Source organism: Pinus tabuliformis, chromosome 4_1 (assembly GCF_031772625.1).
Source record: "Pinus tabuliformis cultivar Carrire ecotype Pingquan chromosome 4_1, CPIR1, whole genome shotgun sequence".
In the NCBI taxonomy this organism is placed as follows: Eukaryota; Viridiplantae; Streptophyta; class Pinopsida; order Pinales; family Pinaceae; genus Pinus; species Pinus tabuliformis.
In genome coordinates, this window is record NC_142303.1 from 890,453,430 (window position 1) to 890,597,608 (window position 144,179).

Genomic DNA, 144,179 nt, shown 5'->3' on the forward strand with positions numbered 1-144,179 from the left:
AACTTTGTCCCGAAATGTGAAACATTCACTTCAGTACCGGTTTGGATTAGACTATATTCCCTTCCTCTGGATTATTGGTTGCCAGAATCTTTGAAAACCATAGGCAACAAGCTGGGACATTTTCTAAAAATCTCAGAGGCAACTCTGAAAGGGAGATATACCTCCTTTGCCAGAATATGCGTAGAAATGGATCTATTTAGAGCCCTACCGGAAGTTATCATTTTAGAAGTATATGATGAAGAATGGGTGCAGACAGTGGACTATGAGCACATACCATTCAGATGCCGCAAATGCCATGAACATGGGCATCTATATAGAGACTGCCCTACAATCAACAGGGAAGATAATCAAAAAACCATTGTCGAGAGAGATCACGAAGGTTTCACCAAAGTTGGGAGTAAAGGAAAAGGAGGAAAGCGTCCACACAAGAAGGCAAATGAGGACAAACACACAAGACAAAATAGCTTCAAGATCCTAGAGGAAGAAGAGGGGAACAAGGAGACAGTCCAGGACATGGAGAATGTAACAAAAGAATAGGATAGGGTAGCTGACATGGAGGATATCACAGTAGAAAACCAGCAAAAGGATGATCTACCAAGCCTGATGGAGATTAGTAGAGACCAGGAGATGACTCCAAGTGAAGCAGGAACAGAGGACCATGAATTACAGGAGATTTTGGATAAGGAAAATCTAGATCTAGAGAAATTTTTGGAACAAGGTAAAAAATTAGGGGTGGACTCCCTACCAAAAGAGGACTATGATAAAGTACAACAGCTCTTTCTCTGGAGGTCACAAGCGAAGGGAGCAGGAGTCAAAAGAAATCATGAAAGCCAGGAGCCAAGTGGGGTCAAGATGATGGAGAATCCTTAGGCACAATCTCCAAAGAACTCAGGCAGGAAAAGAGGAAGAAAGAGGCAGAATGAACTGCTGAGCGAATGTGGAAAACTGTTGATCAACTCAGGTAAGATGAAAGATCTTACCAGTTATTCCTTTACTAATCTTTCTTAATGAAGTTCACAACCTGGAACATTAGAGGAATAGGTAATAGAAGGAAACACAGAAATCTTAGTAACATAATGAAAGAAGAAAAACTAGACATGGTTTTTATTCAGGAGACAAAATGTTAAATGGAAAAGACATAATAAGTGGTTATTCAATTACGAGTATTTAGAGGTCAAGGCAGATCATTCGGTGGGGGGGATTCTCACTTTGTGGGACCCACAAAAATTGGGAATTCTGGATGCTAAAGCATCCAGGAACTACCTTTCCCTGATATGTCAACCTGTAGGGGACAAGGAGATATACATGATTACGAATGTTTATGGACCTCAAAAGCTAGTAAATAAGCTCAAGCTTCTCACTTCCCTGGAGGAATTTAGAGAGAGACATCCCACTCTGCCCTGGATCGTTGCAGGAGATTTCAATATGATAATATCTCTTTCGGAAAAAAAAAAGGAGGCACTAGGCAGCTAGGCAGAGACTCCATGGCCTTCCAGAACTTCATTAGGAACATGAGGCTGGTGGATACTGAAACAATAAATGGAACCTTCACTTGGAACAACAAAAGGGGAGGGGCCCATCAAGTCGCTTCCAAATTTGATAGATTCATGATTTCAGAGGACCTCTTTCTCTCAGGACCTGCCATGACAGCCTCCATTCTGCCCTTTGGAGGATCAGATCATTGGCCTATACAGCTGGAAGCCACCTTTATGGGCACTCTAAGAAACATACCTTTCAAGTTTGAAAATGCTTGGATCTCACATCCTAATTTCACTAATAACGTTGAGACATGGTGGAGAGAGGAGTTGAATATTCAGGGTTCAAAAATGTATATGCTCCAGGGGAAAATTAAACATATAAAATCCTGTCTTAAAGTTTGGAACAAAAATGAATTTGGAGACATTTTCAAAGCCAAAAGAGAAACTGAACTAAAGCTCCAGTAGATCAATCAGAACATCATCATAGATGGCTTCACCGAAGAGAGGCAAAAATTAACTGACTCTCTGCAAGAAGAATGGGAGAATCAATGCTTACAAGAAGAAATTTTCTGGAGGTAGAAATCAAGAATACAATGGATTAAAGAGGGAGAAAGAAACACAAAATTCTTCCACAAAACCACCATAGCTCACAGGGCACACAACAGAATCACAAAGATCAAGGATTCTCAAGGCATTGAGCTAGTTTCTCACAGTGATATGGAATCGGTCCTTGTTTAGCACTTCTGCAACATTGCAAAGGAGCCTCTGGAGGACAGATCTAGGTTCATTGAATATTTCACTCAATATATCCCTCAGCTAGTACCAGAGAGGACAACCGCAATCTCAACAGGCCAGTTTCGAAAGAGGAGGTCAGTGAAGTGATTAATGAAATGCAGAGTGGAAAAGCACCAAACCCGGATGGATTCAATGTAGACTTCTTCAAGGCCTGTTGGGAAACTGTCAAACATGATATCCTCGAGGTGGTGGAAGACTCAAGAAGATCCAAAAAGGTACTAAAGGCTTTGAATGCATCCTTCATAGCTCTGATCCCAAAGCAGGAAAAGGCCATGACTTCAGATGGGTTTCGGCCCATAGCCTTATGTAATCTAGTGCATAAAATTATCTCCAAAGTAATAGCCAATCGACTCAAACCACTTCTACCCTCTGTCATTTCGGAGGAACAATCAGGCTATGTGGAGGAAAGAAAAATCCTCAACAATATCATCCAAGCTCATGAGGTGGTACACTCTCTCAAAATCAACAAACAAGCTGGCATGGTCATTCAGTTGGACCTCACGAAAGCCTATGATAAATTGAGCTGGGCTTACATAAGAGCAATTCTAAAATCCTATGGTTTTGATCAGAACTGGATAAGATGGGTCATGGCATTAGTTACCTCAACCAGTTTTTCCATATTGCTTAATGGAGCTCCTTCTAGGACCATCACTCCTTCCAGAGGGCTCAGACAAGGAGATCCACTTTCACCATTCCTCTCGGTCCTCATGATGGAAGGGCTTGGCAGAGTGATCAAGATGGCAAATGCTGAAGGAAGAATTAAGGGTATCAAACTTACCACAGATGGAGAGGCAAACACTCATCAACAATTTGTAGATGATACTATGTTCCAGTGCATACCTATCGTCAGGGACGCCAGAGTAATTAAAAATATCTTAAATGACTTTGCCATGGCAGGAGGCACTGAGGTAAGCCTTCACAAGTCCAAAGTTTTTTTCTTTAATACTAATATTACTATTCAGAGAAATATTACCAGAATTATTGGATTTCAAAGAGAACAACTACCTTCCAAATATCTTGGCATTCCTCTTACTGACAAACCGCTAAGCAAGAAAGTGTGGGAACCAATTTTAAATAAACTTCAGGATAAGATCAAAAAATGGACATGCAGATCATTAAATCTAGTAGGACGCTTTGTGCTCACATAGGCGGTCTTGCAGGCCATTCCCATGTTTATGTTTTCAACTCTTCCTGCTCCTCAAGGTATTAAGCAGCTAATAAGAAGCATTCAAAGGGACTTTCTATGGGGTAGAGGGGAAGAGAAAAAGAAGTGGGATTTAGTAGCCTAGGACAAGCTTTGTAAGCCCAAGAGCCATGGTGGTTTGGGGCTTCATGATCCTGAGACCCTCAGCAAAGTCTCGGGAGCCAAGCTTTGGTGGAGATGGATTAAGGAACCGAATGCCCCTTGGGCTAAGCTTTGGAAACAAAAATATGCCAAGCACTGGCAAGAAAAGGATCATATTAGAATGTCAGGGCAAATCAGGGGCTCCCATATTTGGAACCTTGCCTGGGATAATAAAAACATTGTTCAGCACCATTTTTTTTGGGAAATTCGGGCAGGGGATCTTGCTCAATTTTGGGAGGATAACTAGCAACAGGAACCCAACCTGTATAGGGATGAATTTGCAGATCTCAAAAATGACACAGACAACAAAGGTATGGTTCTGGTAAAAGACTTCTGGGATTAGGGAAGGAACAATGGAAAATGGAGGGAGTGGAAGGATCTAGGATACAGTGATGAAAACCAGCTGAAAACCAAGGCAGAAGCCCTCACCCAGGAGCTTGAGCATAGAAGGATTCTTGTCTCTTCCTCAACAGATCAATTAAGATGGGGAAAGAACATTGAAGGCAACTTTAACCTCAAAGAGGCCAAATGGGAAGTCACAGGATTTAACTTTGTGAATCCTGATCAAATCTGGAAGAAACTTTGGCAAAGTCCGCATTGGATGAAAATAAAGCTTTTCATCTGGCTAGTGCATCAAAGGAAGATCTTAACTTGGGAGAATATCCTTAAGAAAGGCTTCATTGGTCCTTCCAGGTGTTACCTTTGTGGCACGCATGAGGAGACGATTGAAAACCTTCTCAACCTCTATCCTTTCACTTCAAAGGTGTGGGACTGGGTGGCTGCTATCTTTAGACAAACTGATAGGGACAGTCTCAGCATATCCAACACTCTAAAGAACTGGAGGAAGAACTTCTCAGGAAATGAGATAGTTAATAGAGCCTGGATTCTGGTTCCAGGTTTTGTCATCTGGAATGTATGGAAAGAACGAAACAGTCGAATCTTCAAAAACAAAAATCACAAGCCCCATCACATAATTGAGAAAATTATAAGGCAGCTCAAAGACACAGTTAGAAGCTTGTTGAGGACCCTTCCTAAAGATCCTCCCCTACCCCATGAGGAGAGAATTTTACTTCACTTGGGGCTCCAGTCTATTAATCTTTTGGGAATAATGAAGACAGTGAACCCTCTAAACTCGTGTGCTACCATTTGGAAGCCTCCTCCTTATGGTTTCTTTAAAATCAATATTGATGGAGAAGCTAAGGGCAACCCAGGATTAGCGGGCTTTGCGGGTGCCATAAGAGATGATCAGGACAAATACAGATGATCTTCCATGGCCACTTGGGGAAGGCTACAAACAACATGGCTGAGCTCATGGCATTAGAACAATGCTTGGAAATCTTGGTGAATTTAGGTTCACACAATGTTATAATTGAAGCGGATTCGGAATTAATTATTAGAGCGGCTAAGAAGATCAGTAATGGCACCTCTCCAGATAAAGTGTCGAAGCACTGGAAGCTCTTGCAGGTTTTTTATCGCATCTATTCTCACCTGCAAACCCTCAAAACTGTCAGATTTGCTCATGTGAAAAGGAAGGCTAATATGTTAGCGGATCGGTTAGCGAATGAAGGAGTCACAAATAGGAACAGGGATTCCAGGTATGCTTGGGATTCGCTTCCCCCAGGTAAATTGCGGGAGGACTGTCTATGTAATGCTACCCAAGATATGGAACTATGGACAAACAGGGAGGATCAGAGGAACCCTGAAGACCAGCGGGAGGCTGGAGAACTCCATACAGTCCAACCCGCTTGGTTCGGTGATTTTCCAAGATCAGGATTCCCTCTGGTTGAATGAAGAATGGTTTGACTCACAGGGTAGGGTAGCCTTCGTCATTTGGCTTAGGTGGTGGTTGACAGAGAATCCAAGTGAATGGGATTGGCTCAAGTACTGCCCGCTGGAAGGAATTAAGGGATAGCACGTGGCGAAAGGTCGGGTGGGTTTTTACGCGAGTCAACCAGTCCAATACCACAAGTGGTATATCAGGCGGGGTCTGAACGGTTTCCGGTTTTTCTGTGTTTGGCTCCAATTCCACTCTTTGAGCGACACGTTGCGGAATGAGGAGAGAGAAAACCGCCCTCATCGGGTGGTTAACTCTCGCATTTCTCGTCCTTCCGATATCCATGATGATCGTTGGATCTTAATCAGTGGATCAACGGTGGCGATTGTGTGTGCACGTTGGTCGGACCCGAAAAATATTTAGAGTGTTATGCTTTAACTTCCTTCGGGTCCGTTTGTCAGTTTTCAGTTTGACTTACGGTGGGACCTCTTCTGGTTCCATGGCGGGTTTTGGCCTTGCCCTCCAAGGTTTACTATGCTCCTTGTACTTTGTTTGACGGTTCTCCCCAGTTTTCTGGTTTAGGTTCTCTGAGTTTTTGGAGATTGGTTAGGTTTGGCCTACCTTGCTGACTGTTGAACTCTTGCAGAGTGGATGTGGTTCCTTGTAAATTATGTATATTTGACTAAATTTAATAGAAGTTCCTACTCTTACTTGAATCAAAAAAATAATCCCTATTTAATTGAATAAATTCATAATAACATGTCACATTGTCAATATGTGATTCCAAAGTTGGTTGGTGAGAGATATAACAAACATCATTAATATTGAGAATCCTAGTTCAATTGGTATGCTACATAGGAATATTCAAAGTACATTGAAAGTGAGTTCGTAATCGTTTCTATCGTCGTGTACCTCCAATTATGGTGACTAATTTCTTGTAAATGAACCTACGTGTCAAGGTGGATAAAATATGTGTAGTAGTTTTTTTCTTAAAGCAATGTCAAACATAGGAATATATATGTATATATGTACACTCATTGAATGTTACGTGTACCAACTCATCAAAGCAAGTTAGATATATGTCTTTCTCCATTGGAACATGAGCTTGACCCTTTTGAACGTTAGTTGTTGATAACTTATAAGATCAAGACAAATTTCAAATGGGCAAGGCGACAAAAGAGATCATAAATATTTAACAAAAGGAATATCATTGTTGACCAGAATTTAAAAAATAAAATAATTAATTATTAAAAATTATTTAATATAAAATCAAATCATATATGTGTAATAATTTTTTTTGTTTTTTCTCATTTCCTTAATTCTCAATTATTAATACCTTTTCCATATAATTTTATAATTATCTTTATAATATAATTTTGCATTCATGTGCTTTTTCTTCGTTAGTATTCACTATAAAATAATGATCTCTACCCATATTTATGTCTTTTCTAATTCTCTACCCATCGTAATTGCGTTACTCTAAATGGTTAAAGTTGTTCAAAATGTTGCTTAACTCGACAAATCCAAAATAATTTTCTTCCTATGTCGGTTAGTGTTTCAACATAAACGAGTTTTCTCAATTATGTTGTCAAATTGGGTAGAAATAATGTTTTTTCTATATTGATTTTTCAAATCCCAACTACTAAAGTGAATGAAAAAGTAGTGAATTGATAGAACTTTCAAATTAATTATATATATAAAAGTTGAATTAATGGTAAATATAGAAAACAAAAAAAATTGTTAATTAGCAATTCAATGATGATTTAATGATAAATAACCCTTCATAATTTTTTCTTGTTATTTTGATCGTCTAGCATCCACGACCTATAAAGAGGTGGATCGTCATCTTGTAGTTATGGTACATGGTATCTCCACCCAATTTAATAATAATGATAGATTTTGTTAAATAGTGATTCTCTTTTGTAAGTGTGACTACTCATGAAAGATATGTAATTTGGGGTTCAAATTTTAGCAGGGAAATGACAACACCATATTTTTAGCAAATCAATAATGTCTCTTTCACTCTAGTCCAATAATTATGAATGGGCAGCGTAAATTCAAGTTTATATGTGCCTCTATACTTTTGGTTTGTGTCAAGGTCCTCTTATCCCTCAGAATTTTTAGAAATGATATGCACCAAACTCTCTTAAGTACTTGAATGTCATATGTAACCAACTTTTTCCTCTCATGATTTTACTCACCTATTCATGTGCAACTAGATTCTCATGTATATTTCACCCTTGATCCTACGTCAACACTTGATCAATATGGTGTTAACTTTATTAATAGATCAAAACATCATGACAAACACAACTCTATGTCTACATCATTATGACACATTAGCAATATCCTGTAGTTTGGTGGTTTAGCACATATATCTAATAAGGTTATCAAAGTTAATTTTCTCTATGAAAATGTTTAATTTGGCTAAGTTATGGCATTCCTACCTACCCATTTCAACAATTCATATGATTGGTTTCCCTACTTTGTTGTGATTCTCTCCAACTATTAGGATACATCTCACTAAATGTTTTTATCACTCATAAAAATATATACATAGGAATAGCTATATTTGTAAATGGTTGCAAAATTTGGGGTTTAAGAGAATGTACATTATACTTACGAATTTTTAAAATGAAATACAAACCATAAAGGGATAAATCCATTTAGATACATGAAGAGTCTTAGAAAATGATGTAGTAAGCATACAATTAAATGAAGGTAGAATGTAATACAATAGACCGGAAATACAACCACTAAAGAAGAAATTAGAAAGCATAAAGAAAACTTTTAGAATAGATTTCCCAAAGGAATCAAAACTAGAGCGTAGCATGACAATTCAAGAAACCAAAAAAAGGATTCAAACACTTTCAATAAAAAATGGAGGAAAAGATGGAAAAGAAAGTTGCAAAGAACTTTTCTTAGGCTTGGAGTAATCATACTTTGGTCTTGCTTAGATTAGTAGACAACATTAAAGAAGGAGATGAGTGCAGAGAAAAGGTATGATAAAATGTAATAGATAAAAGGATAATAATGGAAAGGGCATTGTTTTTATTAGATGAAGTAAATATAAAAGTGACATATATCATCCATTGAGAAAACATGAAGAAAACTTTTAGGAAGCGAAGAAGAAAATACATGGAAAAAATGTAGCCTTTATATTTATGAAGGAGTAACCAAAGTAGGTGCTAATGGGTAAAATTCTAAAGGAAAGGCATGAAATAGAGAACGCGGGGATCAAATTATAACAACTCTATTTAGAAAAGGAAAAGATAAAATATAGTTATTGAGATTGAAAACAAGGAGAACTGATGAAGCTCTACAAGGATTGTAAGAAATATTAGTTACCACTAAATTAATATGGTATCATGGGCATATGTATACATCCAAAAGGTGGTCAAAATAGTGGCATAAATGAAGGAATGTCAATTAAGAATGAAGCTAATCCATGATGGTAGAAAGTATTAGAGTGCAAAATTAAAAAGAAGAAATAAACGTGGTAGGAAACTATAAATTCTATCAAATAGAAGACAAGTGAAAACATTAGATAAAATTAAGCTAACCAAGTGAGTGAGACAAATTATGAAAATAAAACTAAAAGACAAGTGAAAACATTATATAAAATTAAGCTAACCAAGTGAATGAGACAAATTATGAAAATAAAACTAAAATCATTATTTCAAATTAAAAATTAAAAATTAAAAAAATAACTCCCTTGTGAGGACCATTATGTCCAAGATTCTTTCCTTGATAGGACATTGATGTAGATTGGAAACCACAACTCTAACTAAACCTTCAATCCAGGGACTTCCATTGGCTAGCTTTTATCTAGCATGATGGACAAATAACATGAAGTGAAGGAAGATGTAGAAGGAACAGAAGATGATGTATGTCTCAAGTACTAGTTGGAATGACATGGTGATCCTTGACACTAACGAATACACACGAATACGAGAAAGAGTAATGAGGCTGGTAATCCTTAACATTCATAATAAGAAAGAAAATGTACTGGGCATATTTAGATGTGTCTAATAGTATTCAAGAGAACATATCACCCATCTTCACCTAATTCCCATAGTCTAGTAGAAGCCATAAAATTTAAATGACATTGACTTCAAAGTAGTGAAATTTTTATTACTAACAAGTAGTGATATTGTGACATCCAGTGCGGGTTAATTCCCATTTTAAATTTTTTTCCTTGTAATTATGTAATTATAAATTAAAATGGTTGAGAGAGGGACACTTATTCCATTGCTTAAAGAGGGAGATTTCTTGAGGAAGTGGGTTATTTTAAATATCAATCATGAGTTGATGATGTATTAACTCAGTTGCAAAACAAGGATGCACTCATGTTCTCTTTGGGCAAAAATACAAGCAAGAAATGACAAAAGGTTATTGATGAGCATGGGATACACTTCCTAGTGATGTTGGATTGCATAAATCACTCCAAATGACAAAACCACCATGGCTAAGAATAGGAGGAGATACTTCATTTGGGGACAATGAAGAATGATGGGAGCAGAGAGAGAGAGAGAGTATTCTCTCTATTCACATTCTCTCACACGCTAAAGGAAGAGATCTTATGTGTACAAAGAAGGGATGACCACAAGAATAGGAGGCTACTATGGAGGAGGAGCAAAGGAGGCTGATAGGGTCCCACTGAATAGTGAAAGAAGGCCAAGAGGCTCTTAATGAGCAAGTCAAATTTCTAAGGGGGGAGGAAAAAAAACATGAGGACTAGGAGAATTTAGGGAGAAGAGAAGCTTTGATGATAGCTAGCTAAGAAACCCATGATGCTTAATGACTGAAAATCATAGAGGTATGGTTGTTCCCTACAGATCTGGTAAATCCATTGGAAACTATGTTGGTTGATAACCTTTGAGAAGTGGAGGCACCTAAGGCTAGTGGGAGGATAACATCTAATGGTAGTTCCATGGGGTTTTGGCTAAGAAAATAGGTGGAAGATTCCACTAAGCTTCTGGAAAGTGCACTCTTATTCCTTCAACAGTAACATAATTGATAAAACCTCCATGTTATTAACTATATTTGTCTCTCTCCATATCTGAGTTGATAATTTATGTGTCTAAATCCATAAAGATGTTGGGATGGTGTAAGTTCCTCTGCATTAAAGAAAGTGTTCCCTGCCTTATGTGATATTGTTGAATAGTTGGTGAGTGAAGGAAGGGTACCCTTGAGACACCCTTTTACAGCTAATGATTTTGGTTTAATCCCCTGAGTGCATGATGCTCATATGTGAGTGAAGTCGTTCATTGTGTTCATTTTATTTTGATATCTTGTGGTTGGAGATGAGGTAGTCTCAAGACACCCTATTTCAGTTGAAACTATCGATTTAAAACTCCTCTGAAGGAACTCTACCTCAAGCTTTGGAATCTGGCTCGAGAGTGACGACTGCAAGAAAAACTTAGTTGTAACTTGTTTATGGTTGGGTGGAGAGTTGAAGTCATAATCTCAGTTGCTAGATCTGTTGACTTAAGATAAGTGCTCCTTATGCCTTATGTGCCAGTAAATGATATATGAATTTTTATGGTGCATTTTAAATTCCTTTTGAATATTAAGCTCACATTTGTTGTGCTTGTTCAATGCCTACATTAGTGTTAAGGGATGTTGATTCTTGTCTGAATATATGAATGATTATTGTTTTATTATGCGTTAGTTAACAATGGCTTTTCAATATTGGGAAATGGAGTTCCTTGTATGATTAAGAAATGTTAGTTTCTTGCATGGTTTTGGAATGGTATGATTCCTTGTGCTAAGCATGGATTCTAGTTTAATGACATGCATGCATATGAGAATCTATTTTTTTATGAGGATGGGACATTGTCCAAGTTTCCTGAGTGTTACAAGATGGGTAAATCTTCGTAATCTTTATTGCTATGTTTCATTGTTGAAGGAATGGTTCAAATAACTATGTTTACTCTGAGCTTGAATTTAATCTAATTATTTGAGAATGAAGGATGGGAAAATCCTTTCTATAAAAAAAGCTCTCTCCGTGTCTAATGATTTGAATAGAATAAAGTGCATAGTATAATGTCAGGGATTTAACTCCTGAGGTGACTTGGTGTATGGGACCCATTTAGTGGGGACATGTGCAACCTGTCGTTATGTTTTTATGTATACGTCAAGGTGGGGTGTTCAAGATTTATCGTAAGGCACATATCACCACGTAGTCCCGGAAGGTTCTCCCCTATAGTTTCAACAGAGGATAAAGTTGATCCCCGCCGGGATTTTATTCCTAGGGTGATGTGCCCATGGAGGGCCCGCAAACACGTACATCTTGTATGCAACAAGTTGTTATGGGTTGGTTTGTGTGGACCATGGAAACGGGGTTATATGTGACCTGGTATGAGTGGGTCAGTCGCTGCCACTTGGCTAGGATGAGGTGTATAACTGGGATAGCCATGTGAGCACCACGTGGGGACCACATGGGTGCCATGTGGCAGTTCAAGATGATGTGGCACTGTTTGATAGGCCAATATTTGAGTGGTCATACCTTTCAATCCAAGAGTTAGATTGAAGCAAAAATTGTTAGAAAGGTCTCGACGAGACAAATGTAACGATTTTATCCATTTTATGTTTTGAAGAGGTTGTAAGAAATAAAAAAATTTAGACCCCATTTCCATAATGAGACAACTTCTTTAAGAGACCATAGATTTTCCAATCATCCATGTAGACTTTAAGAAATTTATGAATATAGTCCCTGAAGGTAGTAATTATAAACCTAGAGAACACAATTAGAGCATTATTAAGGCTGAATGGAATGACATGGTAAGCATATGAATCCCATTCAGATGTAAAATTGGTTTTCCTCTTATCCTCCTTTGCAACATGGACTTGATGATATCAAGAAAACCCATCTGTAAAAGAATAAGCTTCATTTCCTGCAACATTGTATAATACTTCATCGCTAAATGGAGTAGGTAATTGATCATGGACACAAGCATTATTAATTATTCAATAGTCTACACAAAATCTAATGTATTTTGAATCCTTCTTGTTCTAAATAAAAATCACTCAACTTCATCAACTAGAAAAATGAGACCTGCAGCCAACATTTTATCTATCTCCCTCTTGACCTTTTCTTTAACTCATGGATTCAACTGATAAGGTTGGTGTTTAATAGGCCTTGCATCAGGTTTCAAAACAATATTCATTTCTCCTAAATCTCCCTTTATCTCTTTAAGCTCTAAAACTGATGCAGGAAAAAGATCTGCATATTCCTTCAATAAATCAATTTTTTCTTTTGTAGTCTTCTCGTCCCAGTGGTCACCAATAGAGGCTAAATTGGGCTCCTCTTCAATTCCAATATTATGCTTCCACAACTTCAAGGGTTTCAAATGTGGACTGTCCTTAATAGGGTCATATTTGATACTTCTTTCACCTTCAAAATATTTTAATGTTAAATTCCTCAACTCCTCGAAGTCATCATCTTCAAGTTCCTTGTTAATCTTATCACAAGCAACAAATTCATGAAACCTAGATTCATATAGATTTCCACAATCTCCATAGCTGCTACATTCAACAACATGTTTTCTAGTGGGGAATAACACTCTCTTAATTGCTTTTAAATCCTTAGCTATCTTTGTATCCTCATCTGAAAATGATAAATCACTAAAAAACTGAGCTCTTAATGCCTCGCAATCATTGGTTTTCTACCTCTTCATATCTTCTTTTAAGTACCATGCTTGTAGAAATGTCCCTAATATTTGAATGAACTAATGCACCCATAATTCAACAGGAAGTTCAAGTTTAATCCATGTTTCACTACAATTCTGAACATGCTTCTCAGGATTAGTGTAACCCTCGTATACATTAATAGCTTTTGAATTCTTCTTAGGAATAGCAAACCAACATAACATAAAAGACCTAATTGATTCCCACTTTTGAAATTAGTCATGATGAGCTCTGCACCATCTCGTAGGGGTTGCTTGCAGATAAATATACATCAAAGGAATATTTTGTGTTTCTTCAATATTTTAATCAACTTCTTTAATAAAATCGACAACATATCCTATACCATTGAAAGAAGGGTAATCCCTTACCTCAGTACCAATCCAGCAAGAATAGTGAATACTTGCACATCGTCTAGAGTGCAACTTGTGGTCTTATTGTTTTCAATCATCCAACACAACACATGAACCAACTTTTGTTTGTTGAACACTTATCTAGCTAAGAGAACCATTTGTTGTAGGATTGATAGATTCCTCCCTCTTTCCTGCAGTAAGTTGATATAGTTGATCCAAAATATTGGGCTCTTCTACATCGTCTACATGATTTATAAACCTCATATCTTAATAAGGATCCAATAGTTGTATAAATTTGATTCCACCTACTTTAAAGGTCATGGTCTCTCATTTGAGATCAATAACAACATAGTTTTCAAAGGCCCAATCAATTCCTAGTAAATCTGGACAGATCTTTATCACCCATTATATCAATAACTTCAAAGTATGTATATGTTTTCACTCCAACAATATCAAATTCAACATATTCAAGAAGACCAACGGAAATAATACAATATTGGTTAGACACACATAGTTGAATAGGAGAAAACACAAACTTGGCTCATCCCAACACCTCCCAAGTTTTTCTCAGCAAGATATTTACATCTGATCCAAAATATAACATGGTGTCTTTGATTTGGAATCCTGCAATTTGGGTGTCGATGCAAAAATCCCTACATGTTCTCCTTTTATTGTGGTAGACACGTCTAGAATGGTGTTAAGAAAAATTAGCAAAATTTGACCTTTCTAAAAATTCTTCATCTTTAACAAAAGTTTTAAGATTTTCCACAATTGACCAGATAGTTTATCATCACTCATAATATTTAAAAATAATTTCAACCACTCCATAACTATATGAGATGTGTCTTGCAAAGATCGAGGACTCTTTATCTGTCCCTTTTCTAGTTGTGTTTCTCGCGAGTTGAAATAATAAGCATATTGCTTAAAGATTACTCTTTCTGTTGACTAGGGTCATAAGACTTCTTTAGCGATGAAAGTCTTATTATGGTAGGTTTCTCTATTACCTCCTTATCTGCGCCAGTTCATTTGCCTCCTATGGTGACAATATTAATGTTTGGTTGATGAACTGGTTCTTTTTCTCTAGGTTCTGCATTAATTGAGTTAGTGCCCCTTTTCCTGTTGCACTCTTCCCAACGAGAAATCAACTCAGGACAATATTCAGTGGCATAAGTGTTTACCCAAAAGTGGAACACCAGGGTCTCCTTGGTAACAGACAATCATGAGCAGCATGACCCTCTTGGTCACAATTTTAGCATCAAATAGGGCCTCTTCCTCTAAATTTCCCCCCTGTTAATCCACCTCCTCCTCCTCATCTTCGAGGATCTTCATTAACCCAAATCTAGTACGGTCAAGGAGATTAGCTAGAGAATCCAAGGATCTACATTGATCTGTATGGTGAGTTGGAGACCCACATAATTCACAAAACATATTGTTTGGAACATAGGAGTACTTATACAAAATAAGACAAAGATGAGGTGCATTCCCATAAATTCAACAAATCTCACAGTATTCATTAGTTGGTGTACCTTGAAGGGTAGGAAATGCATGATACTAAGTATGCCCCTGATACAAAACATTTGTGGAAACTTTCCCAACTTTGGTAGTAGGTCTTGGATATGGTGGAGGTGGTCCCATAGGTATAATAGATGGACCCACACTCTGCAATCATGGGCACTCAATAGTGTGATGCCCCTCAACATGACAATAAGTTTACCATACTTGTGGACGCAAAGGTCGTTCAATATGTGTATCCTTCAACCTCTCCATCAAATTAGAAATCTGATGATGTAAACCAATGATAGTAATATCTCTAGAAGTAATACTTGGCCTACACTCATGTAGGTATCTTGGCATGGCTTCAATCTTCATAGCTTGTTCCTGCACATCTTATAAATTATCAATATTTTGTTGTGCCATAGGATTTCTGCTTAACGAAAACAAAGCTTTAATGAACCAATCTCATAAATGATGAGGATCAATCAAATAAGTGAGTTTCCCAATTGTGTCTTTAAACTGTCACATGCACTCCCATGTAGTCTCACCCCTTGTGTTGTTTAATATCCCATAAATCTACTAAACCATGTTGCTTTCTATGAGGGAGCTTGAATTCTTAATTGAAATCTCATTTAATCACATCAAGAGTTGGATTTGGATTCAAATCAGACCACTTAATAAACCATATGAGTGCCCAATCCCTCAAATTCATCTGAAATTCAGTGACCTTCGTAGCATTCGAGGTTTGTCAATCCCTCTGAATGGCTTCACATAGATACCAATGCTCCTCAATGTCTTCGTCTCCTCGACCTAAAAACTCTAGGTATTCAGTGAACGAACCTGCTATATTCCCTGCCTAACTATTTGACCGATTGTAACTAATACTAATCCTTGAAAACCACGTTGTGAATGAATTGCAGAAATTGTCTGAACGCTAATACCAAAATTACTAAATCCACTAGAGATAGTAGTTCTCTATTTGTTATAAACTTTTTGAAATTTTAAATTTTTGACTAGCTTGGAAAGAAAATTAACAGGATTCTGATATAGTACCAGGGGGAGGTTAGGGAGAGACTTAGTTGCATTACTTCTCTGCAGGTGGTTTCTTATGGGGACTAAATCATATTCAAAGAATAACCATCTCATCATGAAGTGCATCTCTTCATCTACGGGATCTTTGTGATCGATCATCGCAACTAGTTGTCTGGTCATTTCACGTGTCCAGACTCCTTCCAACTCCTAGTGAGTTTCACTTCCTCTATATTAGAATCCTATCACATCTCCTTTAGTTGATCCTATTTTCCCTAATGATATCCTTCTCCTAATTCACTACTTCGCAACTCTGGGCTAGTCATTCTTCCTATTCGCAACCTAAAACTACTGAAAGCCTCACTTATCTACTACAACTCTTTTCTCCTCCTTCTAATCTCTCGCAACTTCTTTTCCCTCCACTCGTTAACCATTCATTCCCTTCAAATTGCTCTAAAGGCTCGTTCCTTTTGCAACCCATCTGTAGCTATCACAACTTACCCTCATCTTTTGAAATTGAGCAATATCTCTCCCCTAAATCCTACCCTTATTACCTAGCATTTTAAGCTACCATGTTTAGTCTCATGGAATGGCAATAGATTTTCTTCCACCATGACGATCTTGATCCAAAGAGGTATTTATTTCAGAAACCTACCCCGCAACCCATATTTAAGTACTACTTCAGATTTCGAGAAGAAATCATGATTCTCCATAACAAATTCAATAATATAACCCTTTAGAGTCATTTGAACCCAAAATTCAACAACTCTAGTCAATTTAGTATCAAGCTGGTGCAAAGCAACTAAATTGGTTGTAGTTCAAGTTCTATGAATTCGAAGGAGGTTTCCAGTTCCCATCTTGATATACAGTCTTCTCAACCAGTTTTATACTCCTTAGGAAACTTGCACTAGAAAATTTTTTACTAGCCACCTGCAAGTTCTACAAATATGATTTCCTCCTTAACCCACTCTATGTTCTTCTATCTTAGTTGAGCTTTCTATAGGATAACCACCACTCTTGAATATCACCTTTGAGAATCCTCAACACCATGATCTAAATCCCATCAAAATACTTAGGTCCTGGCAACAAAACCATTTGTTGGTGAATAATTTTATCAAACTGACCTAAGGTCAAACCTCTAGCTTCCAACAAAGAATTTCATCATAGTCTAGCACAATTCTAGCATTTTCATTCCTTTGTAAAGGATAAACATCTCACCTTAGGTATATTGAGACTTCTAAAGAGGATGGGGACTAATGGATATTGTCAAGGATGGATTATTGAATACATTGTTCATTATTCAATTAATTATGCAAGCAAAAGAGCAATTTATTCAAAATAAACAAAAACATAATTGACGCAAAACATAACAGTATAAAATTTTTAAAAGCTAGCATAAAAACTCAACTTACATTCCTTGGAATGAAATATAACACCCTGCAACACCTTCTTTATATCATCAAAATTGGACCTTTACATTATAGATCTATGAAGATATGGAGCGGGATTGTTCAAGAGAATATTATATTAAATCATAACAAAACCATATCATAATTGGAATACAAGCATGAAGCTTCAGGCTTCATTCCAACAACATCTTAGCATACTCTTAATCTCTCTCTCTTCCAACTCATTCCTTGTGGCCTTATACGATTTTTTCTTTTCTTGCTCCAATCCATGCTCGCTTAATCTGATCCATTTTAATCCCTTCGACAAAATCCAGGTTCTTTGGTCCATATCATCTCAATCCTTTCAAAAATAGCACTTAGTTCCTTCGTTTGCAGCTTTAGCGAGTCCCAAGATAAATTCTTTTTATCTCTTCCTGCCACTTTCTCTTTTTTATTCTCACCTTCTAACATGTTTTACCATTTTCCTTTACAACTTCCATTGATCACTTCTGCAAGTATTTTTTTGACCAAAACTGATAAAAAAATTCCTAAAAATGAAGGACCCAACATATACTTGCATCTATAATTAGAAACGATAGTTGATCCAACAAAACTTTGAACCTTTGCTCAAAATCTCATACTGACTCGCCAATGTGTTTTTTAATCTCCTTAATCTTTGTGATGCACTATGATTCTAACTTTGGTTTCTAGAACTCATTTAGTACCCAAGTTACTGTGTGATTCCTCAAAGTGGTCTCCAACTGCCCCACTTTGATATGTTTGTCTTGTACCTACTTGAAATTCCTTAATACTTCACACACAAAAAGATGTTGCTTGGGATCCTTTGATACAACGCCAAGAAATACTAGCATTCACATGGTAGAATCAATGTTCATCATGATGTTCTATTTAGTTCTGCTTTGTGATACTTTAAGTTGATTGAGTGGTACCTTGGTCTTGTCTGACTACTTCCACTATCTTGACTACCTTTCCTATTCTCCCACTAACTAAAACTAACTGTAACAACTTATTGAGTGATCTTACTTCTTGCCTTGGCGATGCACGTTGTTTCATGGGTTTGACACATGGTATGGCCTAATTAAGGTCAATGGGAGACACTAGTTCTTTTCATTCTATTCCAAGCTAAGGGTTTCCTTCCTCTTCCTTTCCTTTTTCACTATGCAATCTCTTATTATCCTCTAGGTGCAACACTCCATCGGGCACATGATCAATGATGATCTCTTCTTCCCAATCTTCACTACTATGTTTCCTTCTCATTCATTCTCTAGCCTTCCTTGGTATCCTTCTATCTGTCTCATGTTCTAATGCAAACCTCTCTCTTACCTCACTATTTTGCTAAAATATCACTCCACTACACAACTCTCCTCTAACTTCTTCCATCGTGCTCTCCTCCTGTGTTGATGTGCATGATCTAACCCTTCTTGCTTCTTCTGTGCTTCTATCTCTCTAATGTCTCAACATCCTCAGTGCATCTATTCCATTGATTTATTTTATCCCTCATTTTTATTCCCTCAATCCATCCACTAGTCAACCCCTAATCTCCCCATCATGCACAAATAAATTCATCCACTCATGGTATCAGATTCTAGTGACATTACTCATTTGTCACATAATACCAATTTTATCTTAGTAAATAGTGATCTCAATTATTTTCTTTGTGATCCTTTGAAAAAACTCTTTTATCTGCATTTTATGGTTGAGTTCCTTCTATCAAAAATTCAACAAAGGAGCCCTCTAATATACTCTTTAGCCAGAAATCTATTGTGTGTGAAACTTTGTTTCCTATTGTTGCTTACCAAATTTACTATTTGAATTATATTAGAATTCCAATTATGTGTTACCACAGGGCACCAATTTTCAACCTTATTTGATAGTCTTTGAAAACATTCAACCAAAACAATTAGGAATTTGACAAAGCAAGTTTCATGAAAATTTGTGAAAACATACTTTTGCAACCATTCTTCAGGACTAATTTACTATCTTCTAGTTTATCCCACTGCAAACTCATGTTCCTTTGTCTCTACCCATTATTTTGTTTCCTCCTTTGTCAACCTCCACATCCCCTTCAATCACAAAACCTGGTACCAACAACATAACCATTTGTTGGCGCATATGGGGAAGACTTAGGTTTACAGTGAAATAGCCAATAAAACATCTTAGACATTGGCCCTTTCAGCATCACTTGTGAGTAGATGAAGTCTCACTTAAAGTATCTACATGAGACTGTAGGAACTTGGACATTTCTACAATGAGGAAGAAGATGTAGATTCAATACTTGTTGTTATTCCTTATCTAGTATCATAGTTATTCAGAATAGAAAATTTAAGCATCACCATATTCTACACATTAACTCCAATGCATTCAATATAACTATAAAACAAAAAAACAAAAAATTCAACACTTTATGCATGGACATAGATATTAACCCGAAACAATTTTTTTATTATCATTATGAATTTTGCATTACATTCCAACCGTCATGGCTCACTAACCTAATAGATCAATTGTTATAGCACAAAACCCTTACAGAACATCAAACTATATCATCAAAACACAGGAGTATCTTAGTCTAGGTCTTTGTATGTGTATATATATTACATCGCAGCTTTATCTATATATAGATTTACATTAGGGTGAAAAACTGATAAACAACCTACGTTTACCGTGGGAAATAACTATTATCATGGGAAAAAACATACAACCTAAGCCTAGTGGATTTCCCTCTTTCTTGCATCTTTCACATTGACCCTTAGTTGACTTTCCTATAGCGTATCCTTCTAAGCAGTACTCCTTTATGCAGGTGTTGAGCCCTGAACTTGCATCTTTCCTATACACTTTCCTAGACTCTTTCCATTCACATGGACCTCCTAAGCTATCAACATCATTGCATATTAATCATAAAAGAGCATTTAAAGTGGTTTTTTTAACTATGTTTTGTGTCTGTTGTTTGAACTAGATTTTTTCTCATTGAGCTGCGGAATCCTGTCACTTTCCGCAGCTGCTTCAACTTTCCGCAGTTGTTTCTGTTAAAGTCTACATTGCAGGTGTCATCAGGCAAAGCGAGCCACATGGGCAAGTTGGAAATGACTTGGACATGGACCGAGTCCTATTGGCTCAGTCAGATTCATTAGGGGAGGTCGTGGTCAATGGTGGTCAAGTGATGGTCAAACAGAAGAGTCCTACGACAACAGGACTCCATTTCCAAGCACGTGAAATATTTTTGTGGCCGTTTCTAGATCTCTGGAGGCATGCTGACATCTATAGGCTACCCACGATGTGAATCCAACAAGCCGTTTTCAATAGATTGCATAATCTCGGCAGCCATGATGCTAAATCCATGGACGCTGTCATTTACGTGTCCTCTGTCGGCGTAGTTTGCAGGAAAATAGTTATGTAACCTTTTGTTATAAATAATGTGTTTCTATACGCATAGGAGTTAGTCTTTTGAATATAATTTTGCTAATAAAAAGCCCACTGTGCCGTGACACTAGTTTCATTGTTGTGACCGCGTTTTGAAATATATGAGAAGAATTTGTTTCTACATGATTGCGTGAAGCGTAATTCTTGATTGATAGCTGTTGCCCGAAGCTTTGCAGAGGGCCCCTGCACACGTCGAGGTTTCATTTCTTATTGTTGTACAGTTTCATGTTGTGTTTCTTTATGTTTATTGCAAATATGCCATAGTTATTCACTTATGTATATTTCATTTACTATGGTACTAACGCTTCATTCTTGTTCATAATTTTACATGCTTTGTACATTGTTGTTAACGCTGATCAGTGTGCATGTTCCAGATTACAGTAGGCCCGGGCATCTTCATACATTTCCTTTTGCAAAAACTAGTGACATGGAATCAGTCTTTCTGCTGACTTGCTTTTCTTAGCTTTTAATTCCAGTTCTGTTTTGTTGATTTCAGTTTAGTTCATTTGCTTCGTTAGACAGTTTAGATATCAGATTGCTCAAGTTGTTGATGATTACCTCCGAAAGCCATAGCTGGACTAACTGGCGAGGGGTCAAACTATGAATTGATGTGATTTGATTTTAGTTTTACTTTTCTGCAATTAAATATCAGATTTCTCAAGTTGTTGATGATTACCTCTGAAAGCCATAGCTGGACTAACTGGCGAGGGGTCAGACTATGAATTGATGTAATTTGATTTTAGCTTTACTTTACTTGAAATTTTTGGATTTCTTTGAGTGCAGTAGCTTAATTCATTTCTTTTGTACTTAGACAGCAACAGGGATAATGATTTCATGATCAATAGTTCACTGTTTGTTTGATTAGAATAGTGGCACATTTTCATTTTCTTTTAGGAATTAATTTCATCATTAGTATGTTCTAAGACCCTCTGAAGTTTGAAGTTTTGTAAATCATTATAAAGGACATAATTGCCTTGAAAATTTATATCCATACTTGTCTTTTAGAGTAATCTTAAAACTCAGGGATAGAATTTCCATTTCATATTGGGATAAACGAAGATAAAAACCCCCAAAAAAAAATAAAAAAAAAAATCAAAAACGACAAAAAGTAAGAAATAGGTTATCTTGCAAATATAGTGCGCCACACTTCAATAGTTTACGACTCCCGAATTGACAATTAATATAGAAATTTAGGACACTCTAAATTGACCAAACACTTGGCGCCATTGCCGAGGAAGTGTAACTAGGTAGCCAATTTCTTAAAAAAAAAATCAAAGAAGGGAAAAATTGATAACTTCTCGAAGTATGCTTTCCTCTTGCACCTAGTGTGATCTAGAGGATCAGAAAAGAGAGTTATTGGTTCAATAATTTCTTGAGTATGCTCTCTTCTTGCACCTAGTGTGATTTGGAAGATCAGAAAGAGAATTATTAGCCCGACTTGAAGAGAAAGATAAAAATAAAAAATGACATGCATAGAGCAAGAGATTCTGGGGAAAGGTTTATAGCTAGGGCCAAGAGTTCGATTTTTACAACTCTAGCTACTTCAAGGCATAGACAAGATTCACCCCCATCTACTCCCAGCCTTAGGATTCCTGGAATTTAAGGAGCAACAACTGAATTTGAGGGTTCTCCCACACTATCTACTAAATCTGATCTAGGAGAAGAATCTTTCTTTATTACTACAGGGGAACATATTGTAATCAAAGAAGTAGAATCACCCGAAGAAGAGAAGGAAGAAACTCTCTCTCATCCACTCTTGATAGAAGAACTAGAAGACTCTGAGGAAACTAACATGATGGAGGAAGTAGTAAATGGATTTAGAAGTAGGGGTAGAGGAGGAGGAAATAATGGAGGCAACAATGGTGGAGGTGGAGGAAATAATGGAGGAAATAGGGAAGGAGATAACTCATTTGGATTCCCTATAGTTGATGAGGAAACTCATACAACAATGAAAAACATCTCACCATTTGTCCTCCCAAACTTTTATGGGTTGCGAAGTGAGGATCCTGAAACATTTCTATTTGAGTTTGAAGTCGTGTGCCGAACTTATGACTACATGGAAGACTCTCAAAAACTCAAATTGTTTCCCTCAACATTGAAGGGAGCTGCTTTGAAATGGTTCATGGGATTAGTCACTCAATCTATTAGGACTTGGAATGATATTAAACAAACACTTTTGGATAGATACCTGGACTATTGCATGCCCACCAATCATAAGGATGAGGTATTCAAAATGGTGCAAAAAGAAGATGAAAACTTGGAGGATTTACTTGAAATATTTCAATACAACTTAAAAAGAGCAAAAATGAGTAACTTAGATGAGGAGACCTTGAAAGCCCTTCTATTAAAAGCCATTAGAGATGAATGGATAGATATTTTAAACATGATGGGGAAGGGAGATATTTCTCAACTTCCACTTCGTGACATAGTAGAACTATGTGTCCATCTCTCGAGGGGAAATCTAAAACGGGAAAAACACCTAGAGATCCTTCTCTTATTAGAGCAAACAAATCTACAACCGGATCAGTAAGTAGGGCAGAGATTGGCAATATGCTTGATGAGTTCAACACTGATATTCTAGGGAGCCTTAGTGAACAAATAGACACCCTTAAAATACAAAACAAGTAGAAAGCAGAAGCTGAAGCCTTGGCCATCTTTTGTCCAAAATGTAGGAAGAAACATGCTCTAAGGGAATGCCCCTTGGATACAAAAGTTGTAGAAACATGTATGATTTTCTCGGAAAGCCATGAGACCAAGGATTGTCCTTCAATTCCTGGGCTCAAAGCTGTCTTTCAAGAAGATCCAAATTCAGTAGAGTCTCTCTGTTTTGTTTCAAGGAAACCTTGGTAGGGGCAACACAATCAAGGGTTTAATAACCCTATGAACTTTCAACCCCCACCAAATTGGAATTCTTGGCAACAACCTTGGCCCCAACCTCAAAATTCATATCAATCATGGGCACAAGGGATGCAAAATCCTTATGGGAGATTTGCTCAATTTTATCAATATCCTCCATCTTTTCAAAATCAACAAGCTCCACAACTTTCAAATCAAAACCCACAACTTTCATTGCCATTTCCACAACAACAACAACTTCCTCAACAAAATTCCCAACTCTTGCTTCCATTTCAACAAAAGACAAATCAACTACCAGCCCAGCCATTGCCAAATCCTAACAATAAAAATCCTCAGAATGCTTACATGGTAGAAGGACAACAATTCCCTACCTATATGATTGTTCCTCTTAATGATGTACAACTCAGGTCTGGTAGAGTTTTAGAAAAACCTTCTATAGATGCTCAAAAGCAAAGTACTTCTGAGGAAGATTCTCTTAAAGTCAATAAAGTTTCTGAAGCATCACTTCAAAACCCAACCACTCAAAAAGAAAAAGAAAAAGAGTCAACCCCCACAACTCCTATAGTTGAGAAACCTGCATCTTCATCCACAACTCCTTTTCCTGAAAGATTACAAATTGACAAAGGGGTGGAAAAACAAATCTTGTTGCTGGACTATGATTTTCTAGATGAATTAAAGAATGTCTGTATCAAGATTCCCTTTCTACAAGCCATTAGAAGATTCCTATTCTAGCAAAAACAATAAAGGAGTTGAGTCTCAAAAGACCAGGAAGGAAACCAAGAGATATAAGAAGAATCCACCTGGCAGGAAAAATTGCAGATATCATGATGGGAAAAATTACCATGCAGAAGTATGTAGATCCTGGTAGTCCAATTGTCAAGACACATATAAATGGGATAGAAATTCCAAACACTTTGATTGACTTAGGGGCTGCTATCAAAATTATCAGTAGACAGACTATGGAACAGCTTAAACTTCCTAATCTTGTTTTTACACCTACCTTACTGCAACTTGCAGATCGATCAATAATCAAACCAGATGGTGTATTAGAAGATATTTCAGTCTCCTTAGATTCTTGGGAATATCCAGTATATTTCATGATTTTGACCCCCAAGAGTAATTTAGGAGGGAACCCACTCATCTTAGGAAGACCTTGGCTAGCCACAGCTGATGCTTTCATTAGTTGTAGATTTGGAGATATGTACATTTCTGATGGTAATTCGACAAAGAAGTTCAATTTGTATCCTCCAGCAAAAGCAATTACAAAAGTAGGAGATAATGAATGGGTCAATGATGAGGACACTATACAACCCGTCTTTACCATTTTTGAAATCAGTTAAGATAGTCAAATTCTGAACACATTAGAAAACTTTGAAACATCTTCAGAATATGACTACATACAATTTCAGTTAGATTCTGACATTGAGTATTTATCATCAAGACAAATGTATCTTTACTCTATGGAAGAGTTCGGTAGTGCCACCATTGAGATTTTTCCAGGTAAAACATTGAATACCAATAAAAATTTGGGAAAGTCACAACAAGAAGAGCTAACCAAAATATTGCAACAACATTCTACTGCATTTGCATGGGAGTATACTGATATGAAAGGTATTGACCCTAAGACTTGCATTCATCACATCTACATCGAGGAAAATAGTAGACCAATCAGACAACCTCAGAGAAGGATGAATCCAAACCTTAGGGAGATAGTGAAAGAAGAGCTCCAAAAACTACTCAATGTAAACTTCATTTATCCAATTTCAGATAGCTGATGGGTTTCTCCTTTGGTTATAGTACCTAAAAAGAATGGTAAATGGAGGGTATGCATTGATTATAGGGAATTGAATAAAGCAACTTTGAAGGATCACTTTCCTTTGCCCTTTATCGATCAAGTATTAGATACATTAGCAGGCAAAAAGTACTTTTCATTTCTGGATGGTTTTCGTGGCTATAATCAAATTCAGGTAGCACCTGAAGATCAAGATAATACCACATTTACCTGTCCATGGGGAACTTTTTCTTATCGAGTGCTTCCTTTTGGATTATGTAATGCACCCGCAACATTCCAAAGAGCAGTACTAGGAATTTTTTCTGATATAATCCATGATTGTGTAGAGGTTTATATGGATGATTTTACAGTTTATGGTGATTCATTTGAAGAGGCATTAGAGAATTTGGAAAGAGTCCTTATAAGATGTAAATAAACAAACCTTTCATTAAGTCACGAAAAATGCTTTATAATGTTTACTGAAGGTATTGTTTTAGGACATCACATTTCAGGGGATGGGATTAAAGTTGATAGATCAAAAGTTGAAGTCATCTCCAAGTTGCCTATTCCAAATTGTCAAAAAGATGTTAGAAGTTTTCTGGGATTTACTAGGTACTATAGAAGATTTATAGAGAACTTCACTAAAATAGCATCTCCACTCTTCAAATTGCTCACAAAAGACTGTGAATTCAAATGGGATCTTGATTGCCAATTAGCATTCGAAACTTTGAAAACAAGAATATCTGAAGCACCCATCTTGAGAGGACCAAATTGGAAACTTCCTTTCCATATTTCTACAGATGCTTCAGATACAGCTCTAGGGGCTGTGTTGGGTCAAAAAGATTTAGTTCCTTATGCCATTTACTATACCAGTAAAAATTTAACTCCCACTGAGTTGAACTATACTGTGACTGAAAAAGAGTTCTTAGCTGTTGTTCATGCAATCAATAAGTTTAGACATTATATAACAGGCTATGAAACTTTTATTCATATTGACCATTCTGCAATTAGATATCTAATGAAAAAACCTGTTACTAATGGCAAAGTTACAAGGTGGCTCTTACTTTTACAGGAATTCAATATCACTGTGTTGGATAGACCAGGAAAACAAAATACAGTAGCTAATTTCTTGTCTAGGATTCAGAATACTAAAGAAGATTCTCCTGTAGAGGACAAGTTTCCTGATGAATATTTATTTGCAGTAACTATTAAGACTCCTTGGTATGCAGATATAGCTAATTATTTGGTTACAGGGAAATTGCCTCCACATTTATTTCCTGGTGAAAGAAGAAAGATTATTCAGGAGAGTTCAAAATATTCATGGATTTCTAACGAATTGTTTAAAACAAGGCCAGATCTTGTGATCAGAAGATGTGTTAGGGAAGATGAAATGCCTGATATCCTCAAAGCATGTCATGATGAACCATGCGGTGGACACTTTGCTGACAAAAGGACAGCCTATAAAATCCTCTCTTTGGGATATTATTGGCTATCCCTTTTCAAAGATGCAAAACAATATGTCAAAAGGTGTGACAGCTGCCAAAGAGTAGGGAAACCTACCCTTTCAAATGAAATGCCATTGCAGCCACAGGTACTCATCGAACCCTTTGAAAAATGGGCTTTAGATTTCATTGGACCTATTAACCCACCATCTAAACAAAAAAAGTATATATTGGTATTTACTGATTATGTCACTAAATGGGTAGAAGCCAAAGCATTATTTCTGCTACTGAAAATTCAGTTGTTAGTTTTCTTTATGAGGATATTTTTACTCGCTTTGGTGTTCCAAGAGAAATTGTGATAGATTAGGGAAGTCAATTCACATCCAACCTGGTGGAGAAGCTGATGAAAGAATACAAGATCAAGCATAGAAAATCTACTCCTTACCATCCACAAGAAAATGGTCAAGTGGAGTCTACAAACAAAGTTAGTGAAGGCATCATCACCAAAACTGTTCATCTACACAAAAGAGATTGGGCAGAAAGGCTTCCTAAAGCCTTGTGGGCCTACAGAACTACATGGAGAAATAAAACAAGACATTCTCCCTATGAACTTGTTTATGGGAAAGAAGTCCTGCTCCCCATTGAGTTCCATGTCAAAACTTTCATGATGGCAATTCAGTTGGGGATGGATCTATCAGAAGCCCAAATGCATAGAATGGAGCAGTTGAATGAGCTACATGAGATCATACAAGAGGCAACCCTAAGAACTGATCTAGTTCAATATCAAAGAGCTAAGTGGCATGAAAAATACATCAAGGAGAAAAAGTTTCAAGGAGACTGTGCATTGCTATTTGATTCCAAGTTTAAAGACTTCAAAGGTAAATTTCAGACTCATTGGCTTGGGTCATATGAGATTGACAAAGTCTTTAGCAATGGAGCGGTAAGAATCAAAACCATTGATGAATTTCAAACTCCTCTTATTGTGAATGGTCACCGAGTAAAGATCTATTATAAGCCACTCTCAAAGGAGGAATTTGTCAAAATCTTTCAAGATAGTTCTGCAATAAGGCTAGTGAAGAAGAATTCTTCTTCTCCACCAGCCTAGCCTTTGTTCTTTTCTGTATAAGCCTGAAAACCAATCATTGATTGGCAATATTATACATAAAATATAGGGTGAAAATCAGGAACTCTTGATTCCCTATATTTTCCAAAAAAATCTCCTCTCATTATCCATAGTTTCATTCCATCTCACTTCACTTCATTTCACCTCATTCCACTCCACTTCACTTTGTTTCATTCTACTCCACCCATTTCATCTCATCTCATTTCATTTCATCTCACCAATAAAAGTCTTTTCATGAACAGTTTTCTCATATATCCATTTCCATTCAGTCATGTGGCCATTGTACCAGTTTCCACAGCTAAATCCAGTTTCCGCAGCTGCAAACTGATTCCGCAGCTAGTTGTTGTTTTCGCAGCTAGCACCCTGTCATTTAACATTAGCAGTCAGCTGATAGTTAAAAATAATAAAAATCAAATGCAGGTATGACCGAGGACATATTATGAAGACATGAGGCACTTAAAAGCATCAACAAGGAGCAGTTGATCAAAGATTAATGGACAAAAAGTGGCAAGAATTCCAAGGTATGAGTAGAAATTTATTTCAAATAGCATTCAAAGCACATTTTTACATAGTTATAAAACCATAGCTCCACTATATGCAATGATTGGCATTGATAGCCTCATAACCGTTCCACGACCTACAATTCCTCCACGAACCATGCATTTATTTCTCAAACGGCCTCATGATCAGCCCTCGGATTTAACTTGTGTTGGCTGTACCTTGACACTCCACCTGTAATCATGAGGACGTGGTCGATTTGATCACGGCTCCTCTCCGCCGCACAAATTCCGCAGCCATTTCATAAGCGTGTTTACGTCTACTTCGCAGCCATTCAGTTTAAAATTCTGTCGGGTTCACTTTACTTCCCTATTATTTTATTGAAGCCACGGTTGCATTTCCACCTTGTTCATATAAGCCTCCGCTCCATTTCCATGAATTCACTCCCACTACCTATTCTCTGTTTTCCATTTACAGTCACTGTTTTCTTATCCATAAACCCTATTCACCACCGTTAACCCAGCCATCTCATCTACACTAAAACCCTTACTCACGCAGACGAATTTTAAGACGAAAGGAAGGATGGGTCTGTTGTTGAGGGCAGAACCGGAAGGGCCCAAGTTTATGGAAGGGTACCCGCAATACAAAAACACACTGAAGAGGCAAGGTGGCTACGGTTTATTCAAAAATTAAAGGGCTACAACAAGGATATTACAAAGACTTTTGCGAGGTCTTTTAACGACTTGGAGGTGGAAGTTGGAGACCTCAAGTTTACAGTCACCAAGGCATCTATAGCAGCTGCTACAGAACTTCCACAAGAGGGAGAACACTGGTTCAAGAACAAGAGCTTTGACAAGAAGGCTTGGAGGGTTATCCTACGAAACCCAGGTATGGATGTAACTATTTTTAAACGAGGAATCCCTATCCATGCTTTAGAAGAGAAGTGGGCCAGTCTATTGTTGATTATTCAAAAGTTCATTATCCGTGAGGGACGTTTTGGATCAATGTATATGTATCACACCCGGTTGTTGATGAATTTCTTAGAAAACCAAACCCTCAATTTACCCTACTTCTTGTTAAATAGCCTGAAGAAAATTTCCACCACCGTCCAAAAGAATTTGGAGGACGTAGAACCCCATTTGTATCATCACGGCCTTGTGAAAATTATGATAGAAAAATAATTGAAGGAAAAGAAGGACACCTGGGAACAATTTTTGGTTAGAAATTTTTTCCAAGATCCCCCTAAAACACCAGAGAACAATTCAGCTAGGAAGAGTAGAAGGAAGAAGACAAGTGTGAGAATGCAAGCCCCTCCTACTAGCATAACTAGAGAAATTAATCAAGAAGAGAGGCTGGAAAGAACTAAGGATAAGGAGCAAAGAAAACCAAAAGGGAAAAGAAACATAGAAGCTGTATATCAAGCCCCAGATCCTTCCCAAAAAGAAGACCAAACACTATCTGAAAGACTAGCTTATCTTCAGGAACAATCAGCTGCAGCCAAGAAGAAAGGAAAAGAAAAACAGAGTAGGGAGGAAAAAGACACTAGTCCACAGCATGTAAGGAGAAGCTCCAGGCTTAAGGGAAAATTAAGGACAGTGCAAACCAAAGGGCCCCACTTTATTGACTTGGGAGGAGAAACACTAGAGCAGCCTCCAGCAACCTCTCCTGGCCGTGGCCCACATCATCCTCTTATTTCTCAGCCAAATTTTGACAGTCCTTCTCGGCCAGATTTGGAGATCAGTCCTTCTCAACAGGATTTTGGGGTCAGCCCAAGGAAAACTACACCCGAGATAGACCCGAATCAGCAAGAGATGTATGATTATATAAAATCCTTGGAAAAGACAGCCACAGGTCCAAGAACTTCCTCCACTTAGCCTCACACAGCACAGGAAGCTCTAGTCCAATCGTTGAAACAAGAAGTTTTTGAATTGGAGGTCTTAAATAGACACATTAAAAATGAAAATGAAACATTAAGGGAACAAAGAAGATTGGACAAGATCATTCATGCCAACACCATCTTACATCTTGGACTGTGGCAGAAAAAGAACAGGAAATTGGAGAAGAAGTGCAGGAGGTTGAGTAAAGCACTTATCAACCTCAAATTCAGATGCTTGATGAGGAAGCCTAGGATGTTAGCAGTACCAAGGAAGAGGAGAAGAGGGCTGGATGTGCTGGTAGAGGGCTCAGAGCATATGGATTGAAGAGAGGATGGTCAAAATTTTGGTTGCATGGGGACATGCAACACCTTCATAGTGGGGGTATGTTGAGCCCTGAACTTGCATCTTTCCTATACACTTTCCTAGACTCTTTCCATTCACTTGGACCTCCTAAGCTATCAACATCATTGCATATTAATCATAAAAAAGCATTTAAAGTTGTTTTTTTAAAATATGTTTTGTGTCTGTTGTTTCAACTAGATTTTTGCTCATTGAGCTGCAGAATCCTATCACTTTCTACAGCTGCTTCAACTTTCCGCAACTGTTTTTGTTAAAGTCTACATTGCAGGTGTCATCAGGCAAAGCGAGCCACATGGTCAAGTTGGAAATGACTTGGACATGGACCGAGTCCTATTGGCTCAGTCGGATTCATCAGGGGAGGCCATGGTTAACAGTGGTCAAGCGGTGGTCAAACAGAAGAGTCCTACGGCAACAGGACTCCATTTCCAAGCACGTGAAAGATTTTCGTGGCCGTTTCTAGATCTCTGGAGGCATGCTGACACCTGTAGGCTGCCCACGATGTGAATCCAACAAGCCGTTTTCAATAGATTGCATAATCTCGGCAGCCATGATGCTAAATCCATGGACACTGTCGTTTACGTGTCCTCTATCAGCGTAGTTTACAGGAAAACAGTTATGTAACCTTTTTTTATAAGTAATGTGTTTCTATATGCATAGGAGTTAGTCTTTTGAATATAATTTTGCTGATAAAAAGCCCACTTTGCCGTGACACTAGTTTCATTGTTGTGACTGCATTTTGAAATATATGAGAAGACTCTATTTCTACATGATTGCGTGAAGCTTAATTCTTGATTGATAGTTGTTGCCCGAGGTTGTGCAAAGGGCCCCTGCACATGCCGATGTTTCCTTTCTTATTGTTGTATATTTTCATGTTGTGTTTCTTTATGTTTATTGCAAATATGCCATAGTTATTCACTTATGTATATTTCATTTACTATGGTACTAACACTTCATTCTTGTTCATAAATTTACATGCTTTGTACATTGCTGTTAACGTTGATCAGTGTGCATGTTCCAGATTACAGTAGGCCCGAGAATCTTCATACATTTCCTTTTGAAAAAACTAGTGACATGAAATCAGTCTTTCTGCTGACTTGCTTGTCTTAGCTTTTAATTCCAGTTCTGTTTTGTTGATTTCAGTTTAGTTCATTTGCTTCGTTATACAGTTTAGATATCAGATTGCTCAAGTTGTTGATGATTACCTCCGAAAGCATTAGTTGGACTAACTGGCGAGGGGTTAGACTATGAATTGATTTTATTTGATTTTAGTTTACTTTTCTGCAATTAGATATCAGATTGCTCAAGTTGTTGATGATTACCTCCAAAAGCCATAGCTGGACTAACCGGTGAGGGGTCATACTATGAATTGATGTAATTTGATTTTAGCTTTACTTTACTTGCAATTTTTGGATTTCTTTGAGTGCAATAGCTTAATTCATTTCTTTTGTATTTAGACAGCAACAGGGATAATGATTTCATGATCAATAGTTCACTATTTGTTTGATTAGAATAGTGGCACATTTTCATTTTCTTTTAGGAATTAATTTCATCATTAGTATGTTCTAAGACCCTCTGAAGTTTGAAGTTTTGGAAATCATTATAAAGGACATAATTGCCTTGAAAATTTATATCCATACTTGTCTTTTAGAGTAATCTTAAAACTCAGGGATAGAATTTCCATTTCATATTGGGAGATAAACAAAGATAAAAACCCCCAAAACAAAATAATAAAAAAATCAAAAACGACAAAAAGTAAGAAATAGGTTATCTTGCACATATAGTGTGCCACACTTGAACAGTTTACGACTCCCGGATTGACAATTAATATAGAAATTTAGGACACTCTAAATTGACCAAATAGTAGGTCCCAAAATCCTTCCTCAAAACACTTCTCCAACAAACTCCAATAGTGAAATTGTTCCATGAATGAGAGAGAAAATACTAATGAAGGAGATATTGGTTGAATCCCACATAAAAAAGAGGTTTGATGGACCAAGTCTTTCTAACTTTGAGATATACATGGATAATAACCAATAGACATGAATGGAGGAGATATATTTGGAAAAACAATAAACAAACTTCACCAAGTGGGGTTTAGTTGGAAATAAATTGCTTGAAATCTAGATAAAGATTAGATTTTATCATACTTCAATGCACCTTGTAACACACCCAAGCCCCTAATTTCATACTATGGATTTGGGATGTAATTATAATTAAGATTTCAGTTTGATTATGAATATTGGGCTATCAAATTTTCCTTTTTTCTCCATCATCTCAAATCATATCTTAGATACCACTATCATCCTCTGCTTGTCAAGATATTTCCAAATATATAAATTTCATTTCATTATGAGCTCTAGGCACAAAGTTATGCTTCTTTGAAGACTTTCCCCTTAAGGACCACATCAACATCTGTATATGCCATGTGGCTAACACATGGTGGCCCTTGTCCATGTGTCTTCCTTGCATTATTCTGTGTCCTTGGGCCACCTATCATATTGGAGCCCTACCATATTGATGTTTTCCATAAAACACCCCTTGTAAAATTCTCAAGGTTCCAATATTCTAATAAGTTAATATAGTCAAATACATTGATATGTTGATATGGGTATAAAACCTTTGATATTTCGATATGGTTGTATTCTTCCAATATTCCAATAGGCATTACCCTTTGATATGAAATACGAGGATATCAACAAATTCATGTGCAATTCTTGTTAGGTTGATAGCTTGTAGGACAACTCATCATGCTACCCCATTTCTTTGACACCCATTCATAATCCAATGCATGGAAGATGATGACATGTCATACACGTGGCACTACTTATGTGTATACCGATATATTGAGATTATAAGGATATTTATAGGGTAAAACTCTCACAAAGTCCCAATATGTTAATATGACAACTCAACCTACCACATCATCCTCCAACCTCCAATCACCACTTTACACATGGAATATGTTGATGTGTCCCTTGTCATGTGGCACTACTAACATGTGTAACATGTCACTCATATTTTCCTAGGTTGTGCCAATCAATTTAATTATGCTTTAAATTTTGTTACATTAAATTATCAATCTAATTTTGAAGACTTACGAAGTGCGCGACAAAATATATGCAAGGATTCAATTTATAATTCTATTGAATTGTAAATTGGCATGAAAGGAGACTATATTCTATGAAAGTGAGTAAATTGACATGAAAGGAAATATTATTCTATGAAAGGAAGTAAATTTACATGAAAGGAAATTTTAATATAGAAAAGCAATGGAAATGTAATTAAGGAAAGTGATATAAATCTTAATTTAGGAAAGAAATGGAAATCAAATCTAGTAAAGCGATAGAAATTAATTTATGAAAGCGATAGAAATATTAATCTAGGAAAGCATTGGAAATTAAATATATGAATACAGGCAAATCTAATCTATGAAAGGATGTAAACTTAATATATGAAAGCATGAAATTTGAATCTATGAACGCATTTGAAATTTAGTATATGAAAGCATGAAAATATTTAATCTAGAAAAGCGAGTAAATTTAATCTATGAAAACTTTTAAATTTAATCTAGAAAGCATTCGAAATTTATTTCTATGAAAGCATATAAAATTATTTTAGGAAAGCATGTAAATCTAGTCTACGAAAGTGATTAAAATATATTCTATGAAAGCGATTGAAATCTATAGCTATAAACAAGAAGGGAAAGAGTGTACATGCTTAGCAAAGGGGGCTCTTCAATGCTCAACAAGCACACTAGAATTTGAAAATTATAACAACATATATTAAGTGAAATAGGCTTGGAGCAAGCTCCAAAAGATTGAAGTCTAGCTACAAAGATATCTCTTCAAGTATTTTGATTACAAATTCTAAATTTCTTCTCCCTTCCTCCCCTTCAAATGGAGAAAGCACTCCTATTTATACATGAGTTTCTTTGAGAAGAGGATAAGCAACTAATAAATTCAAATCCACTTTTCTCTCAAGTAGGTACAACCAATTTGCTAAAATTAAGAGATAATTATCTCTACAAATCCTCTCATAAATATCTAATATCTTTGTTAGGAGATCTTATCAAAACTTCCATGATCTTCGCCATTGAATGTGCTTGAATAATGATCTCAAATATTCCTCAAATATTTAAGAGCTTAAAGAGGAAATTCGATTTGAGGCTAAGTGGTGAAATATAACTTTGTTGGAGTCTTCAAATATTCTTATGAACATCATAAAACTCATCCAACTTTTAGATATAAGTGAAAACATAGTAATTTTCTAATATTTAATGATAAATTCACTCAAAATAATAAAATAAATTGTTTGGAAAACAATAAATCTAAAACCATGCATACTCATGAAATTGGTATTAGTGTAAGGCTAAGGAGAAGAACAATATGGTAAAAACTTAAGGGAAAGAGTGTGGAAAAGATGACATTTTGGAGAGCCAACAACTTGTATGCCAAATGTGCTAAATCCAAGTGACATATACCTTCATCACAACATCATTCATGACATCATCATGATTTCACCCTACAAAATTTATTGATACTCTAATAGTCTAGTATCTAAGGTCATCAATTAATGTGCCCATTTAATAGAGTGTTTACTATCAAGTGATGCTCTGTTGGCCGAAGCCACACCATATAGGGGGTTTCCATATCATGGTATTTTTATAACTCTTTTGCAGCCTAGTATTTAGTAATACCTCTTCTAAATGGATCGGTTGTGGATCTTGTTGAACATGTGACTAGGGGCTAAGTTCAAGGCCTCTAAACCCAAAATTTCATGAAGTAAACCTGGTTACTCCCAATCGTTTAGAGTTATCCATCCCCTTCCAAATGAAAAAATGCACCTCCTTTAACCTAGTAACTCCAAGCCTCCTCGTCTCAATTACTTATACTATAAGGGGGCTCACATGGTAGCTTATCTCCATAGATAGATGGAACCTTAAGCTACCATAATCACATAATTGCCACTCCACCATCATGGTATACACAACGAATTGGCATAATAGATTTTTTCAAATAGGAAGTATGTGTAATTATTATAGCCATAGTTAACCTCCCCATTCATAAACATACAGCACAAAGTGATCTTAATTAACATAAGAGAAAGGCTTCCATTTCATATAACATTCATATTCATAAGGAAATACATACCAACGTTAAAGAAAGTCATGTTACTTACTTTCATATTAATCACACATATTCAATATGGCACTACAATAGCTTCCATCATACCAATGAGTACATGAATACTGAATTCTACCATAGTATATAGACATGAAGATTGAACAACATTTACATTTCATTTACACTGAAGGAATATGCTTATCTATTCCACTTGATTTTTCTAGAAACTAAAGAAGATACAACCACTCTCCACCCAATGGTAGGCATAACTACACTCTAAGTTTTTTGCAGTTGGCCACCCTTGAGAAAAACCCAATTTCTAATGGATTCTTCAATTAGGGAAAATAAATAAAGGGCCAATTCAGGGTATAGAGTATGAAGTCCATTCTCCTTGACTAGTAGAAAACAGGGATGCTACCTCTCAAGCACTGAGTCTAGGCTAATCACACAACAAAATATGGCCTCTGAAATCTTACATAGCACAAAAGGATATGTCTTCATCGCTTCCTATGGTACCTCAATGATAATCCTATTTAGTGTTTCACATGCACAAAATACCAAGTAATTGAGTTCCTCTTAGCCTATCTAACTTATTATGAGGGCCTTCTCACTAGTTTCCTTAGTTAACACAATTCAAGCATTGAGTTTGTGGTCTAACTTCCAAACTCAATATTACAGGTTGCATGTGCATGATGGTTCGAGGTTCACACTTAGCCTCCCCTTAATAGCATTCTACAACCCACTTATCATTAGGGAAATTTTGAGGTTTAAAATGGGCCTCCTAAGGAAAATAATAAAACAATATTTAAAATAAAAAAATAATAATTTTTAATTTTAAAAGAAAATCAAAGGAAACTACTTTTTTTTTGTATTTATGGCTTATCCCCTTATAGGTTACTCAAATCTCAAGTGTATACACATGTTGGATGAATAATTAAATTACACCTCCAAAGAGTACCCACTCTACACACTTATGAGTAGACCCACATCGAAAAAAAAAATACATGAAAAAAGCATGTGAACTTCATGTATTTTCAATTTCTTTCATGAAAAAAAGCATGTTCACACATTTTTTTAATGTATTTTCAATTTTTTTTCAGTTTGGGTCTGCTCAAAAGTATGCAAAGTGGGTACTCATTAGATGTCTAATTTAATTTTGCATCCAATGAGTGTCTACACAGATTTGAGTAAACTCTATAAGGGGATAAGCCAAATATACAACTAAAAAAAGTAGTTTTCTTCTTTCCCCTCCAAAATATTATCCCCTATGGATGGAATCATCATCTTGAATCCCATTGGTTCTTTTAAAGTTAATTTTGTTACTAATTTTTTTGTTTTGAGGCCCATTTTTTATCTCAAAATTCCCCTAATGATTATCTTTCAAATTGGCTACCATAGCTAGTCTCACTACTTCCTCCTCATAAGTGTTACCTCTTATATGAGAGGTTTGAGGCCCCTTATTGGGCTATGAAATCAACTGATACTTTTATGGATGGTACATATCACAAACTTAAGAAGTATGATACCTCCTCCCCCACTCCTATTATAACTTCTTTGCAGTTGGGTAGTTTAACTTGAAAATCAAGGGTTAGAATCATTAATTTTAGGAAATATAGGGAACCACCCAACCCCCCTTATAGGATTATTCAAGTAAGATATCCTTTCATACATAGGGATCCATATAGGTCAGTCCTTCTTCTTTAACTTCAACAATTTATAAATTAATTAAATATGATGTTTACATCAGATAGCCTTGGAAAGGCATCCATGTTGGCCCTCCGACATTATCATCCTTTCATTACATTTACAAAAGTTAGGGATTAGAAATGGATACTACACAACTCAAGTCATAAGATTTCAAGTTGGAAATAGGTAGCAATGAAACTCATCATCAATCAACATCACTAGGGCCAAATATAGTTCCATAAGCCAATTGAAACCACAAGTAATCTTTCCTGTTGAATCATGGGTCTACCTAATAAAGGAGAAATTGTCCCAAAGATATTGAACCTGATAGCATGGATTCAAAAATTCATAGGAAGTACATTAGCAAAGAACTCAAAGACCTTATTCATTATCTGAGTAACAAAGTAGCATGTAAAATGGTCTTATTTAATTATGTCTCTATGTTTGACATTGAGTAGCAGAGCATTAGACATAAAGTTAAATATGCACAACAAAGTATTTAAATGAGGTGAACATATCCCAACATAATCAAAATAAATTTTCAAGAATCCATCATGTCCATCAAGTACCCTTCCCTCCCAATATGGATTATGATGAGTCAATATGCCCAAATAGTGAGGTTGCATTCACTAGGATGTTGACTCCCACAATGTTCAACATTAAATGTTTTTCCTCCTATTGGAAGTGTTAGACAAAGGAACTATCAGCTAAGTATTTTTTTCAAAAATAGGTAAAAATACTCCAAAATGCAAGCCATTGATGGAGAGTCACCAAAAATATAAAAGGAGTACTGCCCCAATCGATCCACATTTAGGTGGGCCTTGAATTTGTCAAATTTTGGTACACACATGGACAAATTGAGGTACAACCAAAGGAGATTCCATATCAACTGATTGTCCAACATATTTTTGAAGTGATTGAGAAACAAACTCACAATATTACACTGATACTACCACTTGTCGCTAGGTTGTCACCAACATTATAATGCCTCTGTAGGATAGTGAAATTGAATAGGAGTAGGAAATTTTCCTTTATACCATCCCATTTGTAATAATAAGTGATTTGGCATCCAAGTATCCAAAGAAAAAGTTGACTAGCAAGAAGTTGACATGAAAGGCACAAGTATTGACTAGCACAACAATCCACTTAACCAAAGTTGACTCATAGATCAACCTGCAAGGCTTGATAGGGACTAATTAAGGACCCCAACAACGAGAATCTAGAATAAATTTCCCTACAGGTACTTTTAGCAAAAGAGGCTTAGTATAGAAAAGCAATAAGAGAACAAGTAAGAAAAACACAACCAGTAATGGAATCCAATATTGAGCCTTAGTATGCAAAAGTAATAATGCAAGAAAAGGAGACACCCATCGAAGCCATAAAGAAAGGAATCAAAATCAAAAGACAACTTCAAATACAAATAGAGAAACTAAAGCTTCAAAAAGAAAAATAAAGAAAACCTAAGTAGAAGCAATTGCTTTAAAGAAGAAAACATAAAAAAGAAAAGATAAAACTCAATATTACTAAACCACAAAACTCAACCATTGACTTAATTCAAGAATCACTACTATTCAACCACGTGTTTATTATTTAAGGACCTTCAACATCATCAATTGACTCTTAGAAATTCATTTTAGTTTATTTTCTCTCAATAGTCAATTGCAATTGATCATATCTCAGTAGACAACCACTCTAATGTAGCCAACTTATTAAACTCAGTAACAAATCTAGCAAAAAATAAAATGGTAGACTGATCAACCAAACAAACAAGAACAGTAGTAGATTTATTACTCATGGGGTCATGAACAACAATAAAATTAACCTTCCACTACCAATTGCTTCAAGATTTACAACAACAACTTAAGCAACATCAATAAGGCATCCACCATAATGGTCTGCCAAAGTATTAACAACATCACTAATAGAGCTAAGAAATTGAAATGGCATGGAAAAGGAATAAGACATAAGTAGAAGAAATCAAAGGTCTTTGTGACCTTTAAACTAAAATAAAGCTTTAAAACTACCCCTATGGTGATTTTTGACCCATATACTGCAACTTATTCTGAAATGGTAGAATTATACCTTGAATTTAGCAGGGAAAATGTATAGAGATGGAGGTAATCACTTAAGTGTACAACAATATTAGAAACAAGAAAATATAAATAGCAAAGTGCAAGGCAAGAGTGAAAGGTTGTTGTTTGGGACAATATTGACATTACTGTTACGGAATTTATTACATATCAACTTGAATACGTGAGACATTTAATCCATAATTTAGTTAACAAGAACCATAAGTTTCTACAACAAAACAAAAGGTTTAGAATCAACCAAACAACTGACATCCTTTAGAAAGAGCATGATAAATTCAAGAAAACAAAGGAGAATCTAGAAGAAGTAAACACTCACAATTCTAAAATGAATATAGTCCTCAATAATTTGCCTATGCATTTTTCTAATACTTGTAGTAAATTAAAGGTCCAATGGGCCCTTATTGAGGACTAAACCAATAGTAAAATTCTACAACCAACCCATGTGCCTATGATGGATTGAACATGAAATAAGAAAATAAGTTTGAAGCAAAGGTATTAGCTCAAGAATTTTAATGGTTCCAAGATGAGAAAAATGCATAGATCGAAGAGGATGGCATCCAAACATTTGAAAAAAGCAGTGGAAGAGTAGTGACATTCTGGAATTAAAATTTAACATATCGTACCACACACTTATTAGCTTTCACAAATCCACCAAAAGGCATGTCAATTCCACAACAATAAATGCCAACTATTTATCCACCTTTACCACGATGTTCATATTTTAGCCCAAGTATATATGCATCTTGACTACCTACTACTAAAGAACAAGTACCAACATAAACTGCAATAACATGTCCATTTGATTAGATGGCACAACTCAAAGTAGCAAGAGCAACAAAAGCACAACAAGAGGAAGTTTCAATTAATAAATGAGGAACATAAAAATATGTTCCCTTCCCTATTGAACAGTGGATTTTATTTTTTCACTATAAAAGGATATTTTTTGTTATTCACTTATGAATAAAAAAAAGTACATCTCAAACAATTGTTTTCAGAAATTTTCAGCTCAAACAACAAGTTGTAATAGTTCAACAATGATGTGACTTTCTGGAGAAAACATATCGAAAAAAGTACATCTCGCACATTTTAAAGTTTTTCGTCTCAAACAACAAGCTATATAGTTCAACAATAACTTAATTGTCTTGAGAAAACATAGAGCTACAGTTAAAACACAAAACAAAATTGGAGTTGTGATCCGGTTTTAAACAGGAACGCAACAAATTACAGAGATAACCATAAATACAGAGATGCAGCGGAAATAATACTTCATTTCATTAATGTAAAATACTGAAATATGATTACAAACAGAAATGGAAATAAACCAGCTAGGGCAATGGTAGCTTATCTCTAAGAAGAGATGTGGCAGCTACATGCCTTTGAACTGTGTTACAATGAGGCTCAAAGGCCTATTTATTGTTGAGAAACAAAGGAAAACCCTCAACATCCAAAAACCTAACCCTAGAAGATGAAATGCCAAACTGTGGGCCCCGTTTGGGTAAATTGGTACATCAACCTCCCGGGATCATAACTTTGGCATACGATCTCCATTTGACGTGCACAATATCTCGTTAGAAAGATCTATCCGAGAACTACAACTTTGGGAAGAGCAACATCATTCCATGGACCCATGCTGGAAAATTGGTCGATGGAACCATGTTGCTCCCAGATTTCCCAAAAAACGTTGTTTATGGCCTCAAAACGGCTTCGAAAGTTCAGGGCCCGAAAAACTGCTAAAAATAGTAAATTTTGCTACAATTAAGGAAACTGAAAAACTGAAAGAGACAGTTGTGGGGGTCCAAGTGGGATAAGTGGGTGGCCACCAACATCCACCTGGATCAAGCTGACAGGTATAGATTATGAAAAATTTGTAGTGGTGAGAGAAAAATAGAAATTTATGAAAACTAATTGCCTCATATGCCAAAGGAACATGAATTCAGATATTTTTCATCATAATCTTCAACAAGGATTTGAAGAAATATGGATCCGAGAGATAGGGGCATGTTACTGCTCTGTTGATAATTGATTTTGTTTTCTCTTGAAATCTGATATGATAAGTTGTAAACGAAAAGGCAGAGAGATCCAAGTTAGAACATGAGATCAAAAGGAATGAGGTGAATATCTTGGACATAGCCATCGATACACTCCTCCATGAGGATGGTGCTAGGGTCCAAGGATAAGGCACTTTTTAATAATGTCTGTTGTTTTGTTAAATTCCCTATAAATGTTGAAAATTGATCTTGGGGAAGTTTTTTTTTGCTTTAGCAGTCTTGTGATTCCAAGCATCTAGGTTTAGAACCTCCTTTCGGTCTTCATCTACCAACTAGTCTATAACGCATTTGGAGTCACCAAGAATCTGGATACATTTTATATTTTTCTATTAGCTAACGTCATAAGTGCCCAAGTTGCAATCAACTCTGTTTTAGCATTGGTCCCATTTCCAATTCCTATTTTGAATGTGAATGATCTATTTTGAGGTAATTTAATTCAACTTCCCCCACCAAAAAAGAAAAATTGCGCAACTCCATCAAAGAAACCCACTGCCAAATCATAGGAGATGGGTGGAAAAATAATTCTTCTAGGAGTTTTGTCTTATTGGGAGGGGAATTCCCTAAAAAGAGAAGTGATTTTGGAAGATGAGAGGAGAATATTTATGTTCCCACATTAAAAAAAAAAAAACAAACAAACCAACCTTGTTCCCGAGGTTGCAAATACCTTGAACAACAAAGATTGGAATAATGGATTATGATCATGAAAAGATGACGACCATAATGGATTATAAAAGTGAAAACCTTGGAAAACATGGTCCCCTTCCTTTTAGATAATAGACAATGGTCATGAAATTCGATGAGCATCATAAAGTGATATACTTTTAGAAAAATTAAAAATAAATGAAATCAAAAAATTATAGTTTGGATAATTAAGTAGATGATTTGGTTTTTCTATTATGATTTAAATTTAATTTTCATAAATAATATATTATCTCATTGTGATAAAGTTAAAAATGTAAATACCCTCTTATGATTAAAATCTTATGTTTTTAGATGTTTCAACCTCAATCACATTTATCTTACTAAACATAGACTTACAAAAATCAACCAAATCTTAATGAAACCTCATCCAAATAATATCAACAAATTACCAATTTCTTTAAATTTTTTAAAAAATATATAAAATATAAAATAATATACAACAATGTTAATGAAAATAAATATGAACCATAACACATTCCCCCCTGATCTCTTATCCATCATCAACCCACAACCATCACAATAAATGAGTGGACCATAAAGTGATATGCTTTCATAATGTCATAATAAAAAGTACCCTTTTCATGTGTGAGCAACGAAGAAAACATTGGAAACAAAGATGAGGTAATGGTATTTTATGGATTAGGAACACAAAAGTCAAAGAATGTGTCTTATTGAGAATACTAATGTTTCATTATAATATCTCTTCTAAAAATAAGTAACAATGATCTCATTACACCACAAAAAAAATTGTTGAAACATTAATTTAAACACTTTGTTTGCATTCATTAAACAACCACAATAGACATTGAAATTAACACATTAACCACTAAAAAACTAAATCAAATCCTCTCACCGAACACACTTAATAGACATTGAAATTAACACATTACCCACTAAAAAACTAAATCAAATCCTCTCACCATGATATTTTTATAAATATTCATTTATTTTAGATTTGATATTTTATTATATAAATTGATTGCATAACCAATTTTTGAAAGTTTATGTTTGCACATTGCTTTTTATAATCATTTTCAACTATTTTTCTCATTTTTTTAACAATCTGTTTTCATCTATTTCTGTATAAAAGCATTGCTATGTTTATGTCAGTGTATTCGTATTTGCTGTAAATTATTTGTAATTTTAAAATTTGTTTTCATCTATTTCTATATAAAAGCATTGCTATGTTTATGTTAGTGTATTCGTATGTGTGAAAATTATTTGTAATTTTCATGTGCTATGTATTCGTATGTGCGTAAATTATTTGTAATTTTCATGTGCTATGTATTCGTATGTGTGTAAATTATTTGTATTATTTGTATTTTTCATATGCATTAGCACATGATGAAAATGAAGGTGGGAGGAGGACAAGGGACATACAAATAAAAATAAAGATGATGAAAATGTAAATACATTTAAGGGAAGGAAGTAGGATTGGGTGATGGAGAGGAGATCTGCATAAAAAGTTAGTAAATACAATAAGAGTAATAATTGTAATGTAGTATAGTCTTTGTCTCTATTGCTATCACTAATTAATTGATTGAAGGTTGTGCAAAGTGCGGAGAAAATTTGGCACAATGAAAGCAAAAATATTTCCACCCAATGAAAGCTCTCCACTCAGTGAAAGCTCTATGTACAAGTTTCAACGATAGTTTAGTTGACACTCATACTCATAGTTTAATAACATGTTTGTCTCGGTAGCATAGGTTAATAGGTTCATTGGTAATAATAATCGATATTCATATGTTTGTACTTTGATTCATTGTGCGAGAGTGTGAAGTTACTCATGATGAAATTAGATCATTGTGCAAATCTCCGAACTCCGGCACAATGAACCATCGTTAATTCTGATTTCTTTTTTAGTGAGATGACTATGCTTATAAGTCTTCTATTGTTTATTGCTCTTCTTGGTATTTGAACGATTTGTAATGAAATGGCGCTTCTACAACTAATAACAGTTTTTGGTCATGTTTTGGGCCTTAGTGATACAAACCGATCTGTAGCTTGTGTCACGTCCATTGGTCTTTTCATTACAAGGCAGGTTTGTTGTTAGATGAAGCCATAACTGCCCCATTACTATCTATAAAGGATGGCAGTGTGGACGTAAAATTTGTCACATCGTCAATATTAAACATCAAGAAATGGAGTGTCAAACCCCAGTCACAAAAACCCCAATTTCAACCCCAATCCATGCCCCAACCCCAGTTGTCCTCTGAGTTGGTCGTTGTTATTCGAAAATACTGTAATCTAAAACTACTCTACTCACTAATTCAACCCAAGCTGAGAGCAAATATAGATCAACAGGAGAAAATGTATAAAGAGCCACATAATAGTAGAGGCATAAGTACCTGAAGCAATAGTTGCTTTAGTCAATCCAACATGTCCATCTATCAACTCAATCTAGTGATTCATTAAACCTGACACATGGACAAATAATTATTGATTAGCAACAACAATAATTAGTTGCAATAATTAATCATATATAATTTACAAGTGTGTTAGTATTTAGCATATTTTAATTTGCATTCATGAGAATGGGCGAGGGTTTTTGAGAATCGAGAAAATGAAGCTGGAAATGCAGAGAGACAATGAACGACTAAGGATGGAGATGGAGATGAAATGGATGGAGATGATTCTCGAATCACAACAACACATGACTAGGCCTTTTTCCTCGAGCAACGTCTTCTTGGCAAGTAATGTGAATTGCAAACTAGGCTTGAACGATTATGCCTTCTAAGATGTTTGCAGCTACACATAAAAAGCACAATTGCATATTAACATCCTCATGTTTTTCATTCACTTGCCGGTGATTTTCTTTATGTTTGTATTCAGGATTTCTAACATGTACAACTATCATGCCACACACATTTAACAAAAGCTAACTAAAGTTGAATATGGTGGTCTTCTGATAAGTGAAGATTTGTGAAGGATCATAATTAGTAGGTATTCTTATTTGGAAACAATTTTTAGATAAGAAATTTAAAATGGGAAATGTCATATTCCATTAGCTATTAATATAATAATATTTGGTTTTGGTTGAATTTGATTTTGGAAGAAATATATAGCACATTGTCTCAAGTGTTATACAATGTATTCAAGGCAGTGATTGATCACATGCTTGTCTAGGTTCACATCTTAGGAGCATGTTCTGGTGTGCATAGTCATGCCAGGGGTATGTTATGATATATATATATATATATATATATATATATATATATATATATATCTTAAAATACATGCTCGATGGCATTTTTGTACATTGATTTATGATAAATATGTGATGTGCATCCCTAAGACTTGTAAATGAGGGACTTTTCGAAGCAATGAGCCAAAGTAATAAACCATCCCTAAAATTACTGTGTACCCTTTGGATATTGAGGAGTGTCTTGAAAACCATAGTTTTTTCACATCAACCCTTGCCAATAGTGCCAATGTTCTTCGCCTCTGCTACATTTATCACCAACTTTTCGAGAATTGAGTGAATTTAGGAAGTACATAAGCACATCGATGGGTGGGACAAAGGCATAATAATTTTATTGGTGGTGGTCCATACAAGGCATGTGAGGTTATGTCCTATGCATCTAATCCAGGTGGATATTGGTGGCCACCTATCTATTCCACTTGGAACCCTAACATTGTTTCCTTTCAGTTTCCTAATTTCCAGCATAGTTTCCTATTTCAATAGTTTTCTAATTTTGGCATTTTTAAGGTCCTGAACTTCCAAATATATTTTGAGGCCCTGAATGGTGTTTTCTAATGAAGTATCATGCACACCAAAAAGAAATCGTATGGAAAATTTATGACCCTATGAAGTTGACATTCCAACTAACCCCAATGAGGCCCGTAAGCTTTTGGCGCTTCTTCTCCTAGGGTTATATTTTTGGATGTTTAGGGTTTTCCATTATTTCTTGATGATACAAAGGCCTTTGAACCTCATTATAACACAGTTCAGAAGTCATGTAGCAGTCACATCTCTTCTCACAAATAAGCAACTATCCCCGAGCTATTTTGTTTCTTTTCTACATGTAAACAGTTTTCAACAGTTGTTATTTATGAATTGAAGTTTTGTTTCATTGTATCTTTCTGTTTTTTTTTTTTAATTTGGATCTCATTTCATTCCTTCATAAATATGGATCAGTGGTATCAGAGACATTTTTTATTTTTATTTATTTTTATTTATTTATTTTATTTATTTATTTTATTTTATTTTTTTGTGCATGTCCCCAATAAGGTCAGGGTATAAGGAGTTGGGCCTTGAACTGGTTGAACCCTTTCAAGGCCGACCTCACTGACCCTAATGGCCTCCCATGGCGGAAGAAAAGAAAGACGAGGGAGTAAGAGATCCTTTCAAAATGTTACTAGAAGTGGCCCTCGATTGACAAAGGAATGATATGATGGACATTTTTTCCCAAATATTTCGGCAGGTATCAGCGAGCAAGCATCTTCATCCAACAGACACTTAGGAGGCACCTCCCCCTTTAAGGTACAATTTAACTTTGGAATTCCTATATTTGAAGGCTAGATAGGTGAAAATATTACTTTTGCACTCCTCAAAGTTGCTCCTCAAAGTAGTGAGGGAAACTTATTGTGAGCAGAGGGATGAGGAGGAACCCTCACTAATTTCAATTTCAACCTCTTGGAATTATTTATGAGATGTCATCAAGGAACAATATTACCCTATCTGAGATGTTCAAGGAAGCACAAAGATTTCTTGGAATGTAAAATAAGGCAATGATTATAATGTAGAAGAATCTGAAATCTCAGAATTATTTCATATTTTGATTTCAGTTGATGTTAATCACCATCATCTAATCCATTATGATTCTTTTCTCTACTCCTTTAGTTTAACTTCAATATTGCTTGCTCCTACATCCAAACAACACTAAGAAGTTATTTTGTATAAGTTCTAAAACAACACTGAGAAGATATTTTCTCATCAATGGAATGATCATCGTATTTATCCAATATGTAGTTAACATATTTGTGCTCTCGACAGGTTCAACCAATAACTTAGAAAAAGATATCTAAAGGTGTGGCTTGCCTTTCTTGTTTCTTTTGTGCTCCTTTTATTTTCTTCTGAAGCTTTTAAAAAAAAGGAGTAACAATATTCTTAACTATCTTTCCAATTCATGCTTCCGCCTTAATTCTATTGGAAGCAAAAATAAATGTTACTCGCAGGAATCTTCCAAGGTTGGATGCAATGGTTTTCCACTGACAACTCACTACTGGTTATGTCGAACAACCCGTTACTTTTGACTTGAGTTTAACTTCAATTTTATATATTTCCCCGTATAATTTATGCCCATTAATGGAATCTACATCATACCAATACGAAGTTCCATGTGCATCTCTCGCTAATAAAAACATGCCTATTAACACCAAGCAAAACATTAGTGTACAAATCTATGATGGAAACTAGATTGACGAGTACACATGTTGACTGATCCCTCTTTGGTTTCCTTCATGGTAGATCACAACATAACAAAACATCCTTAAAAAAACATTCCCTTCCTCTTCAAAACCAAACGAGTAGATGAGGAACATAATAAGATGGGCCCCTCCCTCATCAATAGCGGATTATGGTATTGGAAGTAGATGAGGAACATAACAATACAGTCCCCTCCCTCTTGAATAGTGGATTATGATCATGAAAATACAAGGACCATAAATTGAAAACCTTGGCAAACACATTCCCCTTAATTTTAACTAAGAGACAGTGGTCATGAAATTTGATGAGGATTGTAAAGTGATATGCTTATTCTTATCCCTTCAATATACTTTCCACCCATTCAACCGTTATTTAGTGAACCCTTAAACACTTTTACCTAAAATGTTATATAAAGCATCTATCTTCTAAGTCCTCACTTCACAATTAAGGTTGTCACTTTTTTTTCTAGGTCTATTTCACTAATAGGGCCCTAGGATCACAATCAATAGATCTGGAGCTTATCTAGTTTATCTAGAGCAAAATGAGCTCCCTTGGTTAGGACTCACTAAGTGTATTACACATTCAACCATCCATATTTCTTGTCCAAGAGGCTAAAGGGTTCACCTCCCCTATATTTTTATCCATAACATCTTACTATCAGAAGTCATAATACAACCACAAGCATTAAAATAACAAGCACTAAGTATCTCTTAGTCCCATGCTGAATACCAAGAAAACACACCAAAAAAGTATATTAAGATCAACAAGTAGGCATGTGAATATTACACAACCATCATAACCATATTTACCATCTCATATCATAAATATGTATCACGTAGACTAGGACATCCATTTAGCAAGAAAGAACATCAATATACATCGTTTATCAACAAATTTTCTATTTCAATGGTTATTAAATACATTATGGGTCTAAATTCCATAAGGGGAATTATTAGATCAAAGATCGAATTTCGGTTGCAACTAATGAAGAGCGAGTTATGTTCCACCCCGCCATAGGCTCAACTAGTTAATTTATCATATGTTGAAGGCCACCCTTAAGCAAATAAATAAGCCATGAAGGGATTTATCACTCATCATTATAGGGTTCAGTCATGAAGCTCATTCTCTTTCATATAATTAAACTCACCAGTTCTATTGAAATCCTACTAATCCTATATTCTACCCAACTACTATGGGTGGTTTTTTAGTTGTTCTACGTAGTAAGCATATAAAGGGAAATTCTCTCTCATCTTATTAGAGGTGTAAGGATAAAGGTCATTCTCCTTCACCCACACAGAAATCAATATATTATGTTTCAACATGCTAGATTAGAGATTGTTAGCATTCAAAGTGTGTCCACCATGGGGCTACACAGCATAAACAAAGTCCTTTTATGTTCCAAAAATCCTTTGGTACTTCCATTTTTTCAATATTTTTTGTGCTTTATTCAAAATTCCTTAGTAATTCCTGGTTCTCTAGATTTGGTTAAATACTCTAACTTTGACTTCTCTCACCAAATTAGATGGATTATAATTTTGCACAAATTGTTGTGTCATAGAACTGTTGTGTGATCTATTTCATTTCCACATGAGAGCCTATGTTTCTCACACTCATGGATGTGCATACTCTTATATCTCTTGCGCACTTCTCTTCTCTTTCTCTTGCACCCCCTACCAATTCTCATCTTGATTCTCTATTTTCATTACTTTTTTTCACGAGTTTCTTCTTTAATATATTTTGCATCATATTTACCCATTGTGGTCATATTGAAATATTCTAGTTGAACTCTAGAATTATTTGAATATTACTATACCAATAATTCGGATGAGAAAATTGGGGTATAGCCCAACCATTTCCATAAATATGGAAGATACTACCACATCCTTCCCATTAGATATTTTCTCGGGAAAGTTGTCAATCTTATGCTTTATAAACATTTGGCTTGGTCAAATAATTTATTGGCAATGATTAATTACAATAAATCAATTTTCTTGCATTCCCTTCCCTCTCATGGCTTCTCATGGTCCATATCGGGGCCCCACCTCTTTATCAATTGTTATTAAAAATAATTACTATTTTAGGTTCTTTAACCCATATACATTTTCATGCCAATATAGGCATCATTATTAGAATTAATTAAAGTTACAAAGTCTATGGGGGATTAATTATTGGGTGTGTTACAATCCCATCCTTCTTAAAGGAAACTTTCCCATGATGTTCACACCATTTCAAGTGTTATCCTTAGCAGCACATCATTCCAAATGTCTTCTGATCATTGTAGCAGTATGTAGACTACTTCCTTCTAGCTATGTTAACATCATTTCTCCATCATATTTCATGACCTTTTTATTTCCTTCTTCTTTAACAATGACATTTTTTTTCATACTTCATACATTTCCATAGTTAAGGTATTGCATCTAGTACCTACGTTACAAAACCAATGGAACATGTGTTATTACCATTTTCATATACATCCATTTATTTTTCCATAGGAGATATTAATTGCCAAAAAAAACATGTATTTCAACAAATGCGATTTTCAACTCAAAACTTATATATATGGTTTTCCTTTGCTACATTATTCTTCCACAGGTAACAATTTATCTCAATACTTGCGTCAAACACATCCATACACACTCATGATCCTAATGAGTGTATGACATAAAGGTTCTCCCAATTGTTTCATTCAAGTCACATTTTCCTTACAATCACTCACCCTTTTAGGTTCACACAATCCCCTTCTTTGCTGCACAATTCCTCATGTGATCTACTAGACTAAGGCTTTCTTGCATAGGAAGGCCACAGAGACTCATAGAACCTTATAGATAAGGCATCCCTCAAGCTTGATCTAACATAGTTTACATATCATTAATCATGGAAATCAAGGCATACCATAGGCTTCCAATGTCACTAAAATTGATTTGTTCCTATGCTTTTTTCTACATGGCCTTTATCTATCCATCCTGGATAGATTCATCATCTCAACTATATCATAGAATATGGTTCTTGTGCAATTATCTTAAAAAATTTCAGACATTTTTTCCCCAAAATTGCTTCATACAAAAGCCAAGTCTCACAAGCATGAGTCTCTCACCATAAATTTTAGTTCCTTTCAAGTGACAATATTCTCGACACTTAGCTCCTTGCTAAGCACTTAACCATGAAGCTTATGCCCTAGTTGGAAATATTAACTCCTTTGTTAAGGACTCTTCCTCTTTCATCAATGAAATTAAAGGTTTTAAGCTTGAGTTGAATGATTTTTTGGTAATTTTTTATGTTGTCTCTCTTTTTACTAATATCCCCATTAATGAGGCCATTGACATCATTAATAATATCATTGACCCTAATATGGCCAAATTAGTCAGCATTTGCTTAAAATCTACTTTCTTTAGCTTTTAAGATGTTATTTATGAGAAGACTTGTGGAGTTGCTATGGGATCCCCTCTCTCCCCAATTGTGGAAAATATTTCTATGGATGATTTTGAGGCTAAAGCCCTTTATTCTGCTCCTTTTCACCCTAAGCTTTTGAAAAGGTATGTTGATGATACCTTTATCATCTAGCCCCAAAGTCATGAAAAGATTGAAATCTTTAAACATCATCTTAATAGCCAATAAGAATTTATTAAATTCACTATGGAGATCGAAGTGGATGGCAACATTCCCTTTCTTAATGTTCTCATCACTAAGAATGAGGATGGCCCCATCTTCCATCAAGTTTTTCACAAGAATACTTACACTAATAAATATCTATGTGCTAGTTCTCATCATCACCTTGGTGTTTTACACACCCTTGCTATTAGAGCCCTTAGGATTTCTAATGATCTTCATATCAATGATGAGAAAGCTCATCTTTTAGAGGTTTTTATGAATAATGGTTATAGTAAGCATCAAGGCCTAAAAGCCTTCCAAAAAGTGATGAAAGGACCTAGAGCTAAGGTTAATCCTAGACATCCCATTTCCATTGTTCGTATTCCTTTTATTCAAGGAACTTTTGACAAGTTGGCTCGTATTCTTAAGAAGAGTAATATCTCTGCGACCTTTAAACCACTTAACACTATTCGGTCTTCCCTCAGGTCTGTCAAGGATCAGATTGACCCCTCTAACACTAAAGGGGTTTACATGATCTCGTGTTCTTGCGAAAAGCCTTATATAGGTGACATAGGTTGTTCTATCAAGCATAGAATTCAGGAGCACTCGACGGACATTAGGCATAATTGCTCTCGTTCTTCAGCTCTTGCCGAGCATTCAACAAAAACTAAGCATCATATATATATTGATGATGGTTTAGTCATTGCCAAGATTTCTCATTAACACAACATAAAGTTCACGAAAGCAATGGAGATAGAGAAGTAAGCTGCCAACAATCTTAATAGAGATGATGGTTGGAGAATCAGTAAAAATTTGATTCTTGCTCTCTCCTCTAAACATTCCTCTTCTTAATTCATTTTTGGTTATTTTATTTATTTATTGATTTATATATACACCTCTATGCTCATTTTTATTTTTCTCCTTACTAATTTCTATTGTAATATATATATATATGCTTATTTTTTGTTTTGTTTAATTTTTATACTTATATTCCTTCATTTTCTGTTTTAAATAGTTATATTAAATTTAAATCATTATTTTTAACCTTATTTCCCCCTTTTATTTATTTATGGCGTTTTACTAATTCTATATAATATTTTATTTATATTTATTAATGAGCTTTATTTACTTTTACAATATATGGTCCTTTTAGTTATTTATTTATGCTAATTTTATTTCTTTTATAATATATGGCTATTTTTATTTTTAATATTAGATAGTTAGTCCTAGTCTATTTTGACCAGTTTTGATTTATATTTATTTTATTGCTTTTTAATATGATATATTTTCTCAGAATAATTATTTATATATTAATTTATTATTATTTAATTATTACTTACTATTTGATCCTTATTTCTACTATTCTTAGAAATTTTATTTTGGATTTTTGTTTATTATATGTTTATTTTCTATTTGTATTTATATAGATTATAATATTATTTACATTTTGCCTGCAGAGGTTTGGTCTCGTGGCTAGCGGACGATCTGTTAAGTCATCCATGCCGCTATGCAGATCACAAGTTCGAGTCTCGTCTTACCCGAGGGTCGTTCTTGCAGGATGGGAGGTTCCTCCTAGAGGTTATAGTGGCAGCCGGTGGGATTCGACCTCGTGTAACGCGAGTACGATACCACCACCATTGCCAATTCCACTAGTCAACAAAAAAATAGTTATCGACATTTTTATATTTTTATTATTATTTAATATTATTTAATATTATTTAACCCTTATTTCTTATATTTTGTTATTTTTCATCTAACTGCTAATTTCTTTGACTTTTGACCTATTAGAATTCTTCCTCCCTTTTTATACCCATGTTGAATCATATTTTTTCATATTTTCATCCTGATGATGAACCTCATTGGTTGGTTCGAAACATGTTGGAAATCAATACTTTTATGTGATGGATTTGGAAGGTAGATTTCTAAATATTCTCATCCTTCATCAAGGGTTCACATTTCATGTCATGCTCAAGGAATTCTACCTATAATATATATTTTCACTTTGCTAAACAATGTTAGTTTCTCATGTATAAAATCCTTTCAATACATTATTTGCAATAGCCACTAAATTGGTTTCAAAACCATCTATAGTTAATCATTTAATCAATTTAGTTGCATTCGATACCAATCAAAAGGAGAATGGTATTGCACTACATGTTCATTTAATATCATCTCAACCATTTTAGAAAATCCATGTGGCAATTCTACCTTCCATTCCAAAATATTAAATTATCTCAAGGTTGTGAGTTTCATATTCACTCTCTCCACTAGGATATCCATCTAAGAATTTATTAGTAATCTATTTTTTCACTTTACATTCTATGGTAGTAACATTCATCCGTAAATTTGTTGTGGATATTTGTTAGGTCCCTATACTACTAGTGTAACCCCTTATTGTTATTAGTACAACCCCCTTATTATATTGTTCTGCCCATGTAGCCCCCATATTGTTATTATTGTGCCCCATAGAAGCCCACTATTGTCATTATTGTGCCCTTACATTATTATTGTTATGTCGGCTTTGATTATATTATGACCCCTTAGGCTCCTATATATAGAAAGGAGGTCTTGTCATTTGTATCATCCAAGAATTGTTCATTTGTGTAATGTAATGGAGGTTTCCCCCTTGAAGAGGCTGAATTCTAAGGCGTTTATCTTTCTTTTCTATCTTTTTGTGAGCTGGTTTCATAACATTTGGTATTAGAGCTTTGGGTTCTAGGGTTTTGCTGCTCCAAACAGGTCATCTTGGCATTTTTGCTATAACTTTTTTTCTATGATGTTTCAGAAGCTAAAAACAAAACCCATTTGAGAAGAAATCGTGATGAACCGCGGGTCGAAATTCAAGATCCTGTCTCACTATATTTTCAAAGATATAATCTGAGGATTTTTAGGGTTTTTGCAAGCTCCAAAATTCCATCTCAAACAGGTCATCATGGTATTTTCGCTATAACATTTTCGCTATGAAGTTTAAAAAGCTAAAACAAAACCCATTTGAGAAAAAATCGTTCTGAACCTCGGGTCTGAATTTCAGTTTTTTTCTCGCTATATTTTAGGATATATAGTCTGATGAAATTAGGGTTTGTGTAGACTCCCAAATTACATTCCACCCAGGTGACCTTGGGAAAATCCTCATAACTTTCTCTATGAGCATCAAATTGAAATTTCGTCAGAAGTTACAAAAAGAGGCGGACTGTAGTTTTCTGTGTATCTGTTTCAGGTCCTGAGGTTGAAATAGTGACACGTGGCGCTTCGTACAATTTCACTCTACTGAACCAGTCTATAATCAGGTCATCGTGGGAGATTTGACATAACTCTTCCTTGCAGAATCCAATCTTGATCACACTTGACGGGGTTAGAAAGAGGACTCAGAGGGCTACTACAGGATGCAATTTCAGAACTTGGAGATCTGAAAGTAAAGAGTTACAATAGTTTCAAGCTCGAGCTTCTAAAATCAAGAAAATGTGCTATGAGGAAATTTGATGGCATGGATCCGTTAAATTGGATACTACAGATGGAGCAATATTTTGATCTACATGTGGTGAAACTATTGCAAAAGGTACATATTGCATCTTCATATTTAGAACTGGATCAATTTTATGGTATAAAGGGCTTTTTTCTCGTAAACCACTTGTTACGTGGTCAATTTTCATGGAGGAAATGATAGCACATTATGAGGATACAAAGAGAAACACCTTCTTTAGCCAATTTATAAATCTAAAAAAAAAGTGTTTAATGGCAGAGCACATTAAGGACTTTCAAAAATTCAATATAAGGGAAAATGATATTCCAGAGAATTAGAGGATTGATGTCTCCATAGGGACTTTAAAGGATAACATTCAACATGAGGTTCATCTTTGGGAACCTGATTCATTGGAGAGGGCATTCAGGTTGGCAAGAAAAGTTGAAAGCAAAATTATGGAAACAAGAAAGTCTACCCCTCACAACTATAAATATGGAAGTGTTGTTTCTCCTAGCCTTCCACAACCTACAAGGTTGACACAACAAAAATTGGAAGAAAAAAAGGGCTTTGTTATAATTGTGATAACAAATACATTAAAGGTCATAAGTTTGCTAAGAAGAAATTATTTTACATTGGTTGTGAAGAGGAGGAAGAAAAGGATCAAGAAACATCAAAAGAAGAGGATATACACCAGGAACCAACCCCAGAGAAAGAAGAAATGAATTTGACCATATCTTGTAAAGCATTGGTAAGAATTACCACTCCTCAAACTCTCAAGATAGAAGGACATATCAAGAAGAAAAAGGTTCAAGAAGTGAAAGATGACATCAAGAAAGAAGAAAATATGACCATATCTTGTAATGCATTAGCCAGAATTACCACTCCTCAAACTATCAATATAGAAGGACATATCAATAAGAAAAATGTTCAAGGAGTGAAAGATCACATCGAGCATCAAGAAATGAATCCGACCATATCTTGTAATTCATTGGAATAAATTAACACTCCTCAAACTCTCAAGAGAGAAGGACATATCAAGAAGAAAAAGTTTCAAGCAATGAAAGATCACATCGAGCATCAACAACAATCTCTCCAACTTTTAAAGGATAACATCACTTTGTTGCAGAATTGAATGAAACAACAGGCAGATCAACATCACAGTGAAAGAAGTTTCGATGTAGGCGATTGGATATTTTTAGGGCTACATCTCAAGCAAGCTATTTATGAGAAGGAAATGTTGGCAATACTACATGCACTTAAGAATGGCGACCTTACCTAATGGGAAGACACTTCAAGGTAAAAGTGGATCATGATAGTCTTAAATACTTTTCAGAACAAAGATTATCTTTAGAAGAACATAAAAAATGGGTCACAAATATGTTGAGTTATGACTTTGAAATCATCTACAAAAAAGGGAAGCAAATTGTTGTTGCAGATGCACTCTCAAGAAATGATGAGGATGTGGAAGCATTGTTTTGTGCTATTTCTATTATCTAAACAGATTGGATAAACGAAGCCAGGGATGAATGGAAGAAGGATGAAGAAGTGTGGCCACTCATTCAAAAGTTGCAAAAGATCCCAGTTCAAACAATATTGCCAGAACTTGACGAGGAAAGAAAAATCACATTAGAGCCTAGAGAAGTCACAGAAAAAAGAACCCGACAGCTACGAAATTGATCTATTTCAGAGTATCTCATCAAGTGGAAGAACTTACCCGTTGATGATTCCACATGGGAGGACAAGAATTTTATACAGAAGGATCAATAACTACTCAAGTGTTGAGGACAACACTTTTTGAAGGAGAGGGGCATGTTAGGTCCCTATACTACTAGTGTAACCCCTTATTGTTATTAGTACAACCCCCTTATTATATTGTTGTGCCCATGTAGTCCCCATATTGTTATTATTGTGCCCCATAGAAGCCCACTATTGTTCTTATTGTGCCCTTACATTATTATTTTTATGTCGGCTTTGATTATATTATGACCCCTTAGACTCCTATATATAGAAAGAAGGTCTTGTCATCTGTTTCATCCAAGAATTGTTCATTTGTGTAATGTAAAGGAGGTTTCCCCCTCAAAGAGGCTGAATTCTAAGGAATTTATCTTTATTTTATAACTTTTTGTGAGTTGGTTTCATAATAATATTCCACTTGACAGCTCGTCACAACAAATCTGATGACATTATATTAAAAATAAGAGATTCAACACTATTACAGTTTTATTTAATTTCTAGATTTGTAAAATTAACTGTAATTACTGCATGCATGTAAAATTAAATCAAGCAAAAAAGTAGAGAATGCTAAAATAAGCTCACACACACATAATACACAAGATGTTCTCTATGGGAAACCTTTTCAGGAGAAAACCTAGCTAGAAGGTGAGGTCGCTTCGCTCTCTTTCTCTGTTTGGAAATATGGTTGCAAATACAAGGAAGTAATGTCTGTGGCCAGTGGGCTGCTACAGTGAAAAAATCCTCTTTGTGTGCTCTACCTTCTATCTCTCCTAGCTATCTTTGCTCAACTATGGAACAAAATTCTCTCGAAAGAATGGCCTGCCTCTACCTGCTAGTGGCTTGGTTATAACACAGCCTGATAACCTACTAGTGGTTAATTTTGACTACATCAACTCTTAACTAGAGTTACAAAATAGACTATTCTAGAGTCCTTTACATCACAAACACGTGGCTAGCCCCTTTTCCATGAATAATGGGGCTGACGTGGCATCCTCCCGAACTATAGGTGTGAAAATAGGAAGGTCAACTTCTAGGTGACATAACTTTTGCATACAGACTCTGATTGACGTGATTATTGCACCATTGGAAAGATATCTATGTGTAGAATAGCATGAAAAGGTTTGGCACATAAGTGGAAAATATTTACCCCCCAAAAACATCATTTGATTCCTAAAAACGCTCCTGCAAGGTTTCAGACCCCATTTTGCCAAACTGGGTCCCGCGAGTAAAAACAGTCCCATGATCTAATTCCTCCACTTTTTCCACTCCAAATTCATCAAGATGTATGAAAAACAATAGAATGATCCAATTCGGATCATACCTCCCCAGTTTGGGAGGTTTTTAGTCCCCAAAATATTTTATTGAATGAGGTGAGGAAATTTTTCCTCCACCTTCTCTCTGGTGTACCATTTAGCTTTGCCTGGAAGTTGTCCCTTCAACCCAATCTTCCAAAGGTCTTGTTGCCCTTGTCTTGTAGTTCTAGACCTCTTCTGTAAAATTGTATCTTCTGTCAACTCTGCCTGAGCGTCTGGTGCCAATCCTCCATAGAAGGTAGGACTTTTTCCTCTTCCTGATCTGTCATGGAAGGCTCATAGAGTTTCAAATCCTCCACATTTACAACTTAGTAAATGCGCATATATGGTGGTAAACTGAGTCAATAGACATTATCACCCACTTTTTCTAGTATCTCAAAGGGACCATACCTTAGAGTCTTGATTTTCTTACTAGGCCCCCGCAGCCTTTACTTGTTCAACTGTAGTCATACTCTGTCTCCCACCTTAAATGATTTCTCTATCCTGTGTTGATCATGCCTGGCCTTATACTTCACCTTTGACGTGTGCAATGTTTCCTATACCTGTAGATGGATCTTCCTGATCTTCTCTATAAAATTTTCAGCCCTAAAAGCATCTCCTGTAATGTCTTCCTTCACTCCTCCATGCTTCTCATATGCAATATCCAAAGGTGAAGGTGGAAAATATCAAAAGAAAGTTTCAAATGGGGACTGTCCTATAGAAGTTGGGACTTCTATATTATAATAATGTTGTATATATACCAGATTTTCATCCTAGGTTTTCAGATGCTTTTGGTTGTAAACCCTCAGAAGTTGCACCAAAGTCCTATTGACTACTTCTATATACCCATATGTCTGTGGATGGCATGTTGTAGATCTCTTCAATTTCGTGTCCATATTCTCCCACGATGTAGTCCAGAATGCACTAAGAAATCTTTTATCCTTGTCTGAAATGATGCTCCTTGGTATCCCAAAGTGTACCCAGACCTATCCAAAGAACAAGTTTGTTGCTTCGTGTCCACTGATGGTCTTTTTACAGGGCATCAGAACACACATCTTGTTGAACCTATTAACTACCACGAACAGGTAGTCGTGCCCCTTCCTAGTTTTCGGTAAACCTCCCACAAAATCCATGGAAATTATTGCCCAAGGACGAGTAGGTATAGGTAAGGGATAATACAGAACCTGTTTCCTGTTGGTAGGCTTGATGGTACAACAAAGAATGCATCATCTTATGAACCTAGCTACTTGTTCTTGCATCTTGGGCCAATACACATACCTCTACAAGTTAGCCATGGCCTTCCCTACACCAAACTGCCCTGCAACCTTGGAGGTGTGAGCCTCTCTAATTAGCTGCAAACGCTCATCTTTAGGAACACATAGCTTATCGAGCCTGTAGAGTAACCCATCCTGGATATTGTAGTCGACGGTTTTGTGACCATCATGCATGTGACTCTGACTCTGTAACTGTTGATACACCTCCTTGAAGTCTTCATCTTCTGAATATGCCTCTTTGTATGCATCAAGGGTGAGTGGCTCCATGTACATAAGAGTTTCCTAAGTTGTAATCATTGATGTGGGAGGCCTTGAAAGCATATCAGCCAACTTGTTTGTGATGCCCTTCTTATACTTGATCACCAAATGAAAACGCTGTAAAAACCCCATCCACTTGTAGTGCGTGGTCTGTTGTAGCTTATTCTAGGCCTATAAGTACTGTAATGACTGGTGGTCTATGTGGATTATTTTCTCCTTTCCCATCAGATAGTGTTTCCACTTCTTCACGTCTTTCACCATGGCATAGAGCTCCATGTCATAGGTAGGGTAGTTAAGAACTTCTCCATGAAATACTTTAGAATGGTAGAAAATGAACCTTCCTCCTTGCATCAAGACAACTCCCATAACATACCCACTCGCATTAGTCTCCACTTCAAAGGGTCATTGCAAGTTTGGTGATGCCAGAACTGGTGCTTCACTAATCTTCTTCTTTAACTCATCGAAAGCCTTATGCTTCCTTCCCCACTGGAAAATCTTGCCACTTGCTGTTATGTCGTGGAGCGGTGCTGCTACTGCTAAAAATGAGGCTATGAATTTCCTCAGGTATTGTGCTGCTTCAATGAAACTTATAACCTCAGTAACATTAGTAGGCACTGGCCATTTCATGATGGCCTCAATCTTGGAAGGATCTATCTTCAATTCTCCTCCACCAATCACATATCCTAAATACACCAAGGACTGTTGCGCAAACTCACACTTCTTGAGATTTTCTAGCAGTTGGTGCTTCTTCAATGTTTCCAGCACCTGCATCAAATGTGAAATATGCTCCTCCCAGGTAGCACTATATACCAGTATATCATCCAAATAGACAATAACAAATGAATCTATAAAAGGGCGCAATAAATCATTCATTAATCTCATAAATGTAGTTGGTGTGTTACATAGGCCAAATGGCATAACTAACCACTCATACAAACCCTGCCTGGTTTTGAAGGTGGTCTTCCATGTATCTTCTTCTTTGACTCGAACTTGGTGATATCCAGACTTCAAGTCCAACTTGGTGAAATACTTTGCTTGCTACAACTCATCTAGCAAATCGTCTATCCTGGGTAGTGGATATTTGTTCTTGAGCGTGAATTAATTCAACACCTTGTAATTTATACACATCTACCAAGTCCCATCCTTCTTTGACACAATGATTATGGGTGACCCACATGGTGATGTACTCGGTCAAATGAAACCCTATTATAGTAGTTGCTACAACCATTTCTTCACCTCACTTTCTTCTATAACAGACTGCTTATAAAACCCAATATTTGGTAATGGGGAGTTTGGCAATAGCTGGATCTCGTGCTCCACTTCTCTCTTAGGGGATATCCCTTTAGGATCTCAGAACACGTCCTTGTATGTCTGTAATAACTCCTCCAATTGTTGTTTTTGTTTCTTAGTACACCCCTCTAGGAATGCCTTGCCTCTTATTGACTCCTCTACAGACTGATTTCCCTTAAAAACAATAAAACATACTTCTTGCTGGAATTGATTAATTTCTTGGCTTGGTTGGCACTTAATAGTGAAATTTTTTACTTGCCTTTGTGCGTGTTGATGGTGAATGATTTTCCATCCTTGATGACCTAGTACTGGTTCTCTCCTCATGAATATTTCATCACACTTGTACATGTATGGACTCCCAAACACAACTCCACATACATCAAGGGGAACCACATCCAGATCTACATCATCAATAAAATCAGCATTGATAGCAAATCGAATTTTACACTGTTTTATTACCTTCATTTCTACATCCTTATGTACCCATCCCAATGGATATGGGTTTGGATGATCACGAACTTCCAGCCCCAAATTCTTGACCAGATCTGATGCAATGAGATTTTCCTGCGATCTGGAGTCAAACATAGCATCAATATTTGTCTTCTTGACTTGTGTATTTACATGGAAGAGTTTGGTCATTTATTTCTCCTTTTGTTGTTGAAGGCTACTCAGGTTCACCTCCTTCTGCATTTATGTACAAACGATCTTCTTGAATTAGTGGCCATGAGATTCTTCTTCTTATTATCTTTGTTCTTTTTGTTCAGGTTTAGCTATGGATGCAATTTCCAGCGCTTCTCCTCCGTATGGTCATCAATCTTGCAGTGGTTGTTAGGATCTTTTCACTCATCTGTTCTGGCTTCCTTCTTTTTATCTTTTCCCCCTTTTTGCTTCTTCTTCCCCTCCTTAGAAGCGTCTTGTTGCTCCTTTTTCTTCGATCCACTTTATTGCGCTCTTTTCTGGCCTATGTTCTCCATGTATTATGCTTGTACATAAGCCCGTCCACTGTTTTGGGCTTAAACAACATCACTTGCTCATGTAGATGGTAGTGCAAACCCACCAAATACTTGAGGATTACATTTGAGTTCTTTCGAGAGATACCCAACATTATAGCCATCTTTCTGAATTTTGTGGTGTACTTCTGCACGCTTTAGCTCGGCTTTTGCTTGAATTAATGCCACCGGATCCAATGGTCTTCCACGTAACCAATGGGATAAAACTGTGACTTAATAAGGGTTTTGAAATCCTCCCACTTAGTCACTGGAGGTTCTCCCTCCAACCTCAGGTTTTTTGTGTGGATCTCCCACCAAGTCAGTGCATGGCCCTCCAATTTTAGTCACGCGAATGAGATTTTCTGCCCTTCCTCAATCTGATGGATATTGAAATAAACATCCAGTTGTTGCAACTAGTGGTTCAGCTTCAGAGCATCGATCTCACCATGGTGTGGCTTGATATCGACTTTTTCTTCCACTTTAAATAGGGATTGGTTCACGACACTTGAATTGGGTTGATCTTTTCTGGGTTCTTTCTTTGGCTGGTTATCTACGTCTTCCTGGTCTCCTGATCCCCCTTCTAATTTTTCCTCTGCATTTGAACCCCCTTCTTCTCAAAATATCCCCAGATTATTTCTTAGGGCCACCATGAGGAGGTTTACATTGTCGTTTATATCCGCGACTTGTTTTTCCTCGAAAACCTCACCTTTGCAGGATCATGAGGTTCATTTACAGATTCATTGCCCATGATTACGATTTTACGATTTTCAGTCTTGCCGATGTAGATCCTTATAATATCTCAAAATACCCTAAGAAACCTTCTTTGATACCAATGGTCCGTAAAATTTCATGGATATTCCACTAGGCCATTTGTCACAACAGATCTGATAATATTATATTAAAAACCTAAGATTCTACACTATTACAGTTTTATTTAATTTCTAGATTTGTAAAATTAACTGTAATTACTGCATGCATGTAAAAGTAAATCAAGCAGAAAAGTAGAGAATGAAAAAATAATCTAGCACACACATAATACACAATATATTCTCTCTGGGAAACCATTTGGGGAGAAAACCCAACTGGAAGGTGAGGTCGCTTCGCTCTCTTTCTCTGTCTGGAAATATGGCTGCAGATACAAAGAAGTAATGTTTATGGACCGTGGGCTACTATAGTGCATAGATCCTCTCTATGTGCTCTACCTCCTATCTCTCCTAGCTATCTTTGCTCAATTATGGAACATAATTCTCTCGAAAGAATGGCCTACTTCTACCTCCTAGTGGCCCAGTTATAACACAACCTGATAGCCTACTAGTGGTTAATTTTGACTACATCAACTCTTAACTAGAGTTACAAAATATACTCTTCTAGAATCTTTTACATCAAAAACACGTGGCTAGCCTCTTTTCCATGAATAACAGGGGCTGACGCAGCATCCTCCCGAACTATAGGTGTGAAAACAGGAAGGTCAACTTATGAGTGGCATAACTTTTGCATACAGACTCTGATAGACACAATTCTTGTGTCGTTGGAAATCTCTATGTGTGTCGAATAGCATGAAAGATACAACGTCTTGGCGGAAAAATTTTACCCTCAAAAAACGTCGTTTGATGCCTCAAAACACTCCTGGAAGGTTTCAAACCCCATTTTGCGAAATTGGGTCCCGCTAGTAAAAATGGTCCCATGAGCTAATTCCTCAACATTTTCCACTCCAAATGCATCGAGATGGATGACAAAGAATATAATGATCCAATTCAGATAAAACACTCACACCACTCACTTCAACAATCAACAACCTTCAAGAAAATAACAACCATTTATTTTCATGACACAGTCATTCTAAAGCTTGTCTTACAGAAGCATGTATGCATTCAGTCCATCAATCATATATATTACCAAATTTTAACAACCCCTCACATTAAGGGATTCACGCCTCTATCATAATCCATTGATTATTCTATATTAAGCATGCATTCACATATCATTCATTTCATAGCAATCCATATCCACTAAAGACAGTCATAATTTATACTCATTTGCCTTATTGGCACTCTAAGCATCATATATCTTTGTACATCCAAATTCATGGTACCATTTATAACACTCATCACTAGATGATGAAATCATTGTCATCAGATCTAGAAGCTCTTTAGCCATGACCCATGGCCTCAAGCATCGAATGTAATCTTGCCTTTTCTTCATGTATCATACATCTCCATGGGTTCCTTCATGCATAAATGTTCTTTAAATTCTATGTGTATCACTCACTTATATAACTTTTTTCCATCATGACATCTCACTCATGCAAAAAATTCTAATATTTTACCAAATTTTATGTGTTGGTAGCTTCTTTCCTTAATCATATCCCTCTTAGGAATTCATGAAATATGTGCACTTAAGTGAAACATAACAAACAATAAAAATGCAACCTGAAGAAATTCTTACCCCATTCTTTCAACCATCCAATTGTTGTAGCATTATTGGCTTACATGCTTGTCATTACTATATATACATAGTTGATGATTCCTAAAGAATTTCATGTGAGTCCCTCTTTAGCCTTCCTTATCAATAATTAACTTTTCACTATGAGCAGGGTTCTTTTGATGATTGAAGGTATTTATGTTGCCTCAAATTTCTTTTCTAGTAAGGGATATTTTAATATCAAATTACTTAGAACAGCATGCATCTTCTCTTGATGCAAAATTTCATTCACACATCAACTGTTAATCAAATAATTAAATCACGTGCTACAACCTTTCTAATTCAATCGTCAATTTCATTATATTTACACACATCCATTAATTTTCCATATATTCTAGGTATTGGTGATCAATCAAGCTATTTCAACTTATAGTTAAGTCAAGTCTACCCTGACTAATTTTTAAATATTCAAATATGCTCTATTATTAAACTTTGCATTTACTTAGCAAGGGAACTTGGAAATTTCATCCAAAACTTAACACATCAAGCATAAGTAATAAAAATTAATTAAAGTTTCCTTAGTCATTCCAGGGGGGGCTCCCCCTTTCATACCTATACATATAGTTTTCCTCAATATACATTATATAAATATCATTAATTATCATCAAGATTTTGACCCCTATAATGGCCCTTCTTTTAAATATCTAATCATTTTAGAAGCTTTTCCATGGCTCCCTCATCTTCTTTAATCTCACCACTAAAACTAGGTGTCTTTACCTTTGTAAATTCCTCAAGCAAGGAACTCTTTAAAGTCATTTTCTTCCTTTTCTTAAGAAAGACCAACCCGGTTGCATCACCAGACAGTATGTCTGAACTATCTATCTTCTCACCAAAGGTATTTTTTGAGGTTTCATACTAGATGTTTCTTTCTTGATACTCCTAAACTTCTTCCTTGAGGATATTTTTCTTATATAAATGGCAGTTATTTCATAATTTTTGATGGGATTAGCACCCTCTTAGACTAATTTCTATCCTTATTTCCTACAACTAGTCCATGCTATAGCTACCTTTTTATATTTGATATACCCTATATCAAGACTACATTGATTTTCCTCTACTCATCTTGGGCTACCTTTTATGATTAACTTTGTAACAATCAAGCTCAACTTTTAGGCTTCTCAACTCCTCTACTAAATATGGAGGAATTTCAATAGGCTTCCTCCTATTTGATTTATCATTCCTAATGTGTGATTTTTCCTCCATGTTGTACTATGCCATTTGATTTAACCTTATTTCCTTATGTTCATATTTTTTATTGTGTGCTGAAACAACACATCATTGTTAGTTTATTAGAAGGATTAGTTTCAATCATAACTAGTTGCCTTGGAAATATATGCATCATCATACAATGCATTGAAGTTGAAGTTTTGCTTCAACTACAAGTCACATTTATAATCCTAGGTAGTATTCCAATTAGTATAAATAATTTTTCAAAACCAAAATAATCGATTTATTATAAAAACCACATAGGGACATTCACCAATTACCTTTCCTCTTTCGTGAGGAAAGATATCATATACACATCATTTTTACTCAATTTCCAAGTACTTTCAATAATTTATCTAAGGAGATCAACATTTCCATTAGGCATAAGTCTTCAATGTGATCACATTCCACAACTAGCAAGAAGATGACATGATAAACATAAGCATTGACTAGCCCAATGATCCACTTAACTGAAGATGACTCATAGACAACCCTTCAAGGATTGATAGAGACTAATTTAGGATCCCTACAACAAGAATCTAGAACAAATTTCCCAACAAGTAATTTTATAAAATATGTCTTAGTATGGAAAAGAAACAAGTAAACAAGTAAGAAAAACATATGTATTGGAATCCAGTATTGAACCTTGGTATTCAAAAGTAATAGTGCAAGAAAAGGATATGCCCATCAAAGCCTTAAAGAAAGGAATCACAATCAAAAGATAGCTTCAAATATTAATAGAGAAACTACAAGAAAAAAAAGAGAAATAAATAGAACCCAAGAAGTAGTTATTTCTCTAAAGAAGGAAACAAAAAAAAAGGAAAGATAAACCTCAATGTTACTAAACCAAAAATGTAAACCATTGACTTAATTCATGAATCACTACTAGTCAACCCCATGCCTATTATTTAAGAACCTTCAAACATATTCAATTGTCTCTCAACAATTCATTGTAGTTGATTATATCTCGATATTCGACTACAATTAATCATCTCTCAGCAAACAACCAACCTAGCATAGCCAACCTAATAAGCTTAGCAAAAAATCTAGCAGAAAATAAAATGACATATTGATCAACTAAAAAAACAAGAAAAATAATAGATTTATTACTTATAGGGACATGGACAAAAACAAAATCAACCTTCCAACCTTCCACTACCAATCACCTCAACAATTATAGCACCAACATAGGAAACTTAATTAAGGCATTGCGATAGCCCTTTTCTATCCCTTGTGTAATTGTCATTGTGAATTTGTAATCCATTTAAATATTGTGGAAATGTAAAAGTTATGACTGGTTTAGAGGAGTGGACATTGATTCAGAGTTTGGGGAGAGGAATTGCTTAGGAAGTGAATTGACTTCAAGGTTCTTCATTTAATATGCCACCAATTTTTTTGACTGGGTTTAATCGCTTGCATATTAGGCAAGGAGGTGGAGTATGAACAACCTTGAGTGGAGAACAAGATCATACCTCATATGTCCTCATGAGACAAGTTGACTGGCCGACATACAAGGGATAGGTGAGGGTTTAAAAGGGAAATATGACCAACAAAAAAAAGGGAATTCAGATAGATAAATAAAAAGGATTTAGAGTCGATACATGTTGATATGGCGTGTTTGGGATTGAGAACAAAGAAAAAACATAGGATAGTGTGTCGTGGTTGCAGTTATGCTGGGATATGCATATGGAAATTACAAGAAAACTCGTAGGAAGAAGAATGTTAGGAAAAACATTGGTGGACGAGCATGCTAAGGAGCATGGTTGAAGAGAAGAAGTTGGTGGAGACACTGTGTATTATAGAGACCTACTAAGTTGAGCAGGTGGAAACACATTGTGCTATAGATTCCTGGTTAGCAGAGGGAAAACTCTATGTTTTACCGATATTTGCAGGGTTAGCATATGGAGCCTTAGTGTACTTTGGATTATTGGTTAAACAAGTGGAGACACTAAGGGATATAATATTGTACTAAGCAAGTGCAGATAAAGTGATATTTGGATTTGTATGTGATCATATTGATTGGCATCAATCTAAATTCCCTTGGATGCTTACTCCTCGAAATTTAAATCTGGCTCAGGGGTTGTCAAATGCAAGAAATATTGCAATGTCATTGGCCTATGGTTGAGTAGAAAGTTGAAGTCCCTCCCTTAGTTTCTAGTCATTTGTTTGATAAGATAAGTTGCTTACTTGTATTATTTGTGTATATCTATGCACTTGAATTATGGATATTGTTGTGTACGAAAATGAGTGTATCATCACTATTGATATAGGAATGTGTATTCCTATGAATTTTCATTGGGACGGTTATGTAATTGTTCTCATGATTAAGAGGGATTTTCATATCACTATGACTGTTAATACTTTCCTGAGTGTAGAAATAATTACATAACATGTATGGTTATTTGTCGAGTTCAGCTGACTGTCATTGCATGTGATTTCTATTGTTTGATACACTACGAATATCATAGATATATGTTACTTATAGACTAGATAAAGTTTGTGGTTGATGTTGTGTGTGGCTTGATATATCATTGGATCTTGCATTTCATGTTTAAATACACTATGTTATTATTAGGATTTTGTGTATCTAAATTCCTAGTTAAGACATAATTATACTTTAACCAAGTTTGATGCTTGTTGGTAAGCATGTTGAAAAATCGGTTTCTCTTATTATGGTTGTGTTTAGTACCTATATTGTTGACGTGAGGATGAGGGATTCATTCATGTCATAATAATGGTGTTGAGAATTTATCATCATTGAGAATGGATTCACAATCCATTGAAATCCTTAAGACTTCTAAGCCTGATTGTCACCAAACAATAGGCTTGTGCTTAGGATGACTCAACTTTGATTGACTTGCATTAGAGTTGGAGTCTACGAAGATGAATAAATGTCAATTAGAATACATATACATATATGTCCCTAGGAATAGACATGTTCCTCCATGGGATGGAAACCTTGACATCTATTGATGTGAAGCAGTGACATTCTTGGGAATAGAGATATTCTTGTTTTAGGGAACAAAAATATGTTGGTTAATGTGGAGGGTCACAAGTGACCATAAATTTTATAACATAGAAACATGAAATAAATCAAGGGGTTTGTCCTTGTGGGAGCCCCCAACCTAATATGAGGTGGATTCCACGTGGAAGTTTGGAGGATGTGGCAAGTGACGTGGTTGGTTGTTGACGTAGCACCATTATGGCAATCACACATGGAATTGGAATTGTGGTGCTACATGGTTTGGGAACTCCATGTGGAGCTAGCATAGATTCCATGTGGACAGGACCACATTACCATGGAAATCGATCTCTTAAGATGTTTTTTGGTGCCATTTTGTAGTGGGGTGTAGTGTTGAAAGAACTCACCACGTAGATCGAAGGTGCGGGATGTAGAGTATCTCTATAACCTAACATATACATTTATGTCACATTGCAGAGGTTGGAATGTTGCACACTAGAGAAGTAGGGATACAAGATGACTGGTGCACTAGATGGGGATTTTTTGATTAGTTTATGTGAACAAGTATGTTGAAGTGAGAGTTTTTTTAAGTAGAACACTCTTAGAAGTGGGAATTATGGTGTGGTGTCATCATGGTGCCACACTAGATTAGGGGTGATGTGGCAAATCCATGTAGGAATTTAGGTTATCATGTGGTAGTACTTGCTAACATGGAAAAGGATTAAAGGTCCAAACTTTATACGGGCATAACTCTCCATATATGTATTGGATTGCGATAAAATTTATGTTGTTGGAAAGCTCTCGATGAGTTGGATGTGATGGTGGTATCCAAAGTTAATTCCACTAACTTTGGGAAAGCATAATTTTTATAACCCCGTCTTCATGAGGAGGCCATGGAGGTCACATTAATTGAAAGTAACACCTCCCACAAACCCAGGGAAGCCCAAGGGGGTGGGAGGGAGCATTACAGAGAATCCACCATAATGGCCTACTAGAGTATCAACGACATCAAATCAACATAAGAAATTGAAAGGGTATTGTTAGGTCAATATAATACTAGTGTAGCCCCCATATCATTATTGTTGTGTCCCATGTAGCCCTATATTTCTATTTTAGTGCCCCATAGAAGCCCAATATAGTTATTGTTGTGCCCTTACATTATTATTGTTATGTAGGCCCTAATTATATTGTGACCCTTTAGACTGCTATATATACAAAGGAGGTATTGTCATTTGTATCATCTAAGAATTGTTCATTTATGTGATGTAAAAGGAGGTTTTCCCCTTGAAGAGACTTATTTTCAAGTTGTTGATGTATTTTTTTTTTTTTATCTAGTTACATAACATTTGGTATCAGAGCTTTGGATCCTAGGGTTTCGCTACTTCAAACAAGCCATCTTGGAATTTTTGCTATAATTTTTTATCCATGAATCCTAAGAAGCTAAGATTTCAATCATATGGAGTATAAATCTTGTTGAATCTCGTGTAAAAATTGTAGTTATTGGTTCTCTATATTTTTGGAAATATGGTCCAGATAAATTACGGTTTCTGCATGCTCTAGGATTTAGTCTAAAACAGGTGTTTGGAGAAAAATCGTCATAACTTTATCTTCGTGCATCGGATTTGAATTTTGTAAAATTTAAGAAAATCTCACGAACTATAGTTACTTGTATATAAATTTCAGGTTTGAAGGTTAAACAATGACATGTGGCATCCCATACAAGTTCACTCTATTCAACTAGTCCATAATAAGGTCATTGTGGGAGATTTACCATAACTTTATCTTGAAGAATCCAATCTTAGTATGACTTTTGGATTAGAAAGAAGACTCATAGGGATACCATATGATGGAATTTCAGACCTCGGTAAGCCAAAATTATAGAGATAAAACAGTTTCAACTTCAAGCTCTAGAAAGAAAGAAAAAAAGGTGTGTATTTGTTTATATTTGCATAAATTTTATTTGAAAAAGAAGTCTGAAGTAAAGGGATAGTAAAGCATAGATATCATTATTCGGTTCTAATATGCCTTGCAACAAGAAAATGGATAGTCTCAGTAAGAATCCAGAAATATCTACTATGACAGATGAAGAAGATGAATAAATGCAACATGATATATCAAAATTATGAGAGCAAGTGCAACAAATTTCGCTCTCACAAAGAGTAACCAAAAATGAATTGAAAGCGATGATGAATGTTAACATGGATGATTAAAAGAGAACATGGATGGTTTAGAATAAAAAATAAAAATGGACATGGAAGGTTTGAAGGATGGTTGAGAAACAAAAATGGAAGGTTTGGAGGATGATTTAAAAGCAGAAATGGAAGGTTTAACAAAGTTGCTACAAGAAATGCTTCCTAATGATGATAAGGTATTCCATTAAACCCATGATGAGAAAAAAAAAGAATGTGAATCATGATTTTAGAGACTCTAACTTTGGGTTGAAGAGCAACCACATTCCAAATATCAATACGAGGAAGTTTGACGACAAGGATCTGGTAACATGGATACTACAGATGGACCAAGTCTTTGATCTACGTGATGTGAAACACACACAGAAGGTATGCATTTCATATTGACATTTATAATCCAATTCATTTGTGTGGTATCGATGGATTTTCTCACATAAATCTCTTGTAACTTGGTCAATTTTTACAGAGGAATTGATAGCACATAATGAGGATAAAAATTAGCAACACCTTCTTTAGCCAATTGATAAATATCAAACAAAAGGGTTTAATGGTGGATCACATTGAGGACTTCCAAATATTTCATATCAAGGTAATTAATATTCTTGAGCAGCATATGATTGAGTTCATCATAGGTAATTTAAAGGATAATATCCAACATGAGGTTTTCCTACGGGAACCTAAGTCGTTGGAAAATGCATTTAGGGTGGCAAGAAAAGTTGAAAGAAAATTTATGGCAACAAGGAAGTCTACTAGTCACAACTATAAAGATGGAATTTTTGTTTCTCCTAGCCTTCCACAACGTACAAGGTTGACACCACAAAAATTGGAGGAAAAAAAAAAGAAAAAGGGTTTTGTTACAGTTGTAACAACAAATACACTAAAGGTCATAAGTGTGCCGAGAAGAAATTATTTTACATAGAGGAGGAAGAAAAGGAACAATAAACATCAAAAGAAGAAGATATACATCAGGAAACAACACCGGGGGCTGAAAAGGAAGAAATGAATCTAACCATATCTTGTATTGCATTGGCAGTAATTACGATAGAAGGATACATCAAGAAGAAAAATGTAATAATATTGATTGGTTCAAGTAGTGCCCATAGTTTTATTCATTGTAATATAATGAAGGATTTGAATTGTGTTCTATACCCAGCACCAAAGTGTAAAGTAATGGTTGCAGATGGAGGAACTACAACTTGCTCGGGGAAATACCATAATATCAATCTAACCATGGAGGAATATGTATTGAATAGTCTAATGATTTCCATTCTAATGGGTGGTGTTGTTTTTGTATTAGGAGTACAATGGTTACAATATTTGGGGATGATAGATTTTAATTTTCAAGAACTTATTTTGAAATTTTTCTACCAAGGATTGGAAATTGAATTAAGGGGTATTGTTGGGAAACCTGGTAAGATAATCAGCCTAATGGAATGACAAAGATTTTAAATAAGAAACAACGAGATGTATTTTCACAATTTTTCTCACTAGATGTTCAAAAATCTAAGTCTCCCATTTCCCCAGATCTCCAAAATGTCCTTGAAAATAGTTCCAAGGTATTTGAGACTCCCAAGGGTCTCCCACCTATTTTTCGTCATGATCATGTTATTCACTTGATTCTAAGAACTCTTCCTCCAAACATAATACCTTACATATATCCATATTCCTAGAAGAGTGAAATTGAACGTACAGTTGTAGAAATGCTAGAGGGTATAATTCAACCTAGCCAAAGTTCTTTCTCTACTCCAGTGGCATTGGTACATAAGAAGGATGCATCATGGTGTATGTATTTGGATCATAGGGAATTGAACAAGCTCATTATTAAAGACAATTTTCCCATTCTTGTCATTGATTAATTGTTAGATGAATTACATGGAGCAATTTTACTTCACCAAGATGGATCTTCGTTCAGGATGTCATCAAATTAGAATGAAGATTGGAGACATTCTGAAAACAACATTTAGAACTCATGAAGGTCATTACAAATTTTTGTACATGCCCTTTGTCCTTACTAATGCACCTTCCACATTTCAAGGTTTGATGAATTCCATTTTCAAACCCTTCCTTTGAAAATTTTTGTTAGTACTTTTTTTATGATATAATAATCTACAACAAGTCTTGGAAGGATCATGTTCAACATGTTGATAGGGTGATCAAACTATTGGAGGAGAAACAATTGTATGGAAAAACCTATAAATGTTTATTTGGGGTACAAGAGGTGGAGTATTTGGGTCATATTGTATCACATGAGAGTGTTAAGGTAGACCCTAACAAAATTAAAAACATCAAGGAAATGAAAATCCCCACAACTTTAAGGCATCTTCAAGGATTTATTGGGTTCATAGGGTATTGTCGCAAGTTTGTTAAGAACTATGGGAAAATAACAACACCCCTAATGACATTATTGAAGAAAGATGCATTTTCTTTGACTTTAAAAGCAACTAAGGCCTTTGAAAATCTTAAAGAGGCAATGTGTCACAAAAACATTTATTATGGAATTTGATGCCTCAAGAAATGGAATTTCTGTTGTTTTAATGCAAGAAGGAAGACCCATTTCCTTTGAAATTCATCCAATCAAGGGAAAGAATTTACACAAACCCATTTATGATAAGGAAATGTTGGCAATCCCAAATGTCGTGAAGTAATGACGCATACCTAAATGAAAGACACTTCAAGGTAAAATGAGATCATGATAGTCTTAAATAATTCTTGGAACAACGATTATCTTCATAAGAACAACAAAAATCGGTCACAAAGATGTTGGGTTATGACTTTGAAATCATCTACAAGAAAGGGAAGAAAAATGTTGTTGTAGATACACTCTCAAGAAAGGATCATGAGGATGTGGAGGCATTGCTTTGTGCCATTTCTATTATCCAACCTGATTCGATAACTGAAGCAAGAGATGAATGGAAGAATGACAAAGAGGTGTGTACACTCATTCAAAATTTGCAGCAAGATCCTAGTGCATCTAATTCTTTTATCTATAAAAATGATTCACTATAATACATGGATCACTTATATCTATGTAAGAATTTCAAACACAAAGAAAAAGTTCTTTTGGAATTGCACACCTCTCTTATAGGAGGCCACTCGGGATTTTTAAGAACTTACCATAAGGTCAAGAAGGATTTTTTTTTCGATGGCCTTAAATTTGATGTTCAGAAGTTTATGCCCGAATGTTTCATTTCCAACAAAATAAAGTTGAGACAATTAAAAATCTGGGGCTTTTACAACCATTAGTCATTCCAAGTCAGCGTTTGGAGAAGGTCTCAATGTATTTTATCACAGGTCTACCCAAGTCTGAAGGAAAGAGTCTCATCATGGTGGTAGGTTGATAGACTTACCAAGTATGCACACTTTTATTCTCTACTCATCCTTTCAAAGCCAGTATAGTCGCTACTACATTTGTGGAAATAGTTCAAAATTTACATGGAAATCCAAAGATTATTGTGAGTGATAAAGATCCCATTTTCACTAGAAATTTTTGGATAGAATTATTTTCTTGTCTTGGTAATAAATTGGCTCATAGATCATATTATCATCCTCAATTTGATGGGTGAACTGAGATAGTGAACAAATGTTTGTAATGATATCTTTGTTACTTTGTATCTGATAAACAAACACAATGGGTCAAGTGGTTACCTCTGTCTGAATGGTGGTATAACACTTACTTCCATACTACAACAAAAATGACCCCATTTATGGCACTTTACGGATATCATCCATCGTCCATCACATAATCTCTAGGAGACAATTATAAGGTTCAAGTAGTGGAATATGACATCGAGCATCAACAACAAGTTCTCCAACTCTCAAAGGCTAATATTACTCTAGCACAAAATCAAATGAAGCAACAAGTAGATCAACATCGTAGTGAAAGAATTTTTGACATGGGTGATTAGGTATTTTTGCGGCTAAAACCATACAAAAAAATGTCACTCAAGTAGGCTAAGAAGGATAATAAATTATCACCCAAGTATTATGGTCCTTATAAGGTATTGCGAAAGATTGGTACTGTGGCATACAAATTGGAGCTACTTGCATCTTCACAAATACACCCAATTTTCCATGTTTCATGTCTGAGAAGGTTATAGGTGACAAGATTTCAGTTCATAATATATTACCAAAACTTGATGAGGAAGGAGAAATCATATTAGAGCCTGAAGCAATCATGGAAATAAGAATCTAGCAGCTACATAATCGATCAATTTTAGAGTATCTCATCAAGTGGAAGAACTTACCCACTAAAGATTCAACATGGGAGGATGAGTATTTTATATAGAAGCATCGAGAACTACTCAAGCATTGAGGACAACACCTTTTTTGAAGGAGAGGGACATGTTATGTCCCTATAATACTAGTGTAGCCCCATATTGTTATTGTTGTGTCCCATGTAGCCCCCATATTTTTATTTTCATGCCCCATGGAAGCCTACTATTGTTATTGTTGTGCCCTTACATTATTATTGTTATGCAGGCCGTAATTATATTGTTACCCTTTAGACTCCTATATATACAAAGGAAGTCTTGTCATTTGTATCATCCAAGAATTGTTCATTTATGTGATGCAGAAGGAGGTTTCCCCCTCGAATAGGCTTATTTTCAAGTCGTTGATATATTTCTTCTTCTGTTTTGAGATCTGGTTACATAATAGGTATGGAAAAAGAATAAAAACAAAAGTAGAAGAAACCAAAGGTCTTTGTGACCTATCAACTAAAAGAAATCTCTAGAACTACCACTAAGGTGATTTTTGACCCATGTACTGCAACTTATGACAAAATGATAGAATTATACCTTGAATTTAGTAGGGAAAGTATCTAGGTATGGAGGGCATAACTTAAGTGTACAACAATAATAAGAAAATATAAAGGGCAAAGTGCATGGAAAGAATGCATGGTTGTTGTCAAGGACAAGATTGACATGAGTGTTGTAAAATCAATGACATCGACTTGAATACATTAGAGATTTAAGCCACAATTTAGTTAACAATAATCAGAAGTTACAACAACAACAACAACAAAAGGCTTAGAATCAACCAAACAAGTGACACCGTTTAGACTGAGTATGATAAATTCAATTAAAGAAAGGAGAATCTAGAAGAAGTAAATACTCATGATTCTAAAATGAATATAGTCTTCACTATTTCACCTATGAATTTTTCCAATACTTGTAGTAAATTAAAGGTCCAATATTCCCTTATTGAGGACTTACCAATAATAAATTTCTACACCCAACCCACGTTCATGTGATGGATTGACTAGGAAATAAGAAAAACAGGTCTAAGCAAAGGTATTTACTCAAGAATTTTAACGGTTCCAAGAGGAAAAAAATACATATCGAAGAAAGGATGACATCAAAACATTTGGAAAACAAAACTACACAAGTTTGGAATATACAAAATATGTACATCCCAAAATTGTAAGTTATTAAGAATGCTTCCATTTTGAATAAGTTAGACTAGGTAGTCCAAATGAAGTCATTGCAATTGAAGGAAAAACATGTAGTGGAAGAGTGAAAATGTTCTAGAATTCAAATTTAACATATCGTACCACACATATGTTAGATTTGCACAAATCCACCAAAAGGCACATCAACTCCACAACAAAAAATGTAAACTTCTTTTCCAACTTGATCACAATGTTCATATTTTAGCCCAAGTACATATGCACCTTGACTACCTAGTACTAAAGAACAAGTGCCAACACAAACTACAATGAGACATCCATGTGATTGTATGGCACAACTCAAAGTAGCAAGAGCAACAAAAGCACAACAAGAGGAAGCTTCAACCAATAAATGAGTGCCAACATAGGAACCAACTCCTAGCACACAAGTAGAATCAACTCTAGTCTCTATAACAACTTCTACTCAAGTAGCACCAACACCACCAAAAAGTACCTAGACAAAATAACTCTAAACATTTTGACTTTGTAAAGGTTTTGGCACCATGATATTTTTGTAATCCTGAAACACAATGATTTTATAATTTTGTTAATCTAGAAATTTTGGAATAACTTTGATCTCCCTCTTCTTTAGGACAAAGAAATATTTGAGGGTGGGGGAGATGTTCTAGTGGACTATTCAACTAGGCCAAGCAGTTCACCCTTGTAATTTCCAATTCAAAAACAAGTATGAGTCAATGATGTAGTGGTGCCGATCAATATTGGGTTAGGTCAATCGATTGGGATAGGTACAAAACTACCTCAATAATAAATGTAAGGTATAAATACATGTAATTGGGATGTATCACAATTAGCAATGCTTGATCTTAGATCATAAAGACTACCTATTGTTGGCTCCATTGTTACATTTTCCTTTGGTTTTTGCTATGTGTCCGTGCACGTGTATAATTGTATATTATTTTCTTCATATTGTGTTATTTATGTGCTCTACTAGTAATCATCACGTGTAATCCCTTAGATTACATCATCATGCATCCCAAACTTGATATGTCCTTAACATAATTTAAGATGAATAGACGTGAGTTATAATAAAATAATGTAATTTTTTAGCTTTGGCCCCTTTGAGCGCCCTCTCATTCCTCTCTTGTGAAATCACAGTCCTCCATCATTTTGGTCTCCTCCATCTATAATGAACGGTGTATTTTTAATTAATAACTCTGATATATGTTGTTTGATCTTCATCCACATTGTATAGCCCATGCCTTAAATTACACATGTACATTTCATTACATTCCCTAAATCAAAACCAACGCCTTACAACATTATTTTCAAATTTTCAAAATTATATACATATATATATATATATATATATATATATATATATATATATATATATACCACTTTTAATTATATCATGTTATTAGATTAGGTTAATAAATCTGCAATAAAAGTAGAATTCAACTATAAAGTTAATGAACATTTTGATTGGTTATAAAATTCATTATTATTCAGATTATAGATTTTAGAAATATCTTAAAATCTTAGTAACAGTAGTGAGGTCCAACCCTTCACCTTGGATATACCCAATATCTACAATATAAGACTGCAGAAAGCTAACTTAATGTCTTTCCTTGAAAAGTAAAATGAGGCAATGACTACAGAATAGAAGCAGCTGAAATCTCGGAAAGTAAAATAAGGCAATGACTACAGTGTAAAAGAAGCTGAAATCTCGGAAATACTTACTGAGAATACTTTGAACCAGTCTGATTCTTCTCTCTACTCCTTTAGTTTAACATAAATATTGTTTGCTCCTGCGTGCAAACAACACTCGGAACGTATTTTCTGGAAGTTCTAAAACAACACCGAGAAGGTATTTTCTCGTCAGTGGAAACAACCCGTTGCTGTATCATATGCTTTCATAATGTCACAATAAAAAGCCATATGCTTTGATTTGCGCAATGAAATCAAACGTTGGAGAGGCATGTAATGTAATAGTATTTTATGGATTAGTAGCACAAAAGTCAAAGAATGTATATTGTGAGCAAGACAAACCCTTTCTTTTTTTCCACCCTTAAAGGAGAATTAGCCCTAGGCAAGTGGCAATGCGATAATCACATACCGCAATCGCATAAAGGGAAAGTGTTAAGAATCGGCCCCCGGCGGGATCCTGATTACGATTGCGATATCGCAAGTCGAAGGAGGAACGAGAATCGGTCATCATCGCAATTATAGATAGCAATGGGAGCATGAAGTAACACCTTGGTCACTGCTGATTGCGATTTGCAATGGGGGACTTTCGAACCCGATATTGTTATATGCTATATTTTATAACCCTGACTGGTTCATGTATCGCAGAGTGCCTATTGTTTGGGCTTGTGACTATTCGCCGATGGTTGGAATTCGTAAATTGTGACTTGTGACAAAGTTGCAGAACCACCGTCTTAACCGCGGAACTGACCACTTTGTATGTGACCACTCGACCTTAACTGCGAGATAGGCAGGGAAAATGGTGAGACCGCCGATTTCGGCGGAAGTACCATATTAAGCTTTAGATAATGAATTTAACTAGTTGTAAGCCATATTTGGAGGAGAAAATTGTAGAAACACTGATAGAAGTCATAACTAAGGAAATTTTCGACCAAATGGGATGCAAAAAGAGACTAGATAGCCATTTTTGGGCATTCTGAACTCATTGGAACAATTTTCAAGATCAAAGGAGCACTTCTGGATAAGCTTTTTTGCAAAGTGAAGCCTATGGGTGACATGGACAAATATAGTGTTGATTCAGTTTATGAAGGAGTATGAAGATGGAGATGACCTCGCAGGGGTTTTCCAACCTCCATGTGCTTTCTGCAGTAGCCATTACAATAGTGTTGTAACTTTATTTTGTCTTTGGTCTATATGTGTATGGAGAAAGAGACTTGTTTAAGTACGTCAAGTGGATTGTAGTACTATGTATGCTATTGAAAGTTGAGTATGGGGTCTTGATTTGAGAGCCCTTAGCTTGCTGATTGTTTCATGACTAACTGTAGGTTTTCTTGTGTTTAGAGTGAGAGTTCTTTCAAGAAAAATGTTTCCTTTAAGGGGAAAAAAGCCACTATTTTTGTCAGCACACTTATGTACTCTTTATTACTGAAGAATTTTGAGCATAATGAGAAGGGGCCATGCTTCTAGAGCTGATCCAAGGAGATGTAACCCAGGAAGGGTGAACTCCTTTATCAATGACTGGTGTATTATCGATTGATGCATGCTTCCATTCAATGTTCTGTTGTCACGTTTTAAGTTTTCTTCATGAAACTAACTTAAGTAAACACACATAAAATTCATGTTTTTACTTGCTATTTTAGAGTTCAAAACTCAAACACATTTTTATCTTCTGAATGCGGAATTAGCACATCATGACTAATCTGGTCCAATTTCAGATCATTATGTCACCAAGTAGGGGGCTTATGCTTCAAAGGTTTAATTTTTACAAAGATCTTGGTATCTACATAAGTTAGTCATGAATTCTAGTTGTGTTATTTCGATTTTTTTGTATGAATGGTATGAATTATTACAACTATTTTCAATGACATTGGATTTAACCCTTAGGGTTTAAGCTCGTTAACTTGAGGAATTTTCTTTCCCGCAAGTATTCACAATACTTTTGTTTATTAGTGATGAGAACATGGAGACTCAATTTAAAGAACTACCAAAAAGAAGAGATGGTATTGTTGCAAATGCGAGTCATGTTATTCATCATCTACTTGAGGTGGACCATTTATTTGAGACATATTTTATATGTCAATTATAAAGAGTAACAACCACGAAACTTTTCTTTTCAATATCTAAATAGTAATACACGATGTCATATATGTTGAATATACATTTCGTTTATCTAATTTCTCAATTTCCATCCCGCTTCTCTCTTGAAGCCATTATTGCAATGTAACCCCACCGAATTCATTATTCCTTCGACCATGATATACATGACTTAAAGTGGTGAAATGCAGTAGTACCATATTTAATGGATTAGTAGCACAAAAGTCAAAGAATGTATCTTGTGAGCAAGACAAACCCTTTCTTTTTTTCCACCAAGGAGAAAAACACAAGGAAGTTGTCGCACTTTAAATGATCAAACTCTATAGGATCGAAATAACATTGTACCTAATATTGAAAATCACCATCCTACAACTACCTATGTCATTATATGAGAAAAACGTGGCACTACAACTTATCTATTATTAGAAATTTATGTAGAAATTAAAATTGTTTTATAAGATTTAAAGACATTTCTAAGTGGGGGCACTGAGAAAACTTCAAGTTGGTTGAGAATTCTAAGTTTTACACTTTATTGACTTTTGTTTATTGATAAAAGGTTTGTCAACAAGTTCAGAAATTTATGTAGAAATTAAAATTGTTTTATAAGATTTAAAGACATTTCTAAGTGGTGGATTGAGAATAACTTCATGTTTGTTGAGAATTCTAAGTTTTACACTTTATTGACTTTTGTTTATTGATAAAAGGGTTGTGAACAAGTTCCTTTCCGGACGCGTATGGTTAATTTTTATATAAATGAATATGATAGGGTCAATGTTTAAATAAAAATAATAAACATATTCACATGAAATAACACCTCGATCAATAAAACAAAATTCACAAATATAATGTATATATAGAGTATTGTATTATATATTACATGCATATATAAAATAATTTATTCGCTTTTATATGTGCAAATTCGTAAGTCATCAACAATTTACATACACTTACCATGATCAACATATTTTACATGATTCCTCGATGGGGTGACAATTGGCGATAGTGTAGGACCGTTGGGACCCATCCTCCTCACCCATGCAACGTCAATCTTAATAAGACATGTCATACACACCTTCACTAGCAAGGGCACAGTGAAGCTTCTAGAAGCGATGAAGTTTATAATGGCTAAAGTAGTTTTGATGGTGTATTGTTGGTTGTATGAAGTTATGGAATGAGAGGTGGCAGAATGTTTTGGGTACTTATATTTATAGGGTGGCATTTTAGCTGTGACAACCCTTTTCCTTCTAGCTGAGTCGAGTTGCAAAGGAGCTCAAGTCGACTATGGTGGTGTTGTAACATTCAGTAAGGAGATTCATGCAAGTGCGTGTGGGATCTGGGCTCGAGGTGACTCCACTAGTCTACTTGTTGTGTTTTCATGGCTTGACTAGTCCCACAGCAGAAAGGCTTGGAAGGTAGAGTGGAGGAGTTGGGTTTCACATCAAGCTCCTGTCTTCTGGTAAGTGTCATGAACCATGTGTTAAGGTTGGCCTTTATTTGTTCATTCTGTTGGTGTGTGCACATTTTAGTATGTTCTATTGAATTGCACTAGGCATTCATGGTTGATTATGTTGAAAGTGAGTTGAGTGTATAAGAGGCTAGAAGGAAAGCACCCCTCCGCTCTCTAGCTTTTAGGCTCCTGGGCATAGCATTTATGGATGAGTGTGTGTTTTGTGGAGGGATTTTGCTATGGAGGGTGGTTTTCCTTACAGTGCAACTCATGTTTTGGGAGTGTGAGGGCCAATTTAAGGAAGGCTTCTAGTCTTTGGGTGTAAGAACTAGATTGCATGACATTGGGTCTCATTTTTATTATTCCTATGTTCATTGCCTTGGTATTCTAAGGATGAGGGCGTTGTGGTAATTCGTGGGTTTCAGTGGTGGTGGTATTTTCTAGACATTTGGTGTTATTCTAACTTTTTCGGTCGCATGCAGTAGCAACATAGTCTTGCCCGCCGAGATGTAGGGCCATAGGGTTGTGGGGAAGTCCACCTTATGGATAACTGTGACCTGGGGGAAGAGGTAGTATCACATCAAGTTCCCTCTCCTAGAATAATTGAATTTCCCTCCCCCCATTTGACTTGTTCGACAAACACCTTCAGCATATTACACTACTCTTGGAACAACTTGCTCAGGATCGACATGAGGACAGGAATAAGGTTATTGGGTTTATGAATGACCTCCAACAAAATCAATGGTGTGTATGGACAAGCTAGCCTCTCTTCATCGTGGAAAAAAGAGGATTCATGAAAAGAATGGAGTGAATGGAAGGCAAATTAGAGCACATGGAAGGTCATGTTTATTATTCCTTCAGCCCACCTCTGTCACCAAGCCATAATTGGGACAACCCAACTCTGATTCTCCCCCCTGATCAGAGATGAAAGTTGGTTGCTTCTAGGTTCTTAGGATTTTCTGGTATTTTTGAGTTATCTATATGTGGTTCTCTAGTTCGCTTTTTTTTGTTTATCATGTGGTTTTTCTATTTCCTTCTGGCTAAGAAGTCTGGTAGGAATGAGCCCAGAAGATATTTGAAATGAAACCCCTCATAATGTATCATTGATTTGAACTAATAGAAAATTCGATTTACAAAAAAAATCCATATTTTACATGATGGTATGCCTCCATATCTTTGTGGAAATTGATCCTTACATTTTAATAACATATGACATTTGGAGAACCTAGCTACAACCTTAGAGTGATAAAAGAAATAGTCACACTAGTTGTGTGAACTTCTAGAGCTTAGTGCAACAACAAGAAAACCACAATATTTATCTATGTCACTTAAATCAATGAGTGAATTTGGTTTTGTGCATATTAATTGTGAATTTTGATTTGTGGATTTGGATTTATAGATTCATATTTGTGAATCTACATTTGTCGACTGGTAAACATTTTTACACTAATAAATGATTGAATTAGGTTTTATTCAGTAAACTTTCATGGTATTGAGAATACCAATGTTTCATTATATAGTCTCTTCTAAAAATAAGTAACAACAATCTCATTTCACCACAAAAATCTTGGTGAATCATTATTTCAAACACTTTATCTACATTCATTAAACTCTCGCACTTAATAGACATTGAAATTAAAACATTAGCTTAAAAAAAGAAAAAATCCTCTCACCATGATATCTTTGTAAATATTCTTGTATTTTAGATTTGACATTTTATTGTATAAACTGATTATATAACTAATTTATCAAAATTTATACTTGCAAATTGCTCTTTATAATCATTTTCAACTCTTTTTTCATAGCTTTTTATAGTCTATTTCTATATAAAAGCATTTCTATGTTTATGTTAGTGTATTCTCATTTGTTAAACTATTTGTAATTTCATATGCATTAGCACACGATGAAAATTAATATTTTTTAATTTTATTCTTATATCATATTACAATTTAATTATTAAAGAAATAATAATGAAGGTGGGACAAGGGACTCAAAAATAGGAAATTGTAAATATATGTAATGGAAGGAAGTTTAATGGGGAGATGGCGAAGAGATAAGTATAAAAAAGTTAGTAAATAAAATAATGAAAGGAAAAAGGATATTTATTTATATTATCTATATATAATTTATTTATTTTGAAATAATTTATATGAATTATTGAAAAGAATTTAAACCATAAAAATTAAAAAATAAATAAATTCAAATATATGCTGTACATTCCTTATAACTTTTTTACTGAATTTTTTTTATAAACCCTAAAAAAGATAACACATTCCTTATATTAACTTTTTTTGGGATGAATATATAACTTTATATTCCATATAAAAAACACGGATTTAAGTGTTGCTTTAGGCATAACCCAACCGATTACATTCCTTATAACTTCATTTGATTCCATTTTTTTTAATTTTCTCACTTTTTCAAAAATCATTTTATTTAGTCATTGAGCATTTTTGCATGTAGATTTAAAAAGAAAAAATATTGTGCTCTTTCACAAATGTCACTATAGTATTTAACATTGCAATATGTGAAAAAGGTGAATTTATATTTCTATCTCACGCTTTGAGGTTGAAAATATTAACTCCTTCCTATAGGAAGGATGTTATTCTTAGCTCTTGTTGCAAGACCTTAGTGTATCCAATATGGAATATAGGTTTAGATTATATTTTTTAGGAAGCCATGAAAGTCTAAAGTATTCCAGTGACTTGTATTATCATGATTGAAAAAGTTCTTCATCTATATGAAGACCTTTATTTAGCTCTAAATTCGTTGGTTGGTTTCATATGACTAGCTCTATGTTGAAACCTTTCAAAATGACACCCATACATCTAATCCATTCCCATTTCCCTTGGGTTGATAAAAACTTTATGGGATTTCACACTTATAGGTGCAAGAAACGTCCAAATTAATGTTATACTTTGTTCTTTAAAAAATAGTATAACAATTAAAAACTTGATTAAGCTTTATTTTACAATATATTAATGATGTATAATAAAAATTTCCATCTGATTTTGAAATTTTAGATGGTTAAAATTTTGAAAAATGCATCCATACAAAATTTTAGTTTTTAACTCTCAATCCTCAGGCCAGAAAATGCCAACTCTTTCATAAGTTAAGGATGCCTTTCTTAGAGTTTATCACGAGATTCTAGCATGTTCAATTTGGAACTTGTGATTTTATTCTCTAAGAATTCGTATAAGTCTTAATTAAGTGTTCCACCAACGTGTCTTGTGATGATTGAAGAAGTCTTTGAGGTAGACTATTCCTCCCTGTTTCATGACTTCTCTTAGGCTCTAAATTTCTTGGTATCTTACCATTGATTGCATATTGGAATTCTTCTATTTGACACCCATTTTTGGAAAAGAATTGGATTGAATTCTTTTCATTCATTTCCAATCTAATATTGAAAAACTTTTCATTGTTTCGACCTTTCGTACATATAATCTAGTCATCCTTCCTTTAGGTTTGTAAAGACATTGTGGGATTTCACATTTGTAAGTTCATAAGGCTATGAATTTTTATATGGTAAAAAAAATGAAAAATTCATCCATGCAAATGTTAATTTCCAACTACAAATGCATGTACGTATCAATTTTTCCATCCAATACACCTTTGTACATTGATAGCTTCATACATAATTTATATGATAGGATTAAGCACAAAATGCAAATGATATAGCATGCACATTTATGATGCATAAGTAGGGACAAGTAAATATCAAGTTTTTCTTCAAAGTCACCTTTGATCCAATATCAATGGAGTAATTCATATTAAGGGACTATGGTTGGATCAATATTGCAACTCTTTTCACTCTAATTAAACTTCATGGTTTAAAATTTAACTTATTCATGATTTATTATTATAGTATGCTTTATTGACTTTAGGTAAGAAAATATGTTTTTTTCACTTAATCTTTTGATTTCCTATCACAAATCAATAATGGGGAGGATAATTTTTTGACAAGATATCCGTACTAAGTTGTGTACCACATGGAACAAAGACATACCAAGCACCTACAAAATCAATGGGTGATTGCATCATGTCACTACCTCTCAAATTGCCTCCAAACCACACTGAAATATGTAAATACCTTTTCCTTGTTACTGAGAGAGTCCTTATATTGTCTTAGGTAGCCTAAATGGATGAAACCTAAACCAATATGTGTTGGCTTTAGATGGGATCCAATTTTTCATGGGAGTTGATTAGAAATAATGAAGTGAGTGCAGCTTATTACTCTAAGTGTCATGAGTAGTAGTGGAGAAAAATAGCATATCATGCTTAATTTTGGTTGTGGAGCCTGATTATGTTCAATTCATAGGTCTTGTTTTTAGACATGTTTGGACCCCATTTCTTAATGGAAGGCCTAAGGGGGCTTTCCCCCTACTATTATTTCCAGGTGATTAAGGGGGATGAAGATAATTCTTTGGAAGCTCCCCCAAGGGGGTGGTTTGAGGCAATGCCCTCAAAGATAAATTTTTTGAAAATTTTCTTTGTAAAATATTGTAACTTCATAATCAATCTGGACCATTCATCATTAGGTCATATATTTCATAATAGATTTTATGTTAGAATTTATTTCCCTAGAAGGAAACCCTCTTTTAATGAGGGAATTATATTGTGCTTGTGTATCATTAAGAGAGGATTGTAATTGAGAGAGAGGAGATTGTGAGAGAGAGAATAGGAGGTTGTAGTGGATGTGTTGCAGGTTGTAATGCCTTCATATTATTGGATGAAATAAAATGAAGGATTGGCTATTTCTCTATGGACGTAACCAAAATTGGGTGAACTATATATATTTGTGTCTCCTTGTAATGTTTCATTCAATGTTTTATTTTTGCATTCATTTTGATTTTATTACTTTGTGATTTTATACCTAATAACTAGACTAAGAGACAAAAGTTTATTTGGTTGATAAAACTCATAGGAAAGAAGGGTTCCTGGTTCGAGTGGGAGTAATGGTGAAAGAAGGTTTTAGGGTAGAGAATTTTAATGGAGAAAACTACTAGCTATGGGATTGCGAATAGAGGATTATCTATATTAGACAAATATTTTTCTACCATTGGGCATAATAGTAAGGAAGCCAATGATTATGAAAGATGAAAAATGAGATATTCTTAATAGAAAGAAACTAGGAACAATATGCCTGTGCTAGGTAGCATCAATGGCTTTTAACATTTCGAAAGAAAAGGCATTAGGGGGTGTTATAGACATTTTTGGGCACTGCAGCCCCAATCATAAATGTCCATAAACCAAGGGCTCCTAAGTCCCTAAAAGTGTTGTTCCAATCCCTAAAAGAACAAGGTCAGCTGATTACATCATCTCCCGGAAGTTCTCCATAAAAAACTACTCAGAAATGGTCAAAACTGGACCATCTCACCTACTCTATGGTCAAAGTGCGATGCATCCCACATAATGCACACGGGAGGTGCAATGCATATTGAAAAGCCCTTCTATAGGGTGTGATGGACGAGAATAGACAAGTGGCGTAGACAATTTGCAAGGTGGATGATCATGTAACCTTCCAGAAACTTCTCCTGTGACACTTGCCTCTCAGAATCGCCCAAGGATGAATAAGAGATCAATGAGATCTCCAAGTGGAATCAAGAACTATCAGAGAGAAGACACTAATAAAAAACCCAGAGCTGACTCACACCTCTGCAAATATCTATATATAGATCTCACATCCTAGAGATCCAGAGAGGGGAGGCTGGAATTTTGTATCTTGTAAGGAAGTGCTGTTGGTTTCTTGGTGTAACATCATAGTGTTGGGTGATCTAAACTTTTCATGAGGTGAAGAAGGGCTTTCTTGCTGAGAGGATGACGCTGGGTCAGAACAATTGGTTGTAATCCTCTTTGCTATTCGTGATTATTAATAAAGCTATTCAAGTTTTCCTCCACATTCTTGTATGATTGATGATATATGCATTTGTGTGGTCAATATATATCTGGTCCTATATTGTTTATGATAGTATATCTCTGTTCTTGGATAGTATTATGCTGCTTTGATTCCACAGGTGCTCTTTGAAGCTGGGTAGACGAGGAAGCGAGTGGCAAAGATCTATCAGAAGGGAGAGGAATCAAGCAAGGAACCAAGCGCAAGATAGAGGTTGGTCTCCTTTGTTCCCCTATTATCTACTTCTCATAAAGGAAAACGAAAGTGGTTTTAGTTTGTTTGTTTCTAAGGTAGCTACCAGCCTTAGTGGGACTAGCAGCTCTGCATAGACACTAGATTTCCCGATAAAAAAATGGAGACCATACTGGGGAGCGAATAGATCGTTTGTTTGTCTATATTTGATTGCTTTATAAACTTACAGATGGAGCCTGAAGTCAAGCCAGCTAGCCTTCGAACTGCATTTGCTATGCAAGTGCAAAGTAGATCAATGCTGCTTCAGTCTATCTCCGGGTTTTGTTTATGAACTGAACAATTGATTTACAAACTCTCTAATTGCCCTTGTGGTGGCTCTAGTAACCTCTTTAGATCTACCCCTGTGATTTATTTACTGATTACCACTTGCTCGGCCTAAATCCCTAAACTGTGCTGCAAACTGTGATCAAGAACTGGATCAAAAGTCTCGCACTGTACCATCGCACCCTCTCTTCAAGGATATCAGTATGCATCACACTTCCCATGTGCTGTAGGTGGGATGCATACTGGAATCCCTGTGTAACAGGTGCGCTGATCAGAAAGGGCTAATTTTGCCTTCAGACTTTGGTTTTTTCACTCTTTTCAGCTCTATTAAGGAGTTTTGCTATCTGTAGTCAGTATACCTCTGTTGGAAACCCCCTTCCTTGCCATTATTCCGCCTCCATTGTGCAAAGAACTGTAAATGTTTTTATGCATTGTGAGCCATTTTCAGTTCTCCTTTACAAAGAAGTAGCATAATTGAACCATCGTTTCTTGATCTGGAAGTGTCGCAAGTGTCGTTTTCAGTCATAGAAGAGAATCTGATTGTTCTTGATAGTCGATTACACTTTTACTCTTGTATTTGATTTGAATTAGTAGTTTTTTAAGTGTCGAAAGAAAGTTTTCAATTCCAAATCACAAAGTGTCGTCATTGTCTTCATTTTGTCTTGAAAAGAAGTTTGTTAGTATTGTCACTTTGAAAAATAATTCAGATTTGCGCTTAGCTTTCTTTTTATCATTCACACATTAAGAAGGCTGAAAAAAATACATGCATGTGCATTTGCATTTAGACTGTTTGTCGGTTTGATTTAGGACAGTGCATATAGTGTGTGTTCTCTGCTCTATGTTGAAAGAATATCGTCCCTCTTTCCTTAGTAGCTAGGATTTTCATTGCAAAAAGAAGATTAAACAATTGTTTATCATCTTAGATTGCATTTTAGGAAGTGTATATCTACATCACGTGGTGAACCTGAAAGGCAAATTTCTTAAGCAAGATCAACTGTAAAATAAATTTAATGAATCTAAAAACGCTTTGGAACCTAACGCACAACATTTAGAAGTCTAGGCTAGAGACGTATTCCAGCGTCGTAAAACTTGGTAACTGTTGTTTTCATTGCTGGTTGGGTGATTCCTCCACTTTGAGACGATAAGTGCCAGTACGGACTTGTGCTCCCACGTACCTTCAAGTATATATTGGGAGACCACAATAGGCTTTATCCTTTATCCATAGGAAGCCGTGTTTGCCGCCCTATCGATCGCAATGCACTGAACACAACATTCGGGAAGATTGACTGTCGTACCGTAAAAAGTATTCTGCAGTTTTGCGATTGGTTTGGTAATCCCTCTGTCTAGATTTCCAGAGTAGTCTCTTTCGTTCCTTTTCAGACTCCTTAAAGGAAAAGGTCCATCTGAGCACTTGTCACTTCAAGCTCATTAAAAATCGAAGGCGACTAGAGTCATTTTTTGTTTTTTATCGACTCTTAAAAATTGAAAAGAAAGTTGTGTCAAAGCGTCTAAAATTTATTTAATCGGAATAATGTCACTGTTCCTTCGTTGGTCTTAGAAGTTAGTCTCCCTTCATCGCAAGTTCTTGTAGAATCGTTAGGAAATCTTTTGGATAGACTAGAAATTTCTGAACAACTGTCAACATCTAGGACTGTGTCATCTGACACAGCAACGGTAGAACTTCCTGCTGTCACTCCAACAATGTTCACTGGCATACCATCCATCCCAACTAGCTCTCAATCGCTAGATGGAACCCACTCAGGGGCTATTTCGACAGTATGGTCCGTTCCCGTTTGTTCATCCGGAATAATATCCGGAACTCTTATGTTGAGTCCCAGCAAATTGATCCTTCACGGTGTCAATTTGGGCAGTCTGGTCCTCAAGGACAAACAATTCCTTTGAATACCAGATTACTGCTATATGGGGGGCAATATACCCTTTCATTGTCTCCTCTGGGAGGACAACCATACGAGAGTTCACAACAAAATTCAGGTTATGCTGGAATTACATCTAGCGGTTGGGTGCCAATACTGCCTCAACAACCAAGAGTTGTATACTCAATGCAACAATGTTTACCTATGTCAAATATACCAACTACGCCAGCTATTGTGACGGTGTCGCAAGTACAAGCGTTGCCTGTTGTATGCCAACCTCAGGTTTCTCAGGTTGTAATGCAACAACCTCTTATCCCTGCGACTCAACCACAATCGCCTACTAGTGGAATGACACAGGCCCAAACGGGTACAATTACCCCTCATCCTGGTCAAACAGCCAGTATTGGACAACAGCACATGGCTTCACAACCGTGGCTGGTGCAATATCATCAACCGCAATTCCAACAAGTTTACCAAGGATCTGAGCAACAAATCTTTGCAAATAATGGGCAGCCGTATATTCAAAACGGTCAAAATCAACCATTCTACAATGGTTATGGCCATCAACCTTACCAAAGTTACCAGCATCAAATGCATTATGCTGGTATGCAATGACCAACTGCTCAGACAATTCCATCTTATCCTGGGTATGCTTCGCCAAACCTGAATCAACAGTTACCCTTCGTGGCAACTTTAGAGTTACCGGATCTAAATCGGCTAACGAACAATCCAATTGCTTACACCCCTTGGTGGCCAGCGATTTCGCATAAACTTCTGTCAGATATTCCTAAATTTAATGGAAATCCGGGTGAAGACCCATCGAATCATGTGATGACCTTTCATTTGTGGTGTTCATCAAACACCCTAAACGATGATTCGATTAGGCTTCGCCTTTTTTAGAGAATGTTAACTGGTCTGGCAGTGAAATGGTATATCGAATTACCTAGAGCTTCGTTTGATAACTTGAGTGCCCTAGCCACAACCTTTTTAACCCATTTTCAGTTACCCATAAGGTATGAAACGGGAACATAACTTCTTACCAATTTCAAGCAAATGACGGCCACTCACATATCCGACCATATTCATGAGTGGCAACATCGTCGTAGAATGGTAAAAACGTATGTTCCTGATCAGCTTTTAGCTGAATGGTTTATTAAGTCATTATTACCTTCCATTACAGAAGATGTGGCAAAGGGAGGAGTCGTCACTGAAGAGCAAGTTATTGCTCGTGCGCAATATTTAGACTTGATTTATACTCAGTTTGGCACGCTCTACGATAAAATCCCTGACGTTCCCAGGCTGGAATTTTCTGTTCCTCCTCCTCCTAAATCAAACAATTACTCTCATGCCGGTGATGGCATGATTGGTATGACAGACACGAAATCAGCAAAGGCTACATCTAAAAAGGCCCGTAAGATTTCTAGTCAAAATGCAAAAGAAGAACTTCTCGCCTCGGAAGTAAATTCCGTCTCAACTGACAAAGGCAAAGAAACTAAGAAACCAGGAGGAAAGAAGAAAAACAAAGGGAAGAAGAAGAAACAGGAGGAATCATCACTTGAAAAATCTTCTGCAAACCCTTATGGAGATAAGAAACCAAATCGTCCATGTCTTATATGTGATGAGGATCATTGGACAAGTGATTGTCCATATAAAGCAGAGCTTAGAAAATTCTTCAAGAATTCGAAAACCTCGGCGGTATTAACTGATCCGTTTCCAAAACCAGGAACAAATCTGGTTGATAATGCTTCCCCGTCCCAAGTGCTGATGTTTTTGGTTTCGAAACAGAAAAATGATGCTTTGATAACAACAAGGAATAAAGATTACGGGAATCCACAGCTGTCGAACAACAAGGATAAAGATCAACCTAGTAGTTCTACAACAACTTTGACAGAAGTTGTGCCACCCATCATTCCAGAGCTAACAATAAAACCGCCGAAGGGAGTAGTACACAAGTCGACAGTTAATCCTCGTGTCAGAGCAGCACAACATTATAATATAGTGGAAGATCTGGCCTAATCGCCATCCGCTATGTTGACACTTGAGGTACTGCAAAATTTCCCCTCCCAAAAGTAGGCTTTATTATCAGCAATAGGTGGGATTGACCCAAAGGATTCAAATCTTGTGTCCTTTAATCACAAAGGATATGATCCTCAGTTACCAGCTCAACTAGCTTTCCTCATTCAAGTGAAAGCCCTCAACAAAACTGTTCATCGAACAATTATTGATGAGGGGGCATCTGCATGTATTATGTCGATGTGTTGCTGGAAAACTTTAGGATCTCCAACCTTGTTGCGATCTTCAACGACATTAAAAGCATTTTATGGACGAACATATACCCCATATGGGATTCTAAGTAACTTGCAAGTTGAACTGGGGGGAAAACAATAGAAATTGATGTTGAAGTAATCGACGGAAACCTCGATTACAACATCCTACTGGGAAGGCCCTGGATATATGCCATGGCCGCAGTTGTGTCGACCTACTTCAGGAAGATTGCATTTCCCTTCCAAGGAGGAATTACAATCGTCGACCAACAAACATTTCTCCCCAACAGTTCACAAGTTACGGGAAGCATTCCAATGATCCATGGAAGCAATCATTCGCTTCAAAATATTGGAGTAGGCCTCCTAAAAGACCCTGCCTTAATGGGTACTTTTGCCCTACCGCCTCCGAGTAATCTGGCGGAAGTGGCCACAGTGGAAACCTGCAATATGAAATCTTCTATATCTAATGGATTCGGAAGATTCCTAAACATTTTGTCAGCATGGATCATCGCCATTTTAGAAATATTGTAGCAATCAATTTTCTTGGCCTGGGGGGCAAACCCAAATCAACGCTCATCGAGTGTTTGGATAGATAGGTCTAAGGAATATGGCACCTCTTTAGATCCTTGGTCGCATGTACATTCTACAAACGAAGGAATCATTCAATCAATGATGATAGGAGAGGCACCATGGGAAGATTACCACCATCGCTCCCATCTTCCGGATTACCACGAAGATTATTCAGTTTTTGATTTTCTATCAAATACTGTAAATACGGTGGATTCCGAGGACGGTTCTTATCTCGTGTCGACCTCGTTAAAAAATGAAACAAGGAGTCATGAGGATAGTTCTTTTACTGTGTCAACCTCATTAAAAAATGAAACAAATCCCTTTCCAAATCTCAAAGGTAAACCTTCATTCCAACCACCGAGTTGAACGCAATGAAGCTTGGGGGGCATGCACCTCGATTTGCGTTATTATGCTGGGGGCATGCAAACTTATCATGAGCAGTGTTACTGCAGGGTTCAAGCTCGTTAAAAAATAAACCCACCATGAGCAGTTTTTATGTGGAGTTCAAGCTCGTTAAAAATTAAACATAAGCAATGAGCAAATGTCCCCCCAGAGTTTAAGCTCATTCATTAAAAAATGAACCAATTTTTGGTAAATAACCATCGTGAATGCATTATCATTAGCCTTTGAAGCCTTGGTCATGTTTTCATCATCACCTCCACTTTGTATTGGCCGATCATTCACCTCCATTTGATTGTTTACCCCTTTTGAGGAACAGTTGTGAAGAGTGATCCTGTTAGCCATCCTTGTGACACTGTCATGATTGGAAAATTCCAAACCTTACCTGGAATCAGCTGCTACCCGAAATTATCACTTGTTCCTCAAAAAACGAGTCTCCTTTAAGCTCTTTTCATCTGACTCGTAAAATATGAAAAGATTTCCGAGTAATTGGCCTCTCCAGCTTGTTAAAGTGACCGAAAGTGCTATCCCTCCTTTAGATTTTAATCTTTTTGGACCTGAGGGATTATTACACAAAAAGATCGAGCGATTGTTTTGTTCGGCTTGTTAAAATTACCGAAAATTCATCCCTTTTGTATTATTTTACACTTTTTCGGACTTAAGGGATTATATGACGGAAAAGGATTGTTGGAGTTTTCTTTACGTCCCTTTTCAGACTCTCTAAAATTGAAAAGGACAAAGTTATCTTTGTTGTTAAACTCGTTAAAACTGAATAGCGACAAACTTGTCCATACAGACAATAACGAGTTTCACTATCGCTAGGCTCGTTAAAACATAGTGATGGGTTTTCCCAAAGGGCAAATATAGAACAAGCATATGTTATCCTCCTCAAGCTTGATAAAAAATAAAGAGGTACTGGTCAGCAATGACTGGGGAAAAATTGGGAAGAAAACTTGAAGAAATTTTATTGGTAGCAAGTCGCTCTTGAACATGACACTTTCACTCCACATCCGAGTCGGGTTGGGTTGTTCCGTTCACTGGTCATATCACCATTGGTCCATCACACCATCCATATTTGGGGTTAACGCTACCAATCCATCATGTCAGTGTCACCGATATGTTCAAGAGAAGTCACTCAGAGAATTCACTTGTGTCTCATCCACTGTAATACATTTACGCTCCATTTTTTCATGACTGCCACCCTAAACCTTATGTCATCAGATCGTTTTCACCTCCATTAAAATCATTTGCTGCGTTTCGTGTCATTGATGTGGGATTCACTAAGGCCCTCCTATGACAGATCGCTTCTTGTCGACATCAGCTCATTATCCAGGAAGTCGATCTAGGAACAACCCTTTCAGTACTTTGAAGCTTGCATGCCTCAATGGCAAGTTTCTCACTTCCGGCGACAGGTTTACATCAATGGCCTTCGACTGAAAGCTTTTGCGTGGTGTTCGACGCCAAGTCCCTTATTCACACCACGTGAATTGTACTGTAGTACCTTGAGGGTCATCATCATTATCGGTGATTCCTCTCGCACCTGTTAACAGCTTACATCATTGGCTGGTAATCAGGCGATGTCTTTCCATGTTCGACTCTAGAACATCTCTCACATGGATCAAATTGTACTTTGAGTGAAGAGCGAATGAGATTGAAGATCCCGGATCTAGTTTCATCCATCCAGGGTGCGATATATATTTAGGAAAATAAAGACATCAAATGTACATCATTTCTGCACAAATAATCATCCAATCCAAGGAATGATGGCTCTACCAGAATCATCAGTCTGCACACAGACGATTGTCCGTCTTATGTACATGAGAATGAATTTATAAAGCTGAGCATGGGGATGCCCGCCTTAGCTAGATCATGAAAATATTATGAAGATAATGTATTGTATTGTATCTTATTACAGGTTGCCTTCCAGCTTGAAAAAACTTCGGATCCTCATGATAAAGAATTTCACCCGACATCAAAAGATTAACGACCTCATGCTTTAGGGGGCAACTGTTATAGACATTTTTGGGCACTGCAACCCCAATCATAAATGTCCATAAACCAAGGGCTCCTAAGTCCCTAAAAGTGTTGTTCCAACCCCTAAAAGAACAAGGTCAGCTGATTACATCATCTCCCGGAAGTTCTCCATAAAAAACTACTCAGAATTGGTCAAAACTGGACCATCTCACCTGCTCCATGGTCAAAGTGCGATGCATCCCACCTAATTCACACGGGAGGTGTGATGCATACTGAAAATCCCTTCTATAGGGTGCGATGTACGAGAATAGACAAGTGGCGGAGATAATTTGCGAGGTGGATGATCATGGAATCTTCCAAAAACTTCTCCTGTGACACTTGCCTCTCAGAATCGCCCAAGGATGAGTAAGAGATCAATGAGATCTCCAAGTGGAATCAAGAAATATCAGAGAGAAGACACTAATAAAAAACCCAGAGCTGATTCACACCTCTGCAAATATTTATATATAGATCTCTCATCCCAGAGATCCAGAGAGGGGAGGATGGAATTTTGTATCTTGTAAGGAAGTGCTACTGGTTTCTTCGTGTAACATCATAGTGTTGGGTGATCTAAGCTTTTCATGAGGTGAAGAAGGGCTTTCTTGCTGAGAGGATGACGCTGGGTCAGAACAATTGGTTGTAATCCTCTTTGCTATTCTTGATTATTAATAAAGCTATTCAAGTTTTCCTCCACATTCTTGTATGATTGATGATATATGCATTTGTGTGGTCAATATATATTTGGTCCTATATTGTTTATGATAGTAGATCTCTGTTCTTGGATAGTATTATGCTGCTTTGATTCCACAGGTGCTCTTTGAAGCTGGGTAAACGAGGAAGCGAGTGGCAAAGATCTATCAGAAGGGAGAGGAATCAAGCAAGGAACCAAGCGCAAGACAGAGGTTGGTCTCCTTTGTTCCCCTCTTATCTACTTCTCATAAAGGAAAACGAAAGTGGTTTTAGTTTGTTTGTTTCTAAGTTAGCTACCAGCCTTAGTGGGACTAGCAGCTCTGCATAGACACTAGATTTCCCGATAACAGGGGGTTTGATGAAGGCATTGGATAAACTATATGAAAACCCTGAGCTTCCAAAAAGGTATTCCTGATGAAGTGTTTACTTAATATGAAGATACCAAAAGGTGGACCTGTTGTTGATCATTTGAAAAAATTTAATAAACACTAATCGTCTATCCTATTAAAATGAGTTTTTATTGCATGTGCAAATGTGTTATCTCTATCAAATCATCAAATTCCTCAAACCTTCAAATTCCCTAGAGGGTCAAGATATATCTCATCATTGCACCCAATAGCTTAGGAATTGACTTTTACAACCAAACCACAACTAAATAAAACCGTAAAAAGAGGCACTAATTGAAAGTTGAAACCAATTAGACCAATTTCTTACAAAATGAAATACCCTCATACTAAAAGGAAGAAAAATACTAAGATGGGTCCAAATTAGAGTTGTGAAAAACCAACCTAAAACTTGGAAAAAAAAACCTATTATGGGCTCTAAGCTATCCTAAAACCTAAAGATGGATTGAGTCAAATCTTTTTGAAGTCCCTTTGCAAATATTGGAAATGGCTTTCACCTTGAACAATTAACCTACATTAAAAAGCCACCTAAATGTGCTATAGAATATATTAATTCATATATATTCATTCATGCAACAAGGAGTGTTAGCTAAATACCTACATTCTTGATGCATTGACAAGGGGAGGGTAGAATTATTTTGTGACCACATAGAACTACCATTTCAATGAGGCCTTAGATCCTACAGGAGATATGTACTGTTATCCCCCAACTTAGTATACATTGCACATAAATCAATAGAACATCTTGATTTGTTGATTGTTCTTGTTACTCATTTTGATGACAAAGCATATGAAAAAGGGAGATTTTATCAAATTCCTCAATCTCTTGTCACGTTCTTCTTCTTGCCACTTTAGATAACGATTTTTATGATTTGATCTAGTAAAGGAAAATTTATTATTTTTTCTCATTATCATAAAATTACTTACCAAAATAGCTTACTTTACATCTTATGATTTGAGAATTATAAATAATTTTTACGAAGCTTAGTTCTCAGCTTCACAATTCAATATTAACTCAATTCTTGATTTCCACTAAAGTTAAAATTATTTATTTCTACTTTTGTTACATAAAAACGAGGGTTGTAGAGGCAACAAGTCCCTGCCGAGTAGTAATTTAGGAACTTCATTATCAAGGGAACACATATAAGCATGGGATATGAAGAAAATATTTTGACCTCATAGGTTTATTCAGAGACAACGAAGACCATCAGCGTTAAAAAGTGCAGAAGTTGGACTATCTTGTACCCTTCTGAAAATGTAAGAGAAGGGCAGTCGACCATTTGGAATCAGGGCAAGGTGTAATGATTTCTCCAGTAGACTTTGCTGAAGTTGTCACTCTGCTAGAAACTACACTAAATGAAGCATGTCCTGCGTTGACTGACCCTAGATTGTGTGAGAGATTCCCAGTTACAGTGATCCCAAAAGATGCTGGAATAGCTGGTGTTGTTGTATATTGTAAAGATTTTGATTTAGCTATCCTTGTAGAGTTGTTGTTGATGGACCTGAGCCCAATATTGATACCATAGTTGTTGTTGAAGACCCCTTGACTGAAGTTGAGACCACAGATAATTTTTGTTGGGATAAATGAGAATATTTCCGAGAGAGAGAATTTTTGTTAACAACACCAACCCCTGATTTCGAAACAGGTTACCTGTGTAGAAAGGAGGATAAGTGATCAAATTCCAGAGTGCACAGTGAGTATTTTTCAGCTTCACTGGTTACCTGTGTAGAAAGGAGGATAATTTACCTGTAAAGGACTACAAAGTGGACACCCATGACAAGAAATATATGATCACAAGATAACATACTAAAGGCTGCATTTGTCCAACTCTACTGTAAAAAAAGAAACGAATGAAGAGAAGAGGGTATGAAATTTAGGTTGTAAGAGTGTTGGAACCCAGAACATCTAAACGTCCAGAGGTCTATGATCTAGACATCCAGAGGCCTATAATTCTAATGCCCACAACCCATCTCCCTGTCGTTGAAGCAAGGATCTCCTTATCCTTGAAGAAGATCATCAAGAAGAATCAAGACATCATCAAGAAGTCATCAATCATCATCAACCGTGAGATCAAGTTGAAGAGTTCATCTTCACTTGACAAGTACCTTTATTTTTATAATTAAATCTAGTAATTGCAAGAGTACATGATAGAAGTATTATAAATGCTTGGTATCAGACTACTATCAAGCATTTATAGATTTGTGCCAACATCTACATATATTTCATGTCAAAAGAAAGAAATTTGCCTGTCAATGATCTTAATAGTTACTGCTCTTCTTTCACTCTGCATTATTCATTGTTCAAGTAATTGAAATATATTAATCTAGTTGTTAAGCTACCAGCATGTTAATGTAAAGAGGGCACAATGTTTGAAAATGTTCACAAAAAAATTTGCCTCTTTGAGAAATTCACAATTTGCTTATAAGGTTAATTATAATTTTTTAAGATGACTACCAATCTCTCAAAAAGCTAAAATTCTTATAAGATTGCTAATTTCCTTACAATATTATTAAAAACTAAACAAGAAGTTAATGAAAATAGGCAACAAAGCAATCACAAAATAATTTGAATTTCCTATTTTATTGCAACTCTGATACTTCATGTTCCAAGTTTAGACCCTCGGAGATGAAAACAGAAAAACAAATTATTAAAATTTATACTTTCTCTTCTCTCATTTGATTTTCAATCCAGAAATTTACCCAACAAGAATGGATGAAACGTCGGTTGCCCAACCGTTGGATAGTAAGAAGAAGGACTAGGGCCAGGGCCATATGGAGAGACTCTGGCTCGCTCATAAGGTTGTCTGTACATCATCCTAGGTATCATATGGAGCGGTAGAAGTGGAGAAAATCAATTTCAAATACAGATCCATTTTGGATGTTCTCTTTCTTTGTTTTATGCTACCTACTGCTGCTGGACAACACATCGTTGGGCACCGCGAGGATGAAAGCGCGCTTGTCGGGGTTGTACAACATTCAGAGAGCGATTCGTTGTGAAATATGAAAGCTAAAAAGATTGAGGGAGGCATGGTAACAAAACCCTCATTTTAAACCTGGCAAAATTTCAACCAAGTTAGAGCCTTTTTTCCAAAAAGTAATGGAATCTGCACCTTCAAAATTTTGAAATGCTATGCTGAAAAAATTGCTCTAAATCTATAGTTTCACAGGGATAAAGTGAATTTTTGTTCCAAAATTTTGAACAATATTACCCGATCAGAAAAAAAATATTCACCAAAAGTAGAGCAACTGAAGTACCCCTTAGCTCCAACCTTGTCAGCACCCTAGACCCTAAAATATCACATCGACTATCTTGCTTTACCTCTGCATCATAACACTTCAACCACCTATACCATCCTTTTCTTAACATCTCAAGTAGGACTTAATAGTTGATTTAACAGTGGACCCAACAAATCAAACTAGAAAAGACAGGGGGAATGAGATTAAGATTGGTGAATTGCTCTTAAGCTAATAGATGTTATCATTGATATTGATCTATGATTCCTACTTATAATGAAGTATTGTTTTCATAACAAAGAGATAATAACTATGATTATCAACTATAAATTAGAGAAAGCTATAGTCACCTAATTGTATCATGGCATATAGTTATTACTTCCTATTCCCATTTTAATCCATCATGCTTGTTCATTGAGAAGGCATGTGAGATGTGACTCCTCCACACACTTTTGGGCCTAAAAATACAATTATGCATTCCAATCAAATCAAACTATGCAATTTTGCTAAAACTGTTGCTCAAATTGAGCTACAAAGCAAAGGTCAATTTTAGATACAGATCAAGTTGCTTGTTGTTTGTTTTGCTGAAACTGTTGATCAAATTGAGATGCAAAGCAAAGACCTGTCTTGATGTTTGTAAATACTTGTAAATACATAGAGAATAGGTGCTTTTGAAAGGATTTGAGGACTTAAATCTATATATCACATTGACAATATGCAAGAATGCAAAGCCACGACTGGAGAATCCCAATGCAAAACCACAATTTCTGGATAAACTGTGCAATTGGAAGAGTTGTGCAAAGACACGACCCCAGAATCTAAATGCAAAACCACCACTGCTAGATAAGTTGTGCATGGTCTAAGATGGCATACTATGTAAAGAAAATTAAGTTATAAAAATCCAGTTTGGAATGTAAAAATTATAAATGGGTCCAAGATGTTGTACGCTTGGAAAGAATGTCCCAAGATGAGATGCACATATCCATTTTGTTTGTATAATTCCTTTTCTTCAGAAGATATGATGTACTCATCTCCGTTTCTTCTATCAACCATTGATGTGAAATTGGGTGTTGATTGTAGTTACTTTGGAATTTGATAAAAGGACCACTATTGTTCAGGACATAATGTCACATTCTCAAACACAAATGCCTTAAAGACCAACTATTGGATGAAGAATTGTAGACAACAACAGGCCAAAGTGCACTCTCCATAGAAGGTGGATATTGAAAAGGTCTGGACCCAAGAGTTCACAAACTCTATTTCGTTTTACCACACCAACAACAAAGGAATTGCTTAAGAGATTTGTTGTTTTTGGATCCATCCCTCTTGATTCAGATTGCGCCATTTAAAAATGCCCATCGAATAGGATTTTAGATCGGTCTGTCATATGTTTGTAATACCAGTTGAAAATAGAAATGGGGATTTATTTCAATTTTGAAGTTTGTCATACCAGTTTAAAATAGAAATGGGGATTTATTTCAATTCTGAACGTTAGACTTAATTGAGTAGTAGGATTTCACAAACAAAGTTGCGATAAAATAAAAAATATTTATCCATAAAGGTGGGGAGACAGAAACTATGGTGTAATGTCGTAATACTAGGGGTGGGTTATCTGGCACTTATTCCAGACATCATCAAAATGGGAAAAACGCCATAAAAAATAAAAAATAGCACTATAAAGGAAACCATAACTAAACAGAGATGTACTAAATAATTCAACAAGTAATAGACTCGAATGCTTCAAGTAAATATGAAAGTAACACATTATAACTAGCAAATACTCATACACTAAATTATCCAGTCATTTTGGACGACCTGCAAGTAAGAATGACATCTCTTGCAGTTTAGAAACTAGTGGCTTACCCTATCAAACCAATAGCAGAAACTAGTGGTTTACACTATTAAACCAACACCAAAACACCAGAAGCTTACCTTGTCCAAGCCAATTTTAGTAACTTATGGGTTGTTCCAGTAAATAAATTTTGCAAATTTATGTTGCAGCCACGTGTAACACATGCACACATTTTTTTATTCTTTTATTTTAATTCAAACTTGAAAATGTTGATGGGTACGTGCCTGGGACCTCGCATGAAAGACAGGTGCTTGAGAATTCTATTATCAGCACGCCATGTGTCCATCCTAAATATTTGGCCTCTCTATGCTCTGACCTTAGCTGGAAGGTCTGAAAGGTGTTGTGCTTACCTGATCTATTCAAAGTGAGGTTTCCCCTATTTTGAAACGAGAATCTATCCATGAGGTTGGCGTCTGAACCAGCCCATCATCCAGGAGAATTTCCTAGATGGATGTTGTTCCAACCTTCCCCGCCTGTCCCTAATATGGTGAGATTGCGTGGGATAGTTTCGGTGTCAGAGTGAAGGAACCGATCCCTTCCACTCGCATTTCAGCTTCTGAGACACATGCTTTTCACACATATGTTCAACAACATTTTCTCATTCTAGTGAGGCTTGCCCATAGTACTTTCCAGACATAATATCTCTTGCCCCGCAACTAACGCATGATTAAGAGTGCCTCATACAATGAAATGAGAAGGAATGGGATTGTTGTTCATAAATTCAATGGGGCTGGTTTTTCATTTCATCAATAATTGACTTAATTAGAAGTGAGCATAGATTGAGTTCTTATTCAGGAACCTTGGTGTGTCACCATGCCAAATCCTATTCCACCTATTCACTAACACAATACCCTTTTCGCTTCTAGGTGCACCGTTCATGTCATGGCTTGACACAATAGATGTTCACGAAGATGATGGGGTGCAAGCTAGTTGGAGGATAAAATGAATAGATAAGTGAGTGAGCATATATCAAAAAAACTCAATGAACATGAAAATCTATTGTGATTTGCCTATACTTCTAAGCTAAACAGGTAAGTTTTCTTCACCAACCATTTATTTTTGAAGTGGAAGAGTCCCTATTTTTCATATAAGATGCAGTCTGTTTGTATGCAAATGATGGCAGTGATGGGTTTCACTCCCAAATGATTCATTACCAATGTCAACTGAGTGTTGGAGGAGTAAAGCAATGACCTGGTTGCTGTGTGTTTTGCATTGAAGAGGTTGCTGGCAGCCTGGGGCAACTAAAGAAATGAGATTTGGAGGAGCAGACCGACTTGCTGTGCTGGCTAAAGAAATGAGATTTGCAGCAGGTAGACTCACTATGCTGGCTAAATAAATGAGATTTGCAGCAGATAGACTCGCTATGGCAAAGGGTGTTCGAGGTCTTTGTGCCTAAGGGGGTGCAAGGTCTTTGTTCCTGTTTAGAGAGGTTGTTGGTAGCGGATGTGGTACCGTGTGACCACTGTTCTTATTCAGAGCAGTTGGACCGAATATTTCTAGCAGTTGGACTGGATATTTTGAGCAGTTGGACTGGATATGGGAAGTAGTTGGACCGGATATTTCGAGCAGTTGGATCGGATATGGGAAGTAATTGGACCGGATATGCTTCCTGTATTTATTCGAGCAGGTAGCCCATGGAGTTTAGCATTAGCCAAATCCTGCAACGCTCTCTTTGAGGCCTTTTAGGACCAAACAAATAGGTAAGGTCGATGTCGCTCACTGATATGAATAAAGAAAGCATTCTTCTTTCTTTGTATTGAACCCTAGACATAGTAGTAGATTAGAATGCCCTCGTCCTCTCTCTCGCAATGGAAATTCTTGTAAAAAAAACTGCTTGAGTTGACCCTTTAAGGCCACAGACCTGTGATGAATTATCAACTTTCTTAGTCCTCGAGTTCCTTGCCTCCGCCTATGATCAAGGGAGTTGTGGATCGTGCTTTGAGCTTCCTTAACCGATCAAATACAATTCTCCATTAAATTTTGCAACTTGAGCTTGAGCGACGGAGGACCAGGGTCTCATTCAAAGGTTGGTTGTTCACATTCAAAGGTTGGTTGTTCACATTCAAAGGTTGGTTGTTCACTTCCAAAGCTTCTACTGCCAGGTGCGTTGATAGTTAGTCATTTAGTGGCGTGTTTGAAGTCTTTAAGGACCTGCTCCTCCTTCCTTATCTATGAAGGACTATCATATGATGCGCAACTGCACAGTTTGACAGCACAGGGCAAAGCAACCTCACAGTTTGATAGCACAGGGCAAAGGGACTCAGAACGACAGACACCTAAGCAACATGCAGGGTGGCAACAGGTGGCAACTTCAGCCACTTATAAATTAGTTCAGTTTTTTGACACTTCCAAACTCTGCTAGCATTTCATACTGCTAGACTAATGCTAGCATTAGTTTAAACCAATTCCTAATAGTTCTGAAATATGAATGACATCAAGCGAAGGTACTATATGCTTATAGCCTCTTGCCTCGGGAAGAGGCCAAATAAGACACAAAAAAGAAGAATATAGTTTTCAAATCACATAGTGCGGAGTGAAGTAAAAACATAGTGGAGCAAAGTAAAAACAAAGTAAAGACTAACAAGAATTAATGTTATATCGGTGGATTTTGATTACTATAGTCCATGCCATCTGCCAGATGGCAGGGACTAATAACTAAATTATATTAATATAAAAATAAAAGTACAGTTATTCTTTAATAAAATCAATAATAAAACACACTAAGAAGCACAATTTGAAACTTATTTTATAAAAAAATACCACGTGAAGAAATTTGCTAATAATAATGTAATAATGATGTTTTTCCAATGTAACATATACAAGAATCATCAAATTGAAAATGTATCAAGGATCATTAAAGGAAAAGATATAAATTTATGCAGGTAAAAGATCATATATATATATATATATCTTGGTATTTAATATTTAATTTTATTTGAAAAATATTTGGAGTATCCAAAATTTACAAATTAAAAGAAATTTATCTAAATTTATTAAGAAGTTCTTCCTAGTTTATGTCAACTTTACAAAAGTATATGGTCATTTAAGCTTTTCAATAGTATATATTTACACTCTTTTCTCTTTGTATCTATATTTTCTGCATATAGCAATCCTTAACCATAAGGCAATACATTTGGAACCACAATTTCCTATCATTTTAAGTTTTAAATTTTTAAATAATATATTCATATATTATTTCATTTATTTCAACATTATACAAGGGTTTCTTCACCATTGGGCAAGGTTTAATTATAATGAGGACTTAACTTGGAGCCATGGGGGCAATTTGAGGTAATGGTCGAATGTGTGGTTGCACCTATAGAGACATATGAAATGGTCTTGCGACATGTGCACACATAAGTGGATCAAAGCCCACCCTCATGTCCTCTAAAATTTATCCATGTATCGAGAGTCAAAGATGGGATAGGTGGAGGAGGCATGGTCGTTTCCCAAGCAAGTATAAATGTGAGAGATCTGGCATGGACTCCACCCATGTTAATTAATTAAGCAACCGTATGCAACTTGGCACATTCTCACACAACACTCCATGCAAATGAAAAAGTTTATACATCAACAGGTTTTAATGCATGAGGATTGGGCATTCATTTCAAAGTGTAGAAACATAAGTGGAAACATCCAAAACCTACTCTAGTTGTTATTATCAGTTTTGTACACCATGTTAATTCATCATATTGCGAGATGGAGAGCATTCATTTTGTATACCAACCAATTTTGACATGAGCTAGGTTTTAAGATCCAATTCAAATTCAATTACGGAAGTAAATCAATTGATAGTCATGGGCTCAGATTCTCATGTGGGAATGTCATTACATGGAAATAAGAAATTCTAGATTAAATCATAACTAAGAGGTGTAATTCATTGTCAATTTGTTGTTTGTATTTGGAGCCAAGCCCCAATCTGGCTTTGCAGTTTGTCTTTCTGTATTTTTCACTCAAGGTCGAGCATCTATTGGCTCTTTATTTGCTTCCTTTTGTTCTTCACCTTTTTCCACCTTCTTCTCCTTGCCTTCCTCCTAGGCTCAACATATGTTGGGCTGGAAGGTAAGACCTTGGTTTCCTCCATTTGATTCACTCCTGGATTGAATCTAGACTAATCTAACCTCTTATGCCTCCCTATCCAAACCATGCATTCACTGCTTGTATCTCTAGTTCACTTTTATATCCCTCTCCTGTAATATGCCTCCCCTTAATAATAAATAATAATATAATAATAAATAATAAATCATAAATCATAAATGTTAAATAATAAATGATATTTAAAAATATACAAGAAAATAAATAAAAATAATAAAAATATAAATAGTAATAACTATACTAAAGCTCTAAATATGAGTCAATACAAATAAAACAAATAAAACAACAAAAAATCAGTAAAGCTATCAAAAAGAAGAAAATAAAATAAGAAAGCTAAAAATCAAAAGAAAAGTAAAGAAATAAAACAAGAAAGCTAAAAATCAAAAGAAAGTTGCATGTAGACACATGGAGTGTGTGCATGTGGTTCCCCTTCCAATGTTGTTCTATTTAATAGATGGTGAGGAAAGTGAGAGGCATTCCTGCATTCCATCATTCTGAGATTCTATCTTTCATTCTGTTGGGTCCCTATAATACTAGTTATTACCCCATTACTATTGTAGTTATACCCCTTATTTATATTGTTGTGCCCCTATTACCCCCATATTGTTATTTCTGTGCCCCATATAATCCCTCTATTGTTATTTTTGTGGCTTTATATTATTATTGTTAGGTCAGCTGGATTATATTGTGGCTCCTTAGACTCCTATATATAGAAAGGAGGTTGTGTCATTTGTATCATCCAAGAATTGTTCATTTATGTAATGTAAAGGAGGTTTCCCCCTCGAAGAGGCTGAATTCTAAGGCGTTGATCTATCTTTTCTATCTTTTCTTGAGCTTGTTTCATAACATTTGGTATCAGAGCTTTGGATTCTAGGGTTTCGCTGCTCCAAACAGGTCATCGTGGAATTTTCGCTATAACTTTTTTTATGTGACGTTTCAGAAGTCGCAAAAAAAACCCATTTGAGAAGAATGGGCGCTGAACCTTGGGTCTGAATTTCAGAGCTTTTCGCATGATATTTTCGGAGATATGATCTGAGGAAGTTGGCCTTTTTGCAGACTCCTGAATTACATTCAAAACAGGTGACCTGGGGAAAATCGTCATAACTCTCTCTCTGAGGATCGGATTGAAATTTCGTAAAAAGGTATAGAAAGAGGATAGACTATAGTTTCTTGTATGTGTGTTTCAGATTTAAAGGTTGAAACAGTGACTCGTGGCACGTCGTACAAGTTCGCTCTACTGAACTAGTCTAAAAGAAAGTCACTGTGGGAGATTTCACATAACTCTTACTTGGAGAATCCAATTGGGCTGAGACTTGTGGCATTGGAAAGAGGACGTAGAAGGCTACTACAGGTAGAAATGTCAGAACTGGATGATCTGAAATTACAGAGATACATCAGATTCAATATCAGGCTTCTATAAAGTGAAAAAAGGTGTGTAGTTTTTTTTTTAAATTTTTTATCTAACCTTGGTTTAACGGAATTCAAAGGGCATAGTAAAGAATTATTATTGGTAACTGATGCCCCGAGGAAAGAAAATGCAAACACCTAGTAAGGAACCTGAAAGCTCTAGCATGACTCATGAAGAAGAGGAAGAAATGCTACATGATATATTAAAATTACAAGAACAAGTGCAACAAATGTCACGCTCACAAAAGCTAACAGAAGCTAAGATAAGTGGCGTGGAATCTAAGATAAATGGCGTGGAATCTAAGATAAAGGGCATGGAAGCTAAGATGGAGGATTCGATGGTAAATTTGAAGATAGATTTGAAGACAGACATGGAAGAATTGAAGAACTTGCTACAAGAAAGGGTCACTAATGGTGAAAAGGTAGTAAAGGAAACTCATGATGAGAACAAAAGAAATGTTAATCATGATTCCATAGACTCTAATGTTGGATCGAAGACTCACCATGTTCCAAAAATCGATATGAGGAAGTTTGATGGCAAGGATCCCGCCACATGGATATTACAGATGGAGCAATTCTTCGATCTCAATAATGTGCAAAACACACAAATGGTACGTATGGCAACTTTATATTTGGAACCAAATCAATTTGTATGGTATCAATGGCTTTGTTCTCGTAAACAATTTATCACTTGGGTATTTTTACGGAAGAATTGATAGCACATTATGAGGATACAAAAAGCAACACTTTTTTTAGCCAATTGATAAGTCTCAAACAAAAGGGTTCAATAATGGAGCACATTGAGGAGTTCCAAAAATTGAACATAAGGGTAAAAGATATTCCAGAGGAGCATAGGATTGATGTGTTCATAGGGTCTTTAAAGGATAATATCCAACCTGATGTGCGCCTTTGGGAACCTGATTCATTAGAGAAGGCATTCAGGTTAGCAAGAAAAATGGAAAGCAAAATTATGGCAACTAGGAAGCATACCATTCACAACTATAAAGATGGAAGTGTTGTTGCCCATAGTCTTCCACAACCTACAAGGTTGACACCACAAAAATTGGAAGAAAAAAGAGCAAAATGGCTTTGTTACAATTGTGATAGCAAATACACAAAAGGTCATAAGTGTGCTGAGAAGAAATTATTCTACATAGATTGTGAAGAGGAAGAAGAAAAGGAGCAAGAAAGGTCAAAAGAAGAGGATATATTCCAGGAACAAAGCCTAGATGAAGAACAAATAAATCCGACCATATCTTGTAATGCATTGGCGGGAATTACCACTCCTCAAACCATCAAGATAGAAGGACAAATCAAGAAGAAAAAGGTAATAGTGTTGATTGATTCAGGAAGCACCTACAATTTTATTCATTGTAGGGTAGCAAAAGAATTGAATTGCTTCCTATATCCAGCACCAGAGTGTCAAGTGATGATTGCAAATGGAGGAACAATAAATTGCTCTGGAAAGTGCCATAATATCAAGCTATCCATGGGAGAATATGTATTGACTAGCCTAATGCTTTCCATTCCAATGGGAGGTGCGGATGTTGTACTAGGAGTCCAATGGCTACAATCCTTGGGTACAATAGCTTTTAATTTTCAAGAACTTTTCATCAAATTTTCTTCGGAAGGAAAGGAAGTTGAATTAAGGGGTATTGCAGGGAAACCAGGAAAGATAATCAGCTCTCATGGTATGACAAAGCTTCTAAGAAAGGAGCAAAGAGGTGTAATTGCACAATTATGCTCGCTAGATGTTTCCACATTGGAATCATCTATTTCTCTAGATCTCCAAAAAGTCTTGGACAATCATTCCAAGGTATTTGAGACTCCCAAGGGTCTCCCACCTATGCGTGATCATGATCATGTTATTCATCTGATTCCAGGAAGTGTTCCTCCAAACATCAGGCCGTACAGATATCCCTATGTCCAAAAAATTGAAATTGAACGTATGGTTGCAGAAATGCTAGAGGCTGGTATAATTCAACCGAGTCAAAGTTCTTTCTCAGCTCCAGTAGTATTGGTGCACAAGAAGGATGGATCATGGCGCATGTGTCCAGATTATAGGGAGCTCAACAAGCTCACTATTAAAGATAAGTTCTCCATTCCTGTTATTGATGAATTATTGGATGAATTGCATGGATCAATTTACTTCACCAAGTTGGATCTTCGTTCGGGATATCATCAAATCAGAATGAAGATTGAAGACATTCCAAAAACGACATTTAGAACTCATGAGGGTCATTATGAATTTTTGGTCATGCCTTTTGGCCTTACCAATGCACCTTCAACATTTCAAGGTTTGATGAATTCAATTTTCAAACCATTCCTTAGAAAATTTGTGTTAGTATTTTTTGATGATATACTAATCTACAGCAAGTCTTGGAAGGATCATGTTGAACATGTTGACAGGGTGCTACAACTATTGGAGGAGAAACAATTATATGCAAAAAGATCCAAATGTTTCTTTGGAGTCCAGGAGGTGGAATATTTGGGTCATATTGTATCTCATGAAGGAGTTAAGGTAGACCCTAGCAAAATTAAAGCCATTAAGGAATGGAAAATCCCCACATCCATAAAGCATCTGCGAGGATTTCTTGGGTTGACAGGGTATTATCGCAAGTTTGTTAAGAATTATGGGAGAATAGCAGCACCTCTAACAACATTATTGAAGAAAGATTCATTTTCATGGACTTCGGAAGCAACAAAGGCCTTTGAACATCTTAAAGAGGCAATGTGCCAAGCACCGGTCTTAGCTACACCGGACTTCACAAAAACCTTTATTGTGGAATGTGATGCTTCAGGAAATGGAATTGGTGCTGTTCTAATGCAAGATGAAAGACCCATTGCTTTTGAAAGTCGTCCAATCAAGGGAAAGTTTTTAAGCAAAGCTATTTATGAGAAGGAAATGTTGGCAATACTGTTGTGGGGAAAAGTATCCGACTCGGATGACCCTATCCCTACTCTAAGGGTGACAGTCCTTAGCAACAACTGAAAGTAAAGCTTTGATATTTTCCTTTATGAAAGTACAGAGAAGGAAGAAAAGATTGACCAACCGGTGTCTTTCGCTTTTGTCGATCCTGTCCTCTCTCTTTGTCTCTTGTTCCCAGCTCCTTGCTCCCTTTGCCGGTCCAGCTACACAAAGATCCTGCACAAACAAGAGAAGGAAAACTACAAGAAACATGTACTCATAACTGATGCATGGATTAGAGTGAATCAGATATACAAGTAAATACAATACATCAATGCAATACAAGTATATAGGAGAACATTCAAAGCTTTATTGATAGAAGTAAAAGGGTTCTGAGAAGGTTACAACCATCAATGGCTCCAATCCAGCAGCACCTCCCCAGCAGCAAGAAATCTCCTCTTCACCTCTATAAAAGCAATCACCCAATAGCTCTAACTGTAAACCAACAGCACTTCCTTGCTTTGCACAAAATTCCCGCCTCCTTAGACCTCATAGAAGAGCTCTATATATAGGAGAGAAGAAGAAAGGATGAGTCAGCTTGAGACTGACATAAAGCTGCCTTGTGTCCTCTCCCTCTTCAGTTAAACTTCAGTTCTTGAGTCCACTTGGAGATCCTTGCTTACACATGGAGATCAAGTACCTCTTACTCATCACAGGGCGAATCCCTTGAACCAAGTGTCAGTTTGGAAGCTTCCTGGGCAATTGACACCTTGCAGAATGACTGTGCCACTTGGCCAATCTCGCCCAGCGCAGGTAGCCTTCATTAGATTTGACTTTCAGCGCAGGTACAAGGAGGAGCAGTTGCATTCCAGCGCAGATGCTCAGTGGAGCAGCTGACATGATCCAAAAATAGCCTGTTTTTGAGTGTTTTCAGGTGGAGAACTGATGGGAAGTGCTGTGGTTTTCTGACCTTGTTCTTCTAGGGGTAAGAACAACATGTTTAGGGACTGAGGATCCCTGTAATTATTGATATTTCATGCTCCATGTTGCGAGGCACAAAAATGTCTATAACAAATACTCCATGCACTTAAGAAATGGCGACCCTACCTAATGGGAAGACACTTCAAGGTAAAAACGGATCATGATAGCCTTAAATACTTTTTAGAACAAAGATTATCCTCTGAAGAGCAACAAAAGTGGGTCACAAAGATGTTGGGTTATGACTTTGAAATCATCTACAAAAAAGGGAAGCAAAATGTGGTGGCAGATGCATTCTCAAGAAAGGATGAGGAGGTGGAAGCATTGTTGTGTGCCATTTCTATTATCCAACCAGATTGGATAAACGAAGCAATGGAGGAATGGAAGAATGACGAAGAAGTGTGGGCACTTATTCGAAAGCTACAACAAGATTCCAGTACTTCTGATACATTTAGCTGGCAAAATGATTTGTTATGGTACAAAGATTGCTTATACCTCTGTAAGAATTCCCAGCTAAAACAAAAGATTCTTGGATAATGAGCTGAAGTCGACAAGAAGCGATCCGTCAAAGGAGGGCCTTAATGAATCCCACATCAATGACACGGAACGGAGCTAATGATTTTAGTGGAGGTGAAAACAAACTGTGACATATGATTCAGGGTGGCGATCATGAATGGATGAAGGATAATGTATGGCAGTGGATGGGACACGGTTGACACTTTCAGAATGACCTCTCTTGAACATATAACGACACTGATGCGATGGATCGGTAGCATTACCCCAAATGTGGATGGTTTGGCGAGGACCATGGTGATGAGACCGGTGAATGAAACAACCCAACCAGATGTGGTACGGAAGAAAAGTGTCATGTTCAAGAGCGACTTGCTACCATTAAGCTTCGATGTTCTCCCAATTTTTCCCCAGTCATTTCTGACCAGTACCTCTTTATTTTTGTCAAGCTTGAGGAGGATAACATATGCTTGTTCTATAACCTGCCCTTCGGGCAAGCCCATCGCTATGATTTAACGAGCTTAGCGATAGGGAAACTCGTTCTCGTCTAAAGACAAGTTTGTCGCTATTTAATCATTTTAACGAGTCTAACGACAAGGAAAACTCGGTCCTTTTCATTTTTAGAGAGTCTGAAAAGGCACGAAAAGTTAACTCCAAAATTCCTTTTTCGTCATCTAATCCCTTAAGTCCGAAAAAGTATAAAACAATACAGAAGGGATGAATTTTCGATTGCTTTAACGAGCCGAACAAAACAAGCGCTCGATCTTTTTGTGCAATAATCCCTCAGGTCCGAAAAGATTAAAATCTAGAGGAGGGATAGCGTTCCAGTCGTTTAACGAGCTGGAAGGCCAAAACTCGGCAAACTTTTCATATTTTACGAGTCAGTGAAAAGAGCTCAAAGAAGACTCGTCTTTTGAGGAACGAGTGATAAACAGGGATAGCAGCAGATTCCAGGTACAGGTTGGAATTTTCCAATCACGGCAGTGTCACAAGGATGGCTAGGTGAAATCACTCTTCGCAGCTGTTTCTCAAAAGAGGTAAACACACAAATGGAGGTGAATGATCGGCCAAATGAAAAGTGGAGGTGACGGTGCACAAACACGACCAAGGCTTTTATGGCTGATGAATTTACGATCTCAAAAGGTTATTTACCGGTTCATTTTTTCTGAATGAGCTTGAACTCTAAAGGAAAGCCTGCTCATAAACTTATGTTTATTTTTTAACGAGCATGAACTATGTGCTAAAACTGCTCGGATCTTGCGTTTATTTTTTAACGAGCATGAACTATGTGCTAAAACTGCTCGATATACCAATCATAATAAGAACGCCTCCTGTGAGATAGCTATTTTTTAAGGAGCTTTATCTCACGAAGCTATGCTCCAATTTTGGCAAGTTTTTACCTTTGCCCCACAGGCTTTCTTCATGCAAGGTCGGAAACGGCTAATCCTACGAGTTTAAAGGGTTAGACCTACAGGTTTAAAGGGAGGACCTAAAAATTTAAAAAAATAAATAGTCGTCCCTTGCTTACATTCCAAAAGTTTGCATGCCCCCAGGCGTAGGACAGAATTTCGAGGCTGCCCCTCCTCTCCCCTACTTCTGCTTTTCTTTGGGTGTTCACAGCTACTTGTCATCTTGCCAATCTAATGTTAACGATACTAGTCTTCTCGTTATTTTAGGGGGTCTTATGCGGTACTCAGGCTTCCCGTCGGCCCAACTTTTAACGAACAGCTATTTGTGAAAAGAGAAGAACACTACTCAAAGACAAAACATTGGTATTATTGAGGGAGGCTTGCCCCTTTCTTATTATCCGAAGAGGGTTCTATTTGCTGCCGCAAATCAATCTCTTTCTTCGGCGATGTCTATTATCAGGTTACTAAAGATGGCGACCACCTGTTGCAGCAATAGAATCTCTTTCTTTGGAGGCTGCCCCTACTTATCCTTCAAAACATATGTTTTAATGGGTGAGGCTTGTCTTCAAAGATGGTTACTACTTGCTACCGCAAATGGTCCCCTTCCTCGGTATCCTGATTATTTAGACAAGGGGAGCGAGAAGCTGATTATCTCACTCACATAACTTTGACAAAAGAATATTATTCTAGAACAACCCCTCTTCCACCGCCGGACGGGGTACGGACTAGTCTATTCTTCTGCGGAAATTCTACCTTACACCCAGGGTTTCTTCTGCCCGAAGCAGACCAAGGTGCATGCCCCCTGGGTTCCAATCTTTCTTTTCGAATTACTCGCACTCATCGGGAAGGAGGACTGGGGGCGGAGGCGAATCTTGTGTGAACAGACCATTTAGGAATGGTATTTGACTATTTGCGATGCGAGATCCCGGAAATGAAAGTTGGTCTACGAGCTTGACCATCTTTCCTTCGTGTGGAAAACACATTACTCTAAAGAGTGAGGAGACTATCGCTCCCATGCAATAAATATAGTCGCGTCCAAGGAGTAGGTTATAATCCAAGGGTCCTTGGACGACCATCACGTTCAAATTGACGGTCTTCCCTTTCAATGTAACAGGCACATTGGGGAGGATTCCTAATGGTCGACTGGTTCCTTTATCAAAACCTGAGAGATTTCTTAACTCAGGTAAAAGCGCTGGGGAACCCAGTGCTTTCCAAGCAACAGAGGAAAGGATACTCACAGACGCCCCTTCATCAATGATAGTACCAGCCATGATCATTCTATAGATCTGGACAATGATTCTGAATGGTACACTGGCTGGTAACCGGGGTCTGCCTAGTTGATTCCAATCAAAGGATACAACCAGGTTGCTTGGTGGTGGGACCGAATATACGGCCGGATATGACCCTGATGATGTTCCTTCCTGCGATAAAGGAATGGGCGCATTGCCCTGACGCTCATCAGAGTCGGTGCTGATGAAAAGAACCTGGATGGTGTCATCCTTATTCTCTTCAGTGAGGGTGTCGCATGAAGATGACTCTTCGGCGACGGTGTCATTTGAAGATGAAACTTCTGAAGGTAGAACCGGGTCAACTGCCGTATCGACCTTTGGACTTTCGTCCGGTCTGGATTCAGTAGGTTCATTTTCAGTGACTGACGCTTTAGCTGACCACTTGAGCGGGCCAGCTGGATTTTCAACTATCGAGGGATTAGGCACGAGTTTTTGGTATCCAGGAGGAAGTCGTAACGGTGATACCGGACGATCTTCCAAAACTCTCTTCGCCTCATCTAAGAATGGACATCGGTGAATGGCGTGATCGCCTTCACACAACATACAGGGTGATCTTGGTCTCCCTTTTCGTCCTTCACTCTCGCTGGTTGATGGACTGCAATCAACATGACTACCAGAGGTTGATGCTACCGGATTGTGCAACCTGGGGGACCAGTCCCTTAGTATCCGGGGAATACAAGGACAATCACGATGGAAGTGGGTCCCTTTGCAAATGACACATGGCGATTTAGGCCCGGTCGGTGCAGTGTGTGGGTTTTTGTCAGCTGCCTTTTGCTTGCCCCCAGTCGCCTTCGCCATAGGCCCCTTCTGCTTCTTTTCTCTCTTCTTCTTTTCCTTCTTCTCCTTGGGAGGCTGACTTTTGCCAACTCTACCTTGCGAAGAGGAAGGATCAGAGGAAGTATTGTAAGAAGTGGAAGGCTGGTGGGTAGTTCTAGACTGTTCTGACTGTTGATTCGACTGCTCAGGATTAGTGGCGATCTGGACTACATTAGTTGAAAAGAGCCATACAGGGAGGCCGATTGTCAATCCTGGAAGTGACAATGTTGCCATATGAGGCGCACCAACATCTCCCCAAGAGGAGAAGGGATTTGGACTTCCGCCAAGGTTGCTTCCTTGGTTGGTGGGCTCCATACTTTTCAACTGAAAGATCAACGTGGGAATAACAAGTGATTATGTTCCGCTTAAAATAAATTTTATTAACGACGCTTTGAGACACAAACTTGCTTTTTCATGTTTTAAGAGTCGAGAAAAAGCTAAAGATGACTCTAGTCGCCTTCGATGTTTTAACGAGCCCGAAGTGACAAATGCTCGGTTGGACTTTTTCAGTTATAGAGTTTGAAAAAGGCCAAAAGAAACTGCTCTGGAGATCTAGGCAGAGGGTGTGCCAAACCTTTCGCGAAACCACAGAATACGTTTTACGGTACGGGTGGTCGATCTTCGTGAATGCTGTGTTCACTGCATCGCGATCAGTAGGGCGGTCGACATGGCTTCCTATGGATAAAGGATGAATGCCTATAGGGGTCTCCCAATATACGCGACGGTACGCGGGAGCACAAGTCCGTATTAGTGCCACCGACTCTCAGGAGGAATCACCCACCTTCGTAGAGATCGACAGTCACTATGTTTAACGACGCCGGAACACGTCTCTACCTAGACCTCTAGATGTTTGCGTTATGTTACAAAGCGTTGTTATGTAAATTGGGTTTATTTTAATGTTGATCTTGCTTAGCAGTTTGCCTTTAAGGATCACCACGAGATGTATATATACAACTTCCTAAATGCAATCTAAGATGAGAAGCAAAACTTTTCAATCTTTCAACTTTGAAAACCTTAATCTACTGAGGGAAAAGAAAGACACAACTTTTCGCACAGATCATAGAACACACACTAAAATGCAAATTTTCCTAAATCGTCAAGCACACAGTCAAATGCAAAATGCACAATGCAGATATTTCTTTTCTTTTTCCTTAATGTTGATGTAAGACAGAAAGGAAACTGTTGTATAACTTCGAATCTAATTTCAAGCGAAAATAAACAAGCTTGTCCAAAATCAAAAGACACCTTAAGATCGACTTGTTTAGACACTGGAAATGTATAGATTCAAACCATAAAATGAAAAACAAACAAACTCAAACAGCCATGAACAGTAATAAAACTAGCTCTTAAGATCACAAAGACACTTTTACAGTTCAGGATCTAAGAGGCCACAGCTATACTGGTTTGCTTTTCACAATTGGAAACTGTAACTGAAACAAGAAATATTGAAAGAACAATCACAGTTTCATCACACAACTGAGGCGGAATAATGTCAAGGAAAGTTGGTTTACAACAAGTACAATGACAAGCAATCAGCAGCAAAACAACAGTGAAAACAGGGCTAAGACACAGTGGGAAACCTCAGGAAGACATAGCCTAACTGGATCAGCGCAGGCTCTGGTCTGTCAAATTGACTCTCAGCGCAGTTCCCGAAGGGAGTACCTGCGCTGGAATGCAGACTGCCTGTGGACAGCCTGCACTGAGACACGAGAGTTGCGTTTACAAGGATTTCCGGGTCATAAAAAGCTCAAAAATTCACTGTTTTTTGCTGAAATAAAAAGCTATAGGTCAAGTACAAGCTAAGGGATGATTAAGAGGATGAAAAGCTATCACAAAGAGTACAAGAGTCTTTTGTAGATCAGCTCTTCAAATCATGAATCTGCTCAGTAAATGAGCAAGAGTAGCAGCCCCTCTACTTCGCTTTTGATATAGTCAAAAGCTTTTCGATTTGGTACTCTTTGGTTCAGGAAATGAATAGCAAAGATACTACAAACACCAACAAGATACTAGGCTCCCTAGCGGAGTCGCCAGTTTGTTGTGGGGAAAAGTATCCGACTCGGATGACCCTATCCCTACTCTAAGGGTGACAGTCCTTAGCAACAACTGAAAGTAAAGCTTTGATATTTTCCTTTATGAAAGTACAGAGAAGGAAGAAAAGATTGACCAACCGGTGTCTTTCGCTTTTGTCGATCCTGTCCTCTCTCTTTGTCTCTTGTTCCCAGCTCCTTGCTCCCTTTGCCGGTCCAGCTACACAAAGATCCTACACAAACAAGAGAAGGAAAACTATAAGAAACATGTACTCATAACTGATGCATGGATTAGAGTGAATCAGATATACAAGTAAATACAATACATCAATGCAATACAAGTATATAGGAGAACATTCAAAGCTTTATTGATAGAAGTAAAAGGGTTCTGAGAAGGTTACAACCATCAATGGCTCCAATCCAGCAGCACCTCCCCAGCAGCAAGAAATCTCCTCTTCACCTCTATAAAAGCAATCACCCAATAGCTCTAACTGTAAACCAACAGCACTTCCTTGCTTTGCACAAAATTCCCGCCTCCTTAGACCTCATAGAAGAGCTCTATATATAGGAGAGAAGAAGAAAGGATGAGTCAGCTTGAGACTGACATAAAGCTGCCTTGTGTCCTCTCCCTCTTCAGTTAAACTTCAGTTCTTGAGTCCACTTGGAGATCCTTGCTTACACATGGAGATCAAGTACCTCTTACTCATCACAGGGCGAATCCCTTGAACCAAGTGTCAGTTTGGAAGCTTCCTGGGCAATTGACACCTTGCAGAATGACTGTGCCACTTGGCCAATCTCGCCCAGCGCAGGTAGCCTTCATTAGATTTGACTTTCAGCGCAGGTACAAGGAGGAGCAGTTGCATTCCAGCGCAGATGCTCAGTGGAGCAGCTGACATGATCCAAAAATAGCCTGTTTTTGAGTGTTTTCAGGTGGAGAACTGATGGGAAGTGCTGTGGTTTGCTGACCTTGTTCTTCTAGGGGTAAGAACAACATGTTTAGGGACTGAGGATCCCTGTAATTATTGATATTTCATGCTCCATGTTGCGAGGCACAAAAATGTCTATAACAAATACTCCATGCACTTAAGAAATGGCGACCCTACCTAATGGGAAGACACTTCAAGGTAAAAACGGATCATGATAGCCTTAAATACTTTTTAGAACAAAGATTATCCTCTGAAGAGCAACAAAAGTGGGTCACAAAGATGTTGGGTTATGACTTTGAAATCATCTACAAAAAAGGGAAGCAAAATGTGGTGGCAGATGCATTCTCAAGAAAGGATGAGGATGTGGAAGCATTGTTGTGTGCCATTTCTATTATCCAACCAGATTGGATAAACGAAGCAAGGGAGGAATGGAAGAATGACGAAGAAGTGTGGGCACTTATTCGAAAGCTACAACAAGATTCCAGTACTTCTGATACATTTAGCTGGCAAAATGATTTGTTATGGTACAAAGATTGCTTATACCTCTGTAAGAATTCCCAGCTAAAACAAAAGATTCTTATGGAATTGCACACTTCTCCCTTAGGAGGGCACTCAGGATTTTTAAAAACTTACCACAGGGTTAAGAAGGAATTTTTTTGGGATGGCCTTAAATCAGATATTCAAAAGTTTGTGGCGGAATGTTTGGTTTGCCAGCAAAATAAAGTTGAAACAATTAAGACACCGGGTCTATTACAACCTTTATCCATTCCAAGCCAACGTTGGGAGGAGGTTTCAATGGATTTTATCACAGGTTTACCCAAGTCTGAGGGAAAGAGTGTCATCATGGTGGTAGTTGATAGACTTACCAAGTATGCACACTTTTGTGCATTATCACATCCATTTAAAGCCAGTACAGTTTCTACTGCATTTATGGAAACAGTTCAAAAGCTACATGGAAACCCAAAGATTATTGTAAGTGACAGAGATCCCATTTTCACTGGAAATTTTTGGACAGAATTATTTTCTTGTCTTGGTACTCAGTTAGCTCATAGCTCATCTTATCATCCTCAATCTGATGGGCAAACTGAGATAGTAAACAAATGTTTGGAAGGATATCTTTGATGCTTTGTATCTGATAAATAGACACAATGGGTCAAATGGTTGCCTCTGGCTGAATGGTGGTATAACACTTCCTTCCATACAACAACAAAAATGACCCCATTTATGGCACTTTATGGGTATCAACCACCATCGATCACATCATATTTAAGAGAAAATTCTAAGGTTCAGGCAGTGGAACATCACATCGAACATCAACAACAAGTCCTCCAACTCTTAAAGGATAACCTCGTGTTGGCACAAAATAGAATGAAACAACAGGCAGATCAACATCGCAGTGAAAGAAGTTTTGATGTAGGTGACTGGGTATTCCTACGGCTACAACCATATAAGCAAATGTCCCTAAAGCAAGCTAAGAAGGATAATAAATTATCACCAAAGTATTATGGTCCATACAAGGTGTTGCAAAAGATTGGTACTATGGCATACAAATTGGAGCTTCCTGCAGCTTCTCGATTGCACCCAGTCTTCCATGTTTCATGTTTAAAGAAGGTTATAGGTGACAAGCTCCCAATTCAAACAATATTGCCAGAACTTGATGAGGAAGGAAAAATTATATTGGAACCGGAAGCAGTCACAGAAACAAGAACTCGACAGCTACGAAATCGATCAATTTCAGAGTATCTTATCAAGTGGAAGAACTTATCCGCTGAAGATTCCACATGGGAGGATGAGAATTTTATGCAGAAGTATCCAGAACTACTCAAGCGTTGAGGAAAACATTTTTTTGAAGGAGAGGGGCATGTTGGGTCCCTATAATACTAGTGATTACCCCATTACTATTGTAGCTATACCCCTTATTTATATTGTTGTGCCCCTATTACCCCCATATTGTTATTTATGTGCCCCAAAGAATCCCTCTATTGTTATTTTTGTGGCTTTATATTATTATTGTTAGGTCAACTGGATTATATTGTGGCTCCTTAGACTCCTATATATAGAAAGGAGGTTGTTTCATTTGTATCATCCAAGAATTGTTCATTTATGTAATGTAAAGGAGGTTGCCCCCTCGAAGAGGCTGAATTCTAAGGCGTTGATCTATCTTTTCTATCTTTTCTTGAGCTGGTTTCATAACACATTCTCTTGGTAGAATGGTGTTCTAAGACTTAGGAGTCACTGGCAGTAGTACGTTGATTGAGGGCTCGGGGGTGGCCAGTTGTAGAAAATCCTTGCACAATTGAGCCTATGGTTGGGTGGAGAGTCGTCCCCAAAACCTTGTTGCGGTAAGCCAACTTCTACGACAGGTAAGCTCTAGTCTTAGTTGAATTTAATGATTAGAAAAGTTAATTAGATATTTATTTTTGGACTGTTACATCTCCTCCCCCTACCTTCCTCCTAGATTAACCTTTCCCCATCTGAATTTCGACTTTGATATCCACTTGTTGTAAATCATGCTTAGACAATGAGCTAGGGCCATAATAGGAGTGGCTTACTACCATGAGATGGGAGCTTGAGTTCACGTATAAGAAGATGCCTCAACACAACATTACAGAGATCATACCCCACCTCAAATTCAAGAGGGAACAACTAATTTGGAAATGTAAATAATAGTGGAATGTGAATGTTTATTAGATGTGGAAATTACAAGTGATTTCATTGAATGGATTCCAGATGTTGGGCACATAAGGGGAAGACTCAATTAATATATCTACATCATAGATATCTATTGGCACATGAAAATGCTACTCAGTAGAGTCCTTTTGGACAGAAATGAAGGTTAGGAAGAAATCTTGTTAATGTTGGATGAATTGCAACTCATAGCTAAAGGACTACATCGATGTTTGCAAAGGATTGAAGGCTAGTTGGGCCTCCGCCCAGATCTAGGTTTCTCACTAGGGAGCAACAAAATAGCTCATTGTTGTCAAAGAATCAGTCTCTCCCAAGATAGGTTGATGTATTATGTTTTCGCTAATGCTACATACTTTTAATTTTGGCTTTCTAGTGTTTTGAGTATGTTAGCTCAAGCAAGCTATAGGACTCATAGTATCTATTTGTAATTTTGAACTCTTGAAATAGTGTCAATTTTTTTATACTTAAAAAGCTCTTGTTTTGCCACTAATCTAGTTTCCTTAGTGACAAATTTGGGAAAACCAATTTGTATGTCTCATTATTTTTCTAATAAAATGAACCACTTTTACTTAAAAAGAAAAAAACTTTATGCATTTATATGTTTACTTAAGCTTACCGATAATAAATTTTACACACTTTACTCTGCATCTAATAATATTTAAATATAAAGAAATTCCTTTTTTCCAAAAAAATATTAATAAAAATCTCAAGTAAAAATCCATATAAATACATATTCTCGTGTGTTCATGACATAAAATATTTTTTATGTGTGTGGGGAAATTATATATATATATATATATATATATATATATATATATATATATATATATATATATATAGATATATGGAAATCATTTTCTCTCTTAGCTCAAGAGGCAGAGTGAAGGTCAATACAACAATATTCTTAGGCATGTAGCCATTACAACAATATTTCTCTTTATCTTGTCACTCGTAGGGAATTGAACCTAGGTAGGGGAGGTATCAACCATTTTTCCCAACCACCCAAGATAACCCTAATTGACTATATATATATATATATATATATATATATATATATATATATATAATGTGTATGTCACTTTATAAATGTTAATTTAGAGGATATTTTTTAGTTATATATAGTGTCCAATTTGTGAATTGACAAAATAGAAATAAAAATAGACAATAATAATCTAATTTTAAGGTTTTTGCCAAGTTAGATATCAAATTGATGTGTGATACTTTATTTGTGGAATAAGAGATTCACCTTTGGGTACCAATTTGACAGACAAATATACTCTATACAATTTTGTACTTGAATATGTGGCATCTTGAGAAAAAACACATATTATTAACCATTAAATCAACATTGCAACACATTAATAATCTTCAAATATTTATCTCTATATATATAATAATAATAATTGAAATATATATATATATATATATATTAATAGCAATTATTTATTTTATATATAAGATAATTATATATATGAAAAAGTTTTATTGAAAAGATGATTAAGCTTAAGCTTATAACAAAAGGTATAGAGAATGGTCTCATGCCATGATGTGGTCATTTTTAGTCCAGAGCCAATCTAAAAAGATTATAAACCATGGTAAGTATAATTGTTAAAAAGTTTGTTAAATGTAATAAAGGAAAAGGAATAAGAGTTAAATAGCCATCTTTAGGTTAAGCATGCCAAAAAAATTTACAGGTAGAGAAGAATGTTTAAGTTTGTGTTTGTGGTATTTGTAGTATTGGTATCCCTTACACTTGGAATTCGTGTTAAGATATGCTCTATTAGTTTAAGCATTTAATGTCAGTGTCAATAAAAGGTTATGTAGAATTATCGGGGCCTTGTCTCATTGGTCCACTAAAGTATCTCCCTTTTAATGAGTATGTTTTCAGATCAGGGATTTGAAAGTATCCAATTGAACTATGTTAATCATGAGGTTTACACTTCCCTCTTAAGCGTATAAGGATTCTAAGAAGCCTCTGAAATGGGAATTCAAAGCATTGGTTGCTTCTTCATTCCTTTGTAAAATGAGCCACATGTCAATTGAGTCTTTAATTTCCATGAACTTAATAATGTGTAAGCTTCTTATAATAGAATTCCAAGCTTGCAAAGGAGGCAATTCCAACCAAAAGAAGAAAAACATGCATCAGTAACTAGGCTTGATGTTATATGAGCTTGCTAAGAGATTCTTGATCAAAGGCCATGGACCATCATATGGAAAGTGGTGCAAAACTATAGAACCAAAATACACTAAGGCCAAAAATTCCAATCCCTACGTAAGACAGGAGTAGGGTTATCGGTGCCATAATCCCACCTCAATGCCAAATCGTTAGAGTGGGGAATCCATTAGATGATATGTGAGTTGGGAGTGCAAGGTTTAAGCCCCGAATTGAGTGAAGGACTTGTCGATATGAAAGCCACTTGTGTTGATGATTCAATTACACAAACTGGAATGAATGGGTTATGGAACTAGATATTCATAGGCATCATAGTTAACATATAAAAAAACCTCATTTCACCGAGCTGCTACGTTTTCTTTGGAATGTATTGTGGCATTATGGTAACAAAAGTTGTGGTACATGATACCACTTCAATGCCACGACAAGTTTGTGCAGTCTTATCTGAAATTGTAGATAAATGAGAGTCGAATGGTTTCGATTTGATCAACATATCCGAGATAATGAGATGAGAATCCCTCAATACTATGAGATTCTTTATATGCAGACCATGACTTGATGATACCTTGTACTAAAGTGTGAGTTTTGTTTTTTTTTTTTTTTTTAATGATATCTAGGCTATGAGAGTTTTGCTCTATTGTTTTTTTATGATATCTAGCCTCTATTCATGGGTTCATATCTTTTATTGTTTCGAATGATATCTAGTTCCATTCATAAGTTCATATCATTTCCGCATGGGGCTAATCATGATTCATTCTTTACTTTTCTTCCAAATACATATTATTAATTATATATAATATTAAAAAAATAAAATGAAATTTAAAATTTCAATGTTATTTTTGTTTAATTATCTAAAATTAAATTGATCATAAACCCAAAATTGTTAAGTACAAAGAAAGATTAAAAAAATTAATATGTAATTTTCTCAATCATTTTATTCCATTTCATCCATAAGTTTTTCCATTTCATCTATAAATTCCTTCATATTAAATGATTAAAAAAATTACACATTAAAAAATTTAATCCTTCTTAATATTTGATAGATCCAAGTTTAAATGGATCTAGGTTAGTTAATTTTAGCTATTGCTTATCAAGATACCTAAGTTCCATTCATATACTATTTCTCTCGAGGGTAAATAATGACCTATTCCTACTCTTCCTACCAAGTACATGATATTAATTATAATTATAATAATATTTAAAATTTTTAAAATGAAATGAAAAAAATCAATGTTGTATTTATCTTATTATCTAAAACTAAGATTCATTTAAACACATATTTAATAATAATAATAATGTCATGACCAAGCTAGATATTAAATTGGTATATGAGATCTTTTTGTTTGGACAAGGGACCCACCTTTATATTGTTAAAGTCTACGGAGGTGTACATGCTCTACCCTTCTCTAGATTTACACATGTGACCTCTTTAAAGGAAATACATGCTCCTAACCATTAAGCATAGAGAGGGGAAAAAATAATGTATATTTTTTTCAATCATTTAATTCCATGTCATGTGTTAAATTATACATGTTAAATTATTAATAAAATTACTCATTAAGAAATTTAATCCTTTTCAGTATCACATAGGTCCAGGTATAAAATGCATATAGATTAGTTAATTTTTATAAATTTTATCCCCGTGTGTATATATGTAGTTATTTATTTATTTATTTTATTCCATTCTTAATGTAATGTTACACTATGTGACAACATATTCTCTATATTAGACCACTACTCTAGATACAGTTATTCATAAAACATTGTCACATTTTAAGATTATGTATTATATGTGTTTTTTTAATTTTGTCTTATGAATATGAAATATTTTTTTGTTAATACACGTTTTATGTGATGTCTAGGAAATTTTTTAGTTCTAGCTTTGACCATAAAATATTGCTCAACCAAATAATATCATAAATGTGCATTTTTATATTACTTCAAAAAGATGAAACATATTCAATGGTGTTCATTCATATTACCAAACTAACCAATGATATGGTGCAATTATGTAAAATCATTATTTATGTAATTTCAAAGATTTTAGAAATCATACTTTAATTATTCTTGAAAATTTTGGAGTAACTTGGTTAAACCCATTAACTATAATGTATTTTGATGATAGAATAATGATCTCAGCTTTCAATGTAATAAGTTGGATTAAAGGAGAACCTTATAATTAATAATCGCCCCAAAGCTAGTGTCTTCTAAGGACTATACTATTGCATAAACACATATGAATTCACCTAAGATTAATTGTTTGAGATGTTAGCATATCAACCTATGGATTTAAAACCCAGAACTTGTATAGTTAACCCAAAAAGTAAGTTGTTAGGTAGGATGGTATAAAATCAACCTTGGGACTTGCACCCCAAAGTCATCAATAATTAAGGAATTTTCCATCACATCACTTTGGGGACATGCACCCAAAGCCAATCATCCTCAAGTAGTATGCCATCAAATCAACTCAAGTACTTCTACCTAATGGCTAGTGATCGGGGAGGATGTCATCACATTAACCTAATGGCATGCAATAGAAAACCAATTATATTTGGGAGTTATACATCACATCAACTTATTACCTTATATGCACAACTAGTGGTTTAGGGGGATGTTATCACACAATTGTAGTCAGTTACATTGAAAAACTAGTGGTCATCAAAGAGGATCCTATCATATTAACTTGCTTTTTACACCCTAAAGGTAGTGGTTGCTCGGGAGGACACTATTATATTACTATAGGTACTTGCACCCCAAGGATCACTTCCACAAAGGATGATTATATCATATCACTTGAGGAGTTCAACCTTAAATTTAGGTTCAACTAGGGAAATTTCACACTAAACCCAACTTTGACACTGATTTGCACACCAAATCTTGTTATGATGGGGCACATATGACATCAACTCAAGTATTTTCATCCTAAACAAAGTTCATATTTGGTACTTGTGTTCTAAATCCAACTTCATCCCAAGCACTTTCACCCAAAAGCACATCTAGGGATAACATCAACATTGGAATGTTTTACTAAAACGAGATGGTTGGGGAGGAGACTATCACATTATCATTAGTTCTAGCACCTATTTACTTGACGTTAGGGAGGGAATTATCACATTATCTTAGGGACTTGCATCCATGATCTAAAAACTATAGAGGATGTTATCACATCTCCCTAGATACTTCAACTTGAAAGATAGAAATTGTTGGTGACTATGCTATCACATTAACCTAGGGATCTACACTTAAAACTAGTTGTTGTTGGAAGCTATGCTACCACATCAACCTAGGGAGATGTAGCTAAAACCTAGGGAACTTTGGGGATTATCTTATCACTTCAACCTCGAGACATGCATTAAAATGCAAGTGGTCATAAGCGACTATAGTATCACGTAAACTTAGCTACATGCACTTGAAAGATTGTTACCAACGCCATTGTTGTTATCAGATTAACCCTTCTCATATAGCCTAGGGACATGCAATCAAAAGCCAACAATCACTTGAACCTATTATATCACATTTACCCTTATCAAACAACCCAATGAACATGTACTTGAAATCCATCTGTGACTCTATATCACATTAACCTTATCAAATAAATTTGTGGACATGCACTTGAAAACCCATCACCGCTCAAAAACCATGGAATCACATTGATGCATGGGCATGCCCCTAAAAGTAAACTACCACTAGATATCATGATATCACATCAACTTTGGGCCTTCCACCACAAAGCTATGTATTGTGGGAAACTATGCTATCATATCAAGATCAAGACTTGCACCTACAAGAAAACTTTATTTTTGAGGGTAAATACTACGTTAATGTTCAACTTGTACCCCAAAGCTATCTACAAAAAAACACATTAAACTAATGTGACTAAATATGAAGCTATCACACTCACATAAAAATTCACTACAAAACCACATTTTCAAGCAATACTTTTACATCAACATTGAATCTTACACCCACATGAACCTAGAGACTATTATCACAATTACTTATGCATATGGGACTAACAGATAGTTATGCATGTGGAATTGCACTCAATGACCTCCTTCATACATGTGGGATTAACCAATCCCAATTGAATCCCCACAAGTGCTAGACCTAATGGCTAAATATGTTAAAGGATTTTAATGTTGATAATGACTTCTAATCCACCTCCATCTCAATGCCTATAAAATGTTTCTCTCGCTATTATCTAAGATTTATTCTAATGGGCAAATTGAAAAATAAAAATAATGACACATGTAAATGGTAAGTGCATAACACATTTATGATTCTTCATGTGTGTCCCAATTATGTGTGTGTGAGAGAGAGCATGCATGTGTGCTAAGTGTGCATATTTGAGAATTCAAATTATATGCATGAAGTTGTGACAAATCAATGACAAATTGGACATATATATTGTTATATATTTGCACATGTGTGTGTGTGTAAATGCACACATCTAATTTTTTCATCATGTTGTGCTTTAGTGTACTTGGAGCAATGGGTGTGATAATGACCTAGGTTCACACATTGGTGGACATGCTTCTCCTCTACATGGGATTTATTGGTTGTGGCAATTTATTATAATGAGTATTAGTGATGTAGGATTATTGTATAGAGTTGGCATGTATAAGGGTGGGTCAAGCTTATTTTAGGTTTATGTTCTAGAAAAAAATGGGTTCCCATTTAAAATATATACTATCATTAACCAAATCATGTATATCTCTTCAACCTTTAGACTCACAAACTAGGGGACAATTGGAACAATACTTTCACATTTGTTGGCAGATTTTCACATGAAATCCATCCATTAGAGAGGATGTTGTCACATTTCCCTATGGACTTGCACCCTAAACCTTAGTTTAATATTTGTACTTCTGAATGAGCACCTATTTTTGGGGAGGATGGCTTTACCCTAAATCCATTTTCACCATGGGGACTTAAACCTAAAGTTATGGGGTTAGGGAGGATGGAACACATCAAACCATGGGCTTACACCTTGAATCTCAAGAACTAAGTTATCAAATTACTTAAGGATTTGTGGGGAAAAGGCCATTGTTGGGAAGGACTCTATCCCATCCACTTATGGAAGTGTAGTGCCAGAATAATTAACATCACTTGAATATGGGGGCTTACACCCCAAGATTGGCTTCAATATAAGGACTTACATCAGAAATTCAACTTTAATCTAAGAACTTACACCCAAAATACCACCATTGGGAAAAATGATATCACATTAACTTTAGGAATTGTACATGGAATCCCAATGTTAAAGTAGATCCTATCACATCAACCTAAGGAATTGCACACCAAACCTAATGGCCATCATTAAGGACCATGTTATCACATCAACTTATGAACATGAACCCTAAAGCTAGCTACCATTAGGAATTATGATATCACATCAACTTGGGGCCTTGCATTTCAAATTAATTTGCTAAGGAGGATGTTGTCACCTTGCACTCTAAAGGTAGTTGTTGTTATCACATCAACATAGGTACTTGCACATAAAAGTTGTAGACCATGATGGATTCTTTCGCATCAATAATGAATTGCACCTAAAATTCATTTTTTGTAAAGCACTATGTTATCACATCAAACTAGGGACATGCACACTAAATCCAATTATTTTTGGAAATTTTATATTATGTAACATTCCCAACCCCCTAATTCATCTTGAGTAGATGGGATTATAAAAAATTATCTTCCTTTAACCACCTTAAAACTCATTCTGAGACTACCATTATCTTATACTTTTCGAGAACCTTTCAATGATATAAATTTCATCCAAATTTGAGAGTTTCACATAATGTTATGCCCATGTGTTGTTACAGAATAGGCCCATTTCCTCATGGAGACATGTTAGCTGCAACTCATATCAAAATCAATGATTTTCCATAGATACTCATATTTTGATTTTTCCAATTTCCCCACTAAAAGTACTCAAATCATACACATTTCCAGTTTCCCCACTAAAAGTACTCAAATAATACAAAATATGAGTATTATTGATTTTTCCAGTTTCCAGTTTCCCCATTTGAGTACATTTACAATTATGAAGACTGAAACTAGTTACATTTTCCAACACTCCCTATTAACTAGGGAGATATTCATAATTGTACACCTAGTACAAGGTTTTTCTCAAACTAAAGATTTCTCATAAGAAGAGTCGGATTGGTAAGCCATATTTAAGCATCAAAATTATGACCAACATTGTCAACATAATAAAGCCTTAACTTTGACAAGCTCCTTCTTATACAAGAGCATGATGCTGGGAGTCTTTATGTGAGATACCATACTACCTCTCAAGGTACATACCCCATCCAGATGTTCACTAGGTATGTTATTGAACTACTATTCTTATCTTGGATTCCCAATCCTCAAAGAATATTGGTCCTCTTTGACCACACTTATCATGGATACCTATCTAATCCTCAAAGAGTTTTGGTCCATTTTCTATCTTGGCTTTTCTATCCTCAAGGAAATATCAGATGCTTATCCTATCCTCCATCCACAATACTCTCTACATGGATGTCACTTAGAATCGCGTTTATTAGTCCTGGTCAAGTGCATGACACACGGAGGAGAATACAAATGTGATGCCTATCATCGCTCCCTCTCAACCAGAGAGGATATCCTCATTCCCTCTTGATTAGGGAATCGATCCTTGCATCTTTTCATGTATTCAAGGAGACTCATTTTACTCCCTTTTAGATATAGAGGAGATTCTTTCACTTCCTTTTAGTTGGGAATTCATACAAGCTTCTTATGTTTATAAGTGTATCAACTACCAGTTATTCATGGAGATAGTTCCATGGCTCCCTCTTTCCTTTTGTATCTCATCATATTGAGCTTCTTCTTTGCTGGATATTATGGAGCCATCCTCTTCCTTCAATATTGTGGCAGGGTTCAGGCCATCAATCTTGTATATCACTTTCCTCTAGTCATCATCAATGAAGGCATTATATTGATCCTTCCAAAACATAGCTCTCTCTAAAAGTGATCTTTATGAACATCAAGTTATCCTCTTATACTGCTACATTTCAATCCAAAGGTGATGATGTGAACACCTTGACTTCATAATTGCCAAAATCATATACTCAATTCATATGTTCTTTGAATTGGGTTCAACACCCACAGTTTAACTTGCCCCATCATCATGCGTTCCAACAAAATCCTACTAGCTAGCAAAACAATATGTTAGCCAGATAACTAATATCAAAGTATTAAGTATCAGACTTATCTTGTCATGATGGCCCTCTCATCGAAGCATAAACTTACTTGAGTTCTTCGATATCAACATCATTTCGTATGATCCATCTCCACAATAATCTTTCTTCATGCATTCATTTTAATCAAAGTGCCCATGGATAAAGCTTTATTACCAAGCTACAATATCTTCCTTGGAGTTGTTATTGTTAACTCCCTTTCTTTTGGAAACCATACTTGATGTTGACCAATTCCTTTAAGTCATGTTATCCATTTATTGTGAGGTTACTTCATACTAAATCATAATTGTCAATATTTCAACCATTATGTCAAAGCTAATGATGTCAACACAGAATACCAATATAAGTCACTGAAAATCACTATGCCTATATAGCATTGTTATTAAGGAAAACCATTAGTCATCAAATCATTAACCATTAATCATCAATTCAAATCCCAAACAGTGAGATCTATATCCAAAAAAATATCTTAATCACAAAGTTCTAAATCATTATCAAGCATCATGTCAAAACTCCAAACACTGCTTATCTATATCAATAAGCCAAATCTAGTTGAACCCTTACAACTGTTATCAAACACTGTCATATACAAGCCTCAATGGTTAAATCACAATGACATATTTGTATGCATATCCTGGTCATCTGAAAATACAATTTTAGTCAACATATTCAAATTATAGTATGTCAAACATTCAAACTTCGTTGCTCATAGAACGTGTTGTTTGCTCCATGTCTATAGGATTGACATCCTTCAGGTGAACTTCTGATTTTATGCACAAAGCTTCACTTTTGTGACTTGCAGGCATAATCACACCCATAGGACTTCCTTTGTATGGTTGGGAGGCTACACTTGCACCCTTGAGCTTACTTCCATGTGGCTGAGGCTTAGAGTAAGGGAAAAATCTCTCTTCTCATATCAGAATTTGTTGCATACCAACAACATCATATATTTGTCTATTCATGCCTATAAAATATATTTCAATAGTAATGAATACATATAATGCACATGATAATAGGAGTAATGGATCTTATTAAGATATTTCCCTCTGAATGAGAAGCCACTTCAGTCATCTTTATTCAAGTCATCAACCTGTCTATAATATTTTCATGCATCAGCAGATAAAGTCAGACTATATCACATATTCATCATGGTCATATATGTTAGCATCTTTTCATCAAGGTTTAGCTTCAAATAGATAATAGGAGTATACTTGAATAATCATGATAACGACATTAATTATTTGTTACATAAGTCAATAGATCAAGTCAGGGCATTCAATTTTTCCATATGCCATAATTACTAAGAACATAAAAACATAACCATGGTCAACAAAAGATCCATAATATCGAGTTACTTTTTATTAGAATAAAGGTGCTAGCCTCCATCAAGTATACCAATATATTATATATTAATATTAAATAGAATCAAGAAGTTCATTATGTATAAAAGGTAAGATACTTTTTCACTACCACGAGCACCATCTCATAATAAGTACCATGAATTAAACTTACTTTCATAAGCATGAGCCATTTGTGAAGGGGAAATTCTCATCAAACCTTAGGGCTTACCTTTCCATCAATATTGTAGTTGAAACATAACATTGAAACAATATACCATGAATACCTTGTAGCAATCAAAAACTTGTACATATTCTTATATTGGACAAGCATCTTGTATCATTTTGTTACCTTTACTAGCTCCTCTCTTCCTAAATTATCCATGATCCTCAATAAGGATTCACTTATCACAACTCATCAAGGGGTTAGAAGCATCCAAATATACATGCAGGAAGTATAGGTAATAATCAAAATAATAGTCAAATCTATAAGTCTAAACAAAGGTATAGACATAAAGGAGCATCATAAATCAAGAAATACTTATCTTCAATAAGAGATGATCCTCTCCCATCATTGTTCATAGTCCACATGTTGCCTTCAATATATATTCATCAACTTCATCATCAACAAAGCCTAATAGAAACTATCCCATCTAGGGCTTCATCAAATTTGTCACATTGACCATGCTAGGGTTTCTAGATTTCATATCTCACATCTTTGGCATAAACTAGGGTTTCTCTAAAACCCTAACCTCATAATATCCGCCAAACCCTAATACAAAAATTTCCTAGGGTTTCCTTCAAATCCTAGAATTATTTTAGGTCTCCATCCTCTCTTACTTCCATCAATTGTGTCATCATAGGGGTGATCTTCATGAATTTTCTTAAGCCCAGCTCTGATACCATGTTAATTTTTCTTACGGCTACATTTTTCTTTGCTTTGATAATTGCATTTCTTCATGTACACATTAAATTCACCCCATAACATCATAAAATCATTATTTAGCAACATATGAAACTATGTAGAAAGAAAAATATCATCATCATAAATGCAGCAGAACATAAAGGAACAATAGAAGAAAAACATTCACACAATAGGGACATTAGGATTGGTCGGAGACCAGGGAAAAACCCATTATGGGGAAAACCATTTCAAATTCTTCTTCTTATTAAATTTTCTTTGAATGATTCAATAAATGAGAGTAAAATAATCATATCTTCAACCATAAACCTATGCAACAATAATCAACTAAATAGTATCCATAAAATGAACCCATCAATGCTTATACTTAAAACCTTGATTCAGAAGCCAGTAATGAATTGTCACTATCCACAGTCAACTGTTGAACACTGTGGTCAATAAGCGAAAACTTTGGACAACGGAAAAACCAATATTTAGGTCCTGGACACATGGAGGAGGAGTCATGCATGTGACCGGAAAGGTCTAGTCACTCCCTTGAGCCTGTAAGCCAACGAATGTGGTCAAATTCATCCTTTAGTGAGCTTACGACTATGATTATGAAACCCCTATGATTCTGAAACCCTAGATTCTAGTCAAATGGAGGACAAGATGTGTGTGCAACTAAGATGCTTTGGTTTCACAGATGAGCTGGTTAGTGAGAGACTATGGTCGGGTCCTTCCTTTTTCGTGCTTGCGACTGAGGCTCAAAACCCTAAAATAGAGATGTGAGCTTCGAACCTTGAAATTTCATCTTCGAGCGAACCTATTCCTCCACGGATTTGCTTCATACCTTTGCAAGACAAAAATAAGAAAGAGAATAGAAGAATGATCCATAATGATGTCAAAATGAGTTAGAGGTCACTTGTATTTATAACCCTCCAAGGGTTTCTAATTTTCATTAAGGCCGACCTGACCAAATATGCACATGTGGGCTCATAATTCAAAAATATACTGTCCCTTGTCCAAATTAGATGATATTTAGGTTTATTTTGGTCCTCTCGAGAAAAGGAATTCAATGCAATCATCATCTCCATAAAATGAGTTGTCTAAAGTGGAATTTGACTGTAGTTTCCTATTTTAACAGTCCCTCTCAACTAGGGAGAATTCCACCTGTCAATATCTGACCAATATTGATCAACATGTCATCATGTCATCATATCATATCCAATCTCAAGAATCTCATCATCACATATCGTCATTTTTCATATTGATTCATATCTTTCTTATTCCTGATTATCTCTTGATTTTCCCTGCTCATATGCTAAGCATTTTTGAATCTAGAAGAAGAAGAATTTGACATCGAAGGGGAGCCTAATCTACCACCCTCTATTCATCGGGGAGCCACTACTACCACTCGAAATATTTGCCAGCAGGGAGACCAATATTACCACCCTAGAAACATCAACAGGGATCCAAGTCTACAACCAACATCAACATCAGAGAGAACATCTCAAAATCACATTGGGGAGCACATGTCATCCTGGAATCTCATTGGGGAGCTAAACATCAATGACCCTGTTATCCTCCACTATATCCAAGGCTGAGAAAGGAGATCGACATAGGTAACCTCAAACCACTTAGGGCTTAACAGCTAGCCCTGCTAAACCAAAGAGGGATCTCTCTATAAAACTCTCAATCAAATATGAATAGAGAGGGAAAAAGATATTAGGTTAGGTATGTTTCAGCTCTAGATTTTTTAAATTTAAGGTTTTGCTGGATCAGGAGTCAAAATCAAGGAACTAGGTCAGATCTCAAGGGTTCAGTTGCAAGAGATAAAGAGGAGCATGGTAGGTATGCTTTTGTGATATTTTGGGGCTTTGTCGATGTAGTGTAGGGTGGAAAAGAAAAGATTTAAAATGAACATGGCAAGCATGAATTCATTTATCAGAAGATGGGTAACGTAAACATGAAATTCCTAACAAAATGGAGCTTAAATTTAAGAATTCTATTTAAAACCCCTTAGAAAAATCACTGAAAATAATAGATATGGAAAGGAGATGAAATTATCATTCATATAAGCTATTAATAGAGGAAAAACATTATCAAAAACTCATATCACAAGAATTCCTAGATAATAGCTGCATCTGGCCTTTGATTTCTTGTAGAAAGATGATGAATACAAGCTCCAAGATTTTCACTCTCTGATGTCCAACCCTTAATACTTTGAAATATGAAGTATTTATACAATGGTTTATGGAAAAATATCTTGTAACAGAGTTGAATATTTGTTACAAAAAATCATAAAAATATATCAACACTACTAAAAATATCATTTGGCTGAGCTCTGGTGTTGTTCTGGGCATTCTGGTGTAACTGGGGCCTCGAATAAACACTTATGTTAGTCCTGTTGATTGATGAATTGTGTTTTTGTTCTACTTTTTCTGCATTCCATTCTGAAAATTGTTGTAATGAATGTGCAATGTTGGCTCCCTTTGCTGCTTAAAATGTGTTGAAAAGGTCTTCATTGTCCTTCGAGAGGTGGCAAAATGAGTGATATGGTGCTTTGTGAATGGGGTGATGGTCTTTCTATTGAAAAATTACATGAAAAACAACGAGAAATTGTGGTTGAGCGTGTGAAAAACAGAACTGATATTGACCATCGGGAAGAAATATGAGTCGTTGATCTGGGCTGTCTGATCTAGGCTGATTAGATCTAGGTCGTTGATCCGAGCCGATTATACATTGCAATCACAACAGGGAGAGGGGCTCTTAACCATGTTCCATAGTGTTTTTTCTATGGACTGGACCTGATAGCCCATCAAGTCGCAATATATAAAATATCACATCTGGCGAGACTTAATCACAAACCCGGACCCAAATTTTTTCAAAACCCAATTAAATATCCCGATGGGTTTCTAAGTCGGAACCAGGAGAAGGGCCTTGTGGGGGAGAGACTTTATATTGGTCCGACCGCTAGGGGTTGGACTTATCGCAATTGGGGGCCGAGAGTTATCGTCGGGGGTTGGGACTCATAGCCAGGGGCCGAGACTTATTATTGCGGGACTTAATCGCTATGAGACTTATCTTTGCGGGAGTTAACACTGGAGTACTTAATCACTGCCAAACTTAATCGCTGTGGGACCTATCGGCAGGTGAGGTCAATTGTGGGATATCGCAATCACACTCGGGAAGTGGGGGACGAGCACTATTTTATAGTTCATGTGATATGTGTCAATTACGGGCTCTAGACTTTAAAGGGATTTCAATATAGTTTTGATGTATAACAATGGAAATGAGGTTAAAGGAATATACAAAGGGACTTTGGGATAAGGCTAAAGTTTGGGAATTAATATGAAATATGAGTGTTTCCAAGGGAAAAAATGGGTTTTAGTTAGGATTTAAGGATTTTCCCAAGGAAAAAAAGGGTTTTAAAGGGAATGAGGGGATTTATGAGGGAAGTTGAGGGAGGTATATGAAATATGAATAAATATGTTAAAACAAGATGAAATCCTCTTGAGCATCATTTTTCCCTATTACTACTCCCATGATGATGACATTGATAATGAAGTGACTAGGTTTTTATGATTTTTGACCCTATGACTTAATGATGAATTGACATGAACATAATGAACATAATGATGACCATAATAAATATGACACCCTTGCAACAAGGAATGATTGACCATGATGATGTCCATTGACCATGAAGGTGAGAGGAGTAGTGATTCCCTAGCTAACCTAACTAGTGACCAAATTTTTTATTTAAAGACCTATTGAAACATAAAAATTTGACCAAATTTTTTATTTGAAGACCTATTGAAACATAAAAATTTGACCAAGGACCCTAACAAAAACTTTGAAAGAGCACATTTGATCACTGGTGACTGGAAGGACTGACAGACACTAACATTAGCTCCAACTAGGGATGGAAGCTCCTTTAGGAGGTGTCAAGAACATAGTAGACCAAGTAGCCTGATCCATTGGGCATGAAGTAAAAAAAAAATACCAAACTCAAAACTGAAAACTGACAAACTGAACTGACTTCGACAATAAAAAACAAACTGAACCTTTCAAACCAGCAACTGGTCAAAGAAGCCTTATGGCCTTCTCCTCAAGCTTCAAGCTCCCATGATAGCTACTTCACACTTTGACAAGAAAGTAAACTGGTATGTACAATGATAATGAAAATTTTCAGAAATTCATCAAGTAAGGTAGTGCTTGAGAAGCCTACCATTGATTGCTCCCCCTGAATAATCTTTTCCATTCATTTCTTCTAGCAGATAGGAATTCTTGCCTCTCAAAAATGAGATTCTATATGGCCCTTTCCACAGATTTTCAAACTTATTGTGCTTGCCCTTCTCTTCATTCTGTGCATCCCAACGAAGAACTATATCCCCAATGTTGAAATCATCTGCTTTCGTCCTGTGGTCATAAATCTTCTTTATTCTTTCTTGAAGGTTAAAAGTATTCTAAAATACTTCCTCCCTAGTTTGTTGCAAATGAATCATATGATTTATTCTTTGTTGCACATCATTTGGTTCGCTGCCAAATTCCTGCAAAATCTTCATGACTGGGACAAAAGGAGAAGTATGAAATACAGTATCAATCCCATACATCAATTGAAAAGGCGACATACCTATGGATTTCTTGTTACTTACTCTGTCCGCCCATAAATCATTGACAAGTTTTTTATGCCAGTTCTTCTTGTTAACCTCCAACATCTTCTTGATTATATTGACCAATGATTTATTGGAAGATTCAGTCGGTTCATTACCTTGTGGGTAATAAGCAGTTGAATGCCCCAATGTGGTTTGATACTTTTCACAGAATTCCATCATGTTTTTCTAACTTGAAAGCAACACATTATCGATGCTTATATTTTGTGGGCAACCAAATCTTGAAAAGATATTAGATGAAGTGAATGACTACCGAATTAGTAGCTTACCTGGTTGGGATCGCCTCAATCAATTTTGTGAAGTAATCTTTGGCTGTTAGGATCCATTTGTGCTGGGATGAAGATGAAGGATGGATCTCCCCAATAAAATCAAGACCCCACTACTGAAACAGTGTCGAGATTGAAATGGGCTGCAATGGAAATGGTAGCAATTTCCTTTTCCCATGAAAAATTTGACATTCATGACAACTCATCACAATTTTATATATGTTAGCAAAAAGAGTCGGCCAATAAAAACTAGCCCTCAAAATTTTGTTGGCTGCGATTTTCCAAAAGAGGTGATCGCCACAATCTCCCTTGTGAAAGTCACTCATCACTTCTTTTGCCTCACTTTCGACAAGACAATTCAACAACATACCACATGGATCCTTCCAAAATAAGACACAATCAAGGATGCAATCTTTTGAAGCTTTTAATTTCAATGATCTACTCTTACTTATTGGCACTTCTGACGAAGGATTCAAGTTCTGGAGTACATAGACAATGTTAGAATACCAAGGAGATGAAGTAAAAATTTGTGATACCTATATCGATAAGTCTTCCACTTCTTCTTTAGAGAGGGAAAAAACTAGGTTGATATCCAATGCGTACAAGTTAGATTCGGCCATGATCTTTGCCAAACATTGTCCCTTGATCAACTTTGTCAGTTTTATCTCCAGATCATATTCTAGCATTGCTACGATCCATTTTTCCAGCTTACCATCTAGATCTGTCTGCATGAGAACACCCTTCACTGCAACAATTGGAACATATGCCAGAATGTGCAAATCTACAATGTATACCTAAAAGTCCTTTAGAGATTTCACCAAGGCTAAATCTTGTTTCTCAATAATGTTATACTTTAGCACTACATATATTATAGTTTGATTGAAAAAGGCTATGGGTTGTTCAGGTTTTTGGTCCTTTTTTTGCATTAGGACAACAACCAAAGTGTGCTCGAAAGAAAATGAAAATATGATGAAATCTAAAGTATAATCAGGGTTGATCAAGGTGGGAGCACAAGACAATGAAAATTTAACTGCATTGAATGATTTCTTTGCATCTTCTGACCATCTTACCTCACTGTCCTTCTTCATCATATTAGTCATCTCTCTCAAATGTTCAGCAACGTTGGGGATGAATCTCCTCAAAAAGTTGATTTTTCCATTAAAAGATTGAATCTCTCTTTTGTTTCTTTGGAAATCTAACTGTTGGATTGCTTCAACTCTTGCCAGATCAATGCGAATACCATCTTTTGAAATAATGTGCCCCAAAATTTTTCCCTCCTCTGTGTAAAATAAGCTCTTCTTTGGATTCAACGAAATGTCAAATTTCCTGCACCTCTGAAAATACAATCCTTAGATGATGAAAATTCTCTTCGCCAGATTTGGAAAAAACTGTAAGATCATCCAAGTAAATAACCAGAAATAAATCTTTTTTATTGGCAAAAAGAATAACCATTGCTCGCTGAAATGTAGCCTCTGCATTCTTCAACCCAAATGGAATCTTGGTGTACGTAAAATTACCCCACGATGTCGTAAAGGTTGTTTTCAATTAATCATCTTCATGCACCAAAATTTGGTTATATCCAAAGTATCCATCGAGAAGTGACATCCTTGAAGCCCCAAATACCCTTTGCAAAATATGGTCCATCTTCGAAAGAGGATAATTGTCCTTCAAGAACACTTTGTTCAAATTCCTGAAATCAATACAAAGACGAATCTCCCCTGTCTTTTTCCTTACCGACACAAGATTTTACATCCATTTAGAAAAATGAATAGGAACTACGATACCATCTTTGTGAAGTCTATTTACCTCTTTCTCAATAGATGGCAACAATTTGGGATTAATCCTCCTCAGCTTCTGGCGGAATGGCTTATGATCAAGCTTGACTGGTATAGTATGCTGGATGATGTTCTTGTCATACACCTTTAGATCTAAATAGTCCCAAGAAAATACATCAGAATTTTTTTCCATTAAAGCAGTGTATTTACGTTTCATCTTAGGGGATAGAGACTTTGACAACTTGACCACTTTTGGCTTGTCATCTGTGCCAATGTTTATATTTTCAACACCTTTTTCTGTGGGGACCATTTTTTGCTTTTTACTGACATCATCACGATCAAATAACTCTTCCAAAGGTACGAGACCTCATGGAATGTTATGGTCTTTCAACTACAACACTTCAACCTCGGTGGCCTCAATTTCCTGATCATTCTCATCATACACATCATCAATATGGGAATGCAAAAATTCATCCTCCATTTGTAGAAAATTATCAATTTTCTTATCATCCCAAAACACCTTCCAATATCTCAGATTGTCAGGGACAGTTGGGTGATGCTTGACATGAATTGAAAACTTCTTATTGGAGTGGATGGGGATCTTAAACATGCTTGCTGCAGTGGCAAGGGAATCAACCATAAAATTCCGACTTCTGGGAATCAAAGACAATGTATATCCTGAAAAAGTTTTAAGAATATCAAGGAAAACATTTCGATAAGTGGTGAGCTCCACTATTACAGCAATAATGCTACAGCTCCTAGGACTCCCTTCTTTACTTTTATCAACCTGGTAGTTCGTAACAAACTTGGAAGCGACGGTGTTGTATGCACAAGTACTAGCTCTTGCCGCAGCTGTCACTTGGTCAGCTGGCACAAGTCTGCTAGGGGCTTAAGCCAACTTCTATGAGCTCTAAGAAGAATCTTTTTAACTGATGGATGAAAGCTAACTTAAAGAAGGTTGATCTATTTGTAGAAAGAAACTAGAAAGCCAAGAGGAAACGTAAACCCTAGCAAATCCTAATTCTACCAGCTAACCCTACCGATTCAAGAAAGAGTATGTAAGCTACTGAAGGAGATGCCATTGATTTCTAGAAAGGTAAATACATGCATCTAAGCTACTTCTACAATAACATCTGGAAAAAACATCTTTTTGTATTTTTGAATAAGTTGCCAGAGTTATTATGCATATGATTTGACTGTTTTTGGGCTGTGCAGAGGTGGATGGGCGAGAAGAAATGCTTGGAGGAGGTCAATAAGGTTCAGAGAGGGCCTAAGGGGTCCCTAACACCCTTCCATAGAGTTTCACTGAGTTTGGCTATCAAGAAACCTCATTCGTGAGCCTCTACAGGAAGTCTGCAGGGGTTCTACAGGATGTCTGTGATTTTCTACAGGATGTCTGTAACTTTCTACAGGATGTTCAGAAATGAGCTTTTTGGTGGATGAATGGAGAGGGAAAGGTGAAGGAGTGAGTGTGGAGGTAGGGTGAGGGTTGGAGATGGTCTAGGACTCGGTGGATGGAGTTGTGGACAGGTGTAGATGGCTGGATTTGGTTCAAAGAAGGCTGAAGCAATGTTACACACAAAACTAGGGTTATGGGAGCAAATGGCGAACGGGAGGCAAGGATGCTAAGTAGAGGGTGGATTGGATGGTGTTGATGGAGAAGAAACAGATGAAGGAGTGGTACAGGTGCTCTGCAAGGCGTTTTTCCAACTGATCCAACGAAGACTTGTAAATTCAAAAACCTAATTACGTTGTCCTAATCTGCTAGCTGCCAGTAAAGAGAATGAATATAAGTGTGACCTGCAATGAAACCATGTATTTTAACTCATGCAACTAAGCAAGCAAAAGTTTGAACTTGTAACCAACTTCTACACATGAAAATCCAACACTAGTGATTGCATGGCAAAGCAAAATTAGTGTTTTTGCGGGAAGCAAAGTTATCCTGATCCTAGCTCCTGATCCTACTGAAGGAGAGGTGAAACCAGAGATGTTTTATGGCCCTTTTCTTGAAGCTTTTTCCTGTTAACAACCTATCAACTAACTCTGAGCATTCAAAATTCTTTCTAACCATTAACGGTGACCTAGTTACTCAACAAACTTTAATCTACTTAACAGAAATGTTGTTGCAAATGCATAAAGAACAAATAACAATACATAAAGGAGGCCTTAGCACTCGGGTTGGGCCCAACCCCAAGAGCTGCAGGCTCCTATAAAGAACTTAGATCTGATGCTAAGTAAAGATGCTTCTCATTATTCAAAAATAACCATCATATGAAAGGTGTACAACAGTATCTACAAGAAAACAGGCTGAGCAAAATGACAGCACTATAGTGCAAAAATAACAATAGTTCCAAAAGTAACCTACGAAGGCTGAGGCCTTCCTATTTGTATAATACGAGGGGGCTAGCAGCCCTCCTAGATTCAAGGGACTCGGCTGTCTCAACTGCTAGTAAACAGTCACTCTTCCCAAAACTGCTTGGCTGCCTTTAAAACTCGTTTTGGTGGCCTGTGGAGCTCGGAGTTGAGGGTGGAGATTTCGAGGAAGGCCATTTAATGCAAGAGACAACCTCCCTACGAATCCTCCCCTCAAGCTTGGCTATCAGCTGACCCATGATTGCTTGGTTTTTCTCCAAAATTTTTCCAAAAATCCTGAAATAACCACGTATTAGCCTCCTAGGTAGAGTGACCACCCTTATTCGTTCAAATAACACAAACATACTAAAAAACATGCATAATATATGAAAAATGGAGGATTGAACAAGGACAATTAGGCAAAATGAGCCCAATAGGTTACCCAATTTGGGGGCTCATCAATAAGCTCGCATCCTTGGACGCTTGGACTGATACTCCCATTTTACCTATTTAATCACCAACTCAGAGTTGCCTTAAACTGAAATATTCTTTGCTCCCAGCTTTTTGAGAATTTTAAGGCCGACAATCAATGCTTCGTACTCTTCCTTTTTATTTGAGCAATCAAAAGCCAACTTATATGAGCTTAATCTTACATTACGAGGGACTTTACCTAACTGATGCAAGGGACCATGAATCCACATGCCAATCCTAGCTCCTTCCTTTCCCAATGCTCCATCAAACTGTAGGGTCCAAAGACCATCTTCTTCATTGGGAAATTGAAATTTGGAGGGCTGATTTATTTTACTTGTTGGAGGATGACTCAATGTCTTGACAATTTCTGTTTCTTACACTGATTCAACAACCTTTTCAGGGGAACTTCCCAGCTGCAAAATGTCTACATCCTATTTCTCTTTTTTCTGCAATAAAATCCTTATGTACACTACTTATAACTTTTGAGACTTCTGAAATATCAATAATCTGTCTGTCATCATCTATTGAACTCATATCACTATACAAAATAAAAGTCTCTAAGTCAGTATGTACAACATGGATAAGGTGATTATTAGGTCTCTCTTTGCTACTAATCGTAAACTTCATCTTTTTCTCTTGGTACATTTTTTGAAGTTTCCCAAACACTGTATAATAGCATAAGATAAATCACATTGTAGGGTTCCTTTCAACTTTTCTCCCCAATACTAAGAGATCATCATACCAAACCATGGAGGAATATCAGCAACAAGCACATCCATCATCACACTCTTGGCCGAAATCTGGTCCAAGGACATTACTAAGTCTTTGATAAGACCGAGACACTTCACTCTTCCCAAATCAAAAGAATAGAGATCATGCTATGATCGAGTGATATCTAATCCTAGTTTTTCCATAGTGGCTTTAGGCATAAGGTTGAGTGAGGCCCTAGAATCTAACATGGCGTTATGAAGGATAAAATCATGGATTTTCAGACTAAGGTAGAATGGTGGGACTTCACTATCTTCTAGATTCCCATCTACGGTTTGACCAAATAGAATTTCAGGGTGATCATCGGTGAAATTAACCATATCTAACATTTGATCTACCTTTAACATGGAAATCTGAAACTTATATTTATCATTCTTGACTAGTTCAGTTAGAGGGATAAAAACTTTCAACTTAGAAATTTCATTCTCTAAACTAAACAATTTAGATTGCTTCTCTACCTCTTTTGAAGTGGTATCCTTATTTTCAGGTTGTCCTTTGGTATAAGACTCCTTTCTCTAACCATCACTTTGAGTCTCCTTACCCTTCCTTGCATTTCTGGTAGAGGCTTCATTGGTCTTGTCTCGACTTAGAATAACAATCTCCTTTTCTTTGTTTTGATTGGTAGGGGTTGTTTCTTTGTCTTGGGCATCTCTTTGAGCACTTTTCCTCTTCTGATTCAATGTAATAGGAATGTTTATGCTCCTCAAATTGTACTTTTTTTCATATGGATGAGAGCATTATGATAACCCCTTTGGTATTCTTTCATTTGCACTGCCCATACATCATCATTTTAGAGGACAAGTTTTTGATCACTTGGTGCAAAAGAATCTTGAGAGAATTGATCTTCCTCAGTTAGAAAAATAGGTAGTTGATCATGTTGATCCTCCTCAAAGAAATGGTTTGCTTCAGCAATCTCTTCTTCTTCTTCTTTCGGGCCTTGAGTGTAATTTTGCTGAAATTGAGTTCTAATTTTTTGTTGTCCTTGAGGATCTTGATTCTTATGCTCTTTCTGCTTATTTCTAAATTGTGATTGTTGTTGACCCCTATAATTTGGATTCCTTATTGAAGGTTCTGCCCGTCGGTCTGCAATGATCATTCTCTCCATCATTTTTTCCATGGTTTTTATAAGAGTGTCGAGTTTACCATCAAAAGAAGAGGAGGACTCCTCCTTTATGGTAACTTTCTTCTTCGATTTTATTTTGGATTTCTCAATCAGCAAATTAGCTTCAACACTCACTCATTTCTCTGCATGTCTTTTTAGGTGGAATGGTTTCTCTCCCTAAGCCGATAAGCCATGTTTGGGTCAAAGGAATTAGGATAGTGAGTGAGTGCTAAACTAGGGGTAGGTTTCATGTCATTAGGGATATAATTGTACACCTTATTGAATCTAGTTGTGAACTCCAACACTGTTTCATTTGGATTTCTCTTCATGGAGTTGTATTTAGCCAAAATCTATAATGGATTCTTCTTTTCTTCCCACTAGGCTAAAAACATCTCTGTCAACTGACGAGAGTTGTTGATGGAACCAGCTGCCAAACCACAAAACCACTTCTCAACCTCTCCGGAAAATCTTTGTGCTATAATTCTCATTTTAGCATCCTCATCATCAACTTCTTCGAGATCGATGAAATCCACCAATTTTTCAACGTGTTTTTGAGTTGTGATTTCTGAATTTCCATAAAAAAGAGGAAGCCTTTGGCCATAGTTTTGAGGTAGGGCAACAAGTTGACCAGGTAATGCTAGAGGGGAAAACCTTGCCATGACTACTGGAGAAAGTTGTATGGGAACTACAACTGGTTGTGTTGATGGGGATGATGATATCAATGGAGGTGGTGGTGATGGATTAGCAATGACAGATGATGTGGTTGATGTATTTGGAGGTATGGTAGAGGAAGTAGCAGCAGATAGATTCTCAAGTTGATATTGAATGTAGGCCTTTTCAGTGGTCAGCTAGACTTTGGATCTTATTAAAGTTTGATCAAAGCTCATGATCAGATTTAGAAAACGGGGATTTAGAAGAAGGCGGGTAAGAATCAAACTTGATAGGGTTGAATACTACCTCTAAAAGGAAATATTTAAACTTTTATCAGAAAAGAGATAGCTCAAAATGGATATCAAAAGAAAGATCTTCGACAGTAAGCAATTGATTAGGAAAAGAAGTAGTTCTTACCAATTTACGAGCTCCACTTTCAGGAAGAGGAGATTTGAGTTTCCTTAGCAGTTTCTCTAGATCATCAACAACAGGAGGTGGATTTGGGTCAGGGTTTGACCTCGTGTGTCTTTTAGGAGCCAGAATTTTACACCTTAACTTGA